Consider the following 140,026-nt stretch of genomic DNA (forward strand, 5'->3'; position numbering starts at 1 on the left):
TTTGGAACCCATGATGTTGTCAAATCAAAGGTGATAACAGACCTCAAAACAACCACAATAGTAAAGAAGAAAGATAAAATGGTTAAGAAGATCAAAAAGATATTTGGGGTAGAGATTGGAGAGATAGGTACTACAGAAGAAGCAGAAGAAATAAGTGATGACAAAGAAGAAGATGACAATGAAGGAGATGAGCTTGAACAAGAGTCTATACAATTGACTTAAGGATTGGGAGAAGATGAAGAAGAAGATGCAGAGAAAGAAGAAGTTGAGGAAACACCCATCAAAACCAAGGCCACCAAGAGAAAAGAAAAAGCACCACCTACTCCTCAGTCCAAGCCAAAGAAGGTGACAAAGCCTGCACCCAAAAGCCCTACAACTAGAGCTACTACAAGAGCTACTACACAAAAGGAAAAGGAAGAGGCAGCTAAGAGGAAGGAATTTGACAAGAAGACTAAAGATGAGCCAAAGAAAAGAAGAAAATTTGTGGCACAACGTAATTTAGAGGAAGAAAAGATAGAATCAAAAGGCCATAGTCAATTTAAAGTGATGAGTCATTCCCCAATGTCTTCCATTGATAAATGATGTGCTAAGATTAGGAATGGAGACTTAAATGATTTGAAGAATGTAAATTTTAATAAGCTCACAACATATGAGAAAAATAAAATAGAGATATATGTCTATAATATGATGGCAGAATATAAACATACACCTCTTGAACTGGATAGTTGATTGCCAAAGAAATTATATAAGATTGTAGAGGAAAAATGGCATTTTTGTTTACAAACTGAGAAAGAAATAAGGGAGTCTACCTTAGCAAGGATGTTGCCTGATTTGACTAAAAGTCAAATAATAAATGCAGTCAAAAGGCACAAGTAGATTTACTCCCAAATACAGGGCATTTAGTATTTTACAAAATAAAATTGAAGAGGTTGTGAGGAAAACCACAAAAGTATGGAAAATTATTTACAAGAAAATTGATGATGTGTTTGATGAAGAATACAAGGTAGAAGCAAGTGCCAAAGAAAAGGAAATAAAAGAAGTAAGAAGAAAGAAGGTAGAAGAGAAGGAAGTAGAGGAAGAAAAGAAGGATGGAGAATAAAATAAGGAGGAAATTGGTAAAGAAGAAGAAAAGGGGATAGGTGAGCAACAGGAATAGAGTGTACAGGACACACAACTGCCACCTCCTAGCCCTTCTCATTCTACCATCACACCTGCAGAGATAATCAAGATAAAAGATGTCATTGACACTTTTGGTCAAAACATCAATCCATTAACTATATAGGATCTAGAAAAGATCCTTGACCAATCAACACAAGCGGCTAGGCTATGTTCAAGCCCAATATTGGTCAGTGTTGATGAACTCCAAAAGGTAGTAGCTAAATTGAAAGAAAACAAAGTCCAAACACAAGAACCACCTATGACCATACAATCTACTATACTTTTACTTCTTCCACCACCATCTCGACCAAAAGAATTTGTAGTTGCACTTCAACAACCAAGTGCAGCAGTAGGGGATGATAAAGACAAATCAATACAGTCAACAGGTACACCCCAACCAAAATGGCAGAAGAAGAGAAACAAACTGAAGAGAAAGAAGAGACAAGAAATAAGGAGGAATCTACAATACAAACTTTGGTTGAACTACCAAAAATAGGTACTCCAACAAAAACTCTTCAGTAGCCAAGCACTGGAACACTAGAACTACAAATTAGAACACCAAGCTCGAGCTCCACTGGGGTAGCTAGGACAATTCATTATGGAATTCCTGAGCTTGATAAAGAAATAAAGATACCCTATTATGAATCTAGTACTCTCACTGAGGAAAAGATGAATGAAATTCAGAGTGCATTTGATAGAAGAAGGAGACAAGAGGCACTTAGAAAGGATTACAAATATAGGCAAGAATTGACTAAAATCAAGGACATATTCATGGATACCTTCAATCTACAATCTCCAGATGAATCAAGACCAATTATAGAACAACTATTAGATATAGTTGATCAGGTAACAAATGAGGACCATGACACCAATGCCAAACTAATGGAATGGTCATAAAGGAAATCCCAAGGAAAGGTAAATGAGAAGATAGAAAATGCTATCATACTGGGACAAGTTGATCTAGGTAAGAAAATAGATTGGGTTAAAATTTTATTAGGGAATATATTCTCCCTTTACAATAAACTATGTGATTTTTCAAACTTCACACATGAGACTAGCCAGAAAATAATGAGCTTGGAGAGAAGTCTAAAGATTTCCAATATGCAACTCCAAATCAATCCAACTCAGAGTGAGAAGCATTTTGCTCAAACGCATCATACTCAAAGGGAACTAGCTATATTATCAACAAAGGAGGCTAATATAAAAATCTAAGTTATTGCAAATTCAATCCTCCATCACCTCTCACTTAGAAGTACTTCACAAGGAGCAAATGTATGCAGAGACAGTCCTGAAGAAAGCTCCCAATCTTTCTACACATGAAGGACTTGTAGACCTAGTAGCAAAGCTTGCAATCTAACACAAGTCATTGGATATTGCATTAAACAACTAGGATGCAACTCTAAAGATACTCCTTGAAGTCAACAACTCATTTTTGGCCAAACATGGTATTACTCCATAAAACCATTTGACATTAGTGTCCAAAAGGGTGAGATATATTATAGGGGGAGTAATGAGCAAAGGAGGAGATATGTAGATACTATGGGTGAATTACCAAATTTTGACAAATTTTGATCATTATGATTACAGTCTTTCAATCATTACATAGCCAAAAAGGGGAGACAAGGAATAAAGAAGTGAAGAAGAGATGTAAACTTGTGGTAATCACATGCAATGTAGGCACATCACACAGATCAGATATATTATATAGGGTCAAAATGCGAAAACAAGTCAAAGGACAGAGAGGATCAAGCACATTGGCACAGAATGGGACAAAATTTTAATTTCAAAGGCATAATCAACATGGAGGAGTTGTAGGTATATTGCTACTCATAATTTTTGAAATTTTGCATGTAAGTCAAGCAAGTAAAGAATGTACTCAATTAGAATAAGTTCATAAATGCTTAGTTAAGTGTTTTTGACACTCATGTCAAAGGGGCAGATTGATGGTCAAGTAAAAAGTATTGACAAATGAGTGTCAACACACTTAACCATTTTCATCATACATGTTGAGTACACAATAGATGCTGAGCCAAAATTTTGATAGGTGTCAAGTCATAGTTATTGCCAAGAAAATTATAGTATAGTACGTGCCAAGTGATCCAAGAATTATTCATATGCCAAGTAATAGAATCATTTAGGTGCCAAGCAAACCAGGAAACATAGTTGATGTCAAGCAATCCAGAAATAGTGTGTGCCAAGCATTAGCAATATTCCATGTGCCGAGCAATGCAGAATTAGCATAAGAGTTTTTACTTGCACAAACTAAGATGTAAACCATTTTTGGAGCCAACATAGAGAAATTTCATAGGAGAAAAAGGATAAGGACGAGTCATTTGCATTCCCTATTAAAACTGCATGCAACCAATTAGAAAAATGGTGAAGGCATGCAGCCAATAAGAAAAATGCAAAGTATGAGCGGGAATTTGAGATTCAATTTGGATCATAGATCCATACCTAATCCTAAGTATTTGCATTCTTTATAAGGAGAATGAATGCAAAAAGGGGAGAATATAGTGGAATTTCAGCATGAAGAGAAAAGACTTAGTGAAAGGGATAGCATTTACATATCGAATTAATCAGAATAGAATAGGGGACATACTCAGAGGTCAGATCTAGTAGAGATCAGAAGAGAAAGAGTAGATCAAGTGCCTGAAATCAGCAATTTGAGATTGCATTCAATCAGGTTAAATGTTCTAATACTCTTTCACAATTGTATTAGAGGATAAAATTTTATGGTGATAGGTTAGCTTAATAGCTAGGTAGGAGAGCCTTCGGAGAAAGTCAAGAAAATCCTATGTATTAGGTGGGTTTAACAGCCTTTATGTAAATCCTTTAATAGGATGACACTTCTTGTAAAGTATTTGTAAATCCTTTCAATATGTCACTATTAACACAATGTAAAGCCTTTTACAGGGTATGCCTTTAATAGGGAAAACCATCAAAAGTGGTTGAACTCATTACTCTAGTAAATTTTTGTGGGTGTCATCCCCACTCCAGTTTTACCTTCTTATTCATGGAGGGTTTATGGGTTACCAAAATCACTTGTATTATGTGTTGATGCATGTTCTCATTTTATGTCTATTTACTTGCATGAATGTTTATTTCAATTAAATTTTGTTAAGGGGTTGAAAATAAAAATTGGTTACTTCTAATTCACCCCTCTCGGAACTACACTTCCCATTTGAACATTCCAACATCATGGATGTAAATGTGCATTAATAAAAATATCATTAATGCTTCAATGTAGATCTCCTCCCTTGATGGCCAAAAAAATGCTAGAGCTTGAAGATGATATGCTCACAAAAGATTCTTGAATCTTTGAACATCTTGAATGCATGAGGAAAATATTTTTGCTTGAATTCTTGAATGCTTGAGCTTGTATCTATGATTTATATAATGAATTTGGATGTGAAAATGAGGTTCTCAGGCTTCCTTTTATAGTAATTTCTAGGTTCAAACACAAAGCAACTTGACATGATTAAATTACCCTCTTATTAAATTTAAAACCCCAAGATAAAAATAGGCCTAGGATTCACAATTATTGCAGACCAAGTCAACTGATTCCAAGGTTGGGCCATAAGGAGCCAACACTGAGGTCTCAGAGACTGCATTAGTGAAAGTGGAAATACGGAGAAAAATGGAAGAAAGTGGTGATCAATCACAAATCCATCCATGGTCCATAAGGTCACTAAAGGATGGGAGCTAAATGGTCTTAAATATTAAGTGCATCCATTTTAAGATAATACATTTATCCACCAATTTAGTGGGAGTATTTGTTGCCCCAAACTCACAGTAAAGTAGATCAAAATAAAGAGTTGATCTTATCATGATAAATGAGAAAATAAAACCATCAAGCCCCCAATAGACTTGATTATTCATCATATCTAGAGCCAAAATAAGAGAGATGCCATTAACAAGGAAGTGTATCCAAATCACACAATAAGATTTGTGTTCCTTATTATGAACTACATGGAAAAACAAAGGTGTGTACAATAAAATATGACATTGAATGGTTTAGAAAGTGTGTGTAACATGTTAGTCAACACATTAAAGATGAATTGAATGGTCTAGAAAGTGTCTGTGGCACACTACTGATTTCATCAAAAATAATCCTCCTCAAGGTAACTCCATGTTCCAAAAATAAGAATAGAAAAGATGACCAAGAAATAAGGATGTGTGTGTCCTTAAGGGATCAAAAACATGATCAAGCACCCCAAAGTATCAATAGTCTAAAGAAGGATAAAATAATGATTAGGTCTCCCAAACTTTATGTAATCCAAAGAGAAATCCAAAAGAAAAGATCAATCCCCAATAAAGTGTTAATCATTCAATAGAGGAAATCAAATTGTCAATGTGCATATGTGCACAATGTGAGTGGAGTGTATGCCTCCATGTAAAAGAAATTACAAATTACTTAATGAGAGAAATAGATTTAACAAAAGTGTGCATTCATCTACTAAGAATGTTTCCATATGAAATGCCCCCAAGAGAGAACAATTCAAGGAAAATAAATGTAACGCCCCGCCAAGGGATCCAAAAGAATTAACCTAAAATTTCACTAAGTTTGCTAAACATTTTTTTTTTTTTTAAAGTAAGAAGGTATAACATACACATCAAACACATAGTAGCGGAAGCAATATCATGTAATCATCAACAAACATACATCACAAGTTACATTCCTTAAGAATCCCAAGACATTGAGTCACATTTAAATTTAATTAATTTTAAGTCTAACAACTCCCACATACATATGAAAGAATAATCAGAAAGTCCAATGTCCATAATATACATTTGTTCTGAATGCCTCCTGGAAAATTAATTCGGAATGCTCAATCATCCTCTGTACATGTCACAGGGTATGAAAGGCTTAAAAGAATATACATATGTAAAAATAGAAATACATCAACCTCCACAAATCCATGATACAAAGTACAGTAAAAATATATGAAACCATTCACCATACATGATACATCCATACATCCATAATGATAAACCATCTATCATAAATCACAACTAATCTAAGTGTGTGGTTCCTCCCAACCATCAATAACATCATTAGACCATCATGGACCCTAGCCATCCCCCACGCGTAACATCCCAAGCCACCGAAGAGATCATCGATAGTATAGTAATAGGGAAATCACTCCTAAAACATACTACCTCATATGCATAAAGAAATCTAACCTACTAGAATAAAGCATAAGATGATCCTCCAAAGTAGAACACACCACCTAAACATTAAGAACAAGCATCCCAAGAAGCTCCAGCCATGGTAGCACCAAATGGATCTCAAATGGTAAGAGTAAAAGCACTACCACCCGACCGTGTGGAACCTAAATGGTCCACTCCCACCGCGCTGAGGAGATAGTCTCAAGTCCCAAACACGGTATCAAAACACATAACACAAGTACTCTCTAAGTCTGGGAAATCCTCAAAGTACACTAACTCAAAGGTTCCAACATAGATAGACATCTAGACCCAGAGGCACCACAAAGACACGTAGGAAACCTGCAATGCAAGCAGGAAAGTGTCATCGCAAAAGTCACGTAGAAGTTACCCGAGAAATCCCTTAGGAATCTCGGGTCCCTACTGATCCTGCGGCCACTAGTATCCTCTCATACTGACGAGGCATACTATGGAATGCAAGGTCATAACCAAGCGTTCTCTCTACCCCATCCTAGCCTGTACTAGCACTCAAGGCATGGGAGAGAACATACAATTATCTTATTAGGTTCATTTAAGTCAGTATTTAGGTGAGATGTTTTCACTTATTAAAACAAACAACTTACAATGAGTCATCCCCAGAGCCACTTCGGGTCTCCCGTCCCTCATTGCAAGCCACTTCCCAACACTACACGTAGATAACCTACCCTAGGCTCATGAAAACACAAAACACAAAATATCACCTCAGCCCTATAGAAGCGACTAGAAAGCATAAAAAGATAAGCCACAATAATCACATCAGTTCTCCACGAGAAACTGGAAAGCATAAAATAATAATCATAATGATCACAACAGTTCTCTATCAGCAACTGAAGGCATCAATGATAAGTCACAATACCTAATGGTTCTTCAACGAGTAACCAAAAAATATTCCAATACTAAAACAGAATACTGATCGATGACTCATAATGGTTATGTCAAACATGTCACAATCATGATGTCATCAAGAACAATTACTTAAAACACCTCAGTCCTCTCAAGAGGCAGGAACACAATAACAACTAGTAAACACATCCATCATAGAGCATAGCATCACATTACCAAGGTCAGGTATAAAGAGATCGAGAACAAATCATCATGTCATCACATTCGCATAACCCCCGAGCCTCTGGTAACAACCCAAACTGGTCAACGCTAAAACAACCCTCAACACCTTAAAGCATAACCAGTACATAGAGAACATCATAATCTCACAGTTGGGATTGAATAATAATATATTGTTGAATTAATGTAAGGTTTTAGTCTTCGTTTTCAATGTAAGTCTTCAAGTAGATGAGATTCATCGTTTACCCCCATAATTTACCCCATTCTTATATTCAATTATAAAGTCCACTTACCCCTTTGATTTAAGTCCATTTCCTTAAAGTATTCCAAGGATAATTATTTATTTAAAATAATCTTTATTGAATTTAAATAAAATAACTATCACTTTAAATAAAAAAACCAAAATCATTAATAAGTCAATAATTATATAACTCCGTTAACTAATTAATCTTAATTAAAATTATATTTAATTAAGCTAATCAACAATTATATAACAAATCTTATTAATAAGCCAAATTCATCATTAATTAAATTTAATGGAACTAATTTTTATTTATTAATTTTTAACTAAATTAATCAATGAATATCAATTAAACATTTATATTAATACCTCCTTTCTTTTTAATAATAATTAACAAATTATTATTAATTAAAAATTCATATTTAACATTGTTAATATGATAACAAATTATAATACATTAATATTAATATATTTTAAATAACATAAAATATTTATTAATATTAATTAATAAATATAAATATATTATTAAATAAAAACTGTTATTAAAACTTTATAAAATTAAGACTTCATAATATGTAAAGGACAAACTAATGCAAGCGATTTAAAATCGCTGCAGGCTATTTAAGTCGTCGGCCTCCATATAAGGAATCGTGCGGCCCCTGTTCCCAACGCAGGTACACTGGGTATGCAGTGTGCAGAAAAGGTACAGGTCGGCTGCCGATAGTAAGGAGGTACGAGGGTAAGTTTAATATTGTTTTATTTTATTTTTTAATTTTATTTTGATTTAAACTTTTGAATCTACCTCCATAATAATTACTATTATTATTATTTTTTATTAAAATTTCTAACATATATATTATGCATTTTATAATTTAATTTATTCAAATTTTTATAAAAACAATAATTCCATTGCTATATATATATTTAAATTGATTTCATCTATATTTTGATGGAGAAAAATATTATCAATCATCCCAATTTAGAATTTTTTTTTGATTAAATCCTATGTTCTTTAATTTAGAAAACAAGGGTTTTTCGATTTCTATGACTACAAAAGTTAATAAACAAGCATCTAATAATTCACAATATTGAAATGTTTAAACTTTAATCATAGAGAATTCGGATTTACAATCCACAGACACGAAGAAGACAGGAAAGGATATTTGCATAATTAATCAGTAATCAAAACACAAGACCCTACCTGAGCCTGATGCTAATATGCAATCCCCGAAAACTGTGAGAGAATTCGCTCCTCTTCGAGAACTTTTCCCTGAAAAATCTTTACTAGAATTCTCCTTTTGAATTCGCTTCCAAAATTTGTCTCCCAAAATTCGTGTCCCCCAAAAATGAACCCCCAAGTTGTGATAAGATGTTTTCTCCTCAAATCGGGGTACTAATTGTGCGTTCAGCCGAGAAGACTCTTTGCTCAACTGAGTTAACTCCAAATTAACCTTTATTATCTTTTCTTTTATTTTGCATTCATCTTTTCATGCACATTAAGTTGAATTATTAAATAACTTTATTTACAATTTCACTTGACTTCTATTTTAAATTAATTTATTACTTTAATCTCATGTGCACTTTATGAAATTAAAATAACATTATTATTTTCTATTATTTTTATCTTTTAATTAATTTCTCATATTTAAACTCATGCTTAGATCATGCGATCTAGAATCCTTAATAATTTAATATCTTTCAACTTTTAATTTATTTTAGAAACTTAATTGATAACATATTTAATTAATTTAAATAACAATAATATTTAGCATTTATTTAAAAATGAACTCTAAATATATATTATTATTAAATTAAATAAATATTATCATGTTCTAAATTTATCTTTGAACTTTTATCTACAAATTTAATTCTTTTATTTAATTAATTTCTCAATTAATTAAATATTAAAGATATCATATTAATTCTCCATTAAATTAAATCATTAATTAATCTTTTTAATTAGACTTAATTAATAGAAAATACATCAAGGACTCATAAAGCAACATATGAAAACCCATCATAGAAGAACACATACTAAATCAAACAAAAGGGTTATACTCACGAAATAACATCATTTGATGCATTCGGAGGGTACTTAACTCAAATACTTGCCCTAATTATCAATTAGGACAATTGGCTAAAGGGTTTAGGAATTGGACTTAAGAGTTTATCTCCCCTCTCTTACCATTGAGACAATGCGATAGGGTACGCTCATCCTGGCAATTCAGGGAAGTCGATACCCGGTACCTGCAACCTGCATAAAATCCACGCATGTACAAACACAATATTCTAAGCTAAACAGACAATGGCAGGAAGTGGTGCATTGTGTAGATCCCGACTAGCAGGTGACTACGACTCCCTTCCTTAACCATATCATAGACATCATACATAAAGAAAAAAAACACGCACACCATACACATGCAGTATGGGGTAAGTATCCATCATAAAGACATAGGATAATCCATCTAACTAAACATCATCAATAATCTAACAACATTGTATAATCATCATACATGCCTAAATATAGAGTACCAAGTAATCTCATCATATAATAAGCTGAGTGTAAAACCACATCTGATAATCTCTAAAATAATAATACTAATCATCAAACATAAAATTGGCCTAAAAGAGTTTGGCAAGGATAACTGAAATGCGACTTAGGGGTAGGCACTACAATAAAGACATGACAATGGAGAGATCAAAAAAGGTCCATCTATTGATTTTGGGGTTAGTATGATCATATGATAATATGTAATATTCTATCATGTATGAAATGTCATTACTTCGTAAAGGAATTAGAACTACAACACAATGGAGAAAAAAGTATGTAAGTTATATGAAGAAGAATTTTTTTGGGCTAGTAGCATGAAAACCAAAACGAATCGATGCTACTATGGTAGGAGCATACAAGAAGATTACACAAGGGCACATGTACGAACAATAGAATATGTAAAACATAACATATAATGATATATATAAGAAAAGAGTTATACATATAAGAATGTATGATGTGTTTGATTACTCTATCATCTTGTGTTAACAGAGCAACAAGAATAATCTAAAGTAATCCGGATGAAACATATAAAAAAGAGAAGAACACAAGGGAAAAACAACACAAATACACAAAGACTATAATTATAGAGAATTCAACATTAAGCATATCACATCCCCCACCATCTTGATCTGTAACATTAGGGAAAGGTGGTTGACTAGCAAAAGGAAGAACATCCAACATAGTAGGGATCATTGCCAAATCCAAGAAAGGACTTTGGGGGGAGTCACTGTGCTCTTCACTAGGAGTAAGCGTTATCTACATAGAAAGCATGTTAGGAAATTCAAAATCCATATCAATATTTTCATATTCATCATCACTAGCATGTGCATTAGAATCATCATCAAGATTATCTTCCATATCAAGATTAAGAGAATCTAAAATACAAACATAATCAGCATGTTTATCCATTTGCATGTTACTATGATTAACATACTCCAAAGGATCCAGCATGGATTAATTGAAGGAAGGAAAAGTTTGAGATGAAGAAGTAGTTCTAGAAGCAAGAACATGAACCTTAGGCTTAGGTTGACAATTCTTACAACATTTATGAGCATGTTTGTTACAAATGGTTTTGCAATATAAACTTGAAGGATTAGGTTTAAAGTTCATAGGTTTCGAAGAGGGAACAAAAATAGGTTGATGAAATGTAGGAGGAGGAATAGGTAGGGTAGGTGGGAAAACTATAGGAGGGTCAACCTTAGGAAGGATAAGGTCAACAACATCTTCTACCATACACTTCTAATAGGATTGATAAAGATGATCAACTCATTTAGGTGGTGTTGTAGGGAGATATGACCAATAAACATCTATCTCAAAACAACTTCAAGGTCGTGGGGTTTATGAAGAGAATGATTAATGGTGAAAATGTATCTGTTATGGGGAATTTGATTCACTTATGAATAAGAGAGGCTACAACTTGCATAGTGGAGAGACATAATATACCAATCTTAACTTGAAAGTGATTAGAGGTAGGAATAACAATAAAGGTAACTTATAAACAATTTTATCAAAAAGGGTCACATGAAGATTGATAGAACATTGAGGATGATAAATAAAATCATTAAAAGTTTAAATCTAAACACAAGATGTGTTGTAGGTATCCTTATGAAATCTCTTATTAAAAATAAGATCCTCATTTCTATCATTCATAGAGGAAGAATGATCAATCAAAACACCATGGGAAGAGATATGAGAAACCCTAGTGGTAATTAAAGAGGACCATTAGGCTCTTTAAACATATCAATATGATCAAAGGTTCTAGCTTGAGCTGTAAATTTAGGTTCCTGCAAAGATAAAGTCATAGGTTGAGACTCAACATGATTAAATTCTTCTACCTTGTCATCATAACTAATGTTAATAATAGGGAAATAAGTTTGATTAATGAAATCTATTGAATGTGAAAGCAAGGGGTTGGTGTAGATTTACAAAATATGATTAGGAGGTGCAATGGATTTATTCATACTATTAACCTCAACGTCAACAAATATATCATTAAAATCAATAAGGTATTGAATAGCATTTTTCAAAGCATAACATAAAACTTCTAAGTATCATGACTAGGTTGAGGATGATATTGAAAAAAAATAGCATGATCGAATGAATTAGGTATTGGTTTTCTAGTGTTAATAGGATGGATAAGAGGAAGTTTTAGAATTTTAGCATTGATCAACTTCGTCATCACCATGGGTAAAGATTCAAATAAAGGAGTATATTTACAATTAGGATGATACATAAGAAAAAGTAGTCATACCTTTGGATGTACTAGCCACTTGATTATCAACTCTTTTGGTTGATTTGTGAAGTTTTATATGGTTGTTAGGCTTAGAAAACTGATTTTAATGAGTACTAGTGCTACTCTTATCAACAATAGTAAGAGCCATTGATTTAGAGCTCTCAAGCTAGCTCAGTTGTAATTGATAATAGTGAAGCATTGAACAAAGATGTGAAAGGAAAGTATACTTGGTAAGAAGAATCTTATCTCTAATGTATTCAAGTTATAAATTAAACTATGTTGAATGAGGAATCTACCAATAAAGTCACTAACTTTTTCTTTAACATTCTACCCACAATGTATTAAATTAGTCAAAGAAATTTGAGGAACAATTTTATTTTTAAATTGTTGAATGAAAGTATTAGCAAGACTTTGAAAGAAATCAATACAATAAAGGGGACAAAGAGATATACCATTGCAAATCTTTGTCCCTAAAAGTACATGTGAATAACTTAGCTATTCACGAGCTTATAGTCATGAGATAAATCACTACATGTAGTTTGTAAAGTCCTAACATGAATCATAGGATCTCCCTCACCATTATAATATTAAAGAGAAGGTATTTCAACTTTTTGTTAGATAACAACATGAAGAATGTCTAAGGAAAGGGGATTAACAATGTCACATGTAAGGATGTTATACTTAGATTGAGTGAATTTAGGCACTTGTTGTTGGAAAGCAGTGATGGTTTGAACTAAGCTACTAATAGAGATGCAATAGTAGGCATAGATATATTCAATGTACTAGAAAAATTGTGGGAAGGAAAAGGAAAACATAATGATGTTGGTGGATTATTAGAAGAAATGAGAAAGGGAATGGCATATGTGAAAGGAATGACATTGTATGAGGGTAATGAAGAAGGTATGGAGGTAGGAGAAACACTCGAGGAAACTAAAGGGTTAGGAAGACACACATTTGGAGGATTAAAGACTTGTGTATAAGTTGTCATGATAGGTGGCACATATGTATGAATGTTGTGAATAATAGTGGAAATAAGAATATAATTTTCAAAGGTTGTGGAAGAAGGAGTATATCCTAACACTTGAACACATTTCTTCAAAGGCTTAACATGATTATAATTAATAAGGTGAGATATACTACTCAAGATAGAGATATTATTATCATGATGAGTAATAAGCTTCTAAATAGCCTTAATAACAACAACACTATTAGGATTTTGGCTTTCTTGCACAATCCATTTTTAAAAAAATTATCAAACTCATGAGAGAGCTTACCAAAGTGGGAAGGGGGAACTCTTAAGTCTTCAGCTTCATCATTTGAATAGTGAGAAGAGTTATGATTCATAATGGGATTTAGATCTTGAGGAAAAGTATTAGTGTCATCATGTGTCCTAAAAAGAAAAGAGAAATTATGCTCAAAAGAGCCCACACGTCTATGGTTTCTCCTTATGGGAATGATAGAGGTTGAACTTAATGTGATGAGCATAAAAGAGGATATCACAAAAAGAAATCTCAATGAGATCTAACCACACAATTGTCGATGTAACAAAGAGCATAAAAACATGTAACTGCACAAATATAGCTATATATAACCCCAAGAATTAGAAAAAGAGATGTATTAGGATCACCACCAATGTAGAAGGGGAGATTTAGGGATCTAACTCTAAAGTCAAAAAGAGAAGATGCATCGAGTTCACAAAAAACATTAGGTGAAAATGAAAGCACTCAATAAGTAAGGCCTCCACTTTTTAGTAACATTCAGTACAACAGAAATATGGGTTTCCAAACATAACTCTCAGTATAACTCAAATTATGTAGCAAATCCGAAGGTGCTTCACCTAGATCTCAGTGCTTCACCCCTATGAGCATCACCTAGATCCAATGAGTGTTAAGTGTTCCATTTATTATCATGAGAGATGGATTCATGTTGAATCACTACTCATGAAACATGAGTCAATGAGTTTGACTCAAAAATCACACAGTTAAATCCTGATAGCAATATCACAATTTGACTTGTTGTGGAAATTACCTCCTACTTATCAATTGATGAGCTTAAGGCGATTTCTAATGAATGCTTCATAAGGCACAACACTTGGTGAAGGTTTTGCAAATGGGGTTGCAAGCTTTGGGTTTAACCATGGAGGAAACTCCATAGTTAAGCGTGCTCAGGCTGGAGTAGTACTAGGATGGGTGACCTAGGAAGTCTTGGTGCTTCACACGTGTGAGTATCACCTAGATCCAATGAGTGTTAAGTGTTCCATTTACTCTCTCATGAGAGATGGATTCATGTTGAATCACTACTCATGAAACATGGGTCAATGAGTTTAACTCAAAAATCACATAGTTAAATCCTGATAGCAATAGATCACAAAACCCAAGGTGATAAAGGGATGCTAATGCTAAACCCAAATTATATTTAGAGATATGAAGAAAGTCCTCTTTTATGCAATGAGATTTTGATTAAGGATGTGTGCATGTAAAAGTGCAATTGAACTAATGAAGCTAAATGAGAACCTGTAAGATAGATCTAGGTGTTAAATGTAAGAAATCAAACCAATTAAGATTTGAAAATAAGTCTAGACTAAAAGATAAAATAAATGATAAAGTAATGACATTGAAATGTGTAGAGGAATATGATTTTTCACTTTGAAAATCATAGATCTCAAACTATGAGGGAACTTTTGACTATAAATTCACAATCACAACCAAAAGCCCATAAAATGCTATTTTTATCAAGGTCTCAAGATATTGACTAATTCATAGTGTTTCAGACACTTTACCATGAAGTCACTGTGTTCTCAAGGCATAGTTATAACTTTGACCCAACTTCATAAAAAATGGTTTGATGAATGCTTTTTAGATCTATGGTTGTAATTCTTCTATTATGCTCCTCCCACACATAGAAATTTTTTTTTAATGAGTGGATGAGGGCTTGCCTTGGTCAAGCCCTAGATTGAGGAATCAACCTTGAAATTGAAATGTAAATATGTAAAGGAAAGAAAGAAAAATGTAAGTATTCACCTTACTTGTAGAACCCTTGTCAATAAGGATTTTCAATGCTTGTATGATGATGATGTTGAACTTACAATAAAGGATGTAAGAAATATCCACAAATGTAATGGATCTACCAAAACCACATCATGGAGCCATGGATGTAAATGTTCATCAATGAAGAAGATGATGAATGCCTCAATGTAGATATCCTCCCTTGATGGCCTACAAATTACTAGATCTTGAAGATGAAATTCTCGCAAAGTATAATTGAATCTTTCAATACCTTAAATGCTTGGGGGAAATCTACTTGCTTGAATGATTGAGCTTGCATATGTGATTTCTATAATGAATGTAGATGTTTCGTGGTTATGAAACTAAGGTGCCTTGGCTTCCTTTAACCTAACTTTTAGGCAAAAACAACCAAAAGGATTATAAAATTATGACATTTAAATCTCTAAGATAAAACTAGGCCCAGGATTCAAAGTTCCTATGGAACATGTTGACTTGGGTTGACTTGTTTTGGAATAGATCGGCCTAGGTTAATCTATTCTAGAAGAGGCCAAATTGGGTTGACTTATTCCATAATTGGCCCATACGGAGTCATCCCTAAAGTCTCAAAGACTGCATTGGTGAAAGTGGAGAATATGGAGTAGAACAAGAGAAAGAGGTGACTAAGCACAAATCTATCCATGGCATGTAAGGTCGCTAGAGGATGGGAGATAAAATGTCTTAAATAATGAGTGCATCTATTTTAAGACAATACACATAACATAAATTATACTTATATACAAGATAGTTAATTGGAGATTAAAGGGAGGTCAACCATGCCAAAGGATATTATAAGTAAAGTTATAAGTAAGACAAAAAAATAGAAAAATACAATAAGGTCCTATTCCAAAAGCTTCCAAATCAAAACATTCAATGAGCCCAAAGTCTAATAGATAAACATTAAATACAGAGATTATACATAGTACAAACCCTTCCAAATAAGAGATAATCATTAAATGTAATACTTTGGTCCTAATTCAAGAAACTAAACCACTCTAGGAGAGAGAGGGACCATTAACATGCTACATATAGGGCTCCCAATGCCAAATTCACAATCACCAAAATTATTAAAGTCATCTCAAATGTGTAGGAACTTGTTAGACACAGAACCACTTGACTTGCCAACTAAATTTGGACATCCATGCCATGATGAGATCTACTTGCTACATAAGAGACACTAGCACATGCCAACAAACTATATCAGAAGTTGTCAAAGATTATCTCTAGACTAGAATAATAACTAAATAGAACTGCAATACTGTAAAATGTAACTTTTGGAGCATCAAGAATAATTTCCAAAGCATTAGAGGATGACATTATCAAGACAAAATTTTGAATCTATATGCATAAGTATCAACACACCTTCAAGCCTACTTTTTGGAACAAAAACCTTCCAGAAAATACAAAAATGAACCATTATTAATTGGTATTTCTTTTTTTATTGAACTATGGATATCTAAACCACATAGGCTTTTGAATATAAGGCTTAAAAATCAAAGCGCTAGGAAACATTAGATCTCCACAAGACCACATAATAGATAACAATCTTCTACTTCCTCATAGCAGTGTTCAGAATACATATTTCTTCGTCCACTATTATATAAGTCCAACACACAAACTTACTCCTCCAAGAATAAAATAATAACATATTTCTAGACCACATGATTCGAGCAATTACAAATGCATTTGAAACACTATGTTTGACATTAATGGTAAAATACAACCAAACACATATTGAAAACAGTATACTCACAACTTTGTGGTGCATAGATGCATGCTAGAAATTTGTATATTATTGTATCAAATAATTTTTTCCATGTTACCAATACTATACATTTTATTACCTATAGTTTGTACCCTTTACATAAGATCAATTGTGCATTTATTAAATAAGTCCACTAACTTCTTGTTTCAATGTTTTAGAACAAAATAAATTTGCACAACTATAAATTCTTTTTAGAGCTCATTCCATATAAGAAAAGGGAACCATTGACTATGAATTCCTCAAAATTGGAATTGTTAGAAATCATCCCTTCAATTGACTATAAGAAAACATGCACTACAAACATTTTTTGAATGTTGTAGACTTGATTGTTATATTATAAATTACATAGAAAATACTATATATATCCTTCACCTGTTAAATTACACAAAAAAATATCTTATCAATGTAACCCTTGCACTTCGTTATGTTGGAAGTGTGAGTATTACAGTGCACTAACTAGAACGTATTTTTAAAAATGACTAAGTTCCTTATATGAAAATGAAAATGGATTCTTTTATGGTCTACAGCATTGAGCTATCTATTTTGGGTCAACAATTGAGTTATAGTATATGAGATGTATATGAGACAACACTCCTTGAACCACATACACTAAGTGACATAATGAGCTTAGAGATTAGTTGTAGTATATGAGATGTATATCAAACACAATATTGAGCTATCCATTTTGGGTCAACAATTGAGTTATAGTATATGAGATGTATATTAGACAACACCACTTGAACCACATATACTAGTGACATAATAAGCTTAGAGAATAGTTAGTTCCAAGTGTTTTAACACTTTTGGTCTAGTAATCAGCAATCAATGTGTGTAATTTAAGTTATTCTACAGAAACTACCACATAGACACCTAATTATGCTACAAACAAGATATACATGCAACTACCTCTCCCTCTCACTAAAGAAAGTGCAAATTCTCTATACATGCAACTACCTCTCCCTCTCACTATAGAGAGTGCACATTCTCTATACATGAAACTACCTCTCCCTCTCACTATAGATAATGCAAATTCTCTATACCTATTATGGTCCGGAGTCTAAAGAAAGGCGAAGCTTTAAGTTAGCAGTGGAAAACTAGGCTGCTCATGTGGACGGATGATGTAGACCACAAGGCGATGGACTCCGATCCAGTAGACGCAAAATACCCATCGCTCCCCGACGACTCTAAAGCCTCGGCGGAGTCCATGTGTTCGCAAGAAGCTCCAAAGCCCAAAGGGCGACAGGATGCAGAAATCTGCCCGTATCTCGACCCCACACCGGGCGTTGTACCCCTCGAGAAAGAAAACACGCTTCTAGAATCAGCATTCACTAACCCCTCCGGAGTCATGACGGTGGCGTCATACGGAGCCATGTCCACATCAGGGAAACGAGCCTCACCTTCAAGAATCTGACACACGTACCGAATGCAGGGCCTTCCCACCGTCTCCGGGTGCGAGCAGAACAATCCCAATTTCAGCACTCGTTCCATCTCTTCAACATCGTAGCTCTCCTCCAGCTTCCGGTCGGCCGCGTCCAGCAGCCGCCCTTTCGCATGCAACTCCCTCACCCATTCTACCAAAACGACTTGATCCGTGTCCATCGAAGGTTCCACGGGTCGTCTCCCGCACGCAACCTCCAATAACAGAGCGCCGAAGCTGAAGACATCCGAGCTGGGCGTGGCCTTCCCGGTCTGAATGAGCTCCGGCGCAATGTACCCCAGCGTCCCAACGACGTGCGTTGTCTGCGGGTTCTCACTGTGGTCGTACAATTTGGCAAGCCCGAAGTCCCCGAGTCGGCCATTGAGCTCCGAGTCCAACAACACGTTGCTCGACTTAACGTCTCGGTGGACGACCCGTTTCTCCCACTGATCGTGCAAATAGAGCAAACCGGCAGCGACTCCCTTGAGAATGTTGTACCGCTGAGGCCACGGAAGCACCGCTTTGGGGTTGTCGAAGATGAGTTTATCGAGGCTCCCGTTGGGCATGTAGTCGTAGACGATGAAGAGCTGCTTCTGCCGCCTGCACCAGCCTCGCAGCTGCACCAGATTCCGGTGCTGCAGCCGCCCCATACTCGTGATCTCCGCAATGAAACCCTTCATTCCTTCCGTGAACTCCCGCGTAATGCATTTCACGGCCACTTCGAGTCCGCTGGCGGGAAGAAGGCCATGGTAAACCCGGCCGAAGCCACCGTGGCCCAGCAGCTCTTCTTCCCCGAAGCATTTCGTAGCAACGCTGAGATCTCTGTAGCGGAATCTGTGAGGCCAGTATTCCAGCTCCCATTTCTCCACGGCCTCTTCTCGGTATCTTTTTCTTCTTCGTTTAACCCACGCCCAGGCGCCCGCCCCCATCACCGCAGACGCCAAGACGACGCTTGCTGAAATCCCCGTGATAGCTAAAACCGAAACGTGCATAGAACGGGCATCTTCTGGCCAGGAGGCCATGGTTTTCTCCATGCTGGGCAACGTCTCGTCATTGGTGAAGCTCCAAGAGAGAATGTAATGCATCTCCGGGAACTCCCCCGTTGCTGCACAAAACCCAACGTACATCTCTTCTTCAAGAAAGGCGGACAGGTCGACGTTAAGAGAGATGAGCGGCCTTTTCGGCTTGGGAAACCCGGCGTATATAATGGAGACGTTTAACTGCGTTCTGGGATGGTCGTAGTCGATCCAGGCCTGGACGCTCCGGCCGAGGGTGAGATTGAGCGCCTCGAATTCGTCGGCGAAGTTCCAAAACCCGGCACTGTTGACCGTCAGGGACTCCAGACGGTTGAAGTCGACGCCGACATGGTTGTTGTCCGGGTCCTCAAACTTTTCGTTCTCCCACGTGTCGAACTCCACGGCGAAGAAACTATTTTCCCGGGACGGGTTGGCGGGGAGGCCCAAGTACTCCCCCACTGCGGAGCCCGCAAATGACTTCGACGGCGTCATGAGGAAGGCCATCCCATCCCCACTTGGCCCCGCCGGTGGGGTGAAAATGGAGAAAAGGAATGCCGTCTTGAACGAGTGAACCGTGCCGTCTTCTCCCGGCGGTTTCATGCGCACGGGCGCCGAGTACAGCGCCCGACCCATCGAGAACCGTGATGCGTTTGTGAGCAGCAGGACTGTGTCGGATCGCACGGCGGTCGCCTCGCCCTGAAGAATCATGTTGTCCGTTCCATCGAGGACAAAAGTGGTGCGCCCCGCTTTGTCTGCATCGGCTGAAAAGTACAGGAGACCCTGCATAAGAGAGAATGTCACAGCCAGCCTCAGCCTCAGCCTGTTCAAGAGACGCATGAGCCGTTGCTTTCTTGATGATGATAGATTCTGATGTTTGATGTTCAAGATAGATTAATAATGGACAACAATACTATGAACTATGAAAATCACATGTTTACGAAATCAAACAATCTAAGAAATCGAGTTGCGGGACATTAAGATCTATTACATTTGTAAGTTTCAACCTTTCCTCAGAATCAAAGAGATGCAGGAAAGCGGGATCCGAACATTGCCTCCTCCTGCGAATAGCATTCCATCAAATCTCACTTACAAACAAGGATATTATGGATCCCAAGTCGACCGATCCCTCACTGTCGAACATTTCTAGAAGAGTTTCGTGAGAAGCTCGTGCTCTATTTTTTTGGATGAGCAAATTTTAGAATGCCCATGTGGGTGGACGGGAAATCACTTACCTCTTAATATGTCAGAAAATGTGGACGAGTTCTTATCCGACAGGATGGTTTACCGGAAAGACCTCTATGTATGGGTTTCTATTCGAATATCTCTCTTCAAACAGTTATTGCAATCAATCTTCTCGGATCCTCGGTTTTATTTGGCACGGTAGGACGCACAATTATTTCCTTTTCTTTATATTCGTGTTTCTTCATTTAAGTTTGGGGCCAATTGTGGACAGGTTGTTTTTTATCCGCTGTCTAGTGTTTTTGGGCCAATTGTAGTTCCATCATCGTTCATTTTCGTAAACCAATTTCAATCTTTACAATTATCTGTTCTCTTTCCTTGTTAAATAATCTTGGAAAATATAAGTAACTTTTAATCTAGGAATCAAAATCTTTAGTATGTGATGTTTAAGTGCATAATTAAGTATAGAAGTCATCTATGTTAGTTGGACAATTGTAGATTTGAATCTCAAATATTAAGGGTAGTGCATACAATATTATGAATAGAACATTTGAAATACATCAAAACATACAAATAGATTAGGGAAGTGTTTATTTGGAAGGGTTTTAAGAAAGATAGTAATCTTTCATACAAAATATCTTCAAGTGACTAAATGTTTTATAAGAGAATTTTTCAATCATAATGAACTACCTAAGAATATAATTGATGATAGGAATTATAGATTGTTGAGAGTCTTTTGACAAGAAGCATTTTACCTGGTAGCTATGAAACTCACTCCTAGCATCGGCTATCATTTTGAAATAGATGACCAAACAATATATGATAAAGTGAATTGAAAGATACTTGAATAAATATGCTTCAAAATAGTAAATGGTGTGAGTTGTGTAGTAATTGAAAGATAATACTATATTACATCATATCATGTATCCATTGGTATGTCTCATATCAAGATTTGTATAGAAGTTTGCCATCAATAAATGGATGAAATTTCCAAAGCTAATAACCACTAAAGTCTCTTAAATAGCACCTATAAAATGCAAAAAATAGAAAAACATATACATAGATAAACATTATATATGAAAGTATTTAAAGTTAGGAATGTTATATTTAAGATTACAATCTTATGAGCTTTTCTATCAAAATAAATAGAACTATAAAATTTAATCATAAGTTCTATGGATCTTAAACAATCTTAAGGAGAATAGGTGAATTAACTTATGAGCTATAATTTCAAAAAATAGCTATATCTATTAATTTTCACCTCATATTTGAAAAGGGCCCTTGAACAATATAATTAATGCCAATGATAGATCTACTATCCATGAATGGTGAGGAAAAGTTGATTTTGGTGCTTGAATAAATAACATACATGTAAGCTCAGACACCTAGAAATGTCCTCGAACATCTTAATTTTATCTATCTTTTAAATATTATTCCTATTAAATTATCTAACACACTAAGCCTTTTCTATCATAACATTAAATAAATTTATTTCTATTTAATAACCCATTTAACATCTCCCTTTATCCTATTAATGAAATACATATGATTATTTATTTTATGAATTCAATAATCATTTTCTTTTCATCCTCACTAATCACCTTTAATCACAGAGTTCGCTCTATAAATTTTGACCTTGTGACAAATGGCAATTGACTTTTCATTTGAAATTTATTACTAAATTCAATATTTTTTACCTACTACCCTACCTCAACCTCTAAATTTCATCCACTCTCATTTTCTCACCTTAACCTTACTTATTATTCAATCCTATTCACTCCCCAAGCACCTCTTAATCTGAGCCCTTCACTTTCCCAAGAGTTATAGAAAATTTGACTATCTCCTCAATTGAAAATCTACCCATGATTTTTCTAACTTATACTTTCTTGAACTTAAGCTTTTGGAAAAAAAAGTACCCTTTCATAATATACAATCTTTGAGAGCCCACAACCGTCATTGTATCACTATCATCTTCCATATTATAGTGTTGCATCAATTAACCTTTTGTATTCTCTCATAGCCTCTTGCAAGTTTTCTAATAAAACTAAGAGAATCGACCAAACACACATACACGCACAACTTCATCTCTCCCACCCCTAACCACCTCTCTCTCTATAGATATCAAACTCTTAACTACACTATCTCTCTAACTCTTAAACCCCATCTATCTAAACCCTAAACCACTCTCCAACCCCATAATCCCTAAACTTCTCTCTCTAACTTACATAACTTCATCTCTCTAAACCCTAAACCACTCTCTAACTCCTAAACCCCATCTCTCTAAACCCTAAACTACTCTCTAACTCCTAAACGATGTCTCTCTAAACCCTAAACCACTCTCTAACTCCTAAACCCCATATCTCTAAACCTTAAACCGCTCTCTAACTCCTAAATTCCATCTCTCTAAACCCTAAACCACTCTCTAACTCCTAAATCTTATATTTCTAAACCCTAAACCGCTCTCTAACCCCATAATCCCTAAACCTCTCTCTCTCTCTCTAACTTACATAACTTCATCTCTCTAAACCCTAAACTGCTCTCTAACTCTTAAACATCATCTCTAAACCCTAAACTGCTCTCTAACTCCTAAACCCCATCTCTCTAAACCCTAAACCACTCTCTAACCCCTTAACCCCTAAACCTCTCTCTCACACACACACACAACTTCATCTCTCCCAACCCTAGCCTCCTCTCTCTCTAGATATCAAACTCTTAACCATCTATCTCTCTCTAACTCTTAAACCCCATCTCTGTAAACCCTAAACCACTCTCTAACCCCATAATCCCTAAACCTCTCTCTCTCTAACTTACATAACTAGGTAAGTGCAAGAAGTTCGATCTCACTTTTGGGCAAAAAGTGGAATTTTTTTCCTAATTTTTTGTCAATTGATATCAAAATTCGATGCATTTAGAGATTGAATATAGAAAAACTTCAAAAATAAAAATTGTAGTGTTCGGAATCTAATTTTTGAATATGTAATTTGTTTGTGTACCCATATGATAGATTGTTTTTTAGTATGGATCTTTAAAAACCATTTTTTCAAAATGTTTGTTTCAAGACCATACAACACTCGTGTATGAACATCATAATTTGACACAAATAAATAATTTTTATAAATTCTTTTAAACGAAGTTACCTAACACAAAAAAGATTGATGAGAATATTTTTCCTTAATTTTTTATAGAATAATTTTTTTATTATTTAATTTTTAATTGGCTATAAAGGTAAATTTTAAAACCTCTCATGTACAAATTGTAAGGAAACTCAGGTGCGAAAACAGCTTCCTACACTAATCTCTTAAGAGAAGTAAGGTGCAAATCCTATTAAAATCTTTTGCACTTATAGATTCAATATCATGTAAACAACAATATTTCAGCCAAGCAAGCATAAAGAAAATAGACAGAGAAAGAAACACATAACACAATGATTTTCCGGTTGGGAAAAACCTTTCGGTAAAACAACCCCACCCCTCCAGAACCTGCACAATGTATTATCTTCAACAAAAGGTTACAATACACTTGTAGTGCAAGCTCAACAATGACAACAGAAGACTCCAATAGCAACTCACAGTACCAAGAATACACTCTCATGCATCACTTCTCTTTGTAACCCTAAAAATGCTTATAACATGGGCTTCACTTTAGGGCTACTCCCAAAGATTAATTGTATTAGGGTTTTACCATTCTCCAAGAAAATATAAACCCTAAAAAAAAATTTAGTAGAGTGTACAGTACTCAAATATCTTAGTTGCCACATGTCTTCACCTATCATTGAATCTTCCTAACATAGCTCTTACGTGTCATAGGAATCCGTCATAACTGTTTTAGTCATGATCTCCTTACACAATTCAAGATGTCAACACATCAACATTATTTGCAAGAAATACATTTTACAAAACAAATAATAAGAATAGGAATTATACAAGGTTGAGACACCTTATTCCTAACACAAACACCATAATTTGATCAAAATTTCACTTTTTTCAAAAAAAAAAAAAAATTAACTTCAAAAGAATTGAATATAGATTGAATATATAAATTAATTTAAGAAAAATCATAAAATAAAAAAGTTATTAAAGTTTTAGTGAACATTGCTATTTTACATTTAGGTACCACCTTTGATTAAAAAATAATACAAAAATAGTAAATAAAATCATAACACTATAAAATTTATATTTTTGAAATCAACATAGTGAGAGCTCTAATGAGTTTTTGTTTCGTAAAAAAATTTGATCAACAAGATCCTCTAAAATTTATGGCAAGGCATGAATTTTTCAGTTCAATGCCTTAGCCAAATCTTGAGAGGCCAAGGCATAGGCTTGGTCTCACCAAGCCTATGCTAAACCAAAATCTGAGGCAGGAAAAAAAAATCCTACCTGATGTTGTAAGAAACAAGCACTCGTTATTTGAAATTCAAAAAACGAGAACCCATTTTGAAAAATTAAAATCGGCATTTAAAATCCCCCCCCAAAAAAAATTGATTTTTAAAAAAAATGGATACCCTTTTTAAAAATGGGTACTCGATATTTTAAAAATGGGTACCCATTTTTTACTTTTAAAAAATGGGTACCCATTTCTAAAAAATTCAAATTTTTAATTTTGTCAAAAACAGGTACCTATTTTTTGAAAATAAAAAATTGGTACCCAATTTTTTTAAAAAGGGTGCCCTATTTTTAAAATTTAGGGTCGGGTAACCAAGCCGAAAATGAGTGCCTGTTTTATAAAATTGGATACCCATTTCTAAGTTCTCTCATTCCACGGATTTGACTTTTGCAAAATTGCTACCCAACTTTGTGCATTCACCCTACTTCATCTCTCTAAACCCCAAACTACTCTCTAATTGTACCTACTATTGAAAGCAAAACGTAATGTAGTTAACATTTCTTTATATGTTGTACACTAGGTTTTTTTAGCAAGATTCATTTAGTGTGTTTTGATTTAATTAGTTTTTATAATAATTTGTGTGTATATGTATATATATGCATGTGTAGATCTATACTATCAACTATCTTTTGTTTTTTGTTTATATATTTTATCATTATGGCATATGGGGGAGAGGCCAGTGTACATGGTCCTCTCCATAGTGGTTCATCGCATAGATCCACTACTAGTACCCAGGATAGGTAGACATTATTCACTGAGACTATTCAGCGCTTACAAAGTGCACTTGATGCTATCGATAAGAGCTTGCAGGCTTCACCTACCCTATAATATAGGGATAACATGACTTTGCTTAGAGATGAGTTGATTAGTATGATGCACACTATCGAGCATTTTAACCCTTATGATAGTGTCATTTTAGACACATTTTATAGTGCTCTATCCCATAGTGTCAATGGTGGTTTGAGGTGGAGGGAGATAGATGAGATGGTGTCAATGGAGAGTGTGAAGAGCATCTTCCCATATTATCGACCTTTCAAAATTGTCAGAGGGTATCATCATACAAGGTGTATTGGTCCATTGGTGGCACCTTTCATTTATCCTCATTGGTTGGATACACATCAAATGTGACCTCAAAAGGATGAGTTCCCCTTATATTTCTATAAATAATTGTTTGCATAATTTCATCTACATCAAGATGTTGATTACATTGATATCCCAGGGCATGTTGGGTAGGGTCGAGGTAGGTTCTCAGATAAATCCAAATATCTAGATGCTCCTCTACCCGTTAATAAATGAGCATTGATTGGTTCAAACCTTTTGGTGATGCCAAAACTTTTGGAGTTAGCTGCAGCTAGAGATAGAGTGACAAATGGTACACATAGAGATGTGTATGAGAGGATTTCCACTATTGCTACCCAGGTGCATGAGATTTTCTTGATCAAGTGCACAAATACATGACACACTCACAATCTACATCTGCAGGTGGTCACACTATTCCATCATCTTTAGCTAATGATATGTATCATGAGGTTGGCATCCCATCTCTAGTAGACATCTCTGTGGATTCTTTAGTAGATAGTTTGAGGGCTATCAGTACATGTTTTTCTACTAGTCTACTTTCAACCTATCAAGTTATTCAATTGTTGACTAGACAACCACTTAGTGTGGTGCCATCATATGTGAGTGGTATTGTTGGCTCCTAAATTAACAACTTTTTAATAACCCAATGATAGGAACAAATACATCTAGGGGCAGCTAATTCCATCTACAACCTACTCGTTCAGACATTGGGGCCAACTATAAGGCTATACTCCTTCTTCTTCTTCAGGTTCTACAAAACCTAGGCGAGTGGACCTTAGATTCTTAATATGATACCAGTGTCAAAAGAATACAATTGAATCTAAACAAAGCAGATAAAACCTTATTTCTTCTATATTTATGTAATAATAAGGTATGCAGTAGAAAATTACAAGTCCTATAAAATCCACAAGCTAAGTGAGGGCATCATTTCATCTCTTAAACATAAGGGAAATGGATGATTATAAATTTGATTTCAACAAATCTCAAATATGCAACAGTAAGAAACATGTTGATCCTATAGCTGATTAGTGCCTTATCTATTGGGTAGTTACATAAATCACACATACATCTATGATACCAGTGACATATTCCATACATCAAGATATCAGATCTATCCTATCACTTTTTGAATCAAGCATCAGTGTTCATAAAGACCTAATTCTCATGAAATATCCTTCTCAAATAACCACTAACCCTGTCATATACATCAAACATTTACTTGGCTATTTGTTCCAATAACAAAACATACAAGACATACAACTTTAAGGGGCTATAAAAGGGTTTAAGTTCTTTGTCCCTTAACCACAAAATATTGCAAACTACAAAGATAGGATCTATGAGAATTAGAATGAAAATAAGAAGTTTTTTGTTCATTGTATTAATTTCTTTGAAACTATACATTCAAGATGCATGTAAGCAACTCATAGAACCACTAAATGGACCTAAACAATCTATATTAGCTTCATTACTATTTTTCATACAAGAGAGAATGTTGAAGAATGATAGAATCACAATGGTATCATAGACAAAGTGGAACCTTGTCCAAGAATCTGGAACCAATCATTACAATGAGAGAGAAAGAGAAAGATATAGGAAACAAAGAAGAAACTAGATCTAATCTAGAAGTGACACATGTCCACATGAATATATATCCCCTATTGTTGCAAAGCATCTCTCTTCTCTTTATAACCAAAATCTGAAAGGAATCTCATCATTATGTCTTAACAAACTCAAAATATCTTCTCTAACTAATGAGAAACCCTATCCTCACAAAAACATCATGTATGCATTTGAAATGTTGATAAATCATTCACTAAATTTATTTGGAGGTGAAAATATCATCACCAAATGCATGCCTAACAACCTTGGTGCACATCCAGTTCATCATTTCACCAAAAACCAACTCTAAATTGTTGTACCTGAATATGGTTAAAAAATGAGCATCTATTACAAAACCCTGAATAGCTCAAACATATAACTTCCTATGAAAAAAAACTTAGAAACTGGAAATTTCATTCTAAGACCTTTCCAACAGTATATGATGGTCATATATTTTCTTATTGGAGATGTCCAGAATGTCTACTTGAAGTTTAGGTTCCTCACTAGTTCACAGGTCTGCATTTCTTTGCAAATGTTTTATGCAAAAGTTTAACTTTCACTAAGGTCAAAACTTTATTATATAATCACCTTTGATTTAAAATACCTTGCATGTGAAATGGAAAATAATCTTTTAAAATTTGTTTTTATGACCTTTTATTTTCCCTCCAATTCAGCATCTGGGTCAAACTTGGGTTGACCAATCTAACACATGGCAACTTGTGATTGATCTGACCCTTGCTTTGTCACTGCCAGCTGGGCACCATGTGGCACCCTCTAATTGGTCCACTGATCTTTGAACTATCACCTAACACATGCCACATGGCAGTCTCCTATTTGATCTCCATGCACAATCATCCTGCCACATCATCCACCTATTGGGCACCTTCTCACGTCATTGCCATGTGGGGTCCTCTATTTGGCTAGAACTACTCTGTCATCACCACATGATCCACTACCACATGGCAGCATGTCGCATTCTTAACAATCGAGCAACTTCAATTTCTACGGAAGCAATGTCCATTGGATCTAACACATGACAACATCCTATAAATTGCTCCTAGAATCCGCCTCATCACCATCGACCATCATGTGGTAGCATGTCACTTCCCCACATTATTCAATGACCTTGCATCTTTGAAATGGGCAGAAGTGATGACCATCAGATCCGATACATGTTGGAATCTAAAGTCTCTGAATCTTGGGCCCGCCACATCACATCTCCTTGAAATCTATAAGGAAACTTACAACAAAGAACATAACTATTTCCAAATAACCCATAATAGATATGAAATAAATATGCAATTGAAAACCACATGCAAAAGAATAAACAACATACCCACAAAATGTGACACAAGATATACCCTGGGAAACCCTCGTTGAGGGAAAAATCTAGCCTCCAAAAGCATCCAATACAACCATGGAAGCCTTCAAAGCCATAGCTACAACTAAGAAATTCATGTGAATAAGCATGAATCCATACATCCCATGTCTTTCTTCTAACCTTCACAAATGCTCCCTCAACTAATCTATCAAGCCTTGTCCTACTTGACTCTTTCCCTTTTTCCCTTCTTTCTTCTCACACCAACAACTACCCTTGTGGTTGCTTATATAGTAGCAAGTCCCACAAAATTGTTGGATACAATTGTTCAATTGTGTGTTGTCTTTGATGTTACATAAATGTCATATTAGTTATCAGACAGAGTCTACCGAGCTTAGTTGGTTAGCAAAGAAAATTCCAGAGTTTACTGAGCATTCCTGAAAATACTTTGTGGAAATAGTTTCTATCGAGCTCACTCGGGCGTCGAAGGATTTTGTGGCAAAAGTCAGTTTCTACTGAGCTCACAAGGTTAGTGAAGGAAAGTCAGTGTTTACCGAGTTCACTCGATCTTCAAAGGATTTTGCAAAGTGCAGTATTTATCGAGCTTCAGTTGGTTAACACTAGAAATCATTTATGGAGCAATGTTTACTAAGCAGGGTTAGCCAATGAAGGATTTCATTGTTTTGGAAAATAAAGTTTAATTGTTTCATGTAATAATTGTAACTGACTGATGTAATGATCATTGATAATTGTAACTTATAAATGAGTTGACTTGACAATTTGTAAGGTATAAATAAAAGGTCAAGTTGTGAATTCTAAAGGATGGATGAATGAATGAGCAAGCATGCAAGTGAGTTGATTGTGTGAAGAGGAAAGTGTGAGAAAATTTTGAAGGATCAGATATCCTTGAGGAACAGCAAAGTTTTATTTGATCAAAGAGGATCTAGTGAAGCAAAACAGAGATCTGTATCAACAAAGTTCAGTTGCATCTCATTTAGGTCACTTCATTGTTACTTTCTCACAATTGTAGTAGTGATTTCTAAATCTCTTAATAGAGTTGGTTTAGCAACCATTTTGTAAATCCTCTAACAAGGTGACAGTTCTATTTGAATTGTTCTAAAGTCCTCTAGCAAGGCCACTCTTAGCAGGGTGATTAAATCCTCTAACAAGTCACACATAATAGTGTGTTTTGTAACTTTTAACAGGGTTGGCTCCTAACAAGGCTCACTTTAGAAGAGTGAAAATCAGTAGCTAGTTACTTGGTGGTTTTTCCCATATTGGGTTTCCATGTTAAATCTAGTGTCTCTTGTGTTCATGTTATTTCTTTTATGCATGCATGTTAAATCTCTGTGAATGCTTAAAGATCAGTAATAAGTTAACATACATCTACCAAGTTATAGTATTTTTTGTGTCGCTACCGAGTGACAATAGTAACTAGTTTTTAAGATATCTAAGGGATCTGTGGATTTTTTTTTGTGGTAACCAATTCACCCTCTCCCCCCCCCCCCCCCAGTTACTCCATCTATATTTCCAACAAAAACCACCAAGTGGTATTATATAAACCATGTGCGACCTAACCCCTTAACCGCACTTTTAATATTGGAATGTTAATTCTTTTCCCCAATATTAAATAATTACATGAAATATTATCACAATGTTATAATACAACTCATCAAGTATATCCCATGAGAATCTTTACATGTTGCATGTTCATCTAGGTGAAACATTACATAATAAAAATAATATAAAACAAAAGCTCTTTTGGAGCATGAGTCTCTGCCTATTAGAGAAAATAGAAGGAAACAAATTATTAGAAAATAATGTTAAAAAGTAGTTATTGAATAGTAATATCATAGAATAAAACTAAAGTTAAACATATAGATTTTATAACACAGATAAAGTATCGTTAAAACCCATACATATGCATTATTGAAAATAAGTATATAACAAACAAGTGTTTAAAAGGAGAAAGATCATTCAATGAGTTAGAGGACTCTAAATGAAGATTGTGATATTGTTAAAAAAAATTTAAAATGAATATATATATATATATAATTTAATTGTGTTATTTATATATGTATATTTCATTTTATTTTAAATGTCAATGTTAAAAATTCAATACAATATTATTTTTAAAATTACTAATTTACATGTTCAATATAATAATAATTAATATAATTTAAAAATGAATTACATAAATATTATTGTAATTTAAATTTTATTGATATTTTCATTTGACATTTAACTAAATTCAAAAACTATTTTAAAAACTCAGTATAAAAACAATCAAATAAAAAAAGTTTAATTAGATTTTTTTAACATTTTTACTTACTAAATATTTAAAACCGTACTCTACATGAAAATAATTTTAAAAATATCATGTTATTTTGATTTACTCTTTAAAAAACTAAAAGCTTAAAAAAAATCAAGCTTTAGATATTTTTATTTTACATTTACTCTTACATTATATATCTTATAATTTTATGAAACTAAATATTGACCCATCACGTCATATGGCATCAACAGTAAGCATGGCAATTGTCATGGAACACTCAATTTATTTCATGTGAGTAGATGCCCCAAAATAAAGAGCTAGTATATCAAATCGAAGATGTTATTGTACAAAAATCACGGGTCTACAATTTCACACAACATGGAGAAGAATATAGTTGAAAGACAAGAATGTTCATGAGAAGCCATGTTATGAGTCAAAGGTTAATAAAAGCCAAAAGAAATCTAATGTCGCTGCCTTCGCTACCATTTCCATTACCAGTCGTAGACGACACTATGATGAGCAAGACGAAGGTCAAGAAGCAATGGAGCTTTAGTCTTCCCGACGAGCAGAACCACCTATAATTGAAAGTAGGAATGAATAATTTTGATTGTTACTTTATGAGATTAATTAAAATAAAGCCTCCCTTGCATAGTCACTTCTCTGTCATTAATGATCTGTAGATTTGGTTGGACAACTTAGCGTACAAAGTCTGGTGGAAGTGACAAGTAAATTAAATGTTCCTTGTTTATATTTTTCTAGTTTTTTAAATTGCAAAAATAACATAAACCCCAGTAAAATTGGGAAGGACCAATAAGAAAATAAGAATAAATCAATCTAAATTAATTTAATAATAAAAACTTCATCAAACCTTAGAATTTGATTTTCGAAAACTTGACAAATTAATAGAAGGGGGTCAAAAGAAAACATTAGTTCCCACAAAAACTAATAATATAACAATATTATGCAATGTGTGCAACAATCTTTATCTCAACAAAATCTGCACCAAATGTCATGTTACAATTAGTCTAGTTAGTTGTTACATGACACATTTCGATTGGTCTGAATGGTCCACATCATGATGCCACATCTTCCTCCTCAAAATCTGGTGTCCAGTTTAAAATTTTGAATGACTTTGGGCCTACCACACTTTTGAGTTGCTTGTCAAAAAGTGCTCAACTTGAGAGGCCGACTACCGTTGCCTTGGAATATAAACAGACTACAATTTCTCTTCACCTTATCAATGTGGGATTAAGCTTGTGGCCTTCCTTTTTCCTGTGGGCGAATGGAAAATGGGGGCAGCTCTACATCTGACTATCGTCTTCAACTCACTATGCTCATAACCCATGCTCCACAATATTTAGCCTCCCTTCAAAGGTTGTGGCCATTACAGATGGGCCCAGAGGAATGCCTTCCACCACGAAGCACTCAGGTTGCTCGCACTCTAGAACAGTCACAACTATGAGGCGATGGAAAATCTCAAATTAACATGGCATCAAAGAAAAAAAAGGGCATATGGTCAGATATTTGATTGGTGCGATGAGCGATCCTCTGCTGTTCCCTTCACTGGTGATTCTCGATCTCGATCAGGAACAGGATATGAAAATGGCTATCGATATTTGTTCCTACAAATCTATGGCACTTCCTACCTTACAGCTATCTCCAAATACACATTTTCAAAATGGGATCCGACAACATCTTCTCCAATGCTAAAAATAGAAAATCATACATACGTCCTCCATAGTGCTAACGATGATGGTGAAATCGGGTTGTGTTCCAAGCACATTAAGCGTGATTCCAAGAACAATCCTGTCTTTAAAAACTCCATTTCTTCACATTACATCACCAAATTCATATGTGATAACCACTTTTCTCCGCAATGTCTTCCACTAACCTTCTTTTAAAGGTTGGACCTTATTCTGAATGAGAATCTTCCTACGATACATTTTAGAGCTTTGCTTTCTTAGCAAATTTTAGAGACAGGTTTCAGTTTCAGCGGCCTTGGTGCAATGATAATCCACTTGCGTGATACATATTTGGATAAAAGTTCATGTATAGAGGCCTTTTCATAGTAATTTATGTCATTATCAGTCCCATCCATTGGTGAAGATGTTGGATTGACACATGAACACTCTCGCAGAGGAGATTACATGATGGATTCAAACTTCTAACTACCTCCTATCTTCTTATCTATGTTCATGCATTGATCTGGAAGAAAACTTCTTTAAAACAAAGGCGTTAATGAAATAGCTTCATTACAATACTCCCTCACGCTAAATGCTTGATTTAGTAAGAATGTTGGTGCAGGGAAAGTTTTAATCCCAAATGATGGTACGTGACAAGCTAAAATAACTTTGACCATTATCATCGTTATAACTTTTTGAAAGCATCTTCTATTCTCCGGGGACCTTCTCAATATATTAATGAAAATCAGTTGGGCCCCAAAGTGGGTCCAACTAAAAAACAATTCGACTTGAAACACATGACTTATCAAACATGCCCACTGAAAATTTGGCATTAATTAGGATCAAATTCAACCACTGATTAAAACTTTAAAACTCACTTCTAGTCTGTCCTGTAAATTGTCGATTTTGTGCCAAGAGGCCTGAGAGCCAGCTTTGAAAACTAACCAAAATATTTGACTGAACCTTGGGACCTAACACACTGATTCTTTGTTTTGCATTCTTGTACCTTGTCAAATTTCATCTCATAAAAACTTTGGAGTCAAAATATGTTGACCGTCAAAGTTGCCCTCTCAAAACTGCCTGCAAGCAAATATGTCAGAAAATTAAAAAATGTGTTCTATTTTCAATTTGAAAATAGGTTAAACTAACACTTGAGGGCTTGAAAATTGGGGCATTAGTTTGCTGTCATGAGGAGACTATAAATATGTGTTTAGGGCTCATGAAAAATAACTGAACACATTTGGCAAGTGGTCAAAGTGAGTTTCTTAGATTTGCAAAATTGGGAACACTGATAGAAGAGTGATTTTCGCAAACGTAATGGACTTGGGAAAGTGTGTAGACGAACTTATCAAGACTTGCAAACTGGCACACTTAGAGAATTTTCAAGGTAGAACATAGCTATATAATCCATTTGGTTCAGACAATCATGTATTCAAAGCTATGACATCCCAAACAAGGATTTTGACCAATTTGCACTTCCTGACACAGGTAAAAAATCACAAGTTGCATTTGGAATCATGTTTGAAAACTTATCAAACGGATTCGTCATGAGCTCAAAAATGAAATATAACAAGTCAATGACCTCTAAAATGTAATGCAAAATAAAATTTCTCATTTTAGTCAATTGGTTCAAAGTTATAACTAGTCAAACAAAGCCTCCCAGATCTCTGAACAATTTGCATCAACATGACAACAGTAAACAACCAACTTTGAGGGATTCAAAACCTAGTCAAAACATGTCAAAATGACCCAAAATCTGACATATAGGTTCTCTTATATGTGTACTAAGTACTCTCAAAGTAGCAAGTCATGAAATATTACTAGGTGCAAGATATTCAAAAGAAAACTAAGCTTCCTAGCATCGTTTGACATTTAGGCAAATATGCAGATTTGAACATTACTCAAAATGAAACTTCACAGAATGACTTGGAATAGAAATTTATCTTCATGGGATGCATGGATATACTAAATGCAATGTGTTAGAAATATTAAACACTTCATAGGCCTCAATAGGACAACTGGGAATACATGCATTAAATGTGCTTATAGGGACTCAAAATGACTCAGAAGATTAGAATAGTACTCAAATCGAGAATGCAATTTTGAGTCCCAACAGGTATCATCAAAGGTACATCAAAGGCATAGGGTGGTCAGGGGTAGGAGGACATACATATTGCAGCTACAACTCCACCACAGACTATAGTTAAGGAGGATGCAACCCCCCTACCGAGGCAGGTTCTTACCTACCACAACATTCATTGTTTATAAAAATGTTCATGAATCCTATGCTTGACATTAGAGATATGACATTTACTGAGACAGACCTAAGTGAGATAGGCAGACATATATTTGTGATGATGATGGCATATGGGGACTTGCAAAGACCTACGCATCTTATGCAACAAGAGACACAAGTAAAAATTTACAAACATGTCTATTTAATTGTTTATAGATCTTCTATTTATTTTTAAATATAATATTAAATTCAATTTAGTAAAGTATAACTTGTGACATATTTGTTTCTATTATTGCATACAGACTGCATCTGCAGCTCCTAAGGATGGAGATCAAGAGATAGATGTCGACCCTAGTCATCCTAAGTTGCAGGTAAATTTAAATGTACATATGTTATTATTTATTGAATTTATATACATGATCATAATGCATTTGTTCTTATATTGGACATAGGGTTCGAGATCTCAGGTCATTCGATCACATTGTGAAGCATGACATGATCATGTTTGTTATTCACATATGTAATATACATGAGTTTGACTCATATATTTTAGATGTATGATATTGAATTATGATGATATCATTTAGATTTATAGCTATGGGACATTTTTAATTTATAGCATACTCATATTTGACATATTTCATCTTTGCATGAGTTATTTGATCATTTACATTTATAATAGACATATATGCTATTTTCAGGAGTTATGTGACCATTTACATTTATAGTTGACATATTTGATATTTTCATGAGTTATGTGACCATTTACATTTATAGTTGGCATATATGATATTTTCATGAGTTATGTGACCATGTTTATAGGTGGTTGATATATTTGATATTTACACTTATAGAATATCTTTTACGTAAATGTGGAAATATATTTTTGACATATTTAGATAATTGTTAATGTGCACGAAATTTGCATGTTCTATAAATTAATGAAAATATGTCTTACATAATTTTCCAGGTGTGTTGTAAAAGTGTATAGAAAATGTAAATGTAAATAGAGATAATTACAATATTTTTATTTAGACACTTAAAGCAATGTAAAATAAAACATGTATAAATATTGAAAAAAATACTTAAACCAATGTAAACAAAAAAAAAATTGTATATATATATATATATATATTTGAAATATTTTTATGAATCATTAAACCTATCTATCAATTAGAAAGTTGTTGATACATACGGTCAAGATCCTCTCTATCTTTAATAATCTCCAACAACTTTTCATGCTCCTCGATATCTAACCTCCACTTTGGTTTTTCACATCCTCTTTTTGACACAATGTCAAACTAAATCTTTGTGGCTAAAACCAAGTGGTTGTAATGCAAAACTTTTTGGCCAAGCATGTATTCAACAAATTGAACACCATCATGATCAATTTTCTTTTGATAATAATAGGTTCCTACAAAATAAGATTTGTACTTCATTAAGTATTCTTAATAATATAGAAAAGAAATAATTGTTTACAATTTATCTCTCACTCTCTAATTACATGTATAGATCTCATAAGGGGTGTTAGTGAACAAATTGTCTTTTCCCACAAAAATCAACAATTCAATCTATGCCCAAGGCTGGAAAATCTAGTAAAGTTTGTAATAGTTGGGTAAACATTGTATTAATCATTTCCCTCTAAATTTTTTCAGGTACAACTCCCTTTATGAATGATTTGTCAATAAATTCAAGAGATTAGAACAAACAAAATACACACTTTTTCCAAAAAGTGCTTAAGGGACACTTACGTACTCTTAGGTACTAAGGTAATAATTTGCAACTTCAAAAAATTAACAATGAATGAAAAGCTCACAATCTTTCCACAAGTAAACAAGACTTAAATATGAACTTAAATTCTATAGCGGCTTAAATCAGTTTTAAGAAATGACAGATAATTACAAACAAGAGAAATAGCAGTAGATGTCATACAATATTAACCATCAGAGCTCACAAAGTAAACATAACTGATTCCACTCAAACACTGAGTTTTAAAGTACAACAAAATATGATAGATATATATATTCAAAAAAATTCCCCAGCACAAAGTCATTAAGAGAGCTTTCGTACATATTACTATATGTCTCTTACTATTTCCATCCAACTAACTTTAACAATACCAAACTTTATCAGAGTATTTTTAAGCTACCAAAATCTAAACCTATTCTAGCCAAATGCTCCAGCATTTATAGTCTTTTACAAATCCGAAAAGGCTTCCATCAAAACCCAGCCTTCAGTTGAAAATAGTTGTGAACAAAGAAATAGTTTTTAAAATAGTTTTGAAAATTCAAATGTTGAAAATAATTGTTTTCAACTAAACATCTCTGCTAGTCTTTTCTCCATCTACCATGCTCTGCTTGACTAATTTCTAGCTCCCGAAGGTGCACACAAATTCCTGCATCGCATGGGAGTGAGGATTTTTCAAGCTAAATAATTTTGATCTATAGGCATTTTTTCTGTCACTTGAGCTCCCTAATCCTGTAGCTTTGCCTTGGAATAAGGTCCCTGTTCAAGTACAACACTGATTCAATGTTGGCCAGAGTGGTGAAGTTTCCAAAAGTAGGGATGTCACTATCCTTCATCCTAGATATGGCATCATTAAAGCTCTTAGTTAAAAAATTGGAGTCCATGTTTCTGTCCTCAAACTGTAAAATGCCTATAGGGTTGACAATCTGCATATCCTTTAGGAGCTTTTTATGCATTCCAGCAACTTCGAGTTCCATTGCCCGCATCTCTTTGATGGCTCCCTTGTAAATCAAGACCTTCCAACTCATATTATTTTTTAGGATGAAAAACATGCACGAGTCTATAGTTTTCATAGGATTTTCACTCAAAAACTTCAGCATGCCATATTTTTCAACTTCTTGGACCTAAAACACAATGGCTTGGCACCAGCTTTGATCAACTCCCCACCAGGACGAGAGTTTGTACCTCACCCAACAGTACTTCTCCTTTAGCATAGGTGGTAGTGAAATCTAGGATAAATTTACCACCTTTTTTTACTATGGAACCTACCCACTCGTGCACTATGTTTGAGAATAATTTTCCTTTTTACATTTGTTTAACCAATTGCTGGCTATCTGATAAATTGGGATCAAAAGACTATGGAGTTTGAATCAATGGAAGTGTGCCCAAATTCATCATAGAATCTGTGTACTCAGCCATAGTAATTAACAACCTTTTTAGCTCTTTCTTTTCTTTACTATCCCTTTCAAACTGAGTGAACATATGATCTGTAGAAAATTTGAGGAAGTGGTTCCTGGTATCTCTAGTGATGGCCCCCAATTCTAGGTAGTAACTTTGAAATCTTTTGTGTCAATCTCCCTAGATTCATCCTTTTGTTTATAAGTAGCCACCTCTGTCATCACATTTCCAATCACTGGGTCTTTGATCAACCATGCAGCACTCTTCATCTTCTTACTCTTAGAACCACGAGCTGCATATTTTTTGACAATGTCCTTAACTAGTATAGACATTGTTTGAAGGTTGTGTTTCTTGCTTACTAAATTTGATAACCATGGTGGAATAGTGGAAGTAGTTGTCATCCCTTGATTTTCTTTGGGAGGAATCATGAAACTAGGTTGATCTAACTTCAAAGCCTTTATTAACTCTACATCACCATTTTGATTATCTGAAAAGGTGAGTTCTTCTCCTTGATTTTGTCCTTTACTCATCATTTTCTCTTTTTGAACCTTCTATTGTATGAGTGCCTCAAATTTGATCTTGGATCTAGTTCTAAGGGTTGTGATTTGTTTAGGATATTCTACTCCTTTCTACTTTTTGGTACTACTTGCAACATGAGATGAAATTTGGATGTCATAAGTTAATGTTTCAGAGAAAGAAACTGCCTTTGGGGATTTTGTATTTTTTTTTTTCATTGACAGCTTTCATGTTTCTTCTCCTTAACCAATTATTTGTATGTGTTAGAATGGATTTGGTTCTTAGGTTTATATGATCTTCTTCACCTTGGCTCTAGTCCACTTCTAATTTTTTTTGTTCACTTGCCTCTTCCCATCCTGCTTCAACAATATCTGAACTATCTTCAATTATTCCTTCCAATTTGAACTTCAATTTCAAGGAATTGATTTGAGTAAGTGTTAATCTAGAATGTTCCTTTTTTACCACCTCTTTCTCATCATTGCAATATTCCTCGAGATCTTCTAAATGAGAAAATTTTGGTGATTAACCTTCAGGCTAAGTACCTTTGCTGCAAAACCTCTATTATCAAAATTTCTCCTTCCCTGGTAAGATCCAAAGTTGAAATTGAGCAAGTTGCTTCTAATCACAGAGGCATTAATCATATTACTACAAGCTAAATGACTAAATCTGACAAGGAAAATGGAATCCCACTCCTCCTGGGGCAGATTATCCTTAATCACAAAAATAATTGCCTACATATCTCAGCTATAATAAAACAATATAAAGCATACCGACATAGCTTCATTGGATCTTCTTCAAATCCCCCTATTCGAAGGTATGTAAACTTAAAAAATTGAATGATTTAGCTTATGTACATTTGAATCAACTTTTGGACCTCTAGGGATATCCTCGGCATTGGTGCTTTTCTGAGGTTCAAATGTACACTTTCTATTAGAATATCATGTTTTTTCCTGAATTCTTCCAACGCTCTATCTTTTTGTAGCAGGGGCAATATTGATAAATAGTTACTACTTCATTCCAAGGTTCATGGGGAAGGGAAGTAATATTGCTAACACATGCAATGCAATAGGTTAGGTAGGAAGACATATGGAAATCCTCTCTCGATATCTTAGAATGTTTGAGTTGTTTCCTCAATGAACTAACTATCAATTCTACCCAATCTAAAAACTATTCTCATTTTAGGATAATATCTATGTAGTGGTACATCCAGTCTTCAAAGAAGAAAACATTTGTAGACCCTTTAACCTAACGTATCAAAACCATGAGATCATGAACATGAGGCTTCATGTAATCTTTATTGATTATTTTGCGCAACCTTGAGCAACCTTAATAATTATTCTATGTCCATTTCCTAGCCAACATGTTACGATACTTGTCTAGTTTCTCTTGGTATTCAATCAAAGATTAGGTAGGGCTAAAAGTAGAAAACATACACTTAGGTAGATGCAACACTGATGAGATAGTCTCCCTAGAGATGGACAATACCAATTCCCCATCCTTGTTCAAAATACTCTTGGTTTTCACATCATAGTGATCAATGCACAATTGAAGTAGTTCAAAACTTAAAAGGGTGGAAGGAAAAGCAACAACTTTGAGTAGACCACTCATTAGGACTTCTAAACAACCATTAACCTCATTATCTTTCTCAAGAAATTTATCTTGTAGCTTCTCAACCTTGACACCTTCTAAATTAGTGTTGGAATGGGTCTTTTACACTCAAGACTAGAAATATTCCCAAAGAAATGCAGAACAAACCTCATTCTAAACAAAGGAAAGAAAAACCCAACACCATTCTTGTTCTTCAAAGTAACACATAGATGAAAGGACAAATAATTTCTTCTATTGTCACCTATAATCAGCTGAAAGAAAACTAGACCTCTTCTCTTTTCCTACTACTACTCTACTTTTGATTTGCCTTTGCACATGATAAAACAATTCAGTGGGAAACTGATGTTTTAAAGGTAAGGGAACATACTGGAAAAAGTACCACCTCATAATGAGGTATTCATGGTGATTTTTTTTGCGGCTTGATTTGCACACTTGAAACTATGACAGGACACCTTCATTAAATGATCACCCTTCATGAATGTCCTTGCAATAATTATAAATTCCTGACATCCAAATCTGACCTCAAATGAAAGATTTTCCTTCCTTTTAATCATGATGATAACTCATCATTTTCCCCAATCAATGATAAATTAGATAAGACCCTTTAATCATTACTTTGACACCCATTTAATTTCTTAGGAATTTTTGTCCTTTTCATAACTATTAACATCTATGTGCAAAATCTTCAGTAATAGAATTGCTTTGAATTTCTTTGAACCCAGGTTCAAAGAGTTTTGAAGTGTTTCAAGTAAATGTCTCCACTACTCTTAGTAGGTCCCCCCTATAGAAAAAGATTAGTATCAAGATGCTTTGGTTGAACTCCTTTTAACTACTTTGAACCAAGGTTCAAAGAGGTTCAAAGTGGTTCAAGAGAAAGATTTTGTGAAAGACATCATAGGACCGACTTCCATATGCAAAGCACGATGGCTCTTGAAAATAAGAAAATGAGAGGAACTTGCTTGATGTAAGATTTTGGGTTTCAAACAAAAGTAACCAAAAAATTTTAAAAGGTGACTCAAAACTAGGGCTAATAGGGGCTCTGACTAGGGACTATGTACGTGGAGTACACAAAGAACTCAGAAAGCTAGGAATATAACTAACCAAAAGAACACAAAAATGGGGCACAAAAAAAAATTGAACAAAAGCAAACTAAAAAGCCAAAAAGGATAAATACATGGGAAGAACCTTTGGTGGATCATAGTTTCAACAATTTTAGGTCTTTCTGCGTATAGGGTTGACGAGTAACATACGGTAACTTAGGTGGAAAGCATTTGGACCAACAGCCTCTATGACAATAAATGGGCCCTTCCACAATGAATCAAAATTACCATGTGCTCCTTTGGGTTCCTTCCTCTTATCCCATAAAGAACTTCATCTTCCTTTTTGAAATTACGAGGCCTGGCTCTCATATTAAAAATTTGCTTTACTTTCATCTAATGTTCAGTAATGTGATCCACAAGTTTAGCTCTTTCCTCCTCTAATTTATTTAAATACATCACTCTTTTTTTGTGGTGGATAACTCCAGACGCAAGGATACTTGAGCTCTTACTCTGTACACCTATTCAAAAGGAGTCATGCCAATAGCTCTCTTAGGTGTAATCCTATCAGCCCATAACACATCATATAATTTCTTATGCCAATTTTGAGTGTTATCACTAACCAATTTCTTCATTATGGCAACAAAGTCTTTGTTGCTAGATTCTACCTACTCATTGCCCTAAGGGAAATAATATGAAGGGTGCACCAAAGATATGTAGTGTTCATAGAAAAACATGGAAATCTCTTCAAATGAGAAATAGGTTGGATTATTCGCTGCTATGTTTTTTGGGACCCCGAACCTAACAAAATTGTACTCCATTAAGAACTCACACACTACTTGTGAGTTAGCCTTCTTGGTTGGAATAGCTTCCACCCATTTGGTGAAATAATCTATGGCCATCAATATATATAGATGACCAATGCTAGATGGAGGTTTCAATAGCCCTATGAAATCTATACCCACTGATGAAAAGGTTCATCAACCACTACTGGTCTCAGTGGTAATGCTACTAGTTGTGGGTGGCCTGTGAATCACAATCTTTCAAAATGAATGTGCATCTTTAAACATACTTGGCCAGTAAAAGCAATTTTTGAGCATTTTGAAAGCAATCATAGTAGAGGAAAAATGCCCACCACAAACATCTAAATGGTATAGTTTCAATAACTTTCTTTTTGGTTCGTTGTCTACACATCTCAGAAAGGTCCCATCCATACCTCTTTTATATAACATCCCCTAAGAAATTACATACTTTTTTGCTTTCAACCTAAAGTTTCATTTTTCTTTATAATTCAAATTCATGGGGCATTCCCCATATGTCAAGAAGTATACTACATTAGAAAACCAAGGATCAGTTGAACTAACTAGTAAGAAAAAGGGTGTAGAATTTGGCTCTTCTGACAATGACTCTCCATTTTTTGCTATCAATTTGCATGAACCCTAACCCCTAACCAAACTAGTAGGTTTAATTGTGAGGTCATAGTCTTGAATCCTAGCCACCCACATTGTCCTCTTATTTATCCTGATCTCTTGTTGAGTTAGTATGCTCTTAACTATTGTTTCAAGTACATAGATAGTAGAATGAGAATGCAAGATATAATACCTAAACTATTTCACCACAACAAACACATGCTTCTCCATTTGAATGTAATTTAGCTTACGCTTTTTCAAAGGGATGCTCATGAAAGCAATTGGGGCCTCATCATCTTGATTGTTTCTTTGTGTTAAGATACTAGAAAAAGTGCAGTCTAAAGAGTATCAATAAATGATAAAATCTTTTTTGAAATCTAGGCTTAGTAACATAGGGGCATTTGAAATAGTTTTCTTGATATCTTCAAAGGCTCTTTTACCCTCCTCCTACCATCTGAAAGGGTGTTTCTTGCTCATCATGCTTAGCATATGCCTTACTTTTTTGGAGAACTCAGGGATGAACTCCTTAGGAAATTTATCTCACCAAAGAAGGATTTTAAACCCATCCTATTGGTAGGTAATGATAATTGTTCTATCACTTTTATTCTATCTAGGTCAATCCTTATACCATTCTTTGAAATAATATGCCCTAGCAATTTGCCTTCCTCCATAAAGAAAATAGACTTTTTAGGATTGAGAGATATGCCATGTTGTTTGCATTGGCTTAATACTGCTTCAAGATCTCCTAGATGGTGTTTCCTCCTCTTAGAGTAGACAATCAGATCATCTAGATATATTACAATTATTTTGTCCTGCAAGTCTTTGAAAGAAGAATTCATTTCTCTTTGAAACATTGCTCCTACATTGATCAAGCCGAAAGGCATTTGATTATAAGCATAGGTGCCCCAGGGAGTCATAAAAGTTGTTTTATGCTGATCTTTTGGTGCAACACTGATTTGATTATATCCTGGTGCATGTCTATAGGAAACTTGTACAAAAATTGCATCTTGATCTGACTGATAATATTTAGCTTGACTTTCAGATAGAGGGGAAAAAGTATAGTTTCCAGAGAAGTCTACAATTGATAGAATACATCTTAGTGGGAAAACAATTTAATCTCAAAACTATTTTGCTTGTCATCTTGTACCATGACAATGTTAGATGTGTGGATAAATCATAGTTCTAAATTTATTGATAAACTCACCATATGTAAAATTGCTCTCTTTCAAAGCTATTTTTTTATTCTTCTCCATTCATTGTTCCATATATCTCATACTTAGATCTACTCCACACAACTGGTGTTGAAACATCAATATTGTCTATTTCATATGGAAATTTTTGTAATTCTCCACAATTTGTACATACATTTTTAATGCATTGTACATTGAATTCATTTGATTCTTTAGAATTATCACATAACAAAGACTTGACAAATTGTGTTGTACTTCTAGGAATTATCACATCTGGATTAAGTGTTGCCATAACTTTTCTAAAAGATTGCAAGTAAAGATGAAACTTAACATGATTTTGACAACAAAAGGTTCCATGTGCCTTATTTATGCATACAAAACATGGGCGCAACCTCTCAAACATTCTTTAGCAAATTTTCATATCTGCAAATTCTTTTTTGAAAACTTCAAATAATTCTTTTTTTTTTGTGTCTACAAAATGTTTTGGATGTATTATTTTCATACCTGTCTCTTCATTGTTGATCTATATAGTGTCTCTTTTATTGGAAGAAACACATGATTGGTTGGTCCAATATTCAACAACCTATCTTCTAACATCTTCAAAAATTCTATCCTTTCGAGGAAGCTAACAAATATTAACCCAATTCTTTTCAATGTTCTCATTAAGTAAATTTCTTCTTTTTATGTATCATTGAATAGTTCTTCTAGATAGATTGAGCATTTTCAAAAATTGTTTGAACTTGTTTTTCTATGATAAGTCCTTTTTCATAATCATAATCATCAATGCTCTTTGTGCAACACTTAAATCGACTACTCGACTTCTGTTATCAATAGCATTTAATGCACCTTTCAAATTCTAAACTATTGTTGCCTTGACATTATCTTCTGAGCTTTTCTTATTGTTCACTTCTAACAACTCTAGAATAGGACCCATTTCTCTTTTCCTAAATAATCTAAAAAATAATTGTGTTTTACCAATCAGAGATTTATTTTCAAAAAATTCCTCCCACATATTTTTCAGATGTAGCTTAGTTGTGTTCAGATGATTCAATTTCTCTAAATAGAGAGTCTTTGTCCATCTCCAGAACATTTTCCAACCATAAACCATATTTTCCAAATGCCCTACTTCTTTCTAGAACTTCAACGTGATCTTCTTCAATTTTAATCAATGGATCTTCAATTGATGGCTCTATAATACGTTTTGTCCATCCTTTCTTCTAGTCATCTCTTACTCGATCATATCTTTTTGCTCTTTTCGATTTATTCCCCATTGCACAAAAACTTGAATAGAGAGCTTGAAATCACCTGCATACAAAAGACTTCCAAATTCAATTACATAAATGATAGTAAATCATAGACAATCAAGAAAAAGCTTTCAACTTTAGAAGCTTATTATATTTGACTATCTATAAGACTAGAAAATCTCAAGACAACTAGTTGCATTAAAACATTACTAAATTTAGATTAAGTAATTTATTAATATATTAAATAAATTAAATAATTTAACTATTTAATAATTTTAATAGTTTTCATGATGTTTTAAAATACCTAAGTTAATTCTAGTAATTCATTTAAAACAAATTAATTAATTAATTTAAAATAAACATTAAATTTAAAATAAATAATAAATTTAAATAATCGATTTCAATACAAAAATAACTAAAAAACTAATTTCCAAATATTTCTTCAATAGAGTTTCATATAACTTAACTTTTTTAATACTAAAAATGTAAATATCATTAAATATAACAATTTTAAAAATAAAACTTAACCTTTAAAATAAAATAATTCTTTTATTGTTTAAACTGGATAAAACTTTTAGGCTGTCACATGTGACCTTGTGTAGGCAACTTTTGGGTTGTACTGACCTGGCGAAATCCAGTCCTACCGAAACCTATTCTTTTGGATCAAAGCCGGCCGAAAATGTCTTTGTGTCATTTGATGTGGCACTTTCTTTCATATTTTTTGCAATTCTAAAGAACTTCACACTTTATAGGCCAATTTCAACATCAAAATTAGGGTTTCAAAAAAAAACATCACTAGATAGTGCTTGTAGTCATAATTATCCCAATATTTAAAAAAAATATAGGTGACACAATATCAATTACAATAATTGCAAAATAATGCAAGTAGGTGTTTCAACATTGAAGATGATGCACATTTGAAAAAAATATTAAAAAATTAGTAGATAATACCAAAAATTTAAAATTTATGAATTGTTATAGAGGAGAGAGTGCTCTTTAATAATATATAAAATTTGTAATGGTTAACATGGGTTTACTAGGGAAAAGATGGTGGGAATGAAAAACCATTAAATTATGAAAAGTTTAACTTAATATAGCTATAACAAGTAAAATATACAATATTTTTAAATTTTTATTTTTCATAGTTCTAGGTACATATGTCATTAACAACATACTTCAAATCTAGATGGAAAAACATTTATTTGCAGCTATTTCTATGGTGGGAATTATAACCCCTAATTTGCTAGATTTATAACACTATCAAAAAAGGTCATCGAAAATTATAAAAGCATACTATTTTTTATTTTTTTTTTTTATTTTTAAAAATAGGCATAAACTCATCCTTTTGTACACGTTTCATCATTTTACACCAGTTTAAAATTCAAAAAAGAAATATGACTTTACATCATTGAAGTTTAACATTTTTTTGATGTTAGCCTTTTCATTTGTAAAAGGGTGACACATGTTTGTACTTTTACCCAGACAAGGAATAAGTGTGGTCCAAGGTGAAGGAATATAACAACGAAAGAGGAAAAAATTATATAAGTTAGTAATGTCATAAAAGGGTTTGTAGAAAAGGAAAAAGTGTGGTCCAAGGTGAAGGAAGATGACAAAGAAAGAGAAAAAATGATATAAGTTATTAATGTCATTAAGTTTGTGAGTTCATGAACCATGTACAATTATAATAAAAAGACAAGTTATAAACATTTGGCCTAAGAATGAATTTGAATTCAAAAATTTAATACAAATTTGCAATGCACCTTTAACATGTCCAAATTTGAGTAACTCCTTTTGATACTATTTTTTAGCATGTTGATCTTAAATATTTAAGAAAGTAGATACAATATACTCTAAAAATCCATTATTAACATTTTTTTGAGCTATGTAATTAAAAATTCTACATCAAAAAATAATATTAAATCATTTTTGTTTCAAAGGATCAAAACTTTTTAGTTTTTATGTTTTAATCTTAAATGGAAACAATGACGGTGCTTCATAATGTTGGACGTTATTAATATTAAATAATCTATATAATTTTTAATTATTGTAGTTGATAAATTATTATTTTTTTAAATTATTCTCATGCATTTGTCATTATTCAAAAGATTATTTATATATATATAGACAAAATAAAAGTATTATTGCTTTCACGTGCTATCCTTATCATTGTATAATTTGTGAAAACATTTGAGTTTTATAAAACATAAATATTATAACTAAAATTTAATTTCTAGTTAATTAATTTGACTACTAAATCTATGAATTCATCTTGCGACTTGTGAATTATTTTAACTAAAAATAGGTTCTGAATATTAGGTGATTAGTAGATAATGATTAACTAATTATACTTCAATGGTTTTGTGCATTCTTCTATTTATTAGTTTTTGAGATAAAGTTTTTTTTAGTGTTCTATTGAGGTATTTGTATGCCATCATAATTAATCTAGAACTCTTATTGGTGATACCCATAGAATAATTTGATGAGCTACAAGTGTTTCTAACTTTTAATTACTAAATAATACACTAAGTTACTTTGGGTGTTTTTTATATATTTTAGAATTGGTTCTTCTCATGTAAATCATTATGTTGTACTATTATTTCTTTTGTCTAATATTAATTAAAAATCAAATATTTAATTTATTGTATATAATTTTTCTCATAAATTAGAGTACAAAGTATATTTTGTACCTTAAAAAAAATTCACCTAGTGTTTGAGGATTTGTAGGAAGTCATTTTAGATAATATAAAAGAGGAAGACATTGATATTTTCCTATAAAATGGTTGTAAGTGACTATGCCATAAAAGATAGGGTTTTCTTTAATTAGATAATAGAATGTTGGGTATAACATGAATATAATGTATGACAAGAAAAATCTTTGGCTTTTATAGATATTGGCTACACAATCTTATGGGGGTTTCACTGATGGGGCAATACCCTTGAACGACTTAAACAACACATAGTAAGGGTTAATTCTTAGGTTAAAAGTATTTTTGATATTAAAATGTAGCCAAAATGGGGGTTGACCCAAAACAAAAACAAAAACAAATGTTGAAAATCAGCCAAAAGTCATTACCATAAGCTTAACCAACTCCCTTCCTTAATATCAAAAACCCCCAAAATAAGATACTTCTATACTTAATATTGATAATAACTATGAAATTATCATTATTATACATATAATTGGCCCAATAAACCTTGGTGGGTACTAAACAAGTCTAGTAAATATAAACATAAAAAACCCTCTAGGCTAACAAGAAACTAGCTATCGTAGCAAAAAGAAAAAAAGAAAACACAGAAGTAGAAGCTAGCTCTCCTTGCTATGATTCCTTGGGTTCTTCAAAATTAGGTCTAGCTAATCATCTACTAGGAAGCCATACAACAAACAAGTTGTCTCTATGTCCTTGTCATCAGTGATGTCCTCCTTGCCTGCCTACAATAGGTAAAGGGTAGTCATCACCAAATGCATCACTTGCACAGAAAAGTTACCAACCTTGAAAAATTTATCCTCTAGGTCATCATTCTTCTTAATCAGGCTTCTGATGGACTCCTCCATCTAAGCAATTTTTGGGTTACTTAGAGATTTATCAATTTTCCCCATGGTGCTTCCCTCCTTCTGAATATCACTTCCCACTATATTCTCATCTTTATATTCATCACCTCCCACAAGAACCTCCCCTTGAGTCTGGCTGCCCAAATTCATCATTCTCGCTAGTGAAGTAATTGTTCCCTACTTACCCATAATCCCTTCTTTCCTAGAATATGGAGTATTAGTTTCAAATTTTAAAACTAACAGACACTTGAGAGGGCAAATGACTATCCTATTAGGTTAAAAGCATTAAATAGTTACAGTTGTTTTATTTTTCTAAGCTTAACTTTTCTATTAGTGTGTGAAATTTAAGGATGACCCAATACCCTATCACATGTATTCATATTAGAAGGTTTAAGATGGGTCAAAAATTGGTAATAAATATATTGTCTATATTAGCAGGGGGAAGGTAGATTGAAAGGGTTTATAGAGGAAAAAAGGTATGTGAGATATTGGAGGGGGTGACAAAAGAGGAGTTTAGGACAATATTTATTTGAAAATAAAGATATTCATTACTATGCCACAAATCCACATGTTATGATTTGGTTCATTAAGTGAAGCCCCTTTGCAAAATCCATTTCAACTAAAACTTTTTTAAACTACAAACTCTATGAATCTCATATCTTTAAACTTTTTAATTAGGAGATGACCATGTCTATTTTCGACTACCAAATTACGTATGTTATCAAAGGAAACTTTTCATCTACAATAGAAATCATTGTTAATGAAGAAAATATATTTAAAATGAAAAAAAAATCAAACATAGGCAAAAAAAAGAATAATAGTATAATTTTAATGGACTTACTTTTAGGTACTACTCTATGCAACAAAAAAAAATAGTAAATCAATTAATATATCATAAAATCAAGTTCTTAAAATTTATTCTTTTACATCAAATAATATACCATACAAATTATTCTTTGAGATCAAATAAAATATCATTTAATTTATTCTTTTAGGGGGGGATTGAGAGGATTTATAGAGGAAAATGGGTATGTGAGGTATTGGATGGGTTGACAAAAGAAGAGTTTGGGACAATATTATTTGAAAATAGAGATATTCATTACTATGCCACAAACTCACATGTTATGACCTAGGTTTACTAAGTGAAGAACTTTTACAATCCATTTCAACTATTTTTTTTAATATAGACTATGAATTTCATATCTTTAAAAAAAATTATTAAAAGATGGACATATCCACTTGAGAATAACAAATTGTTTCATATCATTAGAGAAAACTTCTCATCTACAATAAAAAAATCATTATTATGAAAAAATTATATATCTAAAAAGAAAAAAAATCAAATTTAAGACTATTATAATTTTAATTGATTTTCTTTTAGATATAATTCTATGTAAAAAAAATTGATAAATCAATTAATATAATATAAAATATATTCTTTTAAATCAAATAGCATATCATATATTTATAATCATTTTCTATATAATTTTAAAGAAAAAGAAAATCAAGCTTAGGAAAAAAAATTATAATTTTAAATTTTGTCTTACTTTTTGCATGTTATTCTATCTAAATAATTCGTAAATCCATTAATATAACATGAAATCTATTCTTTTAAATTTTTTATGTTATTTAATTTTTCAGCCAAGAGAAAAATTCTCTAATTATAAATAAAATATTATGAGTGAAGAAAAGGATTTTTTTTTTAAATTTCTATCTCTATTCATAATTATTAGTTCCTGTTGTCGGTAGGTGGACTGTTTGGTTGGTGGAATAGGAACAGAAAATTTGGAATACAATTTCTATTTTTTTCGTTTGGTTCGTCAATTGGAATAGGGAATAGGAATACATATTCTCATTTTGTCTCTAAAATGAGCTTATACCCATTCCAAAAAATAGTTATTATCGAAATAGCCATTCATATTCCCAATATACATTCCTATTCTCCATTCATATGCCTACAAAAAAATAGGCTAATGGATTACTTTAATGCTATTAATTTTAATTTGACTAGTCAATCTACCAATCAAATTGTAGTATTAAATTCTATTGCACAAAATTATAATAGGTAAATATTATTACATACTTTTAATTAATAAATAAATAAGATTTTTCTAAAAAAAAATATTTATTGGAACAATGAGAAAAATATTTTTGGTTTGATAAAAATCCCAAATTTTTAGCATTAGAACGATGATCTTCATTCTTGAAGCTTCTAACATTCTGGGAAAACTATAAGCTTCATCCTAAAGCTTGATTGTCTCCTCAATATCCAAAGCTTTGTTCTAGAAGCTTCTGATGGTGGCACCAAAATATAATTAACAGAGAAGCTCAAAACATTGCATAGATATATCCAATAAAGTTTTTTATTGAAGGTTACGCAAGCTTGAACATTTAACATTAAATGAGATATGTGCTTTGAATGACTTGCCCTATATACCCAAATGGTAGAAACTTTAGATGATCAACGAATAGGGAAAAAATGAATCTCTAGTAGTGCTTATAACATTCACCACTATTCATTTATTATTTTTGAGTTGACGTGGAATAACTAATAGAAATTCTTGAAATTTTGTAAGATAAGATACATACCTCAAAATAGCACCAATTTAGAAATACCTATTTTTTGATGTTTGTGTGTAGTTTTTGGAAAAGCAGCAACCCATATTAGACTAGAAATTTTGAGATGGAGAAAACCCAATAAAATTGTATCCTTCTGAGGGTAGGTTGACCTTGACCTAGTTGGCAGGGCATAATATAACCCCAAGGCACAATTGTGCCCTAAAAAGTCAACCTTCACCTCCCTTGCTCCGATGAAAATTTCCATCGTAGATCTCAAAAGTTTGTTGAAAATGGTATCCAAATCAGTACTCCGATCTTCAAAACAACACTTGCATATATTTGAAAATGGGGTTTTAGTGTGGCTATATACGGTTTTACTTTAGTCAAACCCTTGTCTTGGTGATTTCCACCTCCATGAGTAGTCAGATATTATAGAATGTGTGTGTTTATTAAATGTGTAATGCCAAGATCTAATCTACTAGAATGAAACCCTAGCATGAACATGTATGAGAAATAAATGCATAGACTTAAATAAGATAAGAAAGCATACCAAGCTCCCAAGCCTAAAGTACTACTGCCAAAATCATAATCCATAATTTCTACCCCATGATTATATCTTTGAATGCTTGAATATTGATAATGATGGATCAAGGAAGATTGGATCTCCCTTTCTCCAAATAGATGTTCACAATAGTGTGTACATAAAACGCTTGATATCCACAATAGCTTGATCTTCTATATCATTCTCTTGTAATCTTGCATCTTCATAGCATCATCTTGTTATCTCTTTATTCATGTTGTCTCCTTCTAGTTCTACTTGTAGATAGATGCAAACGAAAGTCTTTATATAGAGGCTTCAATGTGAGGCTCCTAGAGTAATGCAAGGACCCATAATTTAAATTTCACCTCAAATTATGGCCTAATGACAATAACCAACTAAGGAGGGAAAATAAATAAATTATTCTCAAGTTAAAACCCTTTTGCATTTGAATTTGAAAGCTCAACATTAATTTTGGCGCCCTCGAAGACCAAAATTTAAAAAGGGGGATCAAATTTTGAAGAAGGTCAAGGACAACCTCAACCCTAACCTAGGGCAAGGATGACCTTGGCCTAGGTCAGGAACAACCTTGACTGGGTCAAAGTCAACCTATTTAACCTTTTCATAGCTCATGGTAGACCTAGTCAACATTACCCTAGGTCAAGGTTGACCTATGGGTCAAAACCCAACCAGAGCAGAAAACAAAAGGTCCCAAGGATGCTTGGAAACCTAGAAATGATATCAAAATAGGATTAAATGCCATGAATAAGAGAAAAATCCTATAATGAATATAATGAAGGCTAGGAAGACCTACACCTAAGTCCTACATAGAAAATAAAGCAATAGAGGAGGGAAATTAAGGAGAATCTTCAAGATCTTAACCCTAATTGCACCTATAACAAAGGAATCAAGTGCAGAATGTATCCTAAATGCAAATATATCATGATAAATCTACTAAAAGAGGGTGATAAATCTAGCAAGATGGAAGTGCTTCCATTTTAAGATGATTAATTTAGCTTCTACTTTAGCTCAGATATGACAATATGTGAATATGCAAGCTAAAGTAAGAATACGTCATAGTAAATAAAAAGGATATAGCCAAGTCCTTGATATAGAGATCCTACAGAAAAAATTGTTAGAACCTACAAAACAAAAGGTTAATGAAAATCCATAAATTACCTAAATCTTACTAAATGACACTTGAGAAGTGCATAAAGCCCCTTATGCCCCCCTGTTTTGGCTTTCTATTTCCGAAGGGTGAAATAGAGTGATAAGGATAACTCTAGACACTGAATATGTAGTTTTTTGAAAAGATCTTTCTTAAACCACTTATAAGGATTCATAATCTTCCTAAATTTATTCAAGTAGTTAGTATTTGAAACACAATTCCAATGCCACTGACGACACTAAAATCGGAGTTGCCAAACTCAAGTTATGATGAAAAGAGTGAATGTATATCTAAATGCATGAGAAAAGAGGAATCCAAGTTTACCATGAGTAAATCCTAAAAGAAACCTTAAATTTAACTATAAATAATGAAAAGTATGTCATACTTACTAATTCTTACCTTTTGTAGATTCGATACAAGAAAGCAAGATGCTGAGGAGAGAAGAACTTTGAGTGACATGCATGGAGCTTCTAAGATAGTGCCTAGCTACTAGATAGTCACTTCTTAAGGTAAGTTTGATGTTTTTTGTTTTTGTACTTTTCCAATTCCTTGATTTCTATAAACAAGTTCAACCTTGACCCTTAAAGGTTGACCTTGACACAAGTAGGTCAACATAGACTAGCAAGTTTTCACTCATTCTAGGATGAGGTCATCCTTGACCCAAGAAGATTGACCTTGACCAAGGATGGTGGACCCTGACTTAAGTGAGGTCAATCTTGACTTATTCAATTTTAATTTGCAGATTTGATAATACAAAATACTATAAATATGCTACTTATTTTTTCTTATAGAACATGTTTCGACTCCAAGAGCATCCCTCTGGAGAGTTTCTTGTTACCATCATAGAGAGATTGTATGAGCTTGATAAGGATGATATACAACTAGTGAGAGATGTAGGATTGTACTAGGTAGCAGTCAAACCATAGATTAGGCTAGACCAATCCATGTTATCAGCTTTAATAAAGAGGTGGGATGAGGATACATGCTCCTTTCATCTTCCCTTAGAAGAGATCACACTGACATTGGAGGATGTCTACCAGATCCTGCATCTTCCAGTTTGAGGTGAGACCATTATACCTAGAGCTCAATGAGTCTATGAGGAGATCCTTGTAGAAAAGGAGTATTGTTTGGGACATGTTCAATAGATGTAGACCCGATCAAATCATGTCCTTCTATCATCCATACTATCTTGCCCTACACCTTTGGTATGAAGAGTGATGCTTGGTATAGTATCGTTGGTTGTGTTACCCAATGTTGGGACTCAAAATTGAACCCCCAATTTTGAGTACCATTGAGAAAATTAAGCCTTATAAGAACTTTTTGATGTAGGTGTACCCGACTATACAAGTGAGGCCTATGAGGTGTTTAATGTTTTTAACACCATGCATTCAATACGTCTATGTGTTTCATGATGATAAACTACCATTATGAGTCATTCCATGAAGTCCCATTTTGAGTAATTTCTAATTCTGCATTTTTTCTTAGGTGTCAAACAATGATAGGATGTTGTGTTTACAATTGAATATATCACATCCAGCAATGTTTCATGACTCGTCACTTTGGCATTACTTAGTGTCCATATCAAAGAGCCTATGTTTCAAATTTTGAGTCATTTCAAATCCGTTTGTCTAGGTTTTAAATCCCTTAAATTTGGTCATTTACTATTGTCATCTTGATGTGAATTGTTCAAAATTTTGGGAAGCCCTATTTGACTTGCTATAATTTTGACCTAGTTGATCAAAATGAGAAAATTCCTTTTGTGTTGCATTTTAGAGGTCATAGACTTTCTATGTTTTAAGTTTGAGCTTATGAAAAATCAATTTGATCAATTTTTGAATGTGATTCTAAATGCAACTTGTAACATTTTACTGGTAAGGTGAAAATTTTTCAGTACCCCTATTTAGGATATTATAACATGAAATCTATGATAGGTGAGATCAAACAGATTGCACCACTATGTTCTCCTCTAAAAATAGTTCAAGTGTGCCAATTTTCAAGTCTTGAAAAAATTTGTCTACACACTTTCCTAGGTCAATTCCATTTGCAAAAAATTCTTTTCTGTCAGTGTTTCCAGTCTACAAATTCTAAGTAGCCCACTTTAACCTCTCGTCAAATGCATACAATTAATTTTCATGAGCCCAAATCATAGATTCATACTTTCCTCATGATAGTGAACCAATGCCCTAGTTTTCGTTTTCCCAAAGTGTCTGTTTACCTAGTTTTTTAAGCCAATTCCAAACATGATTTGTTGTTTTCTGACATGTTTACTTGCAGGTAATTTTGAGAGGGACCCTTTGATATTCAATATCTTTTGACCCTCATGTCGTCATGAGATGATACTCAACAGGGTAAAAGTGTGCAGGATAGATTTGGTGTTGTTGATTTTAGAACCCAGTTATCTGTTTGGATTAGTTTTTAGGGCCAGTTAAAGGACTTTGTGACACAAAAATCACAGTTGTAGAAAGAGGTGAAATAAGTTTTAAAAAGTTAAAAAAAAGTGATGCAAATTGATTTATTCTTCATCATATTGGCATCAAATGTTCTATGGATAAGTTGGACAATTCAAGTGTTTGAAAATGAAAAAAAAATTAGCTGGACCCACTTTGGGGCCCGACTAATCCTGTCAGATCAATAAGGCAAGATATGAGGTTTTTTAAAGGATGTTGCATTGTTATAACCATTATTTCTCCAATGTGGTTACACCCTTTGAAAGCTTTTAAAAAAAGAAAAAAAAATGAAGGGGGTTCACATCTTTTTCAAGTGCTAACTTTCTTTTGGAAAAAGATAACTTGGGTCTAGCAGCGACATCAAGTTCTCACTGTGAGATAGATCAGAAATTAGATTTTATGTGTTCTCCATTTCAAATTGATTTCAAGAACCTAGATAATTATGGAAAAGTATTTCACAAGAAACTAAATAAATTGCAAGATCTTTGTGCAGAGGCCTTGTCAATTGAGAAAGGGGATTTGATTTTATATGGTTCCAAATCTATAATGATTCTCCTCCAAAGACTGAAAGTTCCAAGTAAAGGCAATATTTGTACCACATCTCAGGAAGATGATGCTGAATGCTCTAAGACATATTAATTGGTATTGAGAAAAAACTTGCACAATCAAATTTCCATCTAGAAATGCTTATCTGTCTGGACTGGAAGTATGATTTAAAGAAATATTGTGTTGAATTAGATATTTTGAGTAATGCAGAGGGACTTGGATATGCACATGGTGATAGAATTTGAATGCAAGGACTTCTAACTTTTTGCATGAAGAATCTTTTTCATTAATGTCATCGTGAATAGATAAAGTTCATCAGTATGATTATGATAGTAATGAGTATAGGAGTCATGGGTTAGCAGATGTGGATGTGGGAACACATTTTTTATGCACCAAGGAAAAATTGGCCTAGGAGGTCAGGATTAATCATGGAAACATTATTAATTCTAAAGTGTGGCCTTTTTCTCCTATGTTTTAAAGCAAAATCTGGTCTGATGATTATAATCATAAACATAGTTTAAAATACTTTCCTCTTTTCATTGATATCCTACAACCTAATAGGCATATCGAAAGGACTTGGCCTTCCCTTCCTTCGACATTTCTATCCATAATGAAGAAAGCATGCACTTTTGTAAATGCATCAGGATAGAGAGCCAACATGCAATTTGAAAGCGAAGGTGTCACCATATTTCATGTTTAAAACAAGGTGTACAGTGTGACTCAGTGGTAATGTGGTAGCATCAACAAGTAACATAAGGACAAGTAGCACTGTGTGGTAGTCCAAATCTCATAGTGCACAAGATGTCGACACGTGGTGCATCTGATGATAGTTACTATATTGCCAAGACAAAGTTGCAGGGAAGTTAACATAGTCACATGGCAACCCAATTAAAAGTTGACACATGGCAGTGAGTTGGTGGTGAGGTGGTGTTGATGTGGCATGATGAGGTGGACCAATGACTAGGTGCTAACATGGCAAAGCATGACATGTGTTGCAAGGTCACTATGTCACTGATGATGTAGCGAAATGCTAACTAGGATAATGACATAGCAACCATGACATGGCATGATGACATGGCTTGCTAACATGGAAAAATAGAGGATGAATCAAATGATGCCATGTGGCATCCAGGTGGCTGGGACAAATGACAAAGATTAGGAATGAGCCAATCAGAAGATGACACATGGCAAGGGTGGTCAAACTAGGTTTGACCCAGATAGAAAAATGAGGCAAATTTCAAAGTCAAAAATTAATTTTTTATTATATATTCCTTGAATCATGTGCAATTCAGAGATTTTTAAATAAATGTAGATTTTATTATATAGTTTTAACTATTGAAAAAATCAAATATTTGTGCAAATGCAATTTTGAAGCCTAGCAGGAGCCCGATTTTCAAATCAAGATTCTAGGAGTTCTTGATAAGCAGATATAGGCTTATTATATATCACCCAAACTAGGAAGAAATAAACATTCTAAATATGGAGTTAATTTTTGCATAGGTATTCACCAATTCGAGCTATAAGAAGATTTGTTTTTCACAGGGCATTCTCAGTAGAATGAACAGTTTTCATCATGGACCATCAAAATTGGATAGGAGGTAGATATGAAAGTTTGTTGAAGCTTGAATGTGGAGAAAATTGATTTAAAAAATTTCTTAGCTTCTAGAGGTCATATTTAACTAATTTTTCATTTTTTCCTTGAGTTCACTTTTGGCATCACAATTAGTTATGATTTTCAATCAAATATCTTAGATATTTCTTGCTTTTGGAGGCCAAAATGATTGAAGATTTGATATGTAGTTGAAGAGAGAGATTAGAGAGATTATTTTCACTACTAGGAGATGGAATTTCAAGTGGACACATGTCCTTTTCAGATCAGATCTAGGAATTCCTTCCTCTATATCATTCTCTTTCTTTCTCATTGTACAGGTTCCAATTTTTGGAGAAAAAAAGGCTCATTGTTGTGATATCATGTGTGTTTCAATCTAGAGTTTACTCAGATCTATGAAACCAGGGTTCCAGTATTGATGTTTTTTCCCTACTGTGACATCACACTTTATTTAGCATATTAATGTCTATTATGAATAGCAATTATAATTCCTTAGAAGAAATTAGATTAAACAGTCATTTGTTGTGTATATTATGAGTTTTGGCATACAGTTGATGTAATGGTTTCAAGGAGATTAATATAGAGCATCATTTCCTTAGTTTCATTATGATTCTTGTCTCCTCTCTCTATAATTTTCAATGTTTTTTGGTTTAAGGACAAAGAACTTAACCCTTTTTGCATCCCCTTTAAGTTGTATGTCTTCTGTATTTTGTTGTTAGAATAAAGAGCCAAGTGAATGCTTAATAAATCTAACAGGGTTGCTAGTTATTTGAGGAGGATATTACAATAATTATAAGGTCTTTGTGAACACTGATGTCTATTTGCAAGGTGAATAGATAGATCAAATATCTAAGTGTATGAGTATATTTAGATATCCAGGTGTATGTTATAACTTAGTTAATGCCCAATGGATAAGGGACTGATCAGCCAAGAGATTGCATGTGTTTACTATTGCATATTTGGGGTTGTGCATAATCAACAAGATTAATCAAATGCTTTTCCCTTTCATGTTGCAGAGCTAAAATAGAATACCCTCACTCAGCTTATGAATTGCATTGTTGTGCATCTAGCTACTATAGATCTATGTCATTACATGACTTAATTAGGAGATATAAGGGTTTTATCTACTTTATTAGATTTAGGGATATGTTTAGCACTAGTACCATATTAATTGAATCTGAGGTCTACCCACCTAGGTTTTGCAAAGCCTGAAGTAGAAGAAGGGTTTAGCCTTATAGTTGGCCTGATGTCTGAAATGGCATGTTGAAGATGGGAGTTAGTTGCCCCTAGATATGTCTTGTTCTCATCGAGGTAATTTGAAACCTGTAATGTTTCAAAACACCAACAAAATGTTGACTCTTCTGGGGAATTGTATTGAATTTAAATGGTAGACAAACCTTGAGAATTTAAAAGAAGGGATTCAATACAACACAAGAAGTGCATAAACAAGTTATAGTGGTAAGTTCTCTGATGTGCTTTCCAATTTTCTTACTCCAAGTCATGCACCCCAATGAGGTTTTATCCATTTTCAATAGTATCTTTGAGGTTGAATGTAAATCATTTTGTTAGGAGTATTCATCTTCAGTCAATTCAGCCAGATTTTTTTCTCAAAAGTGTTCTTGTAAAATCAGAGTCAAGAATCAACATAAATTTGTATTCCCTTTTCCAACTTTGTAAATCTACAAGAGTGATTTGATGGTTTTCATTTCTCCTACATTTGAAGGTTTGGTTCAAATTTGTCAAGTGACAAATTATGTTTTATTTCTCACAAAATGTGAGTGGTGACTCTCAAATCTATGTACCAATTTATTCCTAGTTGATCTCATTGTAAAACTTTGAAGGATTTTTAGTTGTATGGGTAGATCTGAAACTTTTGATAGTGTCTTGAAAAGGAAGTTTAAATTCTTGATAAGCTTTAAAGTGTTGTTTTTAATCTATTGTTATAAAACATACAAGTGTAAAAAAGTGAATCAGAGTAGTGATTCATTTATCCTCTAACAAGGAGGTGATGGCTCTACAAAGTCTTGACTAGTGGTGTGAAGGAATTTCAATCTTGCACCTATGCCAAATCAGCAAATCAAAGTTTAGCATCAACACTTGAGGTATTTTGGTTTTCATGGAAGTCAAATTTTAAAAACATGATTGCCTCTATTCAGGTATTTTGGTTTTCTTCAGCACTAGAAGGAAGAGGTAGAAGTTTTATTTTATGATGGAATCAGATCTTAGATCTGAGATTAGTTTTCCAAATTCTAAAATTTTAGAGACAGTGAGTAATAACATTGCTATGTTAAATAAACCAATCTACAAAAGGATTGTCAATGTTATAAGAATTGAAGTAGGAAGTACTCAAGGTTTCAATGCCAAACAATGTTATTTAAAGATTAAATCAGTAACCAGCAAAATGCCTTTTCATTGTAGACCTAAGGAATCTTCCTTGCCTAGTGTTTTCCTTGATGTTCTAGTGCCTGATTCAATCAATTGGCCAACACCTATAAGATTACGAAGAATTTTGCAAATTGAAAGATTCATTGAAGAGATGGAAAGTGGTAATTATAGAATTCATGTTATATCTTCTAATGATAATGAGTGTGCTGAAAGTCAAGGTAGTAATGAGTATAATGAATACGTAGAGAAAGATAATCTATCTTTCGAATGTGAAGAGAAGTATTCAAATGCAAATGAATCGGGTAATTGCAATCAGCATAAGGAAGATAGATATGAAAGTGAAAATAAACTTGGTTATAGTAAATATGATGTTGAGGAATTATGTAACAGTGGTAGAGGTAGTGATTGCCATGATAAGAAAAAAATGTTATAATGATGTTGATTTTCCATATTGTTATACTAATGATCTTGTTGTTGTAAGTTCTTTATGTTATCCAGAGGATAATCACAGCCAAGAGAAGATTTGTGAGGTAGTCTTCTTGAGCCCTAGTGAAATTTCAGCTTTGTTGGCTTGTGATTTTGGAAAGCATTTAAGTGTTTCTAAGGATCTTCATATTTTCCCTCATAATACTTTCTTATTCAATCAAATCAGTTCCCCAAAGTTTGATGTAGAAAGAGATGTAGAATCCAAAAAATATTTATTAGATTTTGGAGGTGTAGATGATAGTACCTCAAATATCTTTGCACATGATGACTTGTTGGATGTGGGGGATGTTAATGAAGGGAAGTTTGATACTATTTCGGATTCTATTCATGTTGATCTTGCTAAAAAAAAATTTGATATTTCATGTGACGAATAGGAAAATAAGAAAAGTTGTCAATCAGAGTATAGATTTTCTTTATATGTTGATAATTCTTGTAAAGATAAGTTTAAGGTTTATTCTAACATTCAGTTAGATGAAGAAAATGATTGTGATCAATATAGTTTAGATCAACACTTTAAGAATAAGTTTTCATGCTTGGTAACTAATTAGTTGTTTGAAGAATGTAAAGAGGTTTTAGTGAAAGATAAACCTGATTTAGTGAATGACATGACTACAAGTAGGAAACAATTAGATTTCACATACTCTTTGTAGCTAGAGACACAAGGTGAGTTGCAAATTTTTGGTACATGCAACTTGGTGAATGGTGTATAATATGAAGTTTTTGTGTTTACAATCAGCATGCACAAATCATTGTCGAATTTTTATTCTCAGTTCAGTTTGTGTAAACATGAGCATGCAGATTTTTTTTCTCATAGTGAGCATGAGGTAGAGGCTAATGCTAATGTATGTATGCATTATGAGAATGAAAGAAGTTGTTTCATTTTGCCAAGTAATTTGTTTCAAGATGCTGATCTGATTAGTGAAACTGATAGAAGATATGTTTTTAGCTAACCTCATGAGAGTGCCAATTAAAATCAAGTTTATGACAGAGGTAAGAAGCTTTGTTGAAGTTTGGTGGCCTGAGGCCATCGTTTGTACATAGTAGGAGTAGTTTTCTTGCTTTCAATAAAGTTGTTTGAGAGAAGCTTTGAGAATGGTTTGCTTCTTCCAGAGATCTAAATCATTTCCATGCTGACAAGGGACATGCATCTCTAGACAAAGCCACTACTGGGACTCAAAATTGAAGCCTCAATTTTGAGCACTATTGAGAAAATAAAGCTCTATAAGCACTTTTTGATGCATGCGTACTTGGCTATACTTGTGAGGCATATGAGGTGTTTAATGTTTCTAAAACCATGCATTCAGTACATCTATGTGTTTCATGATGATAAACTAGCATTTTGAGTCATTCTGTGAAGTCTCATTTTAAGTAATTTCTAAATCTGCATTTTTGCTTTAGTGTCAAATAGTGATAGGAGGTTGTGTTTGCAATTGAATATCTCACACCCAGTAATGTTTCATGACTCGCTACTTTGGGAGTATTTATTATCTATATCAGAGAGCCTATGTTTTAGATTTTGAGTTGTTTTGAATCCATTTGACTAGGTTTTGAATCCCTCAAAGTTAGTCATTTACTGTTGTCATGCTTATGTGAATTGTTTAGAATTCTAGGAAGCCCTATTTGACTTGCTATAATTTTGAACCAATTGATCAAAATGAGAAAATTCCTTTTGTGTTTCATTTTAGAGGTCAGAGACTTTCTATATTTTAAGTTTGACCTTATGAAAAATCTATTTGATCAATTTTTGAATGTGATTTCAAATGCAACTTGCAACTTTTTACCAGTGTCAAAAGGTGTAGATTTGTCGGTACCCATACTTGAGATGTTATAACTTGAAATATGTGATAGTTGAGATCAAACAGATTGTACCATTGTGTTCTCCTCTAAAAATACTTCAAGTGTGCCAATTTTCAAGTCTTGACAAATCTGTCTGCACACTTGTAGGTAATTCTAAGAGGGAAACTTTGATAGTCAATATCTTTTGACCCTTGTGTCTTCATGAGACAAGATTTCACGAGGTAAAAGTGTGTGGGATAGAGATTAAGTGTTGTTGATTTCAGAGCCCAGTTATCTGTTTGGATCAGTTTTTAAGGCCAGTCAAAGGACCTCCTGACACAAAAATCACAGTTGCAGAAAGAGATGAAATAAGTTTTAAAAAGTTAAAAAAGTGATGCAAATTGATTTATTCTTCATAAAATCAACATCAAATGTTCTATGGATAAGTTGGATAGTTTAGGTGTTTGAAATTTTTTTTTAAAAATTAGCCAGACCCACTTTGGGGCCTAACTAGTCCTGTTAGATCGATAAGGTGAGATATGAGGTTTTTTAAAGGATGTTGCATTGGTATAACCATTATTTCTCTAATGTGGTTACACCCTTTCAAATTTTAAAAAGAATAACAATGAAGGGGGGTAACATCTTTTTCAAGTGCTAACTTTTTTTTTTTGGAAAAAGATAAGTTGGGTCCAATAGCTACATCAAGTTCTCACTGTGAGATAGATGGGAAATCAGATTTTATGTGTTCTCCATTTCAAATTGATTTCAAGAACCCAAATAATTATGGAAAATTATTTCACAAGAAAAGAAAGAAATTGCAAGATCTTTGTGCAAAGGCCTTATCAATTGAGAAAGGGGATTTGATTTTATATGGTTCCAAATCTATAATGATTCTCCTCCAAAGACTGAAAGTTCCAAGTAAAGGCAATATTTGTACCACATCTTAGGAAGATGATCCCGAATGCTCTAATACATATCAGTTGGCATTCAGAAAAAATTTGCACAATGAAATTTCCATCCAAAAAGTCTTACCTCTCTAGACCGAAAGTATGATTTAAAGAAAGATTATGCTGAATTAGATATTTTGAGTAATGCAGAGGGACTTGGATATGCACATGGTGATAAGAATTTGAATGCAAAGACTTCTAACTTTTTGCATTAAGAATCTTTGTCATTAATATCATGGTGAACAGATAAAGTTCATCAGTATGATTATGATAGTAATGAGTATAGGAGTCATGGGTTAGCATATGTGGATGTGGGAACACATTTGTTATGCACCAAGGAACAATTGGCATAGGAGGTTAGGATTGATCATGGAAACATTCTTAATTCTAAACTATGGCCTTTTTCTCCTGTGTTTAGCAAAATCTGGTCCAATGATTATAATCATAAACATAGTTTAGAAGACTTTCCTCTTTTTACTGATATCGTACAACATAATAGGAGTATCCAAAGGACCTAGCCTTCCCCTCCTCCACTGTTCCAATCCATAATGAAGAAAGCATGCACTTTTGTAAATGCATTAGGACAAAGAGCCAGCATGCAATTTTAAAGGGAAGGTGTTGCCATATTTCATGTTTAAAACTTTTCATTGTGCAGGGAGAAAACATGGAAGATAAAGCCATCCACATCTAGCAAGTGCAAGGAATAGGAGCCACAATTTGAAGTGGATCTTAGCTATAGGGGACAAGACATTTGGAGGGAGTTGTGGCAACCAAGACAAGAAGGCAGCATATAGAGTCCACACTAGAGGAAAGTGGTATATACAAGCCATAGGAGAAATATGCCAACATAGATGGCAGAGCAAGTCCTCCAATACGGTCTTCTTTTGTGTTAGCTCCATTTCTTTCTCAAGAACCACCATTGGTAGTTGGTACTCAAGTTTCATCATATCCATTAAAATGGTGAAGAGCATAGGATTATTACTACATTCATAGAAAACAGGATGGCTAGAACTTACCTAAGTAGAGGTGTCATCCTATCCATTGTAAACTAGCAAAATGGAGCTGCTGATGTTGATACCATCCTCGTGTCTATTGAAACTCAAAATTAAAGTGTTGATAAATTCAAGCAAAAAAGGCACATCTACAAAACACATCTGAGTGAATTTCTTTAGAGGGATATGAGATAAATCTCTATCATATTTATCAACCACTTTCTTCCATTCACATACCTCTAACAGAGCCTAAATTTTGCCCTTGTTTTATTTTAGTTTGTGATTCATCAAATGAAGGTATGAAAATGAAGAAAAGCCAAAGGGGAGTTTGGAAGAAGCCGTGGAGGTTCCAAGGTGTAGAATTGAGAAAAATATTGTTAAAAAATTTTATCCCACATCACCCCAATTTGGGATTTTTATAAACTTTAAATACTACAGCATACCCATTACATGTTGTCTTTGAGACAAAAGGCTTTTGCAAGCCATGGCCTGTGTGGTGGGCTTGACCCAGTGACTGACAATTGGTTAGTTTTGAACAAGCACACAAAATAGAGTAGATGAAAAAAGTTGTTGGAAAAGGTAGAATGGTCATCGAAAAAGTTTAGAATTTTGGTGGTCACCTTGTCACCACCAAAAAATGGGAGGATCTCGCCATTAGTGACATGGTGACCTCCTAGAAAGTTAATTTGCAATGTTTCATTCTCTTAGTTTCATTCTAATTCTCATCTCGTCTCTTTTTAATTTACAATGTTTTGTGGTTTAAGGACAAAGAACTTAACCCTTTTTGCAGCCCCTTAAAGTTGTATGTCTAATGTGTTTTTCTGTTGGAACAAAGAGCCAAGTAAATGCTTAATACATCTAATAGAGTTGATGGTTATTTGAGGAGGATATTACAATAAGTATGAGGTCTTTGTGAACACTGATGTCTATTTGCAAGGTGAATAGATAGATCAAATATCTAAGTGTATGAGTATATTTAGATATCTAGGTGTACGTTATATCTTAGTTAATGCCCAATGGATAAGGGACTGATCAACCAGGAGATTGCATTTATTTACTATTTCATATTTGGGGTCATGCTGATAATCAACATCATTAATCAAATGCTTTTCCCTTTCATGTTGAAGAGCTAAAATAGAATACCCTCACTCAGCTTATGAATTGCATTATTGTGCATCTAGCTACTGTAGATCTATGTCATTGCATGAGTTAAGTAGGAGATATAAGGGTTTTATCTACTTTATTAGATTCAGGGATATGTTTAGCACTAGTACCATATTGATTGAATTTGAGGCCTACTCACCTAGGTTTTGCAGAGCTTGATGTAGAAGAAGGGTCTAGCATTATAGTTGGCCTAGTGTCTGAAATGGCATGTTGAAGATGGGAGTTAGTTGCCCCTAGATATGTCTTATTCTCATCGAGGTAATTTGAATCCCATAATGTTTCGAAACACCAACACCCAACTCAAAGGGTACCATATTTTTGACACCTCTTACCCATGTTATATGGAGGATGGAGATCAAGAGGACTCAATTCTCATGGGGTCGCAGCCTGTTAGCCAAGCTATACCATGAGCTATGTCAATTGTTGAGATATCAGAGAGAGAGCTTGTCGATATGCACACTTTTACAAATTTGGTTGTTTGAGAACCTTACATGTACACATCCATAGAGTATTCCAGTGATGGTAGATGCCAGCATAGTGAGAGTCTTTTCTTATCCACTAAAGAATGTATGATAGTTTGGACATATCTTGTATTGGAGAGTATCTCTAAACTACATTCTAAGTGTGGATGTGATATGGAGACCCTATTTTTGGATGACAGAATGGCCTGAAACAAGACTCCATATGAGATATTCATAGTGGTGAAAGCAACTAGAGGGTCATCAAAATCATATAGTGGTGTGATACTACTATGATCATGTGATGAGATAGTTTGGGCTAGTATAGGGAGTTCCTAGAGTAGTAGCTCACTATGTGCATATGATGAGGTATTATCAAAGACTTGACACCATACACTAACCATCGGTAGTAGATATAGAGGAAAATGATGCTGATGATACAAAGGATATAGAGGTACCATCAGATGTGACCTATTCAGGCATAAGACAATATTACATCAGGTACTTGAGTCTACAGGGGTCTCGCCCCATCTTCATTAAGGATTATCCTATAGGTGATTCAAGTGTTTTAGAGAAGACACATTGGGATGATGGTACAACAGAGGAGGATGAGGATATCAGATATGAGGGGGAGCACATCTCCAAGGGAGATCTACTAAAGGAGGAGAGAGAGGAGGAGAGAGAGATCAGGAGATTGGCCCTAGCTAGTGATATTGGTGCAGATGTACACATCTGTCATATATCAACACTAAGATCTCGATGGCCCCCACGTGCCCACATAGAGACACCATCATGAGATCTAGACACAATGAGCTTAGAGAGAGTAGCCACTCCATGCCTCCACCATCCAGACATTTTAGTGATGTCTAGGAGGGAGACCCAAGTATGAAATATGAGATATGATTAAATATGTAATTTTATTTGAAAAAATATATGAAATTGAAATGTATTTTTTTATTCTATAGCTAGCGTAGTGGAGTGGAGGATTTTTGTATTTGAGGTTCTAAAGGATACATGAATATCATATCGACTTTCGATGAGTGAGTGAGAGTCCTCTCTTGGCTATAGAGATCCCAATAGGCATGTCAATATCTTTGTAGTTGTCCAACAAGAGTTAAGGATGTGCAAAGAAAGGGAAGAGTAACTGATAGTTGAGCTAAAAAGTGCCCAAGAGTTCTCACATGGTATAAGCATATCTAGGATCCATATGTAGACAAATAGATCTACCTCTTCCTATTATAGGCCAAAGAGATCTGGCATCCATTGACCATCAAAGTGCAATGATAGGCGTAGTGATAGATAGGGCCATTGGCCACATATGTATCAGAACTTTAATCACTTTTTGATGAATGGAAAACTTTCTTTACTAATTAGTTCTATGTTTGATATAAAACTTAATAGGAAGAAAGAAGGTGCATAAATATATTCAATATGTAATTTTTTTTAAACTACATAACCTTAAAAAAAAGTCTATAAGGAATATATAAATGCAGAAAGAAAAGAAAGAAAAAAATTAAGGATAATAATGTTTAAGATGCATAATATTAATAGATTTCTTAAAAGAAAATCCATCCATATTAGCAAGTTTATAAGCACCTAAACCAAAGTCTTCAATAACAACAAAAGGTCCAAGCCAATTAGGGCTAAACTTTCCTTTTTCACCAAGTAAAGCATTCACATTTTGAAGATACTCATATAAAACTAAATTGCTAATTGAAAATGTTCATTCAATTACCTTATGATTATATTGCTTCTATAGAGATTTATGATAAGCTTTCACATGTTCTAATGCATGTATTTTTTGTTCATCCAACATTTCTAGTTCTTGCAAATGTTGTTCCCGAAAAGTATCTTTGTTAATTATCCCATGAAATGAAACATGCAAAGAATGTATTTCTAATTCTAGAGGCATAATCGCATCAGTACCATTAACAAGATTATAAGAAGAAGTACCCATTGTAGTACAAATACTCATCCTATATGACCATAAATCATATGTCAATTGAGTATGCCAATCTTTCACATGCTTGTTAACTATTTTTCTCAGAATTTTTTCAATGATTTTATTTGATGCTTCAGCTTAACCATTAGATTGAGCATAATAAGTGATGAGGCTAATTATTGCCTCTATTTTATGATAGTTTTAAACACTTTCTTTAACACTCTATTTTATTTTCATCAAGACATTTGTGAACTTATGTTTACCTAAACCGATGATTAACCTATGGGTAGATAGTATGTCATCTTTTGCAAATATTATATATATATATATATATATATATATATATAATGCAGTATTTTATATAACCATTAGAATGTGTGTCCTAATATTTGAATTTAATTTGATAATTCTTATTTGCAAATATCTCTGCATAATAACTAACCTGTTAGCAATGAAGTTGAAGATGATTGGAAGAATTCAAAGATGAATGTTGAAGACAACCAATAGCATTCAAGGAGAAAAGATGTTGAGGTTTAGCCACGGTGGAAAAGTTATAACAGTACCAAAGGACATGGATGCAAGTATGGAGGATCTATGAAGACTTGCTATATTCTGTGCATTTATTATTATGTCAAAGTGGTTGTCCAAACTTTATTATTCCCACCTTGAGCCATTATCTTTTATTCTTGCCTTGAGTTGTTATCTTTCCATCTTTTTCTCCTGCGGATTTATAGCTAGTTTATTTGCTTTTTTGATTCGGAATAAGTGTCGATCTTATATTTACAGGGATATGACCAATTGTGTTAGGGGTTAGAAGAAGAAATTTTATGACAAGAAACTGTTAACTCTTGTAGTGAGTTGTTTTTATAGTTCTATGTATTGTTCCCATGTAATGAATTACTGAAATGTAATGAAATAGTTCTTGGCTTACATTATGTGCTAGTAGATTAGCAAAAGCCAACCAAGGGGGGCCACTTGGGAGGTGGATTAGATTAGAGTAGTGTAGATTTGTTTTTTTTTTAAGCATCCTTAGTTTTGCAAGTAGAGATGTAAGTTCCTTCCTATAGCATCATACTTTGTGAATGTTCATGCAAAATCTATAAGAACAGTTATAGTAGATGAAATGAGTTGGAATATATGTTAGCATTTCATTGCATTTCTAGTATTCATTTCAGTAAAGAGTTAAGTGTGTTAGTTTCCTGCAACACCAGTGTAGGTTCTTTCCTTGCATTTTACTTTCCTCCAGCATAAGCATAATCACTCATTAAGAGACCTAGTGGACATACTGTGCTGACCATTTCAAGTATATGTCCCTGGGTTGATAAGATTAAATGCACCTCATGGTGAGGAAAAATAATCCTTAGATTGAATACACTATTCCTGAGCATGGCCTTGAGCATGATTATTATACACATATTGTGAGGCGGACCATTTTTGGCACCATTGTCAAGGATAGTGTCAAGCTAGGAGAATTTTTGAGTCATAGTTCTTAGTTAAATTTCTTTTAGAAATTTGCAGTCTTCAAACTTTCTTCACCAGTGTGAAGAATTCAATTGCATGCATTGAAGAGGAAGATGATGAGATGAATATGGTAGATTTCTTCCATGAGAGTCTATTAATTTGAACAAAAAAATTGAAGAAGAAGAAGTTGAGTTGCCTTTTTAAGATGCAAGCCCTATTTTTCCTATAGAATTACCCTTAAGAGCAAAACCTATAGATACAAGTGGTCATCAACCTTTTGCTAAAATTTTGACCAGATTCCTTGGTAATACTACTCTAAATCCACCAGTTGTTAATAATCCAGTACCCAATGTTCCTTTTCAGCAGTAACCTCAAAATCTAATACCTTCAGTAATGGCACAACCTACCTTTCCATTCCCTCATCCAAGTCTTGTAACCAATGCTAATCTCAAAAATATACCTCCAACTGCTCTCCCAAAGTTCTATGGCCTTGTAATTGAAGACCCTGATACTTTCTTGTTTGAGTTTGACATACTCTATCGTAGTTTTGACTACAACACTAATGCCCATAAGCTCAAATTATTTCCAGCAACATTAAAAGAGTAAGCTTTATGATGGTTCATGGGCTGAGCCAATGCAATAGGAACTTGGGATGAAATCCAAACTCTATTTCTAGATAAATATAAAGAGTATTGCAAAGCATCTAGTTCAAGAGGAGATGATGTCTTCAGGATATCACAAAAGAAGGAAGAAACACTGGAAGACTATGCTTCATGTTTCTTGTATGCACTACACAAGAACCTTTAGCATGTGTTGTCTGAGGATTCACAAAAGTTAGTCTTTCTGAGAGGTGTGAATGATAACTGTCTAGAAGCACTAGACCTGGTTGCTAGTGGTGATGCATATCAAGCTTCTTGGGATGACCTCAAGAAGATCTATCAAAAATTATTCAAGGTCAACAATGAAGAAAGGCCACAGACCTTGTTCCATAGTCACTAAAGGAATTAGCTAAGGTATTTCAAAGCTCAAGATATCTAACCTATTATTAGATGTTAAGCTAAAATATTATAAATGATGTTGCTACACATCTTGACACAATGACTGCCAAGAAGAAGCATGCAGAAACTGAATTACAACTAGTTGAATACTGCCCTCATTGCCAAAAGAAAAAGAAGGATTGCCAATGCAAATTGGTTTCATGTATGGAGAACTAGCATCTTCCAACTAAGTACCTCAAGATAGATACCTCAGGAGATGATGTCTTCAGGATATCACAAAAGAAGGAAGAAACACTGGAAGACTATGCTTCATGTTTCTTGTATGCACTACACAAGAACCCTTAGCATGTGTTGTCTGAGGATTCACAAAAGTTAGTCTTTCTGAGAGGTGTGAATGATAACTGTCTAGAAGCACTAGACCTGGTTGCTAGTGGTGATGCATATCAAGCTTCTTGGGATGACCTCAAGAAGATCTATCAAAAATTATTCAAGGTCAACAATGAAGAAAGGCCACAGACCTTGTTCCATAGTCACTAAAGGAATTAGCTAAGGTATTTCAAAGCTCAAGATATCTAACCTATTATTAGATGTTAAGCTAAAATATTATAAATGATGTTGCTACACATCTTGACACAATGACTGCCACGAAGAAGCATGCAGAAACTGAATTACAACTAGTTGAATACTGCCCTCATTTCCAAAAGAAAAAGAAGGATTGCCAATGCAAATTGGTTTCATGTATGGAGAACTAGCATCTTTCAACTAAGTACCTCAAGATAGATGGAGATGATGAGCAAGTATTTTTTGTTGCTCAACGTTGGCCATGGGCGCAATGTGAAGGTATGCCTCAAGACCCTTTGCAAAATTCAAATTCATTTGGTAATCAATGGAAAAATTGTAATCCCCAAGGTCTTCCACAATATCATCAACCTAATTGGAATAATGTTGGGCAAAACAATCCGCAATAGCCCTAATGGCATCAGAATTCCCAACCATCCTAGTAGAACCAATAGAACCACAGGCAAAAATAGTAGAACCAATGGCAACCACCCCAAGGGATTTGGCAGTCTACAAACCAATGGAGGGGACCTCAACAGTGACCTAACCAAAATACCAGTACTCCAGAATTACCACCCCCATTTTAACAACCTACTCTAATGCCACCACCTACAAATCCTGGACCTCAAAAGCAGACACACTTATCTGCACAACCTCAGCCAAATCCAAATAACCAATAGCCACAACAACCCATGTATATTGTTGATGCTCAGTAATATCCTACTTACGCTTTAAGTATTATAGATATACATCTGAGATCTGGTACAACTTTATCAATGCCTAAACCACCTCTTATAACTAAAATATTGGATACTCCTATAGCATTAGAACCCCCAGTCTCTAAAGAGGTTGACCCAACCAATGTCACTATCTCAGCCCAAGCTCTACTAGTGATGGAACCTCCTTTTTCATAAAATCTTATACAAAGTAAACCTGTACAAATAGAGGAACAGCCTTTTGATATTGTTGATCAGTTGAAGAACATGCATGTCCAAATACCCCTATTCCAAGCTATTAAAGATGTTCCAATCTATGGAAAAGCCATTAGAGATGCCTACCTAAAGAAGCCTAGTGGGAAGAAAAAGGACCCTACCATAGTCCATGTTGTGGGACAATTGGCTAACGTTATGTTAGGAAAATTGATCACCCCAAAATATTCTGATCCAGGTAGTCTAGTTGTGGATGTGAGTATAAATGATCAGTCTATTAAAAATTCTTTAATAGATCTTGGTGCTGCTATAAATTTCATGACCAAAGACACTATGAAGAAGTTGAAAATAGAAGGATTAAGGGTTACTCCAACAATTATGCAACTTATAGACAGTTCTACTATCACCTCTGATGGGATGATAGAAAACATAGTTGTAACCTTAGACTCTCTAGAGTATCCTACAAATTTCATGATTTTTTCCCCCAAAGTTAATCTATCAATTACCCTATCATCCTAGGTTGACCATGGTTAGCTATAGCTGATGCAAATATAAGATGCAGGTCAAGGAATATGACCATATCCAATTGCCAACCAACAAAGAAATTTGATTTATATCCTCCAACACAACCATTACCAGATTTAAGCACATATGTCTAGCCAGATTTAGGGGATGAAGAAGAAGAGTTAAATTATATAGCATAGCTCATGATGTTACATAGACAATCCTTTCTAAAGCTGCAAGAAGAAGATTCAGTACTTCAGAGTATTGTTACTAATAGTTGTGTGGTAGAAAAAGATGTATCTAAAAGTTCCATGTTGGAATTAACCACACATGAGGAATGTGATGAGAATTGTACTTTTCTCAAAGAACCTAACATTCTTCATCAACTCTTATTGTGTGAATTAGAAGCAAGTCCAATCTCTCAAGCTGCTATGATAGAGTCTACCACTACTGTTGAGCTGTCCAAAGGTCATAATCTCTATATTAACCCCAAATTAACATCCACACAAATGAAATAGTTAACAAAGTTACTTCAAAAGCATGAAAAGGCTTTTGTATGGGACTATGGTGATATGAAAGTGTTGAGTCCTATGTTGTCCACCCATAGGATATACATCAATGAATGGTGTCTACCGCTCCATCAACCTCAGAGAAGGATAAATCCAAGCCTTAGAAAAATTGTTAAAAATGAATTACAAAAATTACTTGATATTGGTTTTATTTATCCTATATTTGATAGTAAATGGGTGTCACCCGTAGTCATAGTGCACAAAAAGGGAGGAAAATGGAGAATTTGTGTAGATTAAAAAGAATTAAACAAGGCCACCAAAAAGTATCACTTTCCTTTACCATTTATAGATCAAGTTCTAGACGCTCTAGCTGGAAAGAAGTATTTCTCTTTTCTAGATGGGTATAGTGGTTATAATCAAATCAGTATTGCTCTTGAAGACCAAGACAAAACCACATTCACATGCCCATGGGGTACTTTTGCATACTTTGTTTTGCCATTTGGTCTATGTAATGCTCCTACAACATTCCAACGAGTTGTTATTAGCATCTTTCCTGATATATCACATGATTGTATGGATATATATATATATATATAGATGATTTCACAACATTTCAAGTCACCTTTGAGGAAGCAATGATGAATATTGAAAAAGATTTGATAAGGTGTCAAGAACATAATCTAGCACTTAATAGTGAAAAATGTTTCATGCTCATGCAAGAAGGTGTGGTACTTGGTCATTTCATATCAACTACAGGAATACAAGTGGATCTAGCTAAGATAGAGGTAATTCAAACATTGCCCATACCTACAAAATCGAAAGATGTAAGATCTTTTCTAGGTCATGTTGGATTTTATAGATGTTTCATAAGAGATTTTAACAAAATAGCTAGTCCCTTGTATAAATTACTAAAAAAAGAAGCTAAATTTAGTTGGACACCTGAATGTAATGAAGCCTTCTTGTAGCTTAAGAAACTTCTCACTACATCCCCAATTTTAATAGGCCCTGATTGGAATTTGTCTTTTTGCATATATACAGATGCTTTTGACTATGCCATAGGTGCAATTCTAGGACAACAATCTCAAAATCTTGAAAATGCAATATATTATATTAGCAAGAGCCTTCATGGACCAAAATTAAACTACACAGTGATTGAAAAAGAACTATTAGCAATAGTTTATGCTTTGAACACATTTTAGCACTACATAACTAGCTATCCCATATTTGTTCATACGAATCATGCAACAATTAAATATCTCATGAATAAACCTGCTATAATAGACAAGTTAGCAAGATGGTTACTATTGTTACAAGAATTTGATATAACTATAATTGATAAGCCTAAAAGAGCCAATGTGGTAGCTGATTATTTATCAAGAATCCACCATGATGAGAATGACACTACTCTAGTAGATGATGCATTTTTCAGATGAGCATTTATTTCATATTGTTGTTCAAACTCCATGGTATGCAAATATTGCTAATTACATTGCAGCTAATAAAATGTCAAAATATTTTTCTTACAAGGAAAAGAAGCTGCTTGTAGAGAAAAGTTTCCATTTCTCTTGGATAGATAATCTCTTGCTTTACACTAGACTTGATCAAGTTATGAGAAGATGTGTGAGAGAATATGACACATATGACATTCTATATGCATGTCATAATGAACCATGCAGAGGGCACTTTGCGACAAAAAGAATAGCCTTGAAAATTTTAACAACCGGTTACTATTGGCCTACACTTCACAAAGATGTAGCCAACTATACATGAAAGTGTGATAAGTGTCAAAGGATGGGCCGACCAACAAGAATAGATGAAATGCCTCTCAACCTACAAATGGCATTAACACCATTTGACAAATGGGGCATGACTTCATTGGTCCAATTGATCCTCCATCCAATGGAAATTCATATATCCTTGTGTGCACTGATAATCTAAAAAAATGAGTTGAAGTCAAAGCCATGAAGCATGCTTGTGATCACAAAGTTGTAGAAGTTCTATATGAAGAATTTTTTACTCGCTATGGTGTACCCAAAGAACTAGTCACTGACCAAGATGCACAATTAATTTCTAATCTGATCTCACAACTGATGAAATAATATAACATTAGGCACTGGAAATCAAGTCCCTATCACCCTCAAGCTAATGGACAAGCAAAAGTCACAAATTGGGAGATAGAGAACATCCTAACAAAAATAGTTCATTCGCACCATAGGGATTGGAGTAGCAGATTACCAAAAGCTATTTGGGCTTACAGAAAAACATGGAAGAAAACTATAGGGTTCACACTATTTGAGCTCCTATATGAGAAAGTAGCAATGCTCCCCATTGAATTTTAATATAAAACTTTAAGAACTACACTGGAGTTGGACATTGAACTTCCTGCAGCATAGAGAGAACATCTTCTGCATCTTAACTCTTTGGATCAAATGTGAAAAGCTTCTCTGGAATGCACTAAAATTATATAAAATCAATTAAAACAATTGCATGACTTGCACATTAGCAATAAACAATTTCAAATTGGTGACTAGGCACTAGTATATGATTCTAGATTTAAAGATATGCTAGGCAAGTTGCAGATAAGATGTCTAGGTCCATATTAAATTAACCATGTCTTTGAAAATGGAGCCATCCAATTAACTACCATTGATCCAATGCATTTTAAATTATTAGTCAATGGTCATAGACTCAAGTTATTTAAATGGCACCAAACAAAAGAGGACTGCCTATAGCAGTTTCAATGGCCAAATTCAAATACACATCAGGTAACTCTTCCTGCAGCAGAAGGTGCTAAACTCCTGCCTGCAGCTCTTCAACACTAATTTCTTTGTGCATGCCCATAATAAAAACTTTATGGCCACATAAAGTTCCAAATTTCTCCATTCACTTTCTAATTTCTTCTTTTTCTACCTCATCTCATTTCTTTACCTTCCATCCACCCACCTTCCACATCATCATTTACTAATGCTTTCAATAAACACTACAAGTTTGCTGACAGATGTTGTCACTACTAATATATCTTTAGCCACCTTTTGGTATGTGCAATGATCAATTAATAGGTATAATATTTTCAAATTATTATTCATTTATAGTACACATATTTCATTGCTTATATCTAATACTACATTCTTTATACTATGGCGGCGTTATGTCAATTCCATACCCCATACTAAGTCTAACAAGTGTGGACACTTGTTCATATTTCGTAAGGGGTAGGGAAGGTTACTAAAACCTAATGACATTCTTATTTATTCATAAAGATTTTTTCCAAATCTTCATACTTCCTTTATTGATGGAATTCAATTGTCATAAGTATGCAAGTGTCTAGGTGTCATACCTCTTATTCTTGAATGATTCCTTATTGTCAGGCTGTGATGTGACCTATATTTAAATTTCAAGTGATCTAAATCCCATTTTTGGATGATTTTCAACATCAATGATTTATTCTCATTAAAGCCATATTATTGCTCATAATGAATCGTTATGACATTAATTACCTGTTAAATGAAATGTGAAAATGGGTCTATAAAACAACAACAAAAGAAGCCTGAATTCATAAGGGGGAAATAGTGCAAGCAATGCAGCTAGTGAAAGTGTTAAGCAAAAATGGGTGGACAATTGTAGCGATGAGAATCACTGGAGCATACTATTTTGCTCTCAGATGTAGATGCATTGAGGAGATTTAATGCATGTGGCTAGTTAAGGTATTTCTTAAGTTTAACTGCATTTGATGAAGTAGCCACAAAATTCACAAGGACATTTGATGAGGGAGAATCTTTTGTATGGGGTAAAATAGAGGTTGCTATAGAAGACTGAATAGCAAAAGTGATTGGGTTATTGGCAATAGGAGAACATTATCCTAATGCACATGATGCAAGATCAACCAAAGCTCAGTTTGTCATACCAACTAATCCTTAGTTGGATATTACCAAGCAAGGTTGCAAAAGGATGTCTCTTATGCTGCCATACAATGAGTTGGCCATGCACATTATTAGGTACCTCACATGTGAAGGAAGATTTTCATATTTACATGCACATCATTTTAAATTCCTCAGTTTTACAAGGCATAATTATCTAGTAAATATTCCCAATTTCTTATACAATATGCTATGTATTAGTGCTGAAGAAAACCAAAAGGGAAAGGACAATTCTGTCACCCATCATGCCTTAATTAAATTACTCATAGAATGATCACTTAGGGATGTCTCTCCCATGTTATGGGCAAAAATTTTCAAAGCTTAAACCCTACAACTTTAGGTTGCCCTTAATGAATAGCCCAGTGAAGAGAATGTAGTTCCCACTAATGAACCTACTGAGTGGAGCACTCAAAATGCTAAAACTGAGAATGTGCAAGAAAATATGTCTTTATCTATTCAAGAAACTCAGAAACCTACCTCTAGCTGAGCAAAGAGAAAATGAAAATTGCAAGAAGAGATCTCTGCTCCAGTAATAGAAAAGCCAAACTCTATAGTCGTGAGGCAAAAGAGAACTAAGATGGGTCCTACAGTAGTCACTCCTATAGTAGGGACACCAAAAGGAAGAAGTAGGCAGAAGGTTGTGATACCGGAAGAAACCTCTATAAGAAGAAGTCCTAGAATGAGAGGACAAATTTATAAAGAAGCCACTTCATCCAAGCCATCTACTAAAGAATCCCTAGTACAAATCATTCCTGATAACTCTCCTTCTCACCCTGAAACTACAAACATTCCTAAAAACCCTAATGAGGAATGTAGGGTTGAAGTCAATGAAAATCAAAATGATACCCCAGCAAGCCAACTAGGTACTTCAAGCTATAAAGATGAAATAGTTCCTAAGAAAATTTATCCAAACATTGGCCTAGTTCCCTATAAATCAACATGGCTTATTGGTTTTGTAGAATAAAGAAAGAGGAAAAGAAACTATGAAAAGGACAACAGTTCCATTACCCTGTAGAAACTCCTTTTCTAGTTGTTTGGACAACATATGTTTTTTGTGGCCTTCTGGAATGAGGAGAGGAAAAATATGAAGAAATTCATAGTGTCCCAAGGTGAAGAAATTGTAGATTTGAAGGAGCAATTAGAAAATCAAAAACAAAGAATGGATCATGCCCTCAAATTGGTTGATCAAACACTTGCTTATAGGCCACCACCTCATATTTATTCTATGTGTTTAAAGGAACAATTTCTTTTATTCCAAGTTATGCTAATCCTTAAGAATATAAATGTTGAATTTAAATCAGCTCAAGAATTCTATGGTTTATACTAGACTCTACCATCTTGGCAATAGAATTTTCTCTGTGAATTATATGTGCACAATTTTATTATCCCATCAAAAACCCAATGGAATCCTTTACTCTATATAGTGGATATGCATCTAAGGGTTTTGATGTCCTAGATGTATAATGAAGCAAACTATGATAGGCAATTGAATAATTACAGAGATGAGGAAAGAACAGAGCCCTTGCCATTAAGAGCTAAGAGCAGTAAACCAGAAGAAGTTCTTAGGGATTGGTTTAGATTAACTAATGGGGATAAGAATAAGGAAGTAAGGGATAGAATATTCACTGCTTGAACCAAGGCCTGTGCAAATTATGAGAACTTACCGTACTTTGCCTTCTAAAGAGCTATGGTTGGTGTTAGAAATAGATGGGCTAGATTACCTGAGACACTTCAAAGGTCAGAGCCACATAGTCCCATCAATTTAGAGGTTTCCCTTCACCAAGCTCCAAAGTATATAGACTTAGGGAAATAGGCTAGACCATAACTATAGTACCCACTCACTATGCAACCTCCAATGCTCATGTGGCCTCTATACAACATTAATGATGAAAAACTTGACAAGTTGCAGGAGGACAATAGAAGGGAATTTTGGGAAAGAACATGAGGATTCTACCATACCTTCAAGAGCAACAAGAAAGGAAGGACAAAAGTTTGGGAATTCAAGTCACTGAATAGGAAATGCAATACTTGAGGACAAGCATCAATTTACTAGGGGATAGATGATGAGGCTAATTATTGCCTCTATTTTATGATGGTTTTAAACACTTTGTTCAACACTCTATTTTATTTTCATCAAGAAATTTGTGAACTTATATTTACCTAAACGGATGATTAACCTATGGGTAGATAGTATGTCATCTTTTGCCAATATTATATATATAATGCAATATTTTATATAACCATTTGAATGTGTGTCCTAATATTTGAATTTAATTTGATAATGCTTATTTGAAAATATCTCTACATTATAACTAACATATTAGCAATGAAGCTAAAGATGATTGGAAAATTCAAAGATGAACATTGAAGACAACTAATAGCATTCAAGGAGAAAAGATGTTGAGGTTTAGCCATGGTGGAAAAGTTATAACAGTACCAAAGGACATAGTTGCGAGTATGGAGGAGCTATGAAGACTTGCTATATTCTCTACATTTATTATTATGTCAAAGCGGTTATCTAGACTTTATTATTCCCACCTTGATCCATTATCTTTTATTCTTGCCTTGAGCTATTATCTTTCCTTCTTTTTCTCCTACGAATTTATAGCTAGTTTTTTTGCTTTTCTATTCCAGAATAAGTGTCGATCTTATATTTATAGGGATCAGACCAATTGTGTTAGGGGTTAGAAGAAGAAATTTTATGACAAGAAACTATTAACTCTTGCAATTAGTTGCTTTTACAATTCTATGTATTGTTCCCATGTAATGAATTTATAAGATGTAATGAAATAGTTCTTGGCTTACATTCTGTGCTAGTAGATTAGCAAAAGCCAACCAAGGGGGTCCACTTGGGAGGTGGATTAGATTAGCATAGTGTAGCTTTCTTTCTTTTTTAAGCATCCTTAGTTTTGCAAGTAGAGTTGTAAGTTCCTTCCTCTAGCATCATACTTTGTGAATGTTCCTACAACATCTATAAGAACAATTATAGTAGATGAACTGAGTTGGAATATATGTTAGCATTTCATTGCATTTCCAGTATTCATTTTAATAAAGAGTTAAGTGTGTTAGTTTTTGATAGCACTAGTGTAGGTTCTTTCCTTGCATTTTACTTTCCTCCAGCATAAGCATAATTACTCATTAAGAGACCTAGTGCACATATTGTGCCAACCATTTCAAGTATACATCCCTAGGTTGACAAGATTAAATTCACCTCATGGTGGGGAAAATAATCCTTAGATTGAACACACTATTCCTAAGCATGGCCTTTAGCATGATTATTATACACCTATTGTGAGGTGGGCCAATAAAGAGTTGAAAATTTATGTTGAACTTGATATCTCTCCAAGAATTTCGTGGCTTCTTTGTTTTTAAATGAAGTACCATTATCTAAAACTATCGTTGAAGATGTACCAAATATTGTAATGATATTATTAAGGATGAAATCACAAATAACATCTGTAATTGTTGAACAAAGAGGAACAACTTCAACCCACTTCAAGAAATAATATGTAGTAGCTAGAACGTAAGTATGCCCTTGAGAAGAAGCTGGCGAGACTTTTACAATAAGATCAAAACCCCAAATACTAAAACACCATAAGAAACTTGATTATGAAGCTCATGAGAAAGAACATGAATCAAATTAGTATGTTGTTGACATTAAGGACATTTCTTAACAAGCATAAAAGAATATTGATCCATCGTTTGCCAATAATACCCCATTCTAAGTAATTTATTAACTAGAGATTTTCCACCAAAATGCCCTCCATAAGAACCAAAATGAGCTTCTCCAAAAGCTACAAGAATTTTAGTTCTATTGAGACATCTTAATAATAATCCTTTGTTAAGAGTGTTTTTAAAATGTATCCCCTAAAATAATTTAACGTACTGCAAGCTTCCTAATACGATTACACATGTTTCTTGTTGCTAATTTAGGAAAGTACCATCTTTCAAAAAATGAAAAATGTGGGAATACCATTCATCCAAATGCAATTTAAAATAATTATAGCTAATATTTTGGAAAAATTTTAAGTTTTTAAGAGTTTTTATAGTAAATTGAAAGTTGTCAACATTATTATCAAGACACACCAAAGAAGATGTTCTTTCCATGGCATCCACGTGTCGATTATCTTTTCTAGGTAATATTTGAATCATATAAGAAGAGAATTGTGAAAGCACATCAAGAGCCAAATATCTACATTGTATCATTCTTAGTTTGATAACCTCCTTTAATTTGTTCAACAATCAATTGTGAATCTCCATATATTTTCAAGTGTTTGATGTTAAGGGATGAAGTTGCTCAAAAACCACCTATAAGAGCTTCATACTTTGTAATGTTATTAGTACAAGGAAAATTTAATTTGCATATAAAGGGATTGGATTTTTTGTATAAGGTATTAAAATAATACCAACACCAAAACTCGTTGTACATTTAGATCCATCAAAATAAAATTCCCAAATATCATCTTGTTGAATAGCTAGCATATTATCATCAAGAAATTCCATAAAAGTAGAACATGTATCCAAATGAGGACAAGGAACTTTAGCTAAATAATCCATTAAATCTTGTCCTTTAATATACTTTTAAGAAATGAGATTAAGATCAAATTTTGTAAGTAACATCACCCACTTTTCCAAACAATTTAGAGAGATCGATTTGTGAGAAAAGATGTTTCAAAGGATCAAAATTGGCAATCACATCGACTTCAGAATTTATGAGATTATGTTTGAGTTTTTGACATGCATAAAATATAGCTAGACATTGTCTTTCCAAATATGTGTATCTAATTTCATAATCAACTAAAGTCTAACTAATGTAATACACAAGTCTTTCCTTCCAGCATTATTAAAAATAGCTAACAAGGTACTCATTGTCTTTGAGGTCACTGAAGTTTATAAATTCAAATGGCTTATCAAATTTAGTTGGTTGCAAGATAGGAGGATTTGCAAGATACTCCTTAAATTTCTCAAAAGTCTGTTTACATTCATCATTCCGAGAAAAAGTGGTATCCTTTCTAAGCAAGCAAGTAAAAGGATATGTTCAATTAGCTAACTCAGAAACAAAGAGACAAATAACTTGTATCTTTCCTTGTAAACTACGTCACTAAGAAAGATTCATAGGAGGAGGCATATTAATAATAAAATCAATCTTTTTAGTATCAACTTCTATGTCTCACTAAGAGATTATAAATCCTAATAATTTACCAGAGTCTACTCAAAAAACACACTTTTTAGGATTCAATCTCATGTTGAGACTTATAATCCTTTCAAATATTTGTTATAAAATAGTAACATGATCTTCTCTTTGTATAGACTTTTCTAAGATATAATCCACATAATCTTTGAGGATCTTATAGATGGAATCATGAAAAATCAAAATCATATTGTGTTGATAAGTTTCTCCTACATTATTTAATTTGAAAGGCAAAATGTTCCCCAAGGTGTTCTAAATGTAGTTTTAAATTGATCTTCAGGAGAAATAAAGATTTGATTATATCCAAAAAAACCATCCATAAAAGATAACAAAGCATGACCCATCATTGAATCCACAATCATATCAATATTGGGTAATGGGAAATCATCCTTTAAGGATGCTTGATTTAAATCTCTAAAATCAGCACACATCCTTATCTTATCTTCTCCTTTTGAAATAGGCACAATGTTTGAAATCCAATCTGAGTAATCAATAGAATGGATAAATCCAGAATCCAATAAATTTTCAATTTCACTTTTGACTAATAAAGCAATCTGTGGATTCATCTTTTGAATTTTCTGGTTCACAAGTTTCATGTTTGGTTTTAAAACAATATTATGAGTAACAATCTTAGAGTCTATACTTGGCATATCCAAATATGTCCAAGAAAAACCATCCTTGAACTCAAGTAAAAGGAAACTTAATCAATCATGTTTATGTTGATTCAAACATTTCCCAATCTTTGTTATCTTCTCAAGATTATTCTCATCCATTTGAATATCAATAGTCTTAGTTATTAACAAATTACTTCATATTGGAGGATCAATCAGTAAAGGAACAATATCATGTTTATCATGCTCGCCAAAATAAGCATTTGTATTTAAAAAATAACACTTCCTTCATTTGTGATGGAACTTAGGTAAATCTTCATAAACCCCTAAAAATTCGATTAAAGGTTCATCCTCAAGGAAAACATCCCAAGTAAGCACTTGATTCATGTCAATGGGAAGTGGTTTAACCAATTTCAAGTGACCACCACATATATGATTAACATTAAGAGGAAAGTCGATGGTTGTTTATATGGATTAAATCCTAAACCATATGTATGATCATAAATTTCATTATCCAAAGGTACTTTTATACCTTGCTCATATTTACCACATATTTTCCCATTACATCATCATTTCTTAAGAAAATGATAAGCAAAACCATACCAATCAGCCATTTTAGATGGAGTCCATTGAGTGGCATATGTCACAATGTTAGAATAATTAGGTTTTATTGTTTTAATCATTTCATTAATCAAAGAAACAATAAAATTACTTTTTAATTCCTCATAAAATGGAGAAGGAATAAAAACTTGTTTCTCAAATTCACTTTGTTGCTTCATGGATTCCAAATCAGAGATCCTATATTCCATAATAAAAGTAGGATTAAAATCCAAAGTCCCCCAATCAACATTAGTCAAAGAACAAGATGAAGCTTCCAACTGTTGAATCTCAAGTTGTTGTATCTCAAGTTATTATTCAATCTCTTTACTTTGTAAAAGAGGCTCATAGATTTTAACATAATCTGCATTCAAGCAAGGATTCGACACATCATCTACATGTAATGTATACATTAAGTTGTTATAAATAAATCAAACCTTGCAATGAGGAGTAGAAGGAACTCCATGCATAGTATGTAACCAAGGTCTTCCGAAAAGAAGGTTATAATTGAGAAGTCCATGGATAAAATCAATAGATGTATTTAGGATAACCAAACCTACTTTAATAGGTAAGGTAATAATGCCCAAATTTTACTTCACAATATTATCAAATCCACATATAGGCACATTATTAGGTTGAATAGTAGTAAGATCAGCCTTAATCACTTTAATCATCTCCATGCTACAAACATTAAGCCCAAATACATCATCAATTAATGTTCTTCGAATGATGCTCTAATTAATAGGAACAACAGCATATTGATTCTACACCTCAATAGAAGGTAAATCATTATTAGAAAACACAATAGGAGTTACAGAAGGCATAACATGCATGCAATCTAAAGTGGAATGAATGTTCTCTTGATTAGGATGCCAAGCAAGAAGAGTAGATAAAGCTTTTTGCAATGCCTCATAATATGTCAGAGAAGTTTGAAGTAACTCCCATAAAGATATCTTAGTAGGAGTAGCATGTAATTCATCAACTAAGTTATACTCCCTAAAAGTAGAAGAAAAGATAGGAGCTTGAGGAAGAATAGGTTGAGAAGGAGGTAAAGAAAGTGGAACATAAAGCTAAGGGCTATTCCATGTGTGATAAGCATGTGAAACAGAATCAATATTATCAAAGAAATCTAAAGGATCTCTAGGTTTACCCTTAATTATAGTCGAGGACATTCATTTACCATCATCAAAGGTGTAGGATATATCATCTTACATTTATCAATGTTGTGTGTAGTGGAACATGGAGGTAACAATGCACACACCCTATGGTAAAGTTCAATTGGAGAGGTTGTCAAGGAGAGTGAAACAGGAATAGGATCAATGGAGATCTTATCCAGACCATTTTCATCCTCACTACCATGTACCTCATTAGGGAATCTATCCTCTTTTGCAATAAAAGCCTCATCAAAGTATTCCAAACAAGAATCATACATATTGAAATACTAAAAGCATGAAAATGTAAATTTTTTTGTATTTTTAAGGAAATTTTTGTAATTTTTTTTGTACTTTTGAAATATATAAATGAAGGAAATCTAATGCAAGATTTAAATCTAACACCAAAAACAAAGATTTTTCTATCGTGGGTTCACAAAAATGAATAGGGTAAAAATGGATCTCTAACAATGCTTATAACATTCACCACTATTCATTTATTATTTTGAGTTGATATGGAATAAGTAATAGAAATGCTTGAAATTTAACAAGATAAGATACATACCTCAAAATAGAAGAGACAAAGAAAAACCAAAAAAAATTATCCTTCTGAAGGCAGGTTGACATTGACCTAGTTGGCGAGGCACAATCTTACCCTAGGGCACAATTGTGCCCAAAAAAGTCGACCTTAACTTGCCCTACTCCAAAGAAAATTATGTTTGCAAATCTCAAAATTTTATTGAAAAGGGTATCCAAATCTATACTTTGATCTTTGAAACAGCACTTGTACATATCTAAAAATGGGGTTTTGGGGTGGCTACATTGGGTTTTACCTTAGTCAAATCCCTGTCTTGGTAATTTCCACCTCCACAAATAGTCAGATATAATAGAATGTGTGTGTGTATTGAATGTGTAATGCCAAGATCTAATCTACTAGATTAAAACCCTAGCATGAATATATATATGAGAAAGTAATGCATAGACTTGAATAAGATAAGAAAGCATACCAAGACCCCAAGGCTAAAGTACTCCTACCAAACTCATAATCTATAATTGCTACCCCATGATTGTATCTTTGAATGCTTGAATACTGATACTGGCAGATCAAGGAAGATTGGATCTCTCTTGCTCCAAATAGATTTTCACAATAGTGTGTTCATAAAATGCTTGATATCCACAATATCTTGATGTTATATATCATTCTCTTTCAAACTTGCATCTTAATAGCATTGTCTTTTTATCTATTGATTCTTGTTGTCTCCTAGTCCTAGTTGTAGATAGATGCAAATGAGACTCTTTATATAGAGGCTTCAAGGTGAGGCTCCTAGAGTAATGTGAGGACCCATAATTCAAATTTCACCTCAAATTATAGCCCAATCACAATAACCAACTAAGGAGGTAGAATAAATAAATGAATCTCAAATTAAAGCCCTTCTGCATTCAAATATGAAAGCCCAACATTGATTTTGAGGCCCTCCAAGACCAAAATTTGAAAAGGGGGATCAAATCTTGAAGAAGGTCAAGGATGACCTTGACCTTGATCTAGGTCAAGGATGACCTTCACCCTACCCTAGGTCAAGGTCAACCTAGTCGACCTTGCCCTAGGGGTCAAAACCGAACCAGAGCAAAAAATAGAAGGTCCTAAGGGTGCCCATAAACCTAGAAATGATATTGAAATAGAACTAAATGCCAAGAATAAGCACAAATTCCTATAATGAAGGCTAGGAGGACCTATACCTATGTTCTACTTAAAAAATATAGCCATAGAGGAAGGAAATGAAGGAGAACCTTCAAGATTCTAACCCTAATTTCACCTAGAATGAAGGAATCAAGTGTAGAATGCATCCTAAATGAAAATATATCATGATAAATGTACTAAAAGAGGGTGATAAACTTACCAAGATGGAAGTGCTTCCATTTTAAGATGATACAATCAGTAAGATCTTACTTTATGCATAGTTTGGAGCCAATGAGCGATATTGTTCTTAAAGTGGTTACTCCTATTTTGGGGGAAGCCTAAGTATAAAAATGAAATAGAGAGTGATACAATTTGATGGCTTAGCTCACTATGGAGTATCATGGAATGCCAATTGTTTACAAGAGAGGCTAACATTTATGTCATTCATTTAGTAAAGAGGTTGAGAGGCCTCTTCTTTGTTGAAGATATTAGGGCTTTACACTCATAAACTATTAATTTACTACCTTAAATTTTCCATTCAAATGAAATTGTTACCCAAATCCTCTTCATTGGGCTTACACAAATCAAAATCATGAGTTTTTAATATGCATGGTTTGAAAGATTATTTATTATGTAGCATAGTCTTTGTCCATTCTAATATTAAATATTAAAATCTGTGCAAAATTTTTTGTTTGAAAGTTTCTCAGGCCTTTAACTGGATCATGAACTTTTTCACTTGTTGCCTTTTCTCGTACTTTTTCTTTTGCTTAAGCCTTTGACCATATTCTTTAGGGCTGGTTGTAACACTAAGAATGGTAGCATTCACTGAGATGATTATTCCTATAAAAAATGTAGACTTTAGATTAGTGTCGCTTACACCACAGGCCTCTACTCTTGTGAATGGAAGAACTTTATACCATTTACTGTAAGTGCCACTTGAAAATCCTAGCACATTCCCTACTACAATATGGTTTTAACTTCTTAAGGTTATTTGTGTAGGGGAATATTTTCTTCAAATGAAAATAATATATTGAGTTCCTAAAACATAGGGAGGTTCCAAATTCTTCAATTTTTGCACTACTTAGCCCATAAAAATGAACGAATGGTTATTTCCTTGAAGTGAGATTACCTATGGAAAATGTCCCTATCCAAGGAATGTGAAGAAATCATACCTTTCTAGGATATAGTCAATGAAATATATAACAAACTACAAGTGTTCTGTTTGGCAAGTGTCTCCATTAAGAATGCAAGTTTCATTTGGAGTAGAGGAGTCAGTGGGCAGATAGCAACAAATAAATTTTAAAACTCTATGTAACCTTTAATAAAAGATAATGATAGTGATAGGAAGTTATTGGCTTCTATGAAGGCCTCTTTAAATGTGGCATGAAAAGAGATTGAGGACAACCAAAATTGACTATTCAAAACCATTGAAGTGCCATATTTCAAATGCTTTAAAGAAAACTCAAAATTTCCATTCAACTCAATAAAGGCTTCAGAAGAACCTCATGTAAAAAAAAAAACTGATGCTTAATCTAGAAAGAGTTTATTGATATAAAGAAATCAAAAAAAAGGAAATAATTTACATTATAGTTGATTGCTAGAGAAAAAAAGTTGTCTTCAAGGTTTGATTCAAGTGCACATGTAAGTTATATATGCAAAATAAATTTTTAAAGTGGTACCTCAGCAAAAATCTCAAAATATTGAGCTTTTATAATGGAAAAATAATTTCTTAGCTTCATAGAGATAGAACTTTTAGATTATTGAGCTTCTACACTAGAAAAACAATTTCTTCACTTCCCAAAGATAAAAGATAAAAAATGAGTTGCACAGTGTTAAGAAATTTAAAAATTCTCATAAACGCCAAATTTTTCCACAATCAATCTTTTTATCTTGCAACACTAGTGCACCGAAAAATCAAAAGAGAGTACGAAACAAAATAGAACATTATTTTCTAAGAAAAAAATACAATGACATGACAACCAAATGGGTACAAGACTTTTATGCACAAAAACTATCTTGTTTGGAGTTAAAACATGGAAGTAGGTAGAAGAGACACGAAGTATTTTGGTATGTAGTGTTCACTGTGTTAACGTTGGATGGGGTGATGGTGCAAGGAACCTCCATAATTTTATTTTTTTGATGTGATTAGTGGTGATTTAGGTGTGTGAGTGTGTTTAATAAGTTCCAAGTTTCCTTGGAATGCAACTAATCCAATTGTAAGAGCTAAGATGCTCACTAGGTCCTTGGTTACTAAAAGTTTTTCATCAAGCCAAAAGTTGTGCAATAGGTTAAACATGCATAGGGATGGGTAATTAAGGTCTTTTATTACCTAAATAGGTCCTAGATATTCTAGATAGGTTCCTAGAATGGTCCTAGTTGGACCATTTGGCCAAAAATCCCTAAGGAGCAAAAATTGCTCAAAAGTTGCTTGAGCAACTTTTTCAATTTTTGCAATTTTTGCAAAAAAATTCAAAATGGTAGTTGTGGATGTTGTAACTACCCATGATCAATTATATGAGCATGGAAGATCATTTTTTGAAGGTTGGAATGTTTACCATTAATTTTATGCATGTGTGGAGTTTCTATATGGACACTTTGTAGCATTTTCCATTGTTTTAAAGTGTTGTATGACTGTGTACGGAGTGGTATAGGAGATCAAGTTCATGTTTTATTTATTTTAATCTCTCCTAGTTATTTTCCATATTCAATTTTGTGTTGAATTTTTAAGTGTTCCAAGTTATATCATTTTCTTGTTGACTGGGTTGAACTTTACCTTCATATGGTTGACTATGTAAAAATGGCTCCAACCTAATCTCCCATAATGGAAAATGCATGAAACCAAGTGGGGAGATAGGTTATATAGTTCAAATAGATTTTTTGTTTTTATTTTTCATTTTTGTGATGTATTTCCAACCCAAAAAGTGATGTCCTAGGCTAACTGCTAGGAGTATGTGAGCTTGGATAGTTTTACAAAAGATGTTGCAGAGCACACCCATGATCATGTCGGGTTGAGTTAATGTATTTCCTAGAAGCCCTAGGATGTTAGTTTGAATGTTTAAGTGGAATAGAGGCTTGATATGAATTCTAAAGGGCTTTAGAGATTTTTGATTGCTGACTAGATTGGAGGCCTAAAATAAAGGCTAGAAACTAGGGCTTAGTACTAAATAGGGTTGTGGGTGTCTCAAAGCTCTAAAAGTTTGGAATCTTGGTGTGCTAGGAGATAGCTATGAAATTCCTAAGTTTTTTTAAGGGGATTTTTGGTAGAATTTAGAGAATGGGAGAAAAATAGGGTTACTAGATGTAGAAGACAATGGGCCTAATTAGACCTATGTGAGGAAGTTGAGTTTCTTTGGGCTTTTTTCTTATCCAAAGTGTTGAATTAGGTTTGGAAGGTAATGGAGGGTATCTACATTAATAGTAGATTTCAAGGTAGTAGAAATACAAGATCCTAAGTGAGGGTTAGGGTTCTAGGGGAAAGAAGGACTAGTGGGACTAGTGCCTTAGAAGGGAGTTTGAGTTCACATAAGACCAACTACACCTAGGAGGCAAGTTGGTGGAGAAGCCTAGGAGGCTTGGATTGGTGAGAAGGACAAAGAAAAACAATCATTGGATGATTCAATATTATATCCTTAACTAAAAAAATGGATAGAATCATAAGCCCTCTGCATCAGAGTGGTATTAGAGCCAACTTTCAATTTGGTTTATGTCTGACGAGGAAGGAAGCCAAGAAGATAACAGTGTGCCACCCAAGGTAATCAGAAAGGGTTCCATAGTGGATTTGGTCAAATATCTATTGGCCAAAGCCAACTAGGAAGACACAAAGAGCAAGAATAAAATCACAGAATGGGGAGATGAGAGTGATGAGGAAGATGGAAGCCTCACAGGGGACACATCTAAAAGTAAGGATCTTGAGGTGGATTAGGATAAGAAGTTTTTTTTGGATTCCTTCAAGTCTCTTAATAAAGACAACATGGAGCATATTCCTTACTAAAGTGGTTGTTTTAATGGGGAGGAATCACTAGATTATTTGGAAGCCATTGATAACCAGTTTTTTTACAAGGAGGTATAACAAGAGAAGAGAGTCAACTATGCTAAAGTTAGGCTCAAGGGATCAACACTAGTGTGGTGGAACATGATGCAAGATGACAAGGTAGCAGTAGGGAAGAAGAAGATAGTGTCATGGGAGAGAATGAAGATCAGAATGAAGGTACAATTCTTTCCCATTGATAATGAGATCCAATTGTATCAAAGGGTGTAGAACCTAAGACAAAGAGACCTAATAGTAAGTGCCTATGCTAAAGAGTTTGATAGGTTAAACCTCGGAGATAGAAGGCAAGAAGAAGAGGTGGAGAAGGTAGTTAGGTACCTTAATGGCATAAGACAAGGGATCCAAGATGAGATCACCATGATGGCCCTAGATAGTATGCACAAATGCTTTTAAATGGCATTGAGAGAAAAGGATAAAGCTAAAAGGAAGAACATGAGTCATACCAAAGAGGAAGAGGTAAGTTTGGAAGAGGATGGATTCCTAATAGGTCTCATGAATCCCAATTTTCTAACAATAACAAAAATAATCAGTATAGGGGATCAACTCAAAGAGGAGGATTTAGAGGAAGGGGACCACCTAGAGGTAGATTCTAGTCACAAGGTTGGGGCGGTACTATTTTTACTAGCACATGTTACAACTATAACCAAGTAGGCCATACTATGGGCAGATGTCCAAAAAAGGCTTCCTCTTCATCTATGAGAGAAAGAAGAACACAGTTAGTGCAAGAAGATGACACTCAAAGTGTCACATCACCCATTTCTAAGGTATGACTAGTAGTAGATGGTGAAAATATGATGTTAAGAAGAACCTTGTTAAAGGTACCTAATGTGGTTGAACCACCACAGAGGAAAAGTTTATTTAGGACTACTTGTAGGTCCCATGACAAAATTTTCAAGGTGATAGTGGATTCTGGTTCCATTGAAAATATAGTGTCAGTTGAAATGGTGAACAAGTTGAAGCTTAGAAGAACACCCCACACCACACCATACAAGGTGTCATGGTTGAGCAAGGGTCAATAGGTCTTGGTGGATATACAAACCTTAATGGATTTTGAGATTGGAGAATACAAGGACAAGGTCTTATGTAATATCATGCCCATGGATTCATATCATCTCTTGTTAGGAAATCCATGGCAATATGATGTAAAGGTCATTCATGATGGTGGGAAGAATAGTTATGTTATAACCAAACAAGGTAAGAAGTATCAAATGGACCCTTTGGTAGAACCTAGTGGAGAGAAGTATGGAATAGTGTTATGCTATTGAGTGGAAAATAATTCTTAAAGGTCATGAAGAAGGAGAAAGGGGTATCTTCTACAGTAATTGTGAAGCTAAGGGAAGAAACCAAGGGAAAAGTTAGTATGCCTCAAGAAGTGCAACAGTTATTGGAGAAATGCCATGAGGTAGTGCATAATGGGATGCCTAGTGCACTACCCCCTATGATGGAAGTAAGTCATCAACTAGACTTAATACTAGGGGAAAACCTACCTAATAAGGCAGCCTACAAGATGACACCAAGCCAAAATTCAAAGATAGCAAGTAGGTTCAAGATTTTTTGGAGAAAGGGCTCATAAGAAAAAGTTTGAGTCCTTGTGCAGTCCCTACAGTCCTTGCACCTAATAAAGATTTAAAATGGAGGATGTTTATGGACACTAGAGCAATCAATAAGATCACCATTAGATATAGATTCCCTATGCCAAGAATTGAAGATTTTCTAGACAATTTGGGAGGCTCTTGCTACTTCTCCGAGGTGGACTTAAAGATAGGGTATCATCAAATTAAAGTTAGGCCCAATGATGAATGGAAGATAGGCTTCAAGACAAATGAAGGGTTGTATGAATGGCTAGCAATTTCCTTTGGCCTAAAAAATGCTCCAAGTATCTTCACGAGGCTAATTAATGAGTGGCTAGAAGATTTCATTGGTAAGTTTGTTATTGTGTATATGGATGACATTTTAATCTTTAGTAGGTCCAAAGAAGAGGATATAAAGCAGTTGGAGACGGCATTGAGGAGGCTATATTAGGAGAAGTTGCTGAATAATCAAGAAAAATGTGAGTTCCTAAAAAATGACCTAGTGTACCTTGGTTTTGTTGTTGTCAATGGATGTATCAAGATGGATCTTGATAAGATCAAATCCATATTAGAATGGCCAAATCCCAAATGTGTAGGAGATGTTAGGAGTTTACATGTGTTGGCATCCTATTATAAGAAATCTGTAAGAGGTTCCAATAATATATGTGCACCTATATTGAACACCATCAAGGGAAGAGTGAAATGTCAGTTCAAATGGACATATGTAGCAGATAGGGGTTTTGAAATGTTGATGAAGAGGATAGAAAAATTTTCTACCCTTAGGTTTCCTAATTTTAATTAGTTATTTGTGGTGGAGTGTGATGCTAGAAAGCTAGCTATTGGATAGTAATAAGCCAAGAAGGACATCATGTGGCATTCTTTTTAGAGAAGTTAAATGAGGCCAAAGAAAATTATTGAACCTATGATTTGGACTTGTATGCAATGGTGCAGACCTTGAAGAAATGGAGGCATTACCCCTTCAAAAAGAATTGGTGGTTTATACAAACAACCATGGCCTTAGCTTCCTAAATGGGCAAGAGAAACTAAATCAAAGACACCTCAAATGGGTGGAATATTTTCAAGCATTCATCTTTGTGATCAAGCAAAAGAAAGGTGTGAGCAACAAGGTTGTTGATGCTCTCAGAAGGAGAGTCTTAGCCATCCAAGAGATTCAGTTGAAAAGTGTGGGAGTGAAGGATCTAAGAGACCTCTACAAGGAGGACAAAAACTTCAAAGAAGCCTATTAAATATGTATGAAATTTCACCAAGATTTTAAGACTGATTCTACTAAGTATATGTTGTAGTAGGGTGTGTTGGTTAAGGGACACCAATTGTGCATTCCTCAATGCTCCATGAGGGAGAACATTATTAAGGAAAAGTATCAAGGCATCTTGGGAGGACATTTTGGGATAGAAAAAACACTTGAGAAAGTTTCTAGGTACTATCATTGGCCTAGATTATAGACTAATGTAAGGAAGTTTGTGGAGAAATTCCATGTATGTCAAAGGGCTAAACAACATAGTAGCAATGTAGGATTATGGAATTTGTTTTGGGGCTCCCTAAAACACCTAGAGGGCATGACAGTGTGTTTGTGGTTGTGGACCATTTCAGCAAGCTGGTACACTTCATCCCATGCAAACAAACAAATGATGCTTCACATATAGTAGGTTTTTTCTTCAAGGATATAGTGAGGATCCATGGTTTTCCATCAACATTTTGAGTGATAGGGATACTAAATTCATAAGAAATTTTTGGAAGACCCTTTGGAAGATGTTGGGAACCAATTTTTCCTTTCCCTCATCCTACCATCCTCAGTTTGATGGACAAATAGAGGTGGTAAATAGATCTTTGGGAAACTTATTGAGGCATTTTACCAAACAACATGGTCAATCATGGGATCATACCATAGGACAAGCATAATCTTCTTATAATGACTCCATCAATAGGAGCACTGGAAAGAGCCCATTTGAAGTTACGTTGTGTATGGAACTCACCCTAGGGGTATCTTGGAGTTGAGGGATCTTAGCCTACATGATAATAGGAGTGCACAAGGAGATTCATTTGTAAAGAAAATGAAGGAGCTACATGAGCAAGTGAGGAAGAAATTGCAAAGCCAAGTGGAAAATTATAAGTCCATGAAAGATAAGACAAGGAGAGACTTTTAGTTTAAGGTGGGAGATCTAGTACTTACATATCTCAAGAAGGAGAGGCTACCAAAAGGACATCCAACCAATTTTTTGTTGAAGAAGATAGGGCCTCTAAAAATTCCACACAAATATGGAAACAATTCCTATGAATTTGAACTACCTCCTAACCTAGGCATATCACCTATCTTCAATGTGTGTGACTTGTTTCCCTACAAGGGTATTCATGTTGATGTTGATCACCATACTCTTGCAGATGTGGAAGGGACTAACTGGGTACAAGGCTTGCCAACACCCCAACCTTTACAGCTAGATTGTATTGTGGATTCTAAGGTGATAAAGAAGACTAGGAAGGGCACATACAAGAACTATTTTGTGAAATTGAAGGGACTACCATATGCTAAGGCCACTTAGATGACTGAAGCAAACATACTGAAGCATGGCATCACCATTGAAGACCTCCTAACTCAAGGGACTTGATTTCTTTGTCCCAGAGGAGTATGGTGCAGGGAACCTCCCTAATTTTTTATTTTTGGTGTGATTAGTGGTGAGTTAGGTGTGTGATTTTTTTTAATAAGTTCCAAGTGTCCTTGGAATGCAACCAATCCAATTGTAAGAGCTAAGATGCTCATTAGGTCCTAGGTTGCTAAAAGTTGCTCATTGAGCCAAAAGTTTCCAAATAGGTAAAAAATGAGTAGGGATGGGTAACTAAGGTCTTTGATTACCTAAATAGGTTACTAGGCAATCCATCTAGGGTCCTATAATGGTCCTAGTTGGACCCATTTGGCCAAAAATCCCTAAGGAGCAAAAATTTCTCAAAAGTGCAGAATTGCTCAAAAGTTACTTGAGAAACTTTTGCAATTTTTGGAAGAATTTTCAAAATGGTAGTTTTGGATGTTGTAACTACACATTCTTGGGTATATTAGAAAAGTGTCCTTGGAATGCAACTAATCCAATTGTAAGAGCTAAGATACTCACTAGGTCCTGGGTTGCTAATAGTTGCTCATTGAGCCAAAAGTTGCTCAATAGGTTAAAAATGAGCAGAAATGGGTAATTAAGGTCTTTGGTTACCTAAATAGGTCCTAGGTATTCCATATAGGGTCCTAAAATGATCCTAGTTGAACCCATTTGGCCAAAAATCTATAAGGAGCAAAAATTGCTCAAAAGTTGCTTGAGAAACTTTTGCAATTTTTGCAAGAGTTTGAAAAATGGAAGTTGTGGAGGTTGCAACTACCCATGATTGGGTATATGAGCATGGAAGATGATTTTTTAAAAGTTGGAATTTTTACCATCAATTTAATGCAAGTGTGGAGTTTCTATACAGACAGTTTGCAGGGTTTTCCATTGTTTCAAGGTGTTGTACAGTTGTGTACGAATTGGTACAGGAGATCAAGTTCATGTTTTGTTTTGTTTAATCTCTCTAGTTCTTTTCCATATTCAATTTTTTTTTGAATTTTTAAGGGTTCCAAGTTACAACTTTTTCTTGCTAACTGGGCTTCTTGTCTAGGAACTTTACCTTCACGAGGTTGATAGTGTAAAAATGGCTCTAACCTAATCTCCCACATTGGAAAATGCATGAAACTAAGTGAGGAGATAGGTTATATAGTGTAAATAGATTTTGGTTTTTTTTTTTCATTTTTGCGATGGGTTTCCAAGCCAAAAAGTGATGCCCTAGGCTGACTGCTAGGAGTATGTGAGTCTAGACAGTTTTACAAAAGATATTGCAAACCATGACCATGTTGGGTTGAGTTAATGTAGTTCCTAGAAACCTTAGGATGTCAGCTTGAATGTGCAAGTAGAATGGAGGCTTGATATGAATTTTGGAGGGCTTGAAATATTTTTGGTTGCTGACTAGATTGGAGGCCTAAAATAAAGGCTAGAAACTAGGGCTTAAGACTAAATAGGGTTGTGGGTGTCTTCAAGATCTAAAAGTTTTGTACCTTGGTGTGGTAGGAGATAGTTACCAGATTCCAAATTTTTTCTAATGGGTTTTTTGGGAGAATTTTGAGAATGAGATAAAAATGGGGTTACTAGACCTAGAAGACAATAGGCCTAATTAGCCCTATGTGAAGAACTTGAGTTTCTTTGGGTTTTGTTGTGACCAAAAGTGTTTAATGAGGTCAAGAAGGTTATGGAGGGTACCTATGTTACCATTACACTCAAGAGTAGTAGAAGTACAAGATCCTAAGTGAGGGTCGAGGTTCCAGGGGAAAGAAGGACTAGTAGGACTAGTGCCTTAGAAGGGAGTTTGAGTTTACACCAGACCAACTACACCTAGAAGACAAGTTGGTGGAGAAGCCTGGGAGGCTGTGATTGGTGAGAAGGAAAAAGAACAAGAATCATTGGATGATTCAAGATTAGATCATTAAATAAAATTTATTTTGGATAGAACCCTAAACCCTCTACATCAGGCAACATAGAAAGGTTACCCCAATTTTCATTATTATTTCGACCAAAAAACACTATATAGTTTATTTATTTTTATAAAATTTGTATCGATTCCTTTTAAGTTTTATTTTAAATGTTTTCAAAATGTATATATATTTTAGAAGGAAATACAAATATATTTTTTTCTATTATAATTTATAATTTATTTATTTTAATCAGTAAATAGCCACAGCCTTGATTATATTAAAATTTAAAATTGAACAATAGAGTAACCCCTTTCGAATAGACATCTAGTGGGAAAGAACAGAGAGGAAAACCTCCAGTATTGTCTGGAATCATAGTTCTTTATTTTTACATTATTAAAAGGGGCATGCCCAAATTGCCATTATTCGTAATCTATTTTAAATATAGAAAGAAAGACTAGAATCATATTCTTAGTTTTGTAATCTTTAGTAATTCCTATATCGATCTTTATTAGTTCTTTGTCTAAGGAGAGAGCGACTAATTTGACCAGATCTTTATATAACTAGAAGGTACCTCTTTTTTAATTTTGCATGGAGTAATGGCACCTTGCAAACCCATTGATCAAAAATATAACTTAAATTGAGTGTTAGTACTGTTAGTAAAAAAACCTTTGATTAATAAATCCTTGGCTTCCTGGTAGTGTATACCTAAAATAATTTTCTTAGCCATTGCTGGAGTTAGTCCAAAATATAAAATGAATTCTCTCAATTTTACCATAGTAATCATTAATACTGCAGTCTTGATCCTTACATTCTTTAAACTATGTAAGAACCATTGTCAAATGTTCTAAGTCCTACTCAACCAAGTATATGTATAGAAGTCTTAATTTTATCTAAGAAGAACTGAAATTTTATTGACCAGTAATTCCATGCATAAATTAGACTTTTGACCTTACTACTTAATTTAGATTCATCTCTGAATATCATATTGTGAGTTTGTTCTTTGTAGAGTTGCTTCCGATAATTATTGTGTACATTACTCTATTTCACCAACCCAGAATGGATTAGATCATCCACATTTTCTCAATTTTACTTCCATATTTAGTTTATAACATGATATATTGAAAACACTACCTCTGTCACAGCCAATAGAAAAAATAGGGCCTGATTTAATTTAGCAAAATATTAGTATGTTATTCATCCTTATCCTTTTCAATCCTAACAAGAAACTCTGTTTGAAGGATATAAAATGAAAAAGTTATTCTCATTTGATGTAGGAGCATCCTGGGTGGCATTTCTATCCTACATGTTTTCAATTTTTACCTTGTTGCTAAAACTGTGTTTTGCTGAAATTGTGTTTTTTGGTTTATGGGTGCCTGTTGCAGACCATGTAACTAATTTTTCACAATGAATGAGAGGATTATATTTTTATGGATTAAAGAGGGCCTAGATTAATTCCTTATATCAAAGGTAAAAGTTCTACTTTCTAATAAGTTGGGAGATATGGCAATTCTCCCAAAGTAACAATTTTTGAAAGTTTTGCATGACAGTTTTATGTGCTTAACTTTCAGGATGGATGCACACTTATCCTTAGTGACTCAGCCTTTGTGCACTTAAGGGTTTGTATAGGACCTAAAATAATACACACAACTCAAAGTTCAAGTTATAATTCAATTGGAGCTAGGAGATAACATGATTTTTCTTAGACATAAATTTCTGGACATTAAACTATTGATGCAAGCCAACTTGTGGCTCTTCAAGTATTTAATGTTAGGTTTATTTTCATGATGGGTATTTAATATTTGTTGAGAGACAACTTGTGGCTTCTCTATGTTCTAGAATGATCTATAATCCATTTTGGCTAGTATAAATAGAGTGTTTAGGCTTAGAGCTATGGCAGTTTTGAGAGATGATTGGAAGGTAGAACTAGAAAGTGTGAATTCAAAGTTGGATCTTAGATCATGAATGTATTGTGTATCTGGTCGTAACCTAGAAGATCATGTATGCTGATCATTTCATGAATCAATAAAAGAAAATGATTTTTTCTCTCTATGGTGCTATTCTCTTTTTTGTTTGCTTCTATTATGTTAACTCTCACATAGTGGTTTGGGTAGTTGAGTGTGCCATTGGCCTTAGTTACTTCTGACCTACCCTATGTCAGGTGGTATAAAAGCTTGAGGTCCATCCTCGTGGACATTGGATCATGTAGAAAATTGTTTTAGATTTGGTTATAGGGTTGCAGATCTGCAGATTTGACCTATAACTTGTAGAAGGTTATGATCTTGCAAGAACCCGATTTGTAAAGATGGTTCGTGGTAGAGGAAATGCCAATAATGCTATATTGGATGAATTGAGACAAATTTCAGTCAGATTAGATGCTTTGGATATAGCCCAGAGGAGAGGAGCACATCTTGATGATGTATGTGATGATAAAGCAGCACCACCACCAAACCATAATCCAGAACCTAAAGAAGAACAAGATGAGAAAAGATTGTTGAGAGTATTATCTAGGGCACATTCAAAGCCTATTGATTAGAACTTGGCTGAAGATGGTGAACAAGGTAAAGAAAAAATTCCTTCCTACTGATTACCAAGTTAGCTTTTTGAGAAAGATGCATAATTTGAGACAAAAGGACATGACTGTGAAAGAGTATACTAAGGAATTATATAGATTGGACATCAGATCTGGACATGTGGATGATGATGTTGAGAAAATTGCAAGGTACATAAATGGATTGAGAACTAGAATTCAAGATGAAATAAGTTTTGTGAAGTTGGAAAGTGTGGAAGAAGCATATCAATATGCCTTGAAAGCTGAAGAGATCTTGACAAAGAAGCATGAATAAAGAAAAAGAGGTGAGGTGGTAGATTCCAGAGAGGTAGAGGTAGATCTTATGGAGAAGGTGGTAGATTTGATAGTTATGTGCATGATAAAGGAAAATCTAAATGGAAGAATGGTTACAAAGACAAGACCAAGTGGAAAGGTGGTAGTTCATACCAAGGAGGTACTAGATCTTATCAAGGAAGAGGTAATTCTTATCCTAGAGGTGGTTTTCATGGTAATTAATTCAGATGAGGTAAAGAAGGACATAGATCTTTTGAATGTAGATCTTTTAAAAGTGGGCAAAATAATAGAAATGTTGTGATTTAAGGAGACATTAAGAGTTCACCAAGTGGACCTGAGGTTGGAGAAAATCAGATGATAAGAAAAACCTTATGTAATAAGGGAAGTGATGAGGAACCTATCCTTAGAAGAATTTTTTTCACGACTCGATGTAAGATGGATGGAAAATGCTACAAGGAAATCATTGATAGTGGAAGTTCAACAAATTGGGCATCAGAAGAGCAGGTTACAAAGTTATAGTTGCAGAGGCTAAAACATCCCAAACCTTATAATATTTCATGGATCAAAGATGAGCATAAGATATTGGTAAGTAAGAAATTTATTATGAAGTTCAAAATTGGACATTACTTTGATGAAGTTTTGTGTGATATTATGCCCATGGATTGTTCTCATATTTTGTTGGGTAGACCTTGGCAATATGGTAGATATGTTGTACATGATGGGAGATTGAATCAATATACTCTTTAGGTAAATGGGAAGAAAAAAATATTGTTGCCTTTTATTGAAAGTCTAGATGAGGTTAGTTGTACTGCAATAAAAATTTTGCATGGTTAATGAAAAGCAATTTGAAAAGGAAGTAAAGAAGAATCAAGTATGTTCTGCTATAGTTCCTAGAGAACAGAGTGTTGGTAGTAATGACCAAGCAGCAGAAGTGGGTAATGATAGAATGACAGTAGAAATCATAGAATTGCTAAATGAGTACAAAGATATTGTTGTTGATGATATTCCTGATAGTTTACCACCAATAAGAATCATAAGTCATTGTATGGATCTAATTCCTGGAGCTAGTTTTCCAAACAAAGCACCATATAGATTGATACCTACAGAGAATGAAGAACTTAATACACAAGTGCATGAATTATTGCAGAAAGGTTTGATAAAAGAAAGTTTTAGCCTATGTGATGTACCTGTTATATTAGCACCTAAAAAGATTAGAGAATGGAGAATTTGCACTGATTCTAGAGCTATTAAAAAAATCACAGTGAAATATAGGTTTCCTATGCCAAGGATGGATGACATCATGGATTGTTTGAGTAGAGCAAAGTATTTTACCAAGATTGATTTAAAGAGTGGCTATCATCGTATCAAAATCAGAGAAGGTGATGAATGGAAGATTGCTTTCAAGACAAAAGATGGTTTGTATAAATGGTTGGTTATGCCTTTTGGTTTGACTAATGTACCTACTACTTTCATGAGGTTGATGAATGAAGTTATGAAAATATTTCTAGGTAACTTTGTGATTAATTATTTGGATGACATTCTAATATTCAATAAGACCAAGGAAGAACATCTTGATCATATTAGACAAGAATTGCAAAGGTTGAAAGAGGAAAAGTTGTTGATTAATTTGAAAAAGTGTTCATTTATGCAAGAAGAGATTGTGTATTTGGGATTTTTTATTTCAGCTAATAGATTGAGGATGGATCTTGAGAAGGTTAAAAAAAATTTGGAGTGGCCTACAACTAAGAATGTGGGTGAGATAATCATTTCATGGTTTGGCTAGTTTTTACAGAAAGTTTATAAAGAATTTTAGTGTTGTTTGTGATTCTATGACTATGACAATGAGAGGATATAAATGGGAATTCAAGTGGACACATGGAGTTGATAAGAGTTTAGAGACTTTGAATTACCTATATTGGCTTTGCTTGATTTCAACAAGGTATTTCAAGTTGAATGTGATGCAAGTGGTAGTGCAACAGGAGCTGTAGTAAGTCAAGAAGGTAAACTTATTACTCTCTTTAGTGAAAAGTTGAATGATGCTAAAAGGAAGTATCTATGTATGATCAAAAATTTTATGTTATTGTTCAAGCATTGAAGAAGTGGAGAAATTATTTGATTTCTAAGGAATTTATGCTATATACTGATCATTAATCTTTACAATACTTGGGAAGCCAACATACATTGAATTAGAGACATATGAAGTGGGTTGAGTATTTATAGAATTTTACATTTTTAATTAAGCACAAGAGTGGAGTTACTAACAAAGTTGTTGATGCATTGAGTAGAAGATGTTCTTTGTTGACTAAAATGAAGGTTGAAGTTCTTAGTTTTGATGAAATCAAAGAGCTGCCTGATGTTAATCCTAATTTTTCTGAGGCATGGAGAGAGTGTAGAGCACCAAATCTAATAGATCACATAAGTAAGTATGATAAGTATTTCATTAAATAAGGTATGTTGAACAAAAGTATTCAGTTGTGTATTCCTAGAAGTTCTATGAGGTTGAATCTGATTAAGAAAAAGTATAGTGGTGGATTGGTTGGACATTTTTGAATTGATAAGACATTGAGTTTGCTGAAAGAGATGTATTATTGGCCATAAATGTATAAGGATGTTCAAAATTTTGTAAAGAATTGTGGAGTTTGTCAAGTTGCAAAAGGAGTGAGTCAAAATACTGGTTTTTTGTATACACCTATTACTATTCCTGAGAAACCTTGGAGTGACATCAGTATGGATTTTGTTCTTGGATTACCTAAAATAGTGAAGGGGTATGATTTCATATTTTTTGTAGTGGATAGATTTTCTAAGATGGCTCATTTCATACCATGTAAGAAGACATCAGATGTTGAGCATGTTGCTGATCTTTTCTTTAAAGAGATTGTGAGATTGCATGGACTACTCAAAGTATTATTTTTAATAGAGATAGTAAGTTTGTTGGTTATTTTTGGAAGACTTTGTGCAAGAAGATGGGTACTAAGTTGAAGTTTAGTTCTACATTCCATCCACAAATAGATGGATAGACTGAGGTTGTGAATAGAAGCTTGGGTAATTTGCTGAGATGTTTAGTTGGAAATAAGCCAAGTAATTGGGAGATGGTATTGGCACAAGCTAAATTTGCATATAATAATTTTGTGGATAGGATTACAAGGAAGAAAAAATTTGAGATTATCACTGGAATGAAGCCTAAGGTCATCTAAAGATATTTGGAACATATAGTAAGCTGAAGATGAAGAAGTTTGGACCTTGTAAGATCTTGAAGAAGTATGACAGTGGAAATGCTTATGAAATTGAGTTACCTAATGACATGGATATATCTTATAGTAGATTGAAGAAGTTGAATAGATATTGGATTATGGAGTTGGTAAGAATACAAGGGGAAAAGATTATTATGAATATCTGGTAAAATGGAAGAATAGACCTATGGAAGATGTTTCATGGATTTCTCAATCTGAGTTGGATTTAGCTTAGGTTGTGACATCTCAATGATTTTGGATAATAATTTCTTCCATCCCTATTTTTCTAATGCGAAAGCATCCTGGGTTGCACTGTTATGATCTTGTATGTTTTTAGTTTTTACCTTGCTGCTGAAACTATGTTTTGTTGAAACTGTGTTTTCTGGTTTCTGGGTGCCCATTGCAGACCATGTAACTAATTTTTCACAATGAATGAGAGGATGCACTTTTTAGAGATTAAAGAGGACCTAAATTAATTCCTTTTATCAAAGGTAAAAATTCGAATTCCTCATAATTTGGGAGATATGGAAATTCTCTTCTAGTATCAATTTCTGACAATTTTGTGTAATAGTTTTATGTGCTTGACTTTTTGGATGAATGTGAAATTATCCTTGGTGAATCAGACTTTGTAAAATTAAGGGTTTGTAGAGGACCTAAAATAATACCCACAGTTCAAAGCATGAGTTCTAATTCAATCGAAGCTAGGAGATATCACAATTTTTCTCCGACATCAATTTTTGGATATTTAATTGTTGATGCAGGTCAACTTGTGGCTCTTCAGGTATTTAATGTTAGGTTTATTTTCATGATGGGTATTTAATATTTTTTGAGAGCCGACTTGTGGCTTCTCTATGTTCTAGAATGATCTATAATCCATTTTGGCTAGTATAAATAGAGTGTTTAGGCTTAAAGCTAGGGCAATTTTGAGAGGGGATTCGAAGGTAGAACTAGAAAGTGCCAATTTGAAGTTGGATCCTAGATCATGAATGTATTTTGTATCTGGTCGTATCCCAAAAGGCCTTACAGCTAGGCATGTATGCTAATCATTTCATCAATCAATAAAAGAATATTGTTCTCTCTCTCTATGGTGCTATTCTCTTTTGTGTTTGCCTCCATTGTGTCAACTCTTACATGGTGGTTTGGGTAGCTAAGTGTGCCATTGGCCTTAGTTACTTTCGACGTACCCTGCATCATCATCAAACTAATGTAGAAATAACATTCATATTTATTTATGATAACATGAACTTACATATAGAGGTCTTTAGATAATGAATCACCCGAGCTTATATACATTACTACCATACTTACAAACCACCTTTTGAAGTGTGAGCCAGGATAATATATAGATCATCCTATATACAGATCTTAACATTATCCTTCAGAAATTGCAAAGACTAAAAATAGAACTTACTATATATTATTTTGATCTAAAATAAGGAACTTAGTTACATATATAGTACTTGCTCATGTCAAATACACCCTAAAAATCCTTAAAAATAAAGCCTACAAGGAAAAAGGAGAGGTGAAAAAGAGCTAAGAAGGAACAAAACTGACACCAAAGGTCGAAAGCAAGATAGGAAAACAAAGTAGGGGACACCCCCAACCAATCTTCTAGAAACCCAACACTTAACAACCAAACTACACCTGCATGTATAAGTCCTCCAAATCAGGCTCCTATTTCCAATACATCATGATAATCTCTGCAATGTCCTTGGCATTCTCTATCTAAAAATTTGGTGAGAATTCAAAGGCACTCCTTTCCCTACTAGAATTTTCCATGTTAGGGATACAAAATTTCAATGCCTCCAAATTGTTGAGTTCCACACCTGGATGGATATAAGACTTAAAGATGCCAAGATAATTTTTGAGCCAAACCTTGTTGTTGTCTTTGTTGGTGTAAATAAGTACTTCACTATTTACACTTACTTAAGTGTACTTAGGTTAATGCATTATTTAATTATATTGCATTATTTTATTATTTTTATTGTGAGACACTTAGGATTTTGCACACCTTGTTAGTTGTCATGTTGACAACACAGGAGTATGCACCTCTATTTGAGCACATGGCGTCTACAACACTGATTTGTGTGTCCCGCCCTTGTAGGCTTATCCTCTCATCACCGCACTTACTTCCGTGCTTAAGGGAGGATAATCCATATTTTGTGGACATGTGCTTGGTTGTATGACACATCATGATGCTAACTTCTATGCATTCTAGAAGCTCTCCTGAGGCCTTTATATTCAGGCACTCCTAGTGTACTCTTATGTATCAAGTTATTGAATACATTGTTATTCTGATCATACTCTCTCCATTTTTGGTCTATAGTTGTTCTTGTGTTTGAGTTCTTAGTTCTTGGGTGAATTTTTCCCTTAGGAAAATTCTTATAGTCTTCAATAATCCCTCTCCATTGGAGAAGAAAATGGATTCCTAATTACCATGGCCAAATCAAAGCTACTAGGTGGGTGTGCCATATAATTTTTGTAAAGAGGAATCCTAAGTTTCTCATCAATGCTCTTTATAGCTTCTTCCACACCCACACACCAAACTGGGTCAAAGACATTATGGCAGAGTCTAATCATTCCCAAATTCTCTACCTTGGCTTTGGCCAAACACCTTGTAAAAGCCCCTATAATGTCACTATTAGTTCTCCAAGAGAAATTGTAGTTGAAAATACCTTCTCCTATGACATGGCTCACTCCAATCGTAGTCATGTCATCCACTGGTTTTAGTAGTCAATTCCATCTCTTGGGTTTCACATTGCCTCAGAAAGCCATTGTCTGCACCGCAGAAGCATGGAATAAGATGATATTAGTATCCATCTTAGGGTTTAAACTAGCTCAGACTGACAGAGAAGGAAAAAATATTAAGAAAAAATAGGAAACTCACTCTATAGGCGAAGGATCTATAAATGCCTAGATAAGTGACATCAACAGTTGATGCAACCTACATGGCATTGAATTGTGATAATACTTAATAGATCCTAGTGTCACCAAATGATGGAAAAGTAGGGGAGAAATATATAAGGAGATTTGTTTAGGGTGCAATAACAACACGTCCTAGAAATGATTAATACCTAATAAATACTCGGCTAGTATCCATACAAGTGCTCTTATCATAATTTGTGAAACTTTCCTCTTATATGTGGAAGATGTAATATTACATATATTTAGATATGTCTTCTATATTCTAATTATAAACTATGTTTTAAATATATCTATTTTTAAGAACCTTACTAATTATTCTTCGTCTCCCCCTGAGTTTGTTGTATAGCCTAAGAGTGCATGTTTATACTGCAAGAAATACAAAGATATGTGTATTTTAAGACTTTTTAATCTGGGAGGTGTTATGGCTATTTAAGGCTTTTTAAGACTAATGGTGGAGGTATTATTTATACAAGTCCTAATTAGCTGAATTGTTCTATCGGTCTGATTTAGTTGAATTATACAATTATAATTGGAGTTGGTACTAGATCTTGATTTGTTTTCTTAAGATTAAATATTAAGAGCTATACTTATGTACCTGAGGTTCCTATAAAGACTATTAATCATTAAAAATTAAAAAATCTCTAACATTAGCACCCTTATTTGCTAGTTGATCTGCCTTTTTGAACTATCTTCCCAAAAAATATGGAGTATCTAAAGATCATGAATGAAGAGAAATGGAACTGGTAAAGAATGTTTTAATAAATTTTTTGCCATTGATGTCAAACTTGCTACTTGCAGGAATGACAATTTCTTTAGTGATCCAAATAATATCAATTGGTTGATTGGCAAGGAGGTGGCAATCAATAAGATGTAACCAGAGTACCTAGAGAAAGGTTGAAGTTATTATGTTGCAATGAAGTATAAGGATCAGCTAAGCCATTGATGAAATAATGTATTGATGACATATTCTAAGACATAGAGGATGGACACACTAAGACATATTAAAGATGTAAGGATTAACTAAGTTCTAGTGTGTGTCAAGCAATCTTTAGGTGCCGAGTGAAGATTAAGTGCCGAGCAATTTTCAGGTGCCGAGAAAGATTCAGATGCCGAGAAAAATATAGATGCCAAGCAAGATACAAATTTCGAGCAAGATACAGGTGTCGAGCACCAGTAAATAATATTAAGAAGTTGAGTAACACAGAAGGTGTCGAGCATTAGTAAACCAATGATGTCAAGTTGTTGCATTATTTTGAAAAGTCAAAGATTTGCCAGATCTAAGCCGACATGATAGTTATCTAAAATTTTGTGAACCAAATAGAAGATAAGAATGATGAGCTAGTGGCACAGAACACTATGTAAAACATTTTTTTTGGTGAATGCTAATGGATCTATCATGAAGTTTCTAGATAGAAACAAGATATGTGACAGATACATTGTATTCTACCTAATCCATTGAAACCTTAAAGTTGGAAAGAAAGATTTGAGTGGGAAATCAAGAACAAAAATTCTTTATAAGAAGTTACAGGTCAGAGATCAAATGTGCATGCAAGAGAGGGAATTGGTCATAAGTGTAATCATGCCAAGAGGAGTAAGAATAGAGCATCAAGACTCTAAATTGATTGAGTGACCAGAGAGGGCATTGGCATAATGAGTGGAAGAACTCAAGGAGACAAATCTTGAAGGGTGAACAAGTTGTCAGCACTGCAAGGGGGGAAAGCCAAGCAAAGAAAAGGACTGAAGAGTGATCTGAAATCTGCAAGGTTGAAGTTGCAATCTGTATTAGGTCAAAATCTTTCTAATACTTTCTTAACACTGTATTAGATATTGAAACCCTACATTGCTAGGTTAGCTTAACAGCTAGGTGGATAAGCCTTAGGAAAAGGATAGAAGATCCCCAGGAGAAGGATAAAGAGATCCTCAAGAGAAGGATAAAGAGATCCTTAGGAGGAGGATAGGAGATCCTTAGAGAGGGATGAAAGATTCTTTTGAGAAGGTGACTATAAATCTCATGGACTTGGGTGAGCCTTAGAGCTCTATGTAAATACTTAACAGGGTGACATTCTAAGTTGAATGTTCTTAAATCTTTTAACAGGGTCACATTTAACAATGTGTTGTAGTCTTTAACAGGGCAGACCATCAAAAGTGGTTGAAATCAATTGCACAGTTATTTTGTGGGTATCATCCCCACTCCAGTTTTACCTTCTTATTCCTAGAGGGTTTCTGGGTTATCAAATCCTTAGTGTTATGGTGTGATGCATGTTTACTTTTTCATAGTTGTTTAATGTTCAAATTACATGCATGATAATTTCAGTTATGTGTCATTAAGGATTTGTAGAAAAAGTTGCATTAGACATCATTGGACTTTGGATAACTGATTCACCCCCTCCCCCCCCCCCCCCCTCAGTTATTCTAAAGAATTCTAAAAATTGGTATTAGAGCCAACTGCTGATTTGTTTCAAGGTACTAGCAGTAGGAAAATCAAGATGTCCAAGACAGAAGTTCCCAAGCTAAACAAAGACAACTTTGTTGCATGGCAAAGTTTGATGAAGCTACACCTCAGATCAATAGGTGACTATGCACAGACCTCAATCATAGTTGACCATGTAGACCTTGCAATACCTCTCACTGCAGATGACATGAGCAAGAAGAAGGAGCACAATCAAGCAATGTTAGATATTTCTTTGGCACTAAGCTATGTCGAGTATGATGACATCAAAGGATGTGATACTTCACATCAGATGTGGAATACATTATCAAGAATATATGGAGGAGATGATAATGTCAAGAGAGCCAAAAGAGAAAGCCTAAGAGGAAAATTTGATGATATGAAAATGGATGAAGGAGAGAATGTTGCTCAATACAGTGCAAGAATGAAGGAATTAGTCAGTGCCATAAGAAGCCTAGGAGGACAGTTAGCAGAAGAAATAGTATGTAGCAAATACTTGAGAACTTTGCTTCCCATCTATGCTATAAGAGTATCAGTCATCGAAGAGCTAAGCTGTGTACTAGGCAAAATAGTGACATTTGAAGGAATAATTGGAAGACTTACTACCTTTGAGCTATCCAACTTTGACAACTACAAGCCAGAAAACTTTGAATCTGCATTCAAAGCCAAATTGACAATAGAAGACAATGATGAGGTACAAACAAAGAAAAAGAATGGAAAAGGAAAGTATGTATCTAGTGATAACAGCACTGATGAAGATGATGTGGACCAATTGGAGGCATTACTAGCAAGAAGATTTCACAGAGGAAGAGGAAAATTCAAAGGTAAGATACCAATAATTTGTTTCAATTGTAATGAAGTTGGTCACATTGCAGCCAGATGCACACAAAAGAAAAATTACAAGGATGGAAACAACTTCAAGAATAAGAAAGAGGAAAATAAGGAGTACAAAGGTAAAGGCAAAAGATGCTACATTGTTGAAAAAGACTCTGACGAAAATGATGATGAAGTAGTCTATGTGGCTATGAAAGATGAATCAGATGAAGATGAAGCAACTACACTGGTAACCTACATGAACAAGAATGATAGATGGATCATAGGTAGCGGATGCTCTCATCACATGACTGGAGACAAAAGTAAGGTCATTGCCTTTATTCAATATGAAGGAAATAGTGTTAGATTTGGTAACAATGCACCATATCAGATCAAAGAGAAAGGTAGTATCAAGCTTACTGAAAGGATATCATGTGATAATGCATACTATGTTGAAGGACTGAATTATAACTTGTTAAGTGTCTCATAGTTAGGCAACATAGGATGTAAGGTTGAATTTGAAAAAGGAGTTGCTAAGATTTATGATTCTCAAGGAAGTCTAATAGGAAAAGGTGATTAGACTAAAAGTAATTTGTTTTACCTAGACATGGAAGATGCTTCTTGTCTCATTGTTCAAACTGATGATGTATGGTTATGGCACAAGAGGCTATGTCATGTAAATTTTGACAATCTAATAAGCATCAGCAAAATGAAGAAAGTCAGAGGTCTACCAAAGTTGAAGAAGCCTGACAACACCATGTGTAAACAATGCCAACTAGGGAAGATGACCAAGTCAACTTTCAAAAGCAAGACTTATACTTCCAATGAAGTATTAGAGCTAGTTCATACTAACTTTTGTGGTCCTATTGAAGTACAAAGCTACAAAGGTGATAGATACATAATGCTATTTGTAGATGACTATTCAAGGATGATGATAGTCATGTTCCTAAAACAAAAATCAAATGCATTCCAAATGTTCAAATGGTACTTGGCCAGAGTTGAGTAAGAGACTGGAAAGAGCCTAAAATGTCTTAGATTTGATAGAGGAGGTGAATTCGCATCAAGGGAATTTGAAGAGTTCTACAATGAAAGAGGAATTAAAAGGCAGACATCAACACCCAGAACTCCACCTCAAAATGGTATAGCAGAGAGAAGGAATAGATCAGTTATTGACTATGCTAGGACCTTAATGATGGAGAAAATTGTTACATTCAAGTATTGGAGAGAAGTTGTAAGTATTGTAGTCTACACACTCAACAAAGTTCAAGTCAATAAAGGTACAAATGCAACACCTTTTGAATTATGGTATGGGCATTCTCCTAATGTAAAACATTTGAAAATATTTGGATGCAAATGCTTTATATATAAAGAGTCTAGGAATGGAAAATTTGATGCAAAGAGTGAGGAAGACACATTTCTTGGTTATTCTACTAGAAGCAAAGCTTATAAGTTCTTGAATAGTAACACTAACAAAGTAGTAGAAAGCACAAATGTGAAATTTGATGAGCTTGCAGAAGCTCAAAGTGCTGAAAACACCAAGAAAGCAGAAGAATACAAGACCTTTGTATACTTTTATGAAGGTATACCTAATAATGGTGAAGTTGCAACTCAGAATGACAATCATCAACAGAATACAGTATCTGCCAAGTCACAGATAGTGAATGCTGAACAACAGACACATTCAGAAGTTGAGCTGTAGAATACAAAAAATATTCATTCAGATTCTGAGAATAGCCAACAAGAAGAAAATGAACAAATACCTAAAGAAAATATGCATGAGGATACAAATTCTGAAAAAGACAACATGCAAACAAGAAAAGAACCTGTATTGGCAAAGTATGTGAAAAGGCATCATCCTGCAAATCAAATTATTGGAAACAAAGAGGTAGGACCAATGACAAGGAATAGACTCAGAAATGAAACATGTCTACTCAGCAAAATGGAACCAAAAATAGTAAGTGAAACCATAACAGATGATGACTGGTATAATGCTATGAAAGAGGAAATAGAACAAATTGAGAAGAATAAAACATGGACCTTAGTCTCAAGACCAGTTGATAAGAATGTGATTGGAACCAAGTGGGTGTTTAGAAACAAGTTAGATGAGAATGGTGAAATCACAAGAAACAAGGCAAGACTAGTTTGCAAAGGATATGCACAAGAAGAAAGACTAGATTATGGAGAAACTTTTGCTCCAGTTGCTAGAATGGAAGGAGTAAGGACTTTACTAGCATATGCAGCCTTCAAAGGATTTAAAGTCTATCAAATGGATGTAAAGTCTACATTTCTGAATTGTATACTTGAACAGGAAGTCTACATAGAGCAACCAAAAGGTTTTGTTGATGAAAAGAACAAAAATAAGGTATGAAAATTACACAAGGCTCTATATGGATTGAAGCAAGCCCCTAGAGCTTGGTATGAGAGACTTCACAAGTATTTGGTGCAAATAGGATTTGAAAGAACCGATCACAAAAACTACATGTACATCAAATCAGAAGAAGGTAAGGATATTCTTGCATCTAAAATATTTGTGGATGATATAGTTTTTGGAGGAAAGGAAGCACTTTGCAAAAGTTTTGCTAACAAAATGAAATATGAGTTCGAAATGTCTATGTTTGGAGAAATCAAGTTCTTTGTAGGATTGCAAGTACATCAACTAAAACATGGCATATTTGTGACATAATCAAAATGCATCAAGGAGATACTCAAGAAGTTTGGATTGGAAGACTCCAAACCTGTCAGCACACCAATGGCAATAGGACATAAGCTATCTAAAAATGATGAATCAGCTGAAGTCAATCAAACAATGTATAGATCCATGATTAGAAAGCTACAATATGTTGTACATAGCAGACTAGACATAGCATTAGCTATTGGAATAGTTGCTAGATTCTCTGCCAATCCTAGAGAAAATCATCTCATGGCAGTAAAAAGGATAATGAGGTATCTCAAAGGAACTGATGATTTTGGCCTATATTACAAAAAGAATGAGAAGTTTGAGCTCAATGCATACACAGATGCAAATTGGGGAGGAAACATTGATGACAAGAAAAGCACAAGTGGAGGAGAATTATTCTTAGGTAAAAGGCTCGTTACTTGAACTAGTAAGAAACAAACATGTACATCTTAGTCCACTGTAGAAGTAGAATATGTGGCAACAGCAGTCAATTGCACAAACATTGTGTGGCTCAAACATCTATTGAAAGGAATGAAAGAAGAGGTAACTAAACCTGTAATATTGTATTGTGACAATACAAGTTCTATAAACATATCCAAGAATCCAGTAATGCATGCAAAAACTAAGCATATTGCAATCAAGTATCACTTTGTTAGAGAATTGGTGGAAGACAAATGAGTGAAGATGGAATACATTCACATAAAGGAACAAATTGCAAATATCTTCACCAAACCATTACTAAAGGATGCTTATGAATATCTTAGAGGCAAGTTGGGGGTAATTCCCCTAACTCAAGCAGTCTAAAGCAACATAAAAGTTGCCCTGCATCAATAGGAGTAGATCATTGAAATATCAGACGAGTGATGCAGAGGATGACAACAGGAGCGAAAACTCTAGACTAGTCACAAGCATGGTGACAAAAGGAGAAAACATGAAAATGCAAAGAGGGAGATATAGGAGAAACTAATCAACACAAATTAAGAGGGAGATATATATGGAGATATATATGAAGGATCAGGAATATAGAGTAAAGATGCAGCAGTCCAAAGGAGAAGCAAAACAAAAGATTCAGATTTTGGTGGTAACTAAGTTGATCAGCTTAATCATTTGATCAGTTTGGTTTGCCATCAATGCCAAAGAGGGACATTGTTGAAAATGATTGAAAAGATCATGAATGAAGAGAAATGGAACTGGTAAAGAATGTTTCAATCATTGTTTTGTTATTGATGTCAAACTTGCTACTTGCAGGAATGACAATTGCTTTAGTGATCCAAATACTATCAATTGGTTGATTGACAAGGAGGTTGTAGTCAATAAGATGTAACTAGAGTACCTAGAGAAAGGTTGAAGTTATGATGTTGTAATGAAGTATAAGGATCAGCTAAGCCATTGATGAAATAATGTATTGATGACATATTCTAAGACATAGAGGATGGACACACTAAGACATATTAAAGATGTAAGGATTAACTAAGTTCTAGTGTGTGCCAAGCAGTGTTCAGGTGCCGAGTGAAGATCAAGTGCTGAGCAGTTTTCATGTGCCGAGCAAGATATAGGTGCCGAGAAAGATTCAAATGCCAAGCAAAATATAGATGTCGAGCAAGATACAGATGTCAAGCAAGATACAAGTGTCTAGCACCAGTAAATAATATTAAGAAGTTGAGTAACACAGAAGGTGTCGAGCATCAATAAACCAATGATGCTAAGTTGCTGCATTATTTTGAAAAGTCAAAGATTTGCCAGATCTAAGCTGACATGATAGTTATCTAGAATTTTGTGAACTAGATAGAAGATAAGAATGATGAGCTGGTGGCACGGAACACTATGTAAAATTTTTTTTTTGGTGAATGCTAATGGATCTATCATGAAGTTTCTAGATAGAAACAAGATATGGGACAGATACATTATATTCTACCTAATCCATTGAAACCCTAAAGTTGGAAAGGAATATTTGAGCGGGAAATCAAGAACAGAAACTCTTATAAGAAGTTACAGGTCAGAGATCAAATGCACATGCAAGAGAGGGAATTGGTCATAAGTGTAATCATGCCAAGAGGAGTAAGAACAGAGCATCAAGACTCTAAATTGATCGAGTGACCAGAGAGAGCATTGGCATAACAAGTGGAAGAACTCAAGGAGACAGATCTTGAAGGGTGAACAAGTTGTCAGCACTGCAAGGGAGGAAAGCCAATCAAAGAAAAGGACTTAAGAGTGATCTGAAATCTGCAAGGTTGAAGTTGCAATTTGTATCAGATCAAAACCTTTATTATACTTTCTTACCACTATATTAGATATTAAAACCCTACATTTCTAGGTTAGCTTAACAGCTAGGTGGATAAGCCTCAGGAAAAGGATAGAATATCCTCAGGAGAAGGATAAAGAGATCCTCAGGAGAAGGATAAAGAGATCCTTAGGAGGAGGATAGGAGATCCTTAGAGAGGGATGAAAGATTCTTTTGAGAAGGTGATTGTAAATCCCATGGACTTGGGTGAGCCTAACAGCTCTATGTAAATCCTTTAACAGGTTGACATTCTAAGTTGAATGTTCTTAAATCCTTTAACAGGGTCATATTTAACAATGTGCTATAGCTTTTAATAGGGCGGGCCTTTAACAGGGCAGACCATCAAAAGTGGTTGAAATCAATTGCGTAGTTATTTTGTGGGTATCATCTCCACTCCAGTTTTACCTTCTTATTCCTGGAGGGTTTCTGGGTTATCAAATCCTTAGTGTTATGGTGTGATGTATGTTTAATTTTTCATGGTTGTTTAATGTTCAAATTACATTCATGATAATTTTAATTATGTGTCATTAAGGATTTGTAGAAAAAGTTGCATTGGACATCATTGGACCTTGGATAACTGATTCACCTCCCCCCCCCCACGCTCTCAGTTATTCTAAAGAATTCTAACACCTTCCCAAAAAATATGGAGTATCTAAATATCTGTGAAATGGTCCAAAATATTAAGTACTTCTTCCAATTTTGAATTTAGGACCCAATTAGGCATCACTCTTTTCCTAATGACATTTAGAACTATCTGTGAATCTCCTTCAATAATAATCTTTGATAAGCCTAAATCTAGGCAAATTTGGAGACTTTCTTATAGAGCTTCTAGTTCAACGAGATTGTTAGTTGTAGAATCTATGATTTAACCCTTCTAGCAATCCACTTTCATGATGCATTATTAATGATACATCCTATTCTAGTAGTACTAGGATTGCCTCTTAAGGCTCCATCAAAATTTAACTTGGTCCACCCTTTCAGTGGAGGGATCCATCTGCAGTTCTCCCTTGCTTCTTTATTCTTCTTTTTATAAATAAGTGGAGGGTTAATTAGGTTTTTCTAGTTCTTTTTTATTAGTCCATCCCAACTGGAAAATGATCCTTCCTCTTTCTATGTTTTTGTTAGATGAATGTTTAAGGTCTCCACTATACAAGCTTTATTTTTTTAAGAATCTCATCTGACTGCATATCCTGATCATAGAAAATTCTTTTGTTCCTTTCTGTCCATATCTCCCACATAAGGATAGATGGGAAGATATTCCAAATTTTATTGTATATACCTTTACTAGTCTCTATTGGCAAGCCTTTAAGGAATTCAATAAGGGATACAAGCATCAAGGTGGTCCAACCCAGCATTTTTCTAAGCCATTCCTAGCAGAGTTGTGTATATGGACATTTATATAAGATGTGATTAGTATCTTCACTATCATGCCTACAAAGCACACATCTTGAAGGACCCTCAACACCTATCTTACATATTCTATCGGTGGTTAAGATCCTATTCAGAAAAACTAGCCATAAAAAGAAACTTGCCTTTGGCAAACAGGATGAATGGGTAAAAGCACAAACCTGTGTTACCCTTTTACAAAGGAAAAGGCTAACAAAGGTGTAGTTATTCACATTCAATGACATAAAACTAGTATTACTATTTAGAATTTTAAAATGAATTAAACTAATGAAATGTGTAGAAATGGATGAGTTTTAGGATTACAATTTTTAATAATTATTTGGAATAAGAAATTATATATTTTCCCATTTTTTAAAGATAAATTTTAGTCGTTGAAAAATGCTAAGAATTAGGGGTCTAGTTCCCACCACAAAACTATATGGAAATAAACGTATTTCCCTTTGATCTTAGATTATGTTATCGATAATATAGGTAGCTAGAACAATCAAAAATAAAAATTGGCTTTAGACCTATATTTTCTCTTTTTTAATGATTCAGATTTAAACTTATTCAAATTGATAATTTTCATCTCCCACCACATTTTTTGAAATAAATCTATTCCAACCAAAAGAAAAATTATAGATTCTAGAAGAGAACTCTTCCTCTAGAACATCATGTAATTTTTTTAAAAAATTGATACTATTTAATTTATTTTTCTTTCTCAAAATCAACATCTTCTTGAGTGTTAAAATACGTACTTGTAGAATTTTTTCATTACAATATACTATATCTAATTAAAATACTATGAACTTTATATGAGAATATCCTTGACTTTAAGCTCTATAAAATGGTGTTTATATGTTATTAAAAAAATATCATAATAAATAGTAAGAGTTATTGAAACAATAGTTTTCTAAAATAATTGTAGTTTATTAGTAATTGGATACTAACTAGTACAAAACATGCATTTAACAGACATTTTCAATTGGAAAAGTGTGAGACCATATATAACTTAGCTAGAATAATTTTATCAAGATCATATGTTTGAAAAAAAATGTGTTTTGGATAGAAATAATCAAATTTAGTCATTCTGATAAGTCAACCTGAAAGGTGACACATCTTTGCACTTTTACCCGAATCCCAACAGAGTTTAAGAGGAATGTCCACTTCTTCCCACTCTTGGGAATGAGTGATCGCTTTTTATCCATTTTTGACACTATACTTGTCATCTTTGGATGTTTCCCAAATGAGTTTGTCATTTCTATCTAATTGCTTAATTTTCCTATTCTGAATTAGATTTTTGAATACCTTTTTTACTGTAGGATCTATATCTATATTCTCCACTAATTTCCATTCCCATCTTTTGATTCCATCAATAATTTTTTTGGTTTTATAATCACTTACCTTGCACCCCTAGTATTTTACTAATAGCTCTTTAATACTTTTTGGGATACCCATTCTATCTACTAGGGGGTTCCCATCCCATGAATCTTCCCAAAATAAGGCCTCGTCACCCTTTCCAACATCCCACATGAGATATTTACTAATGAGAGCTTGACTTTTAACTATAAAGTTCTAGCTTTCAAATCCTTTGGGGAGGGTCCTCATTCTAAAGGTGGAATAGGGATCATATGCATTAAGGTATTTTTTATACATGATTTTATCCCATTTGTGTTCACTTTCTACAAAAAGGCACCAAGTAAGTTTAGCCCCAAGTGCTTCATTTTGCCAGCATAATTTTTTTATACCTAAACCTCCTAAATCCTTTGGTTTACATACGTTGTCCCATTTTATGAGGGCCAACTTTTTAGAGTCATCAGAGTCATTCCAAAGAAAACTTCTAAGTTTTTCCTCGATCTTCTTATTGGTATGATTAGCTAAAGGAAGGCAAGTGAGCAAATTCATTGGAAGAGCAGATAGCACTGTTATAACCTTGGTAACTTTTCCAACTTTAGTGAGCTATTTATCTTTCCAACCTCCTATCCTAGCATCCATTTTATCAAGAATATTATACCATGCCTTATTAGATTTATTACCTTTTTCTAACTCTATTCCTAAGTATTTGCATAGAAATGTGCCTTTTTTATAACTCGTAATGTTACAAATCTGTATTTTCTTTTCAGGCTTGGTATTAATAAAAAAGATTTTAGATTTTGCAGCATTCACTTTTTGACCAGAAGCTTTCATATATTATTGGATGATAGATTTGATATTTAGGCCCTCATTTTTTGTACTTTCACTTGGAAGAATGGTGTCATCTGCATACTATTGGTGGGTAATATTAGGAACATTTTCAGTTACTGAAATTTTGTTTATTTTTCCCTCTTTATGAGCTTTGGTAATTGGTCTCCCAAAGGCTTCTACCATAATAATATAAAGGAATAGAGATAGAGGATCTCCTTGTCTTATCCCTCTTGAAGTATCAAAGAAACCTTCGAGGGTTCCATTAATAAGGACTAAAATCTTGGTTGTAGAAATACACTAATAGATAAAATTAATCCATTGGTGTGAGAATCCAAAGGCTTCTAAGGTTTTGCATAGAAACCTCCAGTCAACCATGTCATAAGCTTTTTGGATGTCCAATTTCATGAACATGCTTGCCATTTTAATTTTGTTGGCTGAGCGTAGAGTTTCTTTTATAATGAGTATACCATCTAGGATTGATCTACCTACAACAAAGTCAATTTGTTCTTCTAATATAATCTTGGAAAGAATCAGTTTAAGACAATTCGCTAAGATTTTAGACATTATTTTATAAATGGTATTGCAAAGAGCTATAGGTCTGAAATCTCTTGGCTTTTCAAGATCATCTTTTTTGGGGATCAAGGTGAGAAAGGTGTTATTAATTTCAGATAAAATTGAGTTATAATTTATAATTATTACTAAAGTAAAAGATTAAGATTAAGATTTAACAAACATAAATATTTTAAATTTTTATTTTTCTAAAATATCATTTTGTTTTCTTATTTTGTAATGAGTTTCATTTCGCTTTTACTTTCTTTGAATTGTTTATAAAAAAAAAATTAAAAATCATATAGCATATTTATATATTTCATATTCTATTTAAATTCAATTTAGTATATATAATTGCTTATTTATGCAATATAAAGGTAGTTTAATTCTATTTTATTTATACATGTGAACATTGACTAACATAAAACTATTTTTGATTGATATATATATATATATAATTCATCAATCTATTAAATTCAGCTAAATCTAATTCAAGATGCTTGCTACTACCTCTAGTATATGCCAACCAAAACTATCTTTTTTGGTTGGCATATACTAATCAAATTGTTGCTTATAATTTCTTTTCCTAATTATCTTACGTCTCATATAGTTTGAAAAAAGATAAAAAATAATCGACTATTAGTATATGTGTGATCGACTATTAGCACATGTATTTTTCAATATTTTGGGGCTCTTTTAAGAACGGCGATTCAGGATAATCTATGATAAAACTTTCGGACTTCTCCCTAGCTTATTATATCTCATAGATCATTTATTATCAACACAACTATAACATAAATCACAATTATGTGTCATTCTTTATTGCTACATTTAAACATAATATTATGAAGTTTCAAATGTAAGCTTCATACTCTAGAATAAGCACAAAACCTTCAAACAACCAACCTAGCAGGGGCCTTCACAAAGTAGTTTTAGCTACTCAATTTAATAGTACGATTCTATAGGCTGAAACCAATTCATCTAAGAGCCAAGGTTTGAAGAGTATCTATTTCACCAAATTTGTCCAAAACACAACCTCAACCTCATCCCTCGTGATATTGGAACATTGCACTCATAAGACTTGATTATTAATAGGCTATTTAAAACTATTTAACATCACACATAAAAACCACGGCAAATTTTGACTACTAAATATTTAAAGATATAACCTCATTTAACAACACCAAAAAAACCCACAGCAAATTTTGACTTCTATAAAATTTGAAGATATAACCTCATTTACTTGTTTTTACATCCTGTTACACTTCAACCTACGAAATAACTTTATAACAGGGTCAGCAGCATATCATGCTTCGTCCAATATGCGCTACACATATTTCAGTGTCTCGAGAGCCATACAATAAACTGTATGGGAAAACGACAAAAAAAGTTCTGATTTAGTCATTGCACGGTTGCAACCTATTTGAATACGACGAATGAAAATTCTGGACAGCAATTGATTACAGAGATAATCCAGCAAAGAAAAAAACGGTAGAAACCTACATTCCCTATATAGTAGTCGTTACACTAAGCTGGCCACTGTAAAACCAACCAAATAAGTTAGCTCAGCCATTAGCTGCGTGTGTGATATAAAGAGTCCCCACAAGTTTTTTCCCTTAAAAAGTTCCATTATCCTAAAAAACACACGGTGGTTGTCCGGCGAAGTATTTCCAAGGCATATGTTTGTTACTGCCAAGTTTCTCCGAGGCAAAAATTTGTTGGCTAACACACAACGCCTGGTAAGACAATAAAGTGTCTTTGATGTGAAGTCCGGGCAGAGGGTCTTACAAGTATGAGAACAAAGAGTCGGCAAACTCGCTAATTCTTACAATGCGAAGCCTGGTTTGCATAGCAGTCGTTCTAATTGGAATGACGGTGATACCCGCTTGTACTGCAGCAGATGGTGGTACAACTTTCTTATTCGACCAGTTCGAGAAAACGGACAAGCTCATTCTGCTGGGCAGGGCTACTCAGGTCGAATCAAAATCTGCGATCTTGCTAACCAACAGTACTGAGAATTCAGAGGGGCGGGTGCTATTTTCGATCCCGGTGAGACTGAAACCGAGCGAAAACAATAGCACAGTTTTCTCCTTCAGCACCACATTCATCTTCTCTCTCTTTCACCCGCCCTTTGAGGAGGGCAGCGGAGACGGAATAGCCTTCGTCATTACGCCGACCCCGACTCTCTCTCCATATGTAACCCATAATTTCGTTAGTCTCCTCAACATCAGCACCAAGGGCCATGGCGCCAATCATATCTTCGCCGTCATTGTGGAGACATTCGACGAGGTCGGATTCCAAGGCCCCGACGCCAATTATCTCGCCCTCAACAGTCTGCAAAACGGCACAAGATCTGATACGCCAAGCGGAGCCAATATCCAGGTCTGGATCGATTACGACCACGCGAAAAACGAACTCGACGTGGCCATCACGTACGCCGGTTTGGCCAGGCCAGAGAGGCCCGTGTTCTCCAGAAATATCGATTTGTCGTCGGTATTTACAGAAGAGATGTACATCGGTTTTTGCGCCTCCACGGGATCCCTGGCTGAAGGCCACTACATTCTTGCATGGAGTTTCACGACCAACGGTCCGGCGCCGTCACTGGATCTCACCTTTCTCCCGCCCGTCGATGTTTCCCGGCCGAGTACAACCGTGGGGAAGAGGACGAAGCCCGCTTTCATAGCCGCGGCTTCCGTGGGTCTGTTCGTGTTTACACTGGCGGTCGTATGGAGTTGTTGTAGAGGGCAGAAGAGGTACAGGAAGCAAGAGATGGAAGACTGGGAGCTGGAGTTTTGGCCGCATAGATTCTCCTACAAGGAGCTCACCGTTGCGACCAACGGCTTCAGCGAAAAAGAGTTCCTTGGTCTCGGGGGGTTCGGTCGAGTTTACCGCGGCGTTTTACCGAATAGCGGCTTGCATGTGGCCGTGAAATGCATAACGAGGGAGTTCGGTGAAGGAATGAAGGGATTCGTGGCGGAGATAACGAGCATGGGGCGGCTGCAGCACCGGAATCTGGTGCAGCTGCGTGGGTGGTGCAGGCGAGAGAAACAGCTCTTTATAGTCTACGACTACATGCCCAACGGGAGCCTCGATAAGTTGATCTTCGATAACCCCAGAACGGTGCTGCGGTGGTGCGAGAGATATAACATACTCAAGGGTGTCGCCGCTGGGCTGCTGTATTTGCACGAGCAAGGGGAGAAGAGGGTTGTTCACAGAGACATCAAATCGAGCAACGTGTTGTTGGACTCGAACCTCAATGGACGACTCGGGGACTTCGGGCTCGCCAAGTTGTACGACCACAGCGAGAATCCGCAAACGACGCATGTGGTTGGGACTCTTGGGTACATTGCGCCGGAGCTGATTCACACGGGAAAGGCCACGCCGAGCTCGGACGTTTTCAGCTTCGGTGTTCTGCTGTTGGAGGTCGCCTGCGGAAGGAGGCCCGTGGATCCGTCCCTGGAGGGCGAGCGTGTGGTCGTGGTCGAATGGGTTTGCGAGCTCTATACCAAAGATAGGCTTTTGGAGGCCGCCGATCCGAAGCTGTGTGGGGAATATGATAGGGAAGAGATGGAAAGAGTGCTGAAATTGGGACTCTTGTGTTCGCACCCGGAGGCCGAGAGCAGGCTGGGAATTCGACAGGTGTGGCAGATTCTTCAGGGGGAAGTTGTTTTCCCTTCTCCTGCCTTTGACGGAAGCGTAAGTACTCCCAGAGGATTAATCGGCTGGAATTCAAGGAATCTGTTTTCGTCTGCGAGTACCAGAGCCTGCACCTGCCACGAGGTTCTTGCCAAGAGCTTAAATAGTTCGAAGTACAGACCACCATCCGACTCGCTTGACACTTCCTCTGAGTCATTGAGTTTCGCTAGTCAGCAATAGCGTGTTTCAAATATGTTCATACTCGCTCGGATCTTACTGCCAATTAATGGGGGAGTGGTTTTCTGGGAGTAGTTTTTATCGGGAGATTCGAGGATTTAAATTAAGATTAGTGTACAGGCTGTTCGATCGCTTCATTGTAGATCATTCTCCGGATTGTTTGTGACTGTTTATCTTCCGTCTCCGATATAACTTCACGTTTTGTTTTGAAGTTTCAATTGAGATATTATATGCAATCACATCTTTTAGATAGAAGTCAAATGTCTTTATTATTGATCTTTATAGTTGGATCAATAAAACAGAATCGGTATTATTACTTTTAATCTTTGTGTATTTTACGTCAGTATATGTTAAATAACAAATTAGTAAATTTAATTTTTTTTATGTTTGCATTGAAAGATATGAAAATATTATATAGGTAATATATGAAGATAATTAAGAGAATGTCAAAGTAAAATTATGAACTTGTAACTAAAACATAACGTCATAGGACTGGATTTAGCTCACGCCCAAGATGAACTTTCTCTCTTTGAATCTTCAACCACGTGTAGGCAATCCCTATTTCTGACCTCCCTGTCTAGTCTAGCCATTTTTGTTCACCTAGACTACACCTTACCCACAATCTACATCAAGTGCCCACAAACCCAATTACCTGAACATACACCCCTGTGGAATAGAACCACATGTCGAACCCCCATGGTTCTACTTCCTTTGTTGCACCATGCATGCATCCTCAAGCTCCAAGCTCTACTCTTGTTCAACCCAAGTTGAACCACTTACTTCAACCCTAATGTGTCTTCGACTCGATGTCCCCCATAAGACAACCTTACTCCAACATTGACCATATGTGATCTCAACTCCCCAAGCCTCTTGATCATCCTTGATCACCTCTGTGTCACTCCTTGAATGCCTAGAACTACCACAACTCCCCTTGCTCAACTATGCCTACTACCTAAGCCCAACATTGCACCACAGCATCAAGAATCACCACAACTCCCTTGTTGAACAATGTATCCACCCCAAGTGACTTAAACCATTGAGTCCTCCCTTGTGCGCATCACACACTACCTTGGCATACTTGGCACCAGTAACGTACCTCCAAACATCCCTTGAGTCCTCAAGTCCAATCTTGTATGCTACTCCACCACACCCCTATCTCCACGACATACCATCTCTTGTTGGTCTCCCCTAGCTCACCATGAACCTTAAAGCCCAACCATGTTCCCCACAGAATTGTTAAGTGCAGCCAAACCCTAAGTCCAAACATTAATCCCTGAATGCCTCAACACCATGTCTGTGTTTACATGCCCTCATTGGTGAACATATTCTTACTCATTTCTCCACTACACTCAGACCAACCCTTCATGTGTACACACAATCTTGCTCGTCTTGGATCCCTTTGCAATATAGACCTACTTGAGTACCATGCCCTTTCTCCATGATCCGGCCAATCCCTTGGGCATTGTACTTCCTTCCAACTTGATTGCGCCACCATAGCTTCACCTATGAATCATTTCACACCTTTCAGTCATGCACCACAAGCCATCATTAATTTTTCTTACCACCATGACTTGCCTCTTTGAGCCATGTCATAAATTTGCCACTTCAGTTACTTGACATGGATCTGCCCCATGGATCATCTCACCTTGAGCACTTCCCGAAACACCTTATCCTGATCACCATCTTGGACCACCCTGACCCTTGAGATATCATATCCCAATGCAAACCCAACTAACCAAGCAGCTTGGATGCGCACCAGTGTGTCACCCCTTTGGTACCATCCTGCATAGATAACTGGCTCTGCAACATATCCCTCACACAACAGACCATAAGCCTCCAATGCTCCTACCTAGACCAACCATTTTCCTCCTACCAAAAGACTAGGTACTCCATTTCCCCAACTTTCAAACCTTAGACAACTCCCATTTAGCCATCGCCAACATTGTCTCAACTATTCCACTTCACTGAGTTAGTGAGCCTTGCATTATTGCCAAACCTCACCACATCATGATAAGGTAGAGCTACTCTTCTTCAGTCCTAAAACTATGTGTCACCTCAATATTATTTGGACATTAGAGAGAAGGACTACTATCTTTCATCCATCTTGAGGGAGGTTGACTACCTAAGTTTCTCTTGATGCACATTGACACTTACTCTCTGTAGTTACACCTTGGTTTGGCTCCACACCTCGCCTACACCACAACCATGCTAGTGGGAACAACACATAGCACAACCCCATGTTGCACCTTGGCTCAACTCCACAACGTTCCTTTACCACAAAAATGCTAGAGGGAACATCTCATAGCACAACCCCATTATATACACCTCAAATCCATCCCAAGCCAGGATCCTACGCCACAACTATGTGTGTCGAGTATACAACATAGCCCCATTGAATACACCTTGGATCAACACTAGGCCTCACCTATGTCACACCCGTGTGCACCCAAATTTTCTGTGCAAGCCCATCGAATACTCCTCAACTTGGCACCATGCCTCACCTACTCCACACTTGTGTGCACCCATATCTTTTGCACAAGCCTATAACCTTAGAGTTTCATCTTAGGAATCAACAACCCCTTACATCCTCCCCCACTCTAAAATAGGCAATGTCCTCGACGTTGGAAACTACCACTACATCATGTTGAATGGATCTACAAATTCCCTTGTGTACCAAATATTGTTTGTCATCCACACTATTACACATGTTTGCACCCTTTCTGTTACCACAACATGCTTGATGTCATTAGCATTCTAAATACTAACCCATTTGTATTAATCCACTCCATGTCTCACTTCTACTTGGTTGGCCATACCAAATGACACCCAAAGAACTCTGCCCAAATGCTTCGTCTCCATTCAGCCACCTTTTGTCATCCACTGACAACACCCTAAATCATTTCTTCCACCTTCAACTACCCAAGGAACAATTCTTGATATCCACTAAAAGACAAGCTTGCCACAACCCAAGTCCACAATCCCCCAAACTACATTCCCAAGTTCGCACGTTCAACATTTGGCCTCCTTGACTTCCTATTGAGCCACTCAGTCTACCTACTAAAGAACCCTCTAGCGTGCCCTACACCCAACTCACTTCCAACACAAAAACCCAAAATAACGACCAACACTCATCTATTGATTCACCTCCAAAATATTGTGCAAGCCCTAGTACTTATATGAACCTTCCTCAAATCATGCACCTGACACAATCTTACACCAAAGTGCACCTAACTGATCCCAAAATCCACTTTCCTAAGTCATAATGTTCAATATTAGCCCCAACCCTTTCGTTGTCCCACTCTATTTGATTGTTGATCATCCCTCTGGTATGCCCTACATCTAACTCGTCCTTAACACCTCAACCCAAATGCACCAAACTTTTGTCCATCAATACACCTTCAAAATCTTGTAAGTTATAAGTACTTGCTTCTTGTCCTTGGATCCAACTCATGCATGTTCAAGCTACGACCTTACACTTCTTTGTACTCGTTCAGCAGCCCAAAATTTACATGTTGGATGATGCACTTCATACCAACCTACACCACACAATACCACATCGCCTAAACTCATTGATTCATGAAACTATTGCCTAGCCTTCTCCCATAGCTTCCAAGCCAACCTACCACACCATCAACACATCCTCTTCAAATTCCCACCTTGAAAATCCTACACCACACCATTCCACATGGTCCCAATTTTTTCCACTTCTAAAATTACCTTGTGTAAGCCCCCACTTCACCACTCCATGTAGCTACTTCATTCTCCTTGAACCCACATCTTGCAAGTTCTACGCATTATTTCAAGTAGCACATTTGTTACTCCTTAGGCCCACCCCATACTCTAGATCCCACTCCCCACTGTACCTTACATCCCATTCTCCAATCTCCTCTACACAACCCCTCAATTTCACATTAAATAATGTCCCACACACCATCCTATTCCACATTGAGACTAGCCAAAAAGCCACCCTACAAGAAAACTTTTTACTCCTCAAAGTTGTGCCAAACAAGTCCTACATCTTGCTGCTCCTTATATCCCATTCGCACACTGGTCTTAAATGTACTCAACAGTGTCATCTTCACTTAAGTTGTATTCTGATGAACCCACAAGACCTTGTTTCACCTCATCCATCTATGCATAATCATCTTGTGATACCATGTCACATCTTTACTTCCATAGCCAATTTCCACTACTAAAATGACTTCCAACAATGTCGATATCAACTCTCCACAAAATACATATTAGTTTGACCATCTCCTATATATACTTGATGCCAAATCCAAGAGTTGGTGATGTAACCCAAATCCAATCAACTAAAGATCTTTCTCTAATGTCAACTCCCAATGAGTTGAAATGACTTGAAAGCCTCACTTTGTTTGAATCAAGCTCTGATACCAACTATCATGGGGTTGGATCTATCTTACACCTAGGATGAGCCTTCTCTCTTAGAATCTCCAACCACATATGACACTGGTGATCCCTACTTTTGACTCCCCCACCCCACCACCCCCGTCTGATCTAGCCATTTTGCATTCACCAAGACTATACCTTACCCCCAATCTACATCAAGTACCCATGCACCTAACTACTTGAACATACACCCCTATAGAATAGAAGCACATGTCAAACCCCCATGGTTCTACTTCCTTTGTTGCAACATACACGCACCCTCAAGCTCCAAGCTCTACTATTGTTCAACTCAAGCTAAACCCTTTACTTAAGCCCTACTGCATCTTTGCCTTGGTGTCTCCTATAAGACAACCTTTCTCCAACACTAGCCATATGTGATCTCAACTCCCTGAGCCTCTTGATCACCCCTGATCACCTCTATGTCACTCCTTGAATGCCTAGAACTACCACAACTCCCCTTTCTCAACTATGTCTTCTACTTAAGCCTGAAACTGTACTACTACATCAAGAATCACCAAAACTCACTTGTTGAATAATGCATCCACCCCAAGTGACTTAGATAATTGAGTCCTCCCTTCTGTGCATTGCACACTAACCTAGAATAGTTAGCACCACAAATGCACCTTTGAATATCCCTTGAGTCCTGAGGTCTAATCTTGCATGCTACTCTAGCACGCCCTTGTCTCCATGACATACCATCTCTTATTGGTCTCCCCTAGCTCAACATGAACTTTGAAGCCCAACCTTGTTCCCCACAGAATTGTTGAATGCCTTAGCCAAACCCTAAATCCAAACAATGAGCCCCAACTGCCTCAACAATATTGAAGTTGATGAAAGATCAATTCCAATGCTCCCAAAAATCACCTACATGAAAACACCTATCACAAAAGAGAGAAGCAAAAGCTATGGAGGATGGAATTTCCAGATCCACAAATGCGACATTCTTGATGAGAAAAAAAAGAAATTGCTATTATCAAAAGTGAATGAAAATTAATTACAAAGAGATCAATCCTTATAAAAAGAGATCAAAACCCTAACAAGTGACTAACCTAGGTTGCATGATAACAATTAGTAAAACAATTAATTATTATATGCCCAAAGTTTAGCTTAAGTAAACTAGAGATAATAAGTGACTTAATAATTAAATCAATATTATTTAATTAATAAGAAAATAGTGTATTACTCTAACACCCCCCTTCCCCCCCCCCCCCCCCCCCCCCCCCCTTTCCCCCCCTTACGATAAACTTAAGGAGTAGGTAAAAACCTAGAAACTACCACTAAACATACATTTGGGTCCTAAAAAAAAGGCCTGATGAGGTAACCAAGCACAACCAAATCTCTAAAAATAGAAATAAAGAAAGCCACATGGAAAATATCCTACTCCAAAAAGAGATGGAAATAATTTTGAAAAGAACTAGTGAAGGACTAAAGAAGCTTCCAAACTAGGGAATGTTCTAAAAGATCGAAACAAAAGATGATCATGAAGAACGCCACTAAAGTATGAAGCTACAAACACTGCCAAATTGTTGATCTAAAGAATCTCCACTATATAGAACATGACTAGGTAAAGAAGACTAAGTCTAAAGATTTGATCAATCAAGATGGAAGGTATCTACATGGCCTCCAAAATAGGAATGAAAGAATATCTATATGGTAAATTGTCCATCTCACCAAAATGCATATGTATCCAGCCACTACAATCGCCTAGTACATAAGATCAAATACTAAATACATAGCTCACTCCATCGAACCAAGAAATCAATAAAACCAACATAACCCCCCTATAATATTGAGAGGTAAGACATGAACACTGAAAATAAATGCAATATTAAGAAGAACCAAGAACATTGAGAGTGCAAAAGAAGCACAGACATCTATAATGGCATGTGTCATCGACACATTATGAGGCTAATGTCATGGAAGGAACACTCACTTGACAAAGGAATATGGCAAATATGGCCTGCATGAAATCCCTAAGGCACTTTATAATGTAGTGTGAGTACAACAAAACACATAGATGTTCAAGATCCCAAAATGCAATAGAGGGACACTTTATCCCAATGTGTTTACAAAATACTATAAAATAATGTCAACAAAGATCAAAAGAGACATAGAACTAATACAATAAATAGTACAAACCATGATGAATCACCTGAAGCAACAAAGTCGATCCCCAGACCTAAAACAACCAAGATATCCACTAGAATGCAAAAATGAAAATGCTAAATAGAATTTTCCTAGAGTATAATCTTAAAAAATAACCATCATCACTAGAAAGAGATCTCAAATACCTTTCCAATGATATAAAGAAATCCCAAATCGAAGATCGGATGCTCAAGATATGTCTCCCAGAGTGCAAAATAGAACTCCTAAATTTGACAACAAAAATAGCCATAAAAAAACACCAAAATAACGTACACCGCTAGAACAGCCTTAGAACCATCTTTCTGAAGATATCTCATTTACAACAATCAGAGTCTGGATGAGCAATTTACAGCCAAACAACCACATGTAGGTCAAAAAGGTGTTGGAAGGGAAAAGTAAAAAATAAATTATTGCCTTGAGATTTGTGCCAAAATGTCTTGAAAAGTGTTCACACTAGTACAGAAATCACCTCCTGAAATGTGACAATTTCATACCAAAACTATCTCGAAAAACATACAAGACTATACTAAAAATTACCTCGATTTGCATACCAAATCTTAATTTCCATGCCAAAAATCACAAAATCACTACCTTGGGAAATATGCCCAATCTGAGAGCAATAATGTTTTGCCTTAAATTCCAACTATGTCAAAATTGGACAAATTTTATATGAAAAATGGGGGTTTTTGAGTGTTTTGAGCTCAACGGTGTGGTCCCTTAGGGCTCAAAGTGCACTGGAAAAAGGTGACCCCTTAGATCCAATACAAAAAAAAAATTGAAAAATGAAACCCTCTAAAAGAAAAAGCACATATCTGAAAGCCAAGCTAACACTCTCATAAATAGAATAGGGGCATGAAGATCTGGAGCTTTGATACCATGTTGAAGTTGATGAAAGATCAACCCCACAACTCCCAAGAATCACATGCATGCAAACATCTGTCATAGATGAGAGAAGCAAAAGCTATGAAGGTTGGAATTCTGAGATCCACAGATCCGACATTCTTGATGAGCAACAAGAGATATTGTTATTATCAAAAGTGAATGAATTAACTACAAAGAGATCAATCCTTATAGAAGGAGATCAAAACACTAATAGGTAACTAGCCTAGTTTGCATGATAATAATTAATAAAATAAATAATTATTATATGCCCAAAGTTTAGCTTAAGTAAACTAGAGATAATAAGTGACTTAATAATTGAATCAATATGATTTAATTAATAAAAAAATACTTTATTACTCTAATAGACACTACATCTATGTCTACATGCCCTTGTTGGTGAACATCTTGTTACTTGTTGCATCACTGCACTCAAACCAACCCTTCATGTATACATGCAATCTTGCTCATTTCAGATCCCTTTGTAATATAGACCTACTTGAGAAACATGCCCTTTCCCCATGATCCACTCAATCCCTTGGATGTTATACCTCCTTCCAACTCGACTACACCGCCATAGCTTCACCTACGAATTACTTCACCCCTTTCAGTTATGCACCACAAGCCATCATTACTTTATGTTACCATCATGACCCGTCTCTTTGAGCCACACCATACATTTTCCCCATGGTTCAACTCACCTCGAGCACTGGACCCTAGAATACCTTATCCTAATCACCATCCTGGAAAACCATGGCCATTATGATATCTTATTCCAATGCAAACCCAATGAACCAATAAATCTAGATGTGCACCCAGTGTGCCATCTCTTTGGCACCATCTTGCATAGATAACTAGCTCTATAACACATCCCCCACATGGCTCACCATAAGCCTCCAATGGTACTACTCAAACTAGTCATTTGCCTCTTACCACATGACTAAGTACTCCACTTCCCTAGCTTTTAGACCTTAGACAACTCCCACTGAGTCATCGCCAACATTGGCTTAGCTTCTCTACTTCACTGAGTTAGGGACCCTTGCATTTTTGCCAAACCTCACCGCATCATGATAAGGTAGAGCTACTCTTCTTGACTCCTAAAACTATGTTTCAACTCTATCTCATCCATAGATTAGAGGGAAGGACTAATTTATTTCATCCCTCTTGAGGGACATCAACTATCTAAGTCACCCTCGATGCACACTGGCACTTACCCTCCACAATTACACCTTAGCTCATCTCCACACCTCACCTACACCACAGCCATGCTAGTGGAAAGAACCCATAAGATAGCCCCAAGTGCACTTCAACTTGGCTCCACACTGTGCCTACACCACAACAATGCTAGAGGGAACATCTCATAGCACAACCCCATTGGATACACCTCAAATCCATCCCAAGCCAGGATCCTACACCACAACTATGTGTGCCCAGTACATGGCATATCCCCATCGAATACACCTCAAATCAGCACTAGCCCTCACCTACTCCACACCTCAGTGCACCTAGCTTTGCCACACAAGCCCATAAAATACTCCTAAGCTCGGCACCATGGCTCGCCTACTCCACACCTTTATGCACCCAGCTTTTTCGTACATGACCATAACATTATATTTTCATTTTGTGAATCAACATCTACTTACACATAATATCAAAATTAGAATTTACAACCATGAGACTATGAGAAAAAATATTCAAATAAAGTTTTCACCAAATATGTTAGCATTTGCATCAGAAAAAAGTGTAAGGGGTACATTGATATGTCGTAGAAGTGAAAGCAACATTCACCAAAAGAAGATATTGTGTAAGTGTCTCTTGTATCATTGCAATTAATTCCAACACATTTAAAAATATTGTATATACGTATGCAAATGGAAGAGGTGTAAATGGAATAAAGTAGGAAACCTATGTTGGTTTTTGAACATCTAGAGATAGAAATTAACATGACTATTGAATAAATAAAGAATAGTCTTTTCCCATTTCATTGGGTTTAAGTAGGTACTAACTAAATGCATTTTATTTTTACACATTAAACCATTAGTATCTACAAAGAGAAAAATTGGGATATACAATACAAGGAAGATGGATTGTGATAAATCAGAGGAGAAAGGAAAGTACAACTTACATGTAGCACATGCAAACATTGTAAAATAAGAAAAAAATACAAAATTTTAAATCTATAAGTTAATGAACACAACCAACAAAAAATTGTATAGATGCAACTTAGTTCTTGAAGGATGGGAAATATAGCTGCAAACAGAGCATATCTTGTGATGGTTGAAATGTGAAGTGCATTTGTAGTACAAAAAAATTATCATATATGAAACAAAACACCTTTTAACTATGTTGAAGTTAATGTTCAAGTTATTTTGGATGTTTACCAAATTGAAGTAAGTTATTAAAGTTATATTGTATGCAAAGCTCGTATTGGAGTAAGTAATATTGTAAAGAGTGATATCCAATTAGGATGAATTTAAATTACACTGTTGTAATAGAATGGTTTTGAAATTAAAAGCAATCAAAATTGGGTGACTGGCCCATAGAGTTAACAAAGTGACAGAATCACTATTAGTTGAGGAGCAACCCACAAACCAACAAACACCACACTAGTCACCCATGTTTAAAACAAAAAATACAATAGTAGTGTAATAACCAACTATTAACCACCTATAGCAGATAGTAATCAGTAACAAACTAAGCTAGCAGTATAGATGTCCTTAGTAATAAAAGTTTTCATAATGCAAATAACAACCACATCTTAAGCATTGAATAAATTAACAACAACAAGTAATTAGCATAAAATGAGGTTGAACCCTCATTTTTCCTTCTTCTCCTGGGGGGTGGTTTTGGCAATAGCACATCCATCCAATCATCGGCGAGGAACCTATAGAGCTTATGGAAATTTCCATCCTCTGCCCTTGCTTTAACCTCCACCTCATCCACGTGTAATAGCTAAAGGGTGGTCATCATGGCATGCATCATTATGACTGCAAAATCTTCCAGCATATTGAAACATAGGTCAACTTATATCACACTACTCTTTAGTTTCTCCATTTCCACCCATAGATTCTTTATCTTAACAGTCATGGAAGAAACCCCTTCCACTTCCATGTATGTCTCCATAAAAATATTATTGTTCATTTCCTTCCAGACATTCCAGCAAACATGTGAGGGTAACAATTTCCATAGAAGCTAAGTGGGTTGGTGGGCCGACAGGATCGACTAGTTGACAACAAACTAATGAATACTTCTCCCAAAGATCCAAGAAAGATTAAACATGCTCAAAAGGGATGCCCAAATTTGTGAGACGTATAGACAAGAGACAAAGAGGTGATTTTCTCATACAAGAGTGAGGATTTTCTCATACAAGAGAAGAAGTTAATTTTGGGGGTGATTTGTTGAATCCAAACCTTATCCCAAAAGAACCTAGTGTATTGCTATTAAATTAGTGTGCTAAGAAAATTAAGAACTAATCTAACATTCACACATCTAAATAGAATAACAATACTTATGATGAGACAAAGGAAACATTGATGAGGAAGGCAAACCAAGAATGGTGAGCTCCTCAAGTGTGACCTTGATGTTTCAATGTGTCTGAGTGATGGTGGATGTATGCGCAAATGTGCTTCAAGACTTCAAGGAATAGGAGCCTTCAAAGGGATAAAACAAGGTGTATGGGGTGACTATGGATTTTTGCATGGTAAGGGTGAGTTTTTGATGATTTGTTCTTTAGGGGGACATTATAAGTTTGCATGAGATTTGATATGAATTGTGAAGGGAGAGGGTTTCATTTATAGGCCAAGGATGTGAGGATGGGGGGCCAAGATGCAAATATGGAGAAAGGATAAAGGAGGGCTAGGATGCAAGGAAAGGGGAGCACATGGATTTTGCTTCTTCAAAGCTATATCCTTGTGACAAGTGTCACAAGGGGATTTAGTACGGGAAGAGGGTCAAGATGGGTGGTCAAAGGGAGTTATGAGGGAGAAGTATTATGAAAGAGCGATGTAAGAGGCATTTAAGGGCCATTAATGCATGTAATAGCCATTAATGCTCTTGGATAGGAATGTAAGAGGATGGGGGAAGACTTTTGAATTTGGTTTGGCTTAGAAAGTCTTAACCCATGCTTAAAGTTGTGCATATGTTTAGGAGGGGGATTAGGATTAGCTTAGGAGGGTGTTAGGAGGTAAGTGGATTATGGGTTAGTTAGTTAGTTGGCTAAGCAATGTTAGTATGGGTGAATGGGTTGGTTTTGGGTAATGATAGGATTTTAAGAATGGTTAGAGATTTTGGGATTATTTTATTAAATAATTTATTTAATGGTGAAGTTAAATTAAATATATTTATGCATTTATTTAATTTAATAGAGGAATAGTGACTTCCTACATACTGAGAAGGATCCCTAGGCAGGTATCTGGGATGCCACCTAGCAACCTAGGATTTGCATGATACAATTTTACAATGATGTCTCAATATTAAAGAAGTAAACTTTAATTTTTTTGAATTTGATGTGTTTGACAAAGACCTAGATATACTAATCCAAAATATTTCTTTCAATTCCTTGCTTCAACGACTAATGATAGCCCAAATAGAAGAGTATTACCAACAAATTTTTGTATAACCTTCGAGGGGATAGTTTTTTCTGATTTAATGCCTTGAATTAAAACATACTCCATTTGGAAAAAAAGTTCCTTCAAAGAACCTCCACCAACATAATGAAGATGTACGATGAGAGGGGGTCACCTTGGTGAAGACCCCTTCGAAATGAGATGGAATCCTAGGTGTTTTGTTATCAATAACAGAGAACGGTATTGACCTGATCATAACCTATATCATCTTATTAGCATGCCTACTAAATCCAATCTTAGACATGAAATCAAGAAATAAATACCAATTAACCCTACCATATGCTTTAGAGATATCCTACTTGAGAGCCATCCTATGATTTTGCTTTTTTCCATAGAGTGAATTATCTCACGTTTTGAGACAGATGCATCAAAGATTGTCCTCCTAGCACAAACCTTTTTGGGAGGGGATTATAAACTTGTCCAATAAGGGCTTAAAATATTTTGTGAGGAATTTAGAGAAAACTTTAAAAACTATGTTGCACAAGTTGATAGGTTGGAAGTCTACAAGAGATTTAGGCTCCTGGTTTTTAGACACTAGAACAATAAATGTTTTATTAAGGCTTTTTAGTAATTTAACAGTTTAAAAAAAAAATTGCGGCTTTAATTATATCCCCACTAATAAGATCCTGAAAAAATTGGAAGACCATGGGGAGAGGGAAACCATTTGACCCAAGCACCTTGTAAGCTTTCATAGAAAATATCGCCACCTTGAATTCTCCCTTAGTGGCTAGATGGAGGATCTATTCATTATCAATATTATTTATCATAATTGGGATGGATATGAGATTATCATTATCAATATTATTTATCATAATTGGGATGGATATGAGATTATCATTATCAATATTATTTATCATAATTGGGATGGATATGAGACTATCTCTAATCCCTAAATATCTAACAACATTCTAGTTAGCAAGAGTTTCTTCAAAGAGTTAGGCAGCCCATCCTCTCATCTCTTCTAGTTTAGATAGAGTGTTGTTATTACCATCCAAGAGAGTAGTGATAATCTTTCTCTTAAAGTGGGTAGAAGCTAACATATGGAAGAAAGAGGTTTTCCTATCTTCCTATTACAACCATTGGATTCTAGATCGGTGCTTCCAAAATATTGCTTCCCTATTGTTGTTCTCCCTCCATTCTTTCCTCCATGTTTCTTCATCCAAATGGTCATCCACAATAGCTCCCCCATTTTCCATACTTTCCTTCAATCGTTTAAGATTTTCTATGATGACCTCTTTCTGTTTGAAGATATTCCCAAAAGAATATTTTATCCATTTAGTAGCCTCCCTCTTAACATTTTCAAGTTTCTTATCCAATTTGGACATAGTTGTTCCTTCCACTTTGATATTCTACCACTTATGAACTTTATCATAGAATTTTGAGTGGAAGTGCCACATCATCTCTTAATAGAACAGTTGTTGTGGTCCTTTCTAGTTATTTTTGTTCTGAACCAAAAGCATAGGAGAGTGATCCGAGGATGTTTTGGGAAGAGCATGGAGGGTAGATGAAGAGATGTCCCACCTAGTAGAGTACAACAATATGTCTAATATAATTTGGATAATCTATTTCCCTTTTTTGTTGTTAGAACAAGTAAATTTGGAGCCCAAGAGCTATCTATGTATGGTCAGATTAAGATTTTCATTGGCTTATTCATCAAACAAAGAATGATATTAATGTAACTCAATCTAAGTATATAAAGGAGGCCTTGAAAACACTCAGAATAGATAAGTCTAGACCATGTTGTACACCTATGGTGACTAGAGTGAAATTATCAAAGGAAGATACTACAAAAGAGGTAAATAAAATACAATATAGATCAATGATTGGTAAATTACAGTATGTTGTGCATAGTAGACCAAATATTGCATATGTTTTTGGAATTATTGCAAAGTTTCATTTAGTCCGAAGGAAACACATGTGACTATTGTGAAGAGGATATTCAGATATCTTAAAGGAATTGAAGATTTTGGCCTTTGGTATAAAAAGGATGGTGACTTTAATCTTAAAGTGTATATTGATGTTGATTAACCTGGTAATGTGGATGATAGAAATAGCACAAGTGATGAAGCTTTATTTTTGGAGAAAGATTGATCAAATGGTTAAGAAAGAAATAGAGTTGTATTTCACAATCTATTGTTGAAGCTAAGTATGTTGTTGTTGTAATTAATTGTTCAAATATTGTATGGATTAAGAAATTGTTGGAAGGTATGAAAGAAGAGATAATCAAGCCTATTACTATCTATTTTGATAACACTGGTGCAATAAATATGTCAAAGAATCTAGTGATGCATGCAAAAATAAAACATATATCAATCAAGTATCATTACTTGTGGGGAAAGTACAAGAGAAACAAGTTAGACTTGAATATGTGAAGTCTAAAGAGAAAACTTATGACATTTACTAAGCCATTGTATAAGGATGTTTTTGAGTATCTAAGAGGTAAACTGGGGGTCCTGCCCCTATCCAAAATCCACTAGGTGAAAGATGTATCTTGCATCAATTCATGGATGAACAGAAATATCTTTGTGGAGTTAATGCAAGAGTTCTCCCTTCAGGAGTTTTATGAAGTTGTGAAGATGACTGTGATGAAGTTGATGTAAATTGTGCATGCAAGGTACAAGGATAACTATGACATTTTATAAGTTTCACATTGGAATGTATAATTACCTTTGGCATTGTTATTAAAGGGGGAAAGAATAACATAAAAGCAAAGAAAAAGGAGAAAATATGTATGAGATAGAGAGAATTAGTAATGAAGGATGAAAATGTTGTCAAAGTAAATGATGATATTTTTAAATAGAAGAAGAAGATCATATCTAAAGGGGGAAGAATGGTGAAGATTATTGCTACTAAAAATATAGACCGAGTGCACCTAATGATGAAATATGTTGATGAGAACCTAAATACATTCATAAAGGTATATTTTTGTCAATGCATACATTTTATTATCTTATGTATTATTTTGTAATGTAAAATTATATGTTATGTGTTTCCATCAATGCCAAAGGGGGAGATTGTTAGCCCCAACTGATGATGTAACTGAGAATACTATGAATGTATATAAAAGAGTCATAACATGTGTTATTTTGTCATTGATGTCAAGTTTTAGTTGATTAGAAAATATGCTATTTCAATAGAGCATCATATCATTTGATTCACGGGTAAGTGCACCAAGATGGTGTACAAAAAGGTGGGTATAAGTGGACACAATTTTTCTAAAATCAAGTAAACCTGAACTTGGATGAGATGTTTGAGGGTCATCCACTCAAAATGATAAAATGGTAAAACATTTAAATTGTACTACTCTGAATCTACTTTCTATACTACTAGTGTTTTTACAAAATGGATAATATTAGGTGGCTCAAACCCTATGCACATGAAAAATAGTTCCTAATTTTTTTTAGAAAACATAACATATTAATTTTTGTGTGCAACACAAAAGACATAGTTATATTTAGTATTTTGAAAATCCCTTTGGTAGAATGATAGTTAAGAGTGATCTCTAGAACTTGTATATTTTGTTGTAATTTTATGATGAGTACTTTTTTATGAATTATTTAACCTACTACATCCTTCAAAATTTTGGTACATGTTTGTGTGTTGAGCATAACTTGCATTAAAATGATAAAAAATTGAAGCTTTTTTTTAAACTATATAGAATCAAGTGTCGAACAGTAATATGTAATTAATTTTGAATTTGGTTAACTATATCAAAAATTATTTTAAAAAGGTAGCCATATGTCTATGAGGATTGTCAAGACATTGATAAAAATAATTAAAGTTTACAATGTTAATGTTGTCCAACAATAGAAAAATTCATATGGTTAGAAAGCTAAGAAGACATGTAAGATTATTGTGTTGATTTTAGAGAAATCCACTTCACTACTAGCACATCTGATGAAGGAAAAGATGAGAATTCATCTAAGAAGATGAAAAAATGTCTAAAGGAAAAAAATGGAGGGAAAACAGTCTCCCAAGCCTGCGAGTCCTTTCCCTAGGTTGTTACCAATTCATAATCCAATCAGGTTTCTAGGATTCACATAAACCGATTGGGTTATGAAAATAAAATTGACTTCATTTAAACTCGATCAAGTTTTGAATGAGTAAAAATTTACTTGTTCAAAACCCAATCAGGTTTTGAAGAACTAAAAGTAGGGTTTACTTCAAAGGTCATATCTTTGAGATAAAAAGTTTGACTGAATCTGTTCAAAATGGGTTGGAAAGCTATTGAAGAGCTCTACAATATGATGTAGATAGACCAATCTTATGACATTAAAATTGTGTTTTCCATCAATTTAAATTGAGCATGGTGTAAAATAAGTAGTCATTATTTCCCAAATAGGGAACGAACAGGTAAACACGAATGCTAACATATTTTGAATTCTCTCTCTCTCTCTCTCTCTCTCTCTCTCTCTCTCTCTCTCTCTCTCTCTCTCTCTCTCACACACACACACACACACACACACACACACACACAAACACCTCACCAAGGAACCCAAAAGAAATTAACATAAAGTTTCACTAAGTTTTCCAAACATTTTTTTTTGAAAGACAATAAATAACGAGAGATAACATATATAGTGGAAGCATTAACTCACATACATAACAACCATCATAAAAAAAAGTTACATCACTTAAGGGTCCCATGACGCTGAATCACATTTAGGTTTATTAATATAAAATCTAACATATAACCAAAATCTACATCATGGAAAAATCACAAGTACAAATCCAATAAATAATATACAATTATAAAGGATGTCACTTGGCATAACCAAAATGCATAATCATCCACTATGAAAGTCACAAGGTATGAAAATCTCAAAGAATATACATCATCAATAAAATACATCATCTCATAAGATCTTTGATAATCAAATACATTATAAAAAGGTATAACCATCCAACAAAAATATAAGATCAGATAGAAAGGAACATCTACACAAACACATCCAGCAATGACATCCAACTATTGGATCTCAATGGTATAAGAAAAATGCACTAGCACTTGACCTCATGAAACCTAAATGTCCCACTCCCACCATGTTGATCAGAAATAGTCTCAAGTTTTATATGGATATCAGTCATGAGTCATAACCAACATCTATGTCAAGGAAATCTTGATAGAAAACTATCTCAAAGGGTACCAAGACACAAGTATCATCTAATCCCAGAGGTAATAATAACACGTAGGAAATCTACTATGTAAGTGGGCAAGTGTCATTGCATGAGCCAACTCTAAGGTTACCTTGGTAGCCTCTCTAAACTTTGGCCCCCTAGTGTCTCCATGCAGCACCAATACCCTTTTGTACAAACAAGGCATACTAATGAAGCAAGGCCACAACCAAGAATCCTCTCTACTCCCATCTAGCCTATACTAGCACTCAAGGCATGGACAAGGAAAAACACAGACTCTTATTAATTCATTTTAAAATCCATTTAATGAAATGTTGTCACTTATTAAAGCAACTTATAATGGGTTAAAAAGGCAACCACTCTAGCCATGGCGCCCATTGCAAGCCACTTCCCAACATACACATAGATTACCTACCCTAGGCTCATAAAAATACAACTCAAAGAATTATAGTTTTCACCTCAGTCATTTACAAGAAATTGGAAAGCACAGGTCTATAGATAAAACATAGTAATCACCTCAGTTCTTTACAAGTAACTAGAAAGCACCCAAGGATAAATCATAGCATTCACCTCAATCCTATGCAAGCAACTAGAAAGAACCACAAGAAAAATTGCAATAACCACCTCAATCCTATACAAGAAACTAGAAAGCACTAGAAGATAATTGATCGAAAGCTTAAAGGTTACAACAAGAAAGTCACACCATTCACCTCAGTTCTATACAAGAAACTGGAAAGTATCTAAAAGAAAATTGATTGAAAACTCGAAGGTTACACCAGTAAAGTCACACCATTCACCTCACTTCACTAATCAAAACTCATCATAGCCAACAAGTGACACATCACCATGGTCAGTTATAAAAGATTGTGTACAAAACATCATCATGACAACACCAAAACAATAACTACCAACCTTTGGTAGACATCCAAAACTAGTCAACACTCTAAGTCAACCCCAAACCCAATACACAAAAGAAATTATACAACTGGCAGTGTAGTTTTATAGTTTTGTTTGGTTTTGAAAACTATAGTTTTGATAGTAAGGTTCAAGTTTACATTTCATTATAAGTTTTCAACTTGATAAAGTTTACAATTTTCCTAATTAACTAAACCCATTTTCCCTTTTTAGAACCGAACACTAAATTAACACTAACTCACAAAAATAATGTCTTTATTATGACTATTAAACAAATTAAATTATTATTATTAAATTATTAAATAATAATTAACAAGTTATTAATAA

The 140,026-nt window shown here is 34.6% G+C and overlaps 1 protein-coding gene and 1 pseudogene across 1 annotated transcript; one reads left to right on the forward strand and one right to left on the reverse strand.

Moving 5' to 3' along the window:
• Positions 1 to 18,339: 18,339 nt before the first annotated feature.
• On the reverse strand, positions 18,340 to 20,529 carry LOC149550313 (L-type lectin-domain containing receptor kinase IV.2 pseudogene; annotated as a pseudogene).
• A 12,463-nt stretch (positions 20,530 to 32,992) lies between these two features.
• LOC149550314 (L-type lectin-domain containing receptor kinase SIT2-like) lies at positions 32,993 to 121,592 on the forward strand. Its single transcript, XM_089794457.1, has 5 exons — positions 32,993 to 33,334; positions 35,747 to 35,815; positions 119,010 to 119,083; positions 119,183 to 119,257; positions 119,486 to 121,592. Exons 1-5 carry the CDS (start codon positions 32,993 to 32,995, stop codon positions 121,590 to 121,592), a joined length of 2,667 nt encoding a protein of 888 aa, XP_089650583.1.
• Positions 121,593 to 140,026: the final 18,434 nt, after the last annotated feature.

The sequence above is a fragment of the Cupressus sempervirens genome, chromosome 7 (assembly GCF_028749045.1).
Source record: "Cupressus sempervirens isolate cs-2001-9-10 chromosome 7, ASM2874904v1, whole genome shotgun sequence".
NCBI classification, from domain to species: Eukaryota; Viridiplantae; Streptophyta; class Pinopsida; order Cupressales; family Cupressaceae; genus Cupressus; species Cupressus sempervirens.

What these genes read in the sequence shown, in the direction of transcription:
- LOC149550314 (XM_089794457.1), top strand. Translation starts at nt 32,993, where the DNA reads ATGGAAAATCTCAAATTAACATGGCATCAAAGAAAAAAAAGGGCATAT. An exon ending in CGAGAGCCATACAATAAACT is followed by an intron (nt 119,084 to 119,182) that starts GTATGGGAAAAC and finishes AATTGATTACAG; the next exon opens with AGATAATCCAGCAAAGAAAA. An exon ending in GTTACACTAAGCTGGCCACT is followed by an intron (nt 119,258 to 119,485) that starts GTAAAACCAACC and finishes TTTGATGTGAAG; the next exon opens with TCCGGGCAGAGGGTCTTACA.